The following is a 144,179-nucleotide window of genomic DNA, read 5'->3' on the forward strand; positions in this document are numbered from 1 at the left end:
CCTTTATTTTAGGGTTTCATGGCATTTCTAAAAATGTAACACTATCACAGCAATTTTCAACCTTTATCATCTCATGGCTCACTGACAAGGCACTAAAGTGGTCAAGGCACACTATCAATTTTTTGACAACTGACAAGGCACACCATGCTTCTGGTAGGGGGATCACATCCCCCAATTGCCCTATTAATACATGATATACCCCCAAACTCCTGAGGCACACCTGCAGACCATTCACAGCACACCAATGAGCCACGGCACACTGGTTGAAAGTGGCTGCACTATCAGAACCATCAGAAATGGTTAGCTATTCTGGTTAGTCCTATGGTTAGTGGTTAGCCCTATCAAGTGGTTAATAGTTATGGTTAATGATTAGCCCTATCAAGTGGAAACCATTGTTGCTATTAATGGAAACTGAACTAATCATTTTCCAGAAAGCTTGATAAATAGTTGGTGAAATAATATTCCTTGAGTGACAATAAAATGTTTGTTTCTACATAAACAGTGAAAAAGATTGTAACCTTGGTGGATGAGTGAAAAGGTCAACAAGGGCTTGTTTGTGGCAGCTTCTGTTGGGTAGCCAAACAGGTGAAGCTAGCAAAAATTCCAGCTGGGGCATCAATGCCTAGGAAAATATACATTATTGGTATCTAGGAACTCAATTTCTTTTCCAGGCTAGCCTGCTTTCTCTGGTACTAGCTCGTGCAAAATACTTGTGGAACTCCAAAGGCCATCTTCTCATTCTGAAACAACTTAGGGCCCAATCCTATCCAACTTTCCAGCACCGGTGCTGACTCACTGCAGTCCTGAGGTAAGGGAACAAATGTTCCCATACCTTGAGGAGGCCTCTGTGACTGCCTTCCCATCACAGGAAGCAGTGCATACCCCTATTGGCACAGCAGCACCAGCACTGGAAAATTGGATAGGATTGGTCCCTTAACTGGCAGTTGGTCTGATTGTGAGCACAATTCAAAGTGTTGCTGCTTATTTCTAAAATCCTACATGTCTTTGGCCCCAGATACTTGACAGTTAACCTTATCTCACAAACCTGTTTGATTGCTGTGTCATCAGGGGTTCTTTGTTGAGTCCCTGTCTGCTTGATTTTACTGTTAAATTACACAGGCCTACAAAATTGAGGGTCAGAAAAGTTTTCCCCAAACTTTATGGTGGTTTGATATGAATTTGGGGTGCCGATTCTAAAAATGGCATCTGTTTTGCCCTATCACGTCCAGTTTTGGAGACACGGCATAGCCTCTTTAGTGAGTGGTTCAAGCAGCTTCCTCATGAGGAAGCCATGGTGTAGCCTTCCTCATGAGGACGCTGCTTGAACCATTCACTAAAGAGGCTATGCCGTGTCTCCAAAACTAGACGTGATAGGGCAAAACGGATGCCATTTTTGGAATTGGCACCCCAAATATACCCAGGAATTGGTGTAATGTTTAAGAAAGCAAAATGTGTGTTGGCCTGTGTTACTAGCCACTCTGAGACATTGCCAGAAGAAAAGCAGTGTATACAGTAAATCTTTTCATTAATCAAGGGGGTAGTACTGACTGGCAGCATGTTTGTAATGCTGCCTGGAACAGGGGTGTCAAACTCATTTTGCACAGTGGGCCAAACAGCATTCATGGTGCTTGCTGAGGGCCGGAAGTGACATCATTTAGCAAATGGCCAGAAATAAGCACTTTGTTCTCACATTGAAACTCATTAGCTGCAAATGATCAAAGAGAAAATGTGCAAATTTTGTTCATAAATTCAAGATCTGAGAGAGCTCAATTATCATGCTGGGAGAGCCCAATTATACTAGGGGCTGGAAAAATTGCTTCCAGGGGCCTGAGGGCCTTATGTTTGACAAGCTTGGTCTAGAATGTTAGAACTGAAGAGGGCTATATTGTATCCATAGTGGCTTTGCAACTGCACTATATGAATGTGTGAAACTGTTTATGGAGCAGGTTAAGGGAGAATCCAAACCAGGGCCACTTGTTAAACACTCAGCAGCTGAGACTGACACACATACAATACTTAAAACTAAGTGGGTGACAGGAGCCTGGTCCACAGCAGTGTTTCTCAACCTGTGGTACTTGAGGTGCTGTCTGGTGGTACTCACAGAGCCCCTGGGCACCTGCTGCCTGGCAGCAAGACCAGGAACACAATGCAACAAACAGTTGGTAGGAGGCTTGACTCAGTGGGAGAAACTCCAAAGCATGCTTTCCCATGCTCAAAAAGCCCTCCTGACTACCCTAAGCCTCTTACAGGTTCTTCTTGCATTGCATCTGGCCTCCCAACCCAGAAGTGACTGGCAATGATGTCATCGCCAGTCACTTCCACTGGTACTTCAGACAGGTCCTGACCCACAGTTGGAGAAACACTGATCTGGAGGGTGCCCTGATAAGTCCATCCTGGTGGTTGCAGCTCTGCAAGTTAAGCATGCTCACTGGGAAAGAAGGCTGCCATCCTATCCACACTTACCTGGGAGTAAGCCCCATTGACTATAATGGGACTTACTTCCAAGTAGACAGGCACAGGAGTGGGCTCTGAGGCTGCCATCCTATCCACACTTACCTGGGAGCAAGCCCCATTGACTATAATGGGACTTCCGAGTAGACAGGCACAGGAGTGGGCTCTGAGGCTGCCATCCTATCCACACTTACCTGGGAGTAAGCCCCATTGACTATAATGGGATTACTTCCGAGTAGACAAGCATCGGCTAAGGCTCTAGACTCCCAAGGAAAGCGTGGCCTCGAGTCAGAAGGAGCCCTCCATTCCAATCACCCCTCCCCCTTTCCTGTCGGAAGCGCGATAGAAAAGTCAGACAGCGCCTTCCTCGGCTTGTCCCTTCTTGCTCTCCGTAGCGCACGGCTCGCTCGGTCCCGCCCACCAGAGCGGAACGCATAAAAGGGCGTGAGGCGGCGCGCGTGCCTGGCTGGAGTGGAAGCGGACGCTGCCGGGGTGCGGGAGGGAAGATGGCGTCGACCAGCCGGTCAGTGAGGGGAGTTGACAGGCGTCCGTGCGTGCAGGGAGGCCCGGCGGTGGGCCGGCCGGGGGAGGCCCCGCGGTGGGGAGGCCCTGGAGGGAGCCGGCAGCCCGGCGGCGGCGTCCCGGCAGCGGTGTGCGCGGCCGGGCCTGCGCCGCCCTCGCCCCGTCTTCCAGGCGCCTCTTCGCCCTCCCGAGCCTCCCGCCGCCCACCGCCAGCCTTTGTTTCCAGCCGCCTCTCGTAGCTCTGGCGCTCTGCCCTCTGCCGCCTCCGAGTGTGCGGGGGTGAGTGTGAGTGGGGCGCTGGCGCAGGGTTGGCCAGGCGTCCTCTTTTTTCCAGGACCTGTCCTCTTTTTCAGCCTCATGTCCTGGAAAATAAAGGTCTTTCCCTGTGATCAGGCAGTGCACAGTCTTCTTGTAATTAATAAATCATATAGGAGTGATTCTCAGACTGTGAGTTGGGACCCACTTGGTGGGTCGCGAGCCCATTTCAGGTGGGTCCCCATTCATTTCAATATTTTATTCTTAATCTATTAGATTTGATGCTCCCACAGTATGTGACTGCATTTGGGGAAATGTCACAGACCTGTTCTTTTAACTGGCTACTATGTATATGCTTTTAACAGTGATAGTCAATGGGACTTACTCCCAAGTGTGGGTGGGATTGCCTAGGTTGTTCATACTCTTTCTGCTTGATGATGTTACTTCCAGGTCATGACATCACTTCCAGTGGGTCCTGACAGATTCTCATTCTAAGAAGTGGGTCTCAGTGCTAAAAGTTTCAGAACCACTGGTGTATATGCTTTTATTGGTGATAGTTAATGGGACTTACTCCTGGGTAAGTATAGGTAGGATTGCAACCTAGGAATGTTTAAACTCTTCCTGCTTGATGATGTCACTTCCTGTCATGACATCACTTCCAGTGGGTCCTGACAGATTGGCATTTTAAAAAGTGGGTCCCGGTGCTTAAAGTTTGAGAACCAGTGCTCCATATTGATGAATGCAGATTAGGCCTGGTTAACGCATGCAGGGGAAGGAGGTGGTAGAAGGGATCTTACTACTTCGGGCTTCAGGAGTATGTTTCATATGGTTGAATTTCCCGCCCCTCCCACAACGCACACCTTGCAAATTAAAGAGAGAAAGTTTATAGAAACTATATTAAATATAGTTTTAAATTCAATAATATGTAATACAGTGTTTAAATTATCCAAATGAAATCAATACACAAGTGTTTTTAACTTTTATTTTGTTGTGTTCTACATTTTTCTTGAATGACCTACATTTTGGGGTGCCTTGTCCTCTTTTTGTGGTTATGACATCTGGTCACTGCACTGGTGGGATCATAGTAAAACATCTTTAGGACCTCACTGGTCCGTCCCCCTGCAATTTTTCATCTTTCATGACTTGTGACAGGTGCTATTTTGAATGGGAACCATTTTTGCTGTCTGAAGTTGAGAACCGTTTTCATAATGCAGCCTGACTTCTCTAGAACACTTGAATAGATAGGCAGCTCTGGGGAGGGGTGTGTGCGTGCAAGATGGCACCTGGAAAGTGTGGAGAAACATGTGCCCTTGCTTGCATTTGTCCTTTTCACAGAGTGACAATTATTATTATTTAAGAAATTTATATCCTGCCTTTCCCATGTCCGAGTAAATGCCCATGGTGGCATAAACCTAATTGCTGATATAGCGATTTTCAAACTTTTAAATCTCTCAGCACAGTAAGAAGGCACTATAGTTTTCAAGGCACACCATCAGTTTTTTGACAATTGGCAAGGCACACCACACTACTGGTCAGGGAGTCAAATCCCCCAATGGGCCTACTAATATATGACTCTCCCACAAACTCCTATGGCACACCTGCAGGCCATTCATAGCACACTAATGTGCCACAGCACAATGGTTGAAAATCGCTGTGCTAATATCTGTATTTTGGGGCACAGCCACAGTGGCTGTTTGCAAAACTGATGACTCTTCTGGTCTTCCGTTTTGCAAACAGTCACTGTGGCTGTGCATGTACATAATCCAAGCTGTATGTGGGTGGCTGCATCTGTTATCCAGCTCTATCTACCGCCTATGTGTTGAGCTGATTATTGTTTTTGGGGTCCTATGTATTTATCCTGCAGAGTCCTGATTTTTGCTGCATCATTTGTTTGCAAATTTATGCATCTTATTAGAACGCTTATTTCTAATGCCATGGTGAAATAATTTTTTTCTGTGTTGTGTTTTGTAATTTTTTTCCAGCTGTGTGGGAATTAACAGTGTGTGAAAGTCAGGTGTCTTCCATTTTGGTTAATTTTGATTATCTCTTTGTAGTTGAAGTCTGTGTGAAAAAGGAGTGTCTGTATGAGTAGGGCTTTTTCTCCAGATAGTTCTCAGCATTCTGAGGGTTGAATGAGTTAAGAGCACACCTATGAATGAACAATATATGGCATATTTTCAAAACTTGCCCTTAAGGTCATTCTTAGGACATTGCCATCCCAACAAATGTGTTTGAAAGGATTTTTGTTGCTTCTTTCAGTCATGTTCAAGAAAAACAATGAACCCTTCAATTTTACACCCATAAAAATTCACTGTCAAGCAACATTCCATGAGCACTGACTTTCCTTATTGTCATGCCCATGTAGCTGCTATTTTGTGCAGTTGGCCTAGATTAGTAATGTGAAACAGATAATTTTATGTGTTGTGTTCACTTACTAATTTACTCTTGTTGACACTATCAGCAAAAAGCCAGTGGCTGAATGATGTGGCCAGGTGCTATTTTTTCTCCTCTTAAAATTGGTTTCAGACTTCTGAATTTGTTCCAAGATGCTGACAAGGGCAGTAAAGAGAAAATGTTGGTCTGCTGTTTATCTAGTGATGTGTTCAGAACTGGTACTTGTAAAGCTTACGACAGTACGGCCATTATATCTTATTGGTGAATTTCAAAGCATTGCTCATGCAACTCAGGTATGGATAATCTCAAAGGAAAATGGCAATAATCTGTGTTCCTATATCCACAAAACTAAAAAAGAGCATAGGACAAATCAAACAATTTTTAAAAAGTGTGGTTAAATTTAGATCTGAATGCAAATATGTTAAAACTTCGTCTATTAAGACTGAATCTATGGGCCTCTATTTAAATATTGAGTTAAACTTTATTTTCTGTGTAAGTAACAATATGAAGAATAGCTTTTTGAGATCATGCATGATAACTATTACATTATGGGTTTGATACTATCAGTCAGGGACTGACAAACCATCTCACACTGGAATCAATTCCCTGTCTTAACAGTAGTAGGATCAGGCACTATGCCCATGTGGTAATCTTTTATACCAGCGGTTTTCATACTCTCTTGGAGAGTTTGAGCTGCTCTAAGTTCTTGCAGGGGCGGGGGAAAGGTAGTGGTGCGATCCCACAGGATCGTGCCGATCAGGGGGCCTGCCGGGCTTGGCTGCACGTACCTGAGCTTCCTGCAGCTTCCTGGGGGTGCGGGGAGCCCTGTGTGACCTTCTGCAGGGCTCCCCGCAGCTTCAGAAGTAAAAGTGAAGCAGTTGCACTCCACTTCCGCTTTAGTGGAGGCGGGGCACAATCGCTCTGCTTTAGCTTTCAAAGCTGTGGGGAGCCTTGCAGAAGGTCACGCAGGGCTCCCCACACCCCTGGGAAGGCTGCAGGAGGCTCAGGTATGTTGCCTCCTCCCTGCCTTCAGGCTGCCCCTGCCCCTTAAGGTGAAAGAGGCCAGGGCCCACAGGCTGGGGCATCACCATGTCCCAGTTTGAAAAGCCCAGTTTTATACTATTTCTGTGCATTTAACTACTTCTACAATTTATTCAGTCCTTAAATTAGAAATATTTACTCTCTAAGCAAACAAGGACTTTTTCTTCTCTTCTTATGAAAGCAAACCGCTTTGCCCAGTAACTTAACTGCGAAACCTTGCTTTTTTGAAAGTTCTGGGTCCTGGTTAAATTAAAACAGATAGGGACCAGTGTGCCAAGATACACAGGAAGCAATGAGTAGAAATTTGATTGTGAGTCACTTTGTTTCTTGGGAGAGATTTGAGCAAAGCATAGCAATTATGTAACAGCAAGAAAAAGCAGCAGTGAAACAAGACATCAGCATTGGAAAGAATATTGCAAATGCTGTACTTAATATACTGTATTTACAATGCCTATGCTCCTGCTATCTGGACAAAGAGGTACTTTTTAAAGTGGTGTCCTCTTATATTTAGCAAGGATTCCCTCTTCACCCAAGTGTGATGTATTTTCCAGTGGTTGTTGCTGCAGTCTCTTTTGCATCTCTTTTTAAACTATGAACATTTTGGTGACAGGAATTCACTTTTTTAAATTTTGCTGTGTAAACTGCTTTGTGAACTACTGTTGAAAAGTGGTATATAAATATTCTTAATAATATTTTATTAGTTAGATTAACTAGTTAATGTATCTCATTCTTTAGAAAATATTCCAAGGAGCAGTAGGAAATATTTGATTTAAATATTCCTTTTTTTATGGTGACTTAAATTGGTTCACAGCGGTTTACCAAATGTTATGGATATTGTTCTTTGTTTAAAATTGCTTTATTTCATCCAACTGAGAATCTGTTCTTTATGTTGCTTCATCAACAATGGCTGTATGAAACTTTTTACCAGCTGTAGTGATAGAAGGAATATATTTTTTGCATGTTTACAGTAGCACTCTGTTGTATTGGTTTGTGGTAAAAAAAAAAAATGCTTTCTTCCTGTTAGTCAGCTTCTCTTTGTTATATAAGCAAGATGATTCTTAGTATATTTTAGAACTTATTCTGAACGACCATAAAGATAAAACCTTAAACTATTAATACTGGGGTTCCAACTTGGGGGATGGCAACTCCCCAGATACTGTGTTTTCCAGATCTTCTATCCTTAAGGTTGGAATGACAACAGGCAGAGACACATAGGCAAAAGTGCCTACCACTTCTGGGTTCTCACTGCCAACATGGTGGTAATAAAGGGGTTTATACGGGGCTTCTTAACTTCCTATTGTCAGTGGCGGAGCTTTGAACCCAGAAGTGACTATTGCTATTGCTACCTCAGTAGGTTTCCAACCCTGTCTTAATAGGAAAGGAGATTGGGAACCACTGTGGTTGTAGGTTTAAGATGTCCTGATCTAGAGAGAAATAGTTTTAAAGGAATAACCTAAACTTACAGTCTGTAGCATGAATATTGTGCTTTCCTTGGCTCCTGTATTGCAACAAGTTCTAGAAAAAACCATCTAGGCCCTTTGTGTTACTGATTGTTTGCAGTGTTGATCCATTTTTAAATTGTGTACGCTCCACTTCCCCAAGCTTGAATCTGTTTTCAGTTTGCACAAGAAAATTAAACTGCAGCATGTTTAATACCCCCATCCATCATACATTTCGTTCCAATATACCTTTCGTATTATTTGGCCTAGGGCTATCACAGAGACGTAAACAGACTAAATGCGCAACATTACAACTGTCCATAGGCACGCCAAGAATGCCTAATTATCTCTTCAGTTCATTCAGCTTGAAAGCACATGCACATTTAGTAACTCTTAAATTAAAGTTGCAGTAATTCAAATTTACTTTCTCCCAAATTTTTATGCACAAAATACAGAGTGGGATGTAGTCACCAGATTGTCCTGGCCAACTTCACAACTGCAGTGTGAGGCTTTTGCATGCGCAGTGGGGGAGGGAGGTGTATAGATACTATTTCTGTTACACAGGAGTACCATTCCTGTCTCCTGCATTGCATGAAACCACTTTTGAAACTTGGTAATTACTTGTGATGCTCTGGGGGGGAACAAATGCCCCCCTCCAAAAAAACACTCTGGAAATCCCACTGGAAATCCCAGCTCATGTTGCATGCTGCATCATTGTGTAGTACAGCGATTTTCAACCTTTCAGCCTTTTTCATCTCCTGGCACACTGACAAGGCACTAAAATTGTCAAGGCACACCATCAGGTTTTTGATAATTGCCAAAGCACACCATGCTGCCAGTGGGGGCCTCACATCCTTATTGACTCTACTAATAAATGACCTTCCATCAAATTCCTGTGGCACACCTGTGGACCACTCACGGTACACCAGTGTGCCATGGCGCAGTGGTTGAAAATGGATGTGTAGTATGTTAATGCCAGCACTAATTTTTCTGGTTTGGATAATTTTTGTTACTAGTAGATGACTTAGTGATATATTCATTTGTAATGTATTTGTTGATTAGTTCATCTGCAAGTCAATCTCTTAATATTCAATTATGTATTGTTAGGATTTCCATTTCAGAGGTTTGTTTTTTTTTGAGGCAAACAAGTAACCAGTTTCATATCGCTTTCAGTTTATTTTTTCCAATATTCTGCATAGCTCATATGGCAGATTTATGACTTGTCATGCCACATCTAGAATTATCTTTAAAATTCGTTCAAATCACTACCCTTTTTTAAATAAGACCACTTGAACTGGAGAAAACAACAATCTGGTGAATCAGAATAACATTTTCTTCTCTAAATACTGTCGATCAATGACTTTGTCATTCTTCTTTAGGTTACAGTACTTGAAATGAAATCTAATAAATAGGATATTAATAATATATTTGAGTTTCTTCTGATACTGCCTGTCTGTGTGTGCTTCCCATTTTTAAAATTTTAAATTGCTTCCCATTTTAAAATTTCACAAAAGAACATGGCAAGATTGGTTGTCTATTCAAGTGAATAATGCCTTGAACCATGTGTATCTGCATATTTGTCCAAAAATCTCAGATAACTTGAAATATTGCTTAGCTTGAATGGTTTCTTCTATGTGCTTTAAATGGCTTTCATTTATCCATAATGATTATGGGTATGTGGTCTCTGAATGCATATTGACGTAGAACATTAAAAGCATTCTTAATAATTAAAATACACAATTTATTTTTAAAGCTTGGATGTGCTTCCACGAGTGACATGTCCAAACCATCCTGATTCCATTTTGGTGGAAGATTACAGAGCTGGAGACATGATCTGCCCAGAATGTGGACTAGTCGTAGGTGAGTAATTTTGTAGTAGATACTTGATTCTCTCAACTTTCATGATCTAAAAGCTGAAATGGCTCTGAGTTTCTTCTTCACTTTCAAAATGCCTGTGTTCCGAAGGCATTATTATGGTACTTTACTGTTGTGACAGTTTTTTGAGTACTCTACTAGTCTGCTGATCATCTGCAAACCGACATTTGCACAGGTGCTTCATGTTTCTGAATTAGACACTCTGGATAACTGTCAGATGTCCTTCAGTATACTGAAAACATGGTATGTGTTCTAATCTTTGCTGTGCTTTATTCGTGACCATTTCTTGTACATTTCGTGGCCAGAAATAGTCTAGCCACCAAGTTTCTCATTTACCTTCTCTGTAAGCATAATCTCTTAGGTTTAACCTAGTTCTTTGACCCAGCCAGTGCACTATCTGTTTTCTGAATTGCATGGTGGGTTTGGTGCCTCTCACATCATACTGTCTAGTATTCTGGAATCTCATTTTGAGCTCTGCAGGTTTGCACTGCTGTGTGTAAAAAAGGAGCACTGCAAGGCACCCAGAGAAACTTTTTTAACTGTTTTCCTTGTGGTCTCAGAAGGAGAAAATATAATCTGCATTATATCTTCACTTAAAGAATTAGATGTTTCTCCTTTTTTTGTGGCAGTGAAGTGGATTAGTGAAATCTGATTGCTGACTGACAATCAGCAATCGGATTTCACTTGTAAGGAAAATGAGAAGAATTACTGTTCAAATGTACATTCTTTGTAATGGCTGCATCTTCTCACCCGGTGAAATCTTGAACAATCATAAAATGAGTAGCATGCAACATAATGTCCAGATATCAATGAGCTTACTCCATCTGGCGCTGTGTGGCCTGACTGCTGCTATGCTGTAAAACTCTTAATCTGCATAACTATTTGGGTAGAGGAAAGGATGACTTTATGGGAGGGCTGCAATTTGCAGGGAGACAAACTGTGAGTTGTCATGGTTCTTAAACACAGCCCACCAGATGTTAGTGGTTGGATTTGGCAAATTGATTATCAGATCCTAACCAGGGACCTGGGATATTCATATACTTCTGTAAAATATGTGGTGGTTGTTTGAAGTTTGAAAGGATAGGCAATTTTACAAGACCTAAACATAAAAATGTAGTTGTCATCTTAAAAGCAAATATGCTGTGAAATGGGTTAGAAAGCCCCTGGTTTGCATCTCATATCTGCTATGAAGTGAGCAAGTGGTCTTAAGCAGCCATTGTTCTCTCTGCTTAATAGTCATCTAGCACCATCTGTGTACATGGCGCTTTACAAGTATTGAGTCAGGTTTCAGTCTGGTGGACTCTCAATCTAAACTGGACCCAAGGGAGACAAGAGAGGCATTGTCAGATTTGCTTGGACTTGCAAGTCGTATACATGTGCGCACCTAGTTGTGTGATCAGGCAAATGCCAGGTCAGTTTTGAAAGAAGTACTCTTCAGAACTGGAAGAATTTCTCAGTTGTTGGAATCTTTTCTTCTCCAGCCAACTCTGATCAGCTGGAGAAGAACATCGCTATCTGTCTGGTTGAGCAGGTTCAGATTAACATCCAATCTGTAAGTGTGTGTAACTTGGCGATTGATGTGGAGTAGTGGAGCGTTACTGTAAAGTACATTGAAAGGCAAACAGAATCATAAGGACTTTCCAAAAAAAGTTTTTACTTGGAAAAGAAAAAGTGAATAAACCCAGCAATCGGAGAGTGAGCACTAGGCTTTAAAGCTGTTCCAGTGAAGGGGGGGAATGGAGGATGCTTTCAGTCAAACCACTTGTGAGGGAAACAAGTAGAGTTGAGAGAGAGGAAGGTAAGGCAGGTTATACCTTTTCTACTGAGACCCTTGAAAAGAATGGTGGGTTTCTGGCAGGAGATCAGTGTCTTCATTACAGAGAGACTTTCACTAGGCCCAGTTCCGCATTTTATGCTGATATCTTTTCCATTTGAGACCTAGAAGCATCTGGTGCAGGGCTGGCCTTAGGAGCTGTGGGGCCTAATTTGAAATTTTTTTGGGTGGGGTTCTGGGGAGCAGGCATTGTCCCCTATGCACAGTGATGAGCAGCTGATGGCGCCTGTTGCAAAACACAGCACCTGGAAGTAGGTTGGCACTGATGTGTTGTCATCATCTGCTTCTGGGGGTCCTGATTTCAAGCCAATCAGAGACAAAGGTAGATGGGAGGGCCCTCCGACCAGGAAGCTCTGCTCACCACACTGACCTAGTAATGCTTCTGCATGGAGGATTACCTGCTCTGAAGTGCAAAGTGCTGGCTGGGGTGATTGACTTTCTGCCTGAGCGTGGGGCCCCCTCAGGCACAGGTCCAGATTGAACCTGATTGACCTAAACCAGCCCTGATCTGGTTTACACTAGTGTTCAGGATTTTGAGCAGGACTTTACCAAGATGAGAGCCGCAAGCAGAGTTTCAATACAGGGAACTTTGAGTAGCAAAGCTCATGTGTAGTATAGGGTCAAGCTGCTGGAGTACAATCTAATGGGGCTTGAGGAGGCTTGAGATAAACTGGATAATGTATGTACCTGTTGACCTTTCTTCAGAAGAAACCTGCAAATTCTAAATAGCAAGACTAGTCATAGGATTCAGAACAAAGGAAGCAAAAGACTGGAAGGGCTTCTGAATGGTGGCTTGCTGGGGGTAAAGGGGTTCTGTGCCATTTGTAAAGGAAGTGAAAAAAGTTGTCTGGCTGGAGGAGTGCTTTCAGGAAGGAACATAAAGTCAAATAAGGCTCTGGATATGCCAATTGATCAGGATGAGGAGTTGCTTTGATTGCATTAGGGTTGGGTCCAACTAGTTTAGTCAGACTGGTGTTTGTCCTTGGACCACTAGCTATCTGGTCAGACAGGTTTTCCATATCATAATGCGAAGAGCACTGGATGTGGTTCTTGCCTTTCCTAGGCTAATATAGCCCACTGTCCTATGTGACAATCTTGCTTGTTCAGAATGGGGGTTTGCTTATAAAGGAAGAAGGGGAGTAATGAAGAGAGGATAAGTACATGGGAAAGCACATGAGATTATGGCATGTTCATGTTCTTAGACTTGGTTACAGAATAGTATGGAATCTTCAGGAAGTGCTTGATTGTGTAGGCCTTCTTTATTTTTTATGTTAGTGATTGCTCTGCTCTTACTCAGAAAGGTCTCCCTAATGACATCTAATTATGACAACTTGTAAGTTTTCCATCACAACATTTTTGTTTTAAAACATGTACAGTATAACCAAACTGCAATCTTTAGGTAGGATTGTTTTTTAACTGAATAGTAGTTATCTGTTTGTACAAGTTGTTGGTTCTCCCCCCCCCCAGCTCTGTGCATCTCATATTTAAATGTCAGTTCCATTTTCAACATCTATTCAAGTTGTTAGCAAAATAAGAGACCCGATACTGCCAAAAATACTTCCCTTTCTAATTCTGGCACCAGATTAATGACTAATGAAATAAGCAAGTTCCAGCTATGCCTTATTTGATAGGCACATGAAGTAGTTTTCAGTGGTGTCATTTTACAAAGAAGGCCATGAAAGAGGAAAGCGATTTTTCTGCTTTTCCTACTCCACTTCCTGCATGCCACTCTGTTCCCAAATTGTCCTCTAACCCACAGATTTGGGGCAAGGCATAGGCCATTTGTAAAGGGGGAAGTCATGGTGTTTCTTCCTCCAGAAACAATCTAGGTATTATTTTTATCATTGTAAGTGTAATCCCTTTGTTTTGGTGAAAATAGCAAAGAATTTTGTGAAATCTTTAGAGACATTTATTTTGGCTTAAGCTTTTGTGGACTACAGGTCAGTTTGTGGGTGCATGAAGTGTATTTCTCAGTCTACCACACTGAGTTAGAAAAAGAGGAAGAATAAGTTGTAAAAGATAAGGTCAGGGGGCTTTGGAATGGAAGAGAGAAGGTGCCCATTAATATGTAAAGTGTAGTAGCGAATCAGAACAATAATAAAAGCAGTTACTACAGATTCCTTGGCTATGCACATTAACTCAGTAGTGAGGCGGGAGTCATGATTTCCTACAGAGGTGGATCCAGACCTGTGAAAGAAAGAACCAAATGGCCTGGAATGCATGGGTCAAACTGAATTATTATGTGAAGCTAAATGTGTGAGAGGAGTCTGGAGAAAACTGGTATCAGCTACAATAAGTGGTTTCCTTGCATTACCATTTTTGTTCCTTCTCTTTGAGCTAGCTTCTATAGTTTGTCTGATTTAAGTTTCTCTTGTGAATATTAGAGTACAAAGGTATATCATTGAGTTTTGTAACTATTGTCCTAATAGAAAGGCATATTTAGTGTAATAGTGAAAGGTCTGGAATTCTCATTCTGGAAATACAGTACTTGTTTGAAAGGGCAAATTCTTCAGCTGCAAGTAATATTACAAGAAATATAAAATAGATAAGAATATTGACTTATAAGTAGCATCTCTTATGAGGCAGGGAGAGCATTTTTCCTCTCTAGCCTTGGTGAGTTGAACATCTTCTGGTTGAAGACCTTGACTGACCCACACTGGATTTGAGGTTGATTGATTTATTTCCCATTTTATCCCATGAGCTCAGAACATTGCATCTCTAGCAGGAACTTCATCCCAACCTGTTTTGGAAAAAATAGGCTCAGCAATTCCTTCTGCTTTGTTCCAATTAATTTTTTTCTATTTGGTGTGGAGTGGGGGGGCAGGATTAGATGGTCTATCATCGCTGCTTTGTATAGCATATACTAATGTGGTCTGTCGTCATCATATGCCAGTACCAAACCCAAGTAGTTGAGTGCCTATCAGTTTGAATGCAAAATAGGTTTATCCCAAAATAATATGCTTTTATTTTTTTGGGGGGGCAGGGGGGGAGAGATGACCTAGGCATGCAGAGCTTCATAAGTATGTAAATTAGTTTTTTCATTCAGACAAAATCACAGTAAGTTTTCAGGACCTTTGAATTTTGAGGGCATAGATATAAAATACTAGAGCAACTTATCTTACTGTCTGGCATTTAATATGAACTTAGAAGCTCCCTAACTAGACAGGAACTTATGTTTTTGCTTCTACCTTTCGCTTTAATGTGGAAGAGGGGGATGGTGCTGCTCAATCACAGCTATACTAATTCTTGAGTTTTACCATTGCGTTTAATCAGCATTTCTCAAAAAACATTCATCAATCTTATGAAATGTTCTTTATCTGAAACAAAGAAACTAAGTGCACTGGGAAAAACTGTAAAAGGTATAATAGGACACAGTAGGTTTAGTGTCGGTTTTGATTTTCATTTCATTTTTGGTAAGTTCTGAAAACACCAAGCCTTACAATCCTTACTTTTGAAAAGGAGAGCCAGTCACTTCACCAGTCACTAGATGGCAGCACATACCCCCTAATTAACAGTAGCAGTAAATACCATGGGCTTGTGTGCTTGCATGTAACAGAACGTAGTGCTGTGTTTACATAGTAAGTTATAAACCAAATGCCAGCACATAAATTCACAGTGCAGGATTCTTTCTGAATTACTTATTACAACAGACTGAGGCTTTTGTAATTGGCAGTCTGAGGTGTTCTGCTTTGGGTATCATTTCCATTCAAATAGCTTTGCATTATGTTAATTAAGCTTTTTAAGATTATTTGTATTGAACACACTGTTAAGGTCACTGCATTTGTACTAGACTAATTAATTTTAATACCTGAGTACTCTTTTAAAAGTGAGTAAAAAGGCATCCTTAGGAGAAATCTGTCTAGGAACACACAACTTTCTTTTGGAGGATAGTCTCCCTTTTAGAAAATAAATGAAAACCTCATTTCAAGCTGCCTCTGACATTTCAGACTCAAAGCAGGTGTCTTGGCTACTTCTCAGAATTCTTTGTTTGTTTGTTTTTCCTATCAATACTTCTATCAAGTCTGTTGTCCAAGTGTTTAACGTTGACTTCCCCTTGTCAGCATTACCGCGTGAGAACCAGTGGTCAGGGTGTCAGATAGGACCAGAAAGACTGGGTTTTAAATCTGTGAAGCTCACTGGACAACCTTAGATCCAGATGCACATGCTTAACCCAGTCTGCTTCACAGTATTGTTGTGAGGATAAAATAGAATGCAGGTAAGACAAACCATATGCCAGTGTCTGCTTTGTGGATGAAGGGCATGATAACTATGTAAATAATGAGTTGTTCCCAAACCCTGCTGACATTTGTAAGTGGGAGGTGCAACTTGTGGCATTTTTCTCCTCTATGTCCTAAAAATCTGCTCCTCAGCATTGCAGGTTCCCTCTTTGGGGGGAGGGGGTGGCTGAAAAAGTAACCAAATGTCTGCATTTGTTTTGTTCAGAGCATTCCTTTAATTGAAGGTGATGAGCACACAACTGCTTTTTTCCTCAGATTTGTTATGTAGCCTTCCATTTTTCCTCTCATTTTAAGTTGTAATTCCACTCCTAGGAACATTCTTCTAAAACAGTTTTGACTACAGTACAGTCCTTCATTCTTAATTGCAATTCTTTCTTTGTTGCAAACTTATAAAAATATTGTAATTGAAGCAGAAATAAAACTTAGCCTGAGACATGAAAAATCTCCTGTCTTGCATGTCCTAGTTTCCTAGATCCTGAGTAGTTCTGGATATCTTTTTGGAAAGTAAATGTCTGTGTGAGGACTAGAAGCATGCCAAACTGCAGGATAGGGGAATCATCTTTCATCATCATGGTTCAAGATTGGAGTCACCCAAAGCCTCCCTCAAAGTGCAACAGACAAGGATTTGCATGCCCACTTCTTTCCTGGCAGTTGAGGGCAGTGTGCAAGCACCATCCTTCCTATGCTGAAGGGGTGAGGCAACCATAGGGACACAAAGGTAGCCTGAGCCTAATTTCTTTCCTCCAAAAATACCTCCAGGGGTGAAGGGAGGCTGAGCCTTCTTCATCTCCAAAACAATTGTGCTCAAAGAGGAATGGGATGAAGGACAGACCTTCTCGGATCCTAGGCTTCTCTAGCTCCACAGCGTGTTCATTGCTAGACCAGTACCTACAAATTGGATTCAGGTGCCCAAATATGTGAAACATAAAAGGTGGAAGAGCACAAGAAATTCTGAAGAAGGAATGGGAGAAACAAAAGGAGCCCTTTTCCCTGTCCTTGTGAAATACACATTTAGATTTCAGATATTTTGAAAACTACCAAATTTGTGGTACTGGTCTTTCATTGGCATTAATACATTTATACACACTGTCAAGTTTTTAAGCATATAACACTCAAATAAGATTTTTACAGTCTTCTCCATGAGCCAGAATTATCAAAAACTGGTAACTTCTTTGAAATGAACAAGTATAAACAATAGCATTAGGTTTTCCAAACAACTAAAAATGTTCATACTCCCAAGTTCATTTGGGTAAGGAAAATAAGGCCTAAATGGAAAATGCAGTCACGTTGCTTTACAGAAGTACTGTAAGTTGAATTACCTTTGGTTCATGTTTGTTCACTTGTGGAATGCATATTGCTAAAAATCTACACAATACTTTGCTTTATGTTAGCTCTCTTTTAGTGAATCTGTTGTTCTAGTACAGGGGTGTCAAACTTATTTCAAACAGTGACTGAATAGTACTTACTGAAGTAAGTAAAAAACAAACAAGGAAGTAACATCGTTAAGCAGTTGATGGCCAGAAATAAGCACTTGGTTTTTAAGTTGAAACTTACTAGCTGCGAATGACAGAAGAGGAAATATCTAAATCTTGACCATATTTTCAAGATATGGAAGAGCCCCATTTTCACACTGTGAGCCCCATTATCATGCGGGCCGCCCTTTTAATAGCATTGGTTCTTCTGAGGTGTCGCTTTGCAGTTCAGCAGCTGAGAGATGCTCTTCGAAGTGATGCCTCCACTGAAGTGGTGCTGTGGAAAGGGCAGCCTGTGTGATAATTAGGTTCTTCCAACACTTTGGCAGCATTTTTCTCACCCTTTTGGTCTACCTCTTCCCCCATAGCATTCCTTGCCTTTTTGAAACCTCCTTCCATCTCTCCCTCCCTTGGCAGAAGCAGTGTGTCTGAAAGGCCAGTGCTGGGAGAGCCCTGTTATTACATGAGCTGAATAAAGAGCTTCGTTGGACTAGATCTGGTCTGTTGGCCTTATATTTAACACCTCTGTCCGAGTAGGTTGCCTCTCAGAATTTTGCTTAGTGTGTTATCCCAGACCAAGGGTATGCATACTTTTCAGTTTTAGGAAAAGGAAAGTTGTGCAGCTAGTGGATTTTGCCTTAGTGCACTGGTTTCCAAACCTTTTAGTACTGGGACCCATTTTTTATAATGACACACTCTCAGGACCCACTATGTTTACCAGACTTTAAAAAAAAGTGATCTAGAAAGTATTTTTTTGTAATAATAACCAGAAAAAAGACCCTCAAGCATTTAACTTCCTATATTTACATATGCTTGTAAACTGCAGGAGTTGAGATCTTTGCAGGGTAATTAGCTGATTTTTGAATAGCCTCAGGGTTTGAGGTAGTTGTCTGATCACTCTTTGGTGACCCACCAAAAATCAGGTCACAAACCACCAGTGGGTCCGGACCCATAGTTTGGGAACTATTGAAAGCATGAGGATAGGTGACTGACAAAAGAGATAAGAACCACTTCAGCTATTGCAATGGTTCTTAAACTTTTAGCACCAGGACCCACTATTTAGAATGAGAATCTGTCAGGACCCACCAGAAGTAATGCCATGACCGGAAGTGACATCATCAAGCAGGAAAATTTTTAACAATCCTAGGCTGCAATTCTACTCTTGCTTACCCAGGAGTAAGCCCCATCATTGTTAAAAGCATAGATATAGTAGCCTGTTAAAAGTACAGATCTGTCGCATTTCACCAAATGCGCATTTCATACCATGGAAGCATCAAGTGTAATAATATATTGAAAATAAAATATTGAAATGAATGGGAACCCACCTGAAATTGGCTAATAGCCCACCTAATGGGTCCTGACTTGCCGTTTGAGAAACGCTGCCTGGAAGACAGGAGGATTTATATGCAGGTTTGTATTTAGCTAGACAATCTCAACTACTTGGATGAAACAGTCAGTCATGCCTATAGTTCGATCTATACAAAATCCACAATAGTTCTTCCTGTTTCCCATTTAAGAATTTTTTTTTAATGCAGGGCTTTGGGGACCATTTCACCATGCCCACTTCCTTTTTCTCTTCTAGCAATTAGGTTTGATGAAGAGTTCATAAGAATTTGAAGCCTTGCTGCTCAAGGTTTTGTGTCATTTTTGGTTGACCTAATAAATGTATTTCTGTTACGTGACTTTTGGATTTTTCTTAGGAACCAACAAGACTGCCTTCAATTTTTTATACTGGGTGTATTGCACAGAATAACTTTCTGTTTGTTAGTATCTTCTGTTTGTCTCATGCATCTAGTTTTTGCCCAAGTTGACAGTGATAGAACATGCCTGTCATTAGAGCAGGAATAGTGCATAATTCATAAGAGGGCAGAGCCTTCTTGTGACTCATGTAGGCTGTGCCCATTTGTGTGGAAAAATATTACATCATTGCTTTGCTCAGTGTTCTATTTATACAACGCCAGAATTTCAAGCACGTTTTGCTTTTTTTAGATGCAGTAAACAGAAATGGGAGTCTGTCCTGAAGTTTTTGCTAGGCCTTAGAAGGAACAATGTTTAATAAAATATTTACATAGAGGCCAGGAGCCAGAGGAGGAGCCTGCTGTCAGCTAAATTAAGTTTGCAAGAGAATGATAGGGCAGTGGAAAGAATGGTATGCCTTGTGTGCTACATACTCTTTTAAGATAATGCTCCTTCTGATTGATGCTTTTAAAAAATCTGTATAATTTTCAGCCACAAACAATGCTGAAGGTAGAGCATCTTGAGTATGGTGTTAACAGATACTATGCTCCCCCATTCTTAAAAATCATCTCCTTACTCCCTATTTGTCACTGTACTCTATTCCAGATTGAAAATGGTACCAGCAATAAAATGTTGTTGTTAAATTTGTTTTCTTACATATTTTTTGACTTATTATTTGAATAATTTATATTCTGACTTTATGTTCTGACTTTATATTCTGAAGTAAATGCCCAAGGTGGCTTACATGGTTCTGCAATAAAATGTATGTGTAAAAAAAATAAGTAAAATTAATTAAAAAAGAAAACAATAGAACCATGGGGTGGGAGCATGACTGGTTCAGAAAGAAGCTGCTGAGCCACAGCACTATTGTAGAGGCACAGGGGGTGGACTTTAGCTCACCCTGAATCCAAACCTGAAAATGTAACCATTGAGGTGAATTTGGTGCTTGATTTTATACAGTTTGGGGGGGGGGGAGAGAACTGAGTACAAATTTCTACATGCTGATGGCCTAAATGATTTCCCTTGGATTTACTAAATGAAGAGCTTGTGCAAGCAAGTCACGTGTAACTATCTCAAACCAAACAGTTCACTTGTCATGAATGGGTTAAAATCTAGTCTGAACCAGTTTGAGAGTTGTAGTGGTTTCTCTGCAGCTGTGAGAAAGGCAATTAGTTGAGTAGATTGTTATCTGTCCTTCAATGGTGAGGGAGGATAGGTAGCCAATCAGAAGGCAGAGCTCTCTTTGCAGGTGAAGGTGCTCTTATCAAGAGAAGATTTACTTCAGCTGTGCTATTCAAGAGGGGATAAGAACTAGGAGTGTTGGCAACTAGCCTCTTTGAGAAGTTTCCATTAATCAGTCCATCTGGTTGGCTTGTTCAGAAGTCCTCATAAAGGGGTAAAAAGAGAACCCCAAGGGGTGTGCTGTGTTCCCCTTCGGCAGGGAGTCTTCAGTTCGGCCCTACCTGCTACTTTTGTTTGACTCTGCTGTCCATCATGGGCTCCTGGCCTCACAGGTAGCCTGGGAGCCATACTGTTCTTCAGTGGATGACTGACCCAGGTGAGAGTTAAATTTAGGAAGCTAGCCTTGTTACCTTAAACTGATGTATTTCCAGATGTCTGTTCCTATTGCAAATTATTGCCTTAAAACTTCAGTATCTGTAACCTTATTTTCTGTAATAAGCTAAAATATCTTTTATAAGCCTGAGTTATTGTGCTGTTGGTAACAGGGCTCAAAATCTATCCTGGTCACTTGGTCAAGCTACTAAGTAATCTACGTTGCAGTCTAAGGCCTTGAGGGCTGGGTCCCAAAGTAAAAGCACCTCCAAGGAATAGAGCAAGCCCGGAGAGTCTCAGTTTCCCTGGACTGGGGCATTGGCTAATACAGGGTGGTGGTAGTTCTACCAAGCTCAGAGGTGTTCCTGGGGGTCCTTGCACCTGGGACAACCCCCAGTATTCCAACCCCCTTCTCCGCGCCCCCCGTGCACCTGACCCAGAAGTAATTGTATTGATGTCATCGTCACTGCAATTACTTCCGTGCAGCTGTCTCCTCCATTTCCCCTTTGAAAACAAGGGGGAATGGAGGAGGCAGCCGAGCCGTAGGGGTCTCCATGGCAGCGGTCTAGGGCTACTTCCAGCTCCGTGGAGGCAGGGAAGCAGCACGTATCTCCTCCAAAGTCAGACGGGGCGCGTGCTGCTTCCCCTCCACCTCTGAGGGACACCCTTTGAGGCGGAGCAGGGGCAACCCGGGGCCGGGAAGCTTACCCTCTGCTTCTGAGGGACGCCCTTCGAGGCAGAGCAGGGGCACCCAGGAGCGCTCCTGGGAGGCAGGGGGAAGCTGCCTCCCAGGCAGCATCTCGGCGCCGACTGGGCCACCCCCCCTCCTTTATAGGAGGAGACGAGATGAGCGTCAGTGCCTCTCTAGGGTGCCTGTCTCCTATCCTCCTATAAAGAAGGAGGGGGGGCGGCTCAGTCGTGCCGAGGCGCTGAAGAAGAGGCAGCAAGCTGCCTTTCTGCAGCACCCCTGGGGGGGCAGGGGCGAGGCTCCGAGAGGCACTCCTGGAGGGTAGGTGCTCAGGGCATTTGCCCCGTCTGCCCTCCCTAGGTACGCCAGTGACCAAGGTTGGCTTGTGCTTCTAATGGGGCAATGTCCTCTGGGCTGCTTAAAGCTAGTAAGCAGAGACAGAGGTGACAAAAACCCCCAAGGAAGGGTTAGATGCCTGAGAGGGCCCAATCCTTCCTTTATCACACCACTCAGGGGGTACTCTTTGGCCATGTTCATATTGGTCAACTTGGTATTGCAATAATTATTGGAGAAACATCTTAAAACTGTGTTGATTCCATCTCCTTCAACTTAGTGTGAACATGAACAATTCTTGCAGTTGATTGTTCTTCCAAAGTTCCTGTCTTTTAGGTGGAAGCCTATTCTGAGTCATAACTTGGAAATAGCTGCTACTTCATAATGCCAGTATCTTTGGAACTCTTGTGGCTTAGGAAATCACAACTATATCTGGATTCTTTTCTAATGACTGATTATTTCCTTTTGCTACAGTGTTTATAATAAGCCAGCAGCTGAATATCTGAGTACACTTCATTAGCAGCAAATCAGCCTTCACAGTTTATGCTAAGCAGATTTTTTTTTGTACTGGGAATTTGTTGTGCAGCCAGAACATTCCCTCTCCTCTACATACAGTTTCTCAACTTAAATACTTCCATTGTTGCAGAATTACTTTGAATTGCCACATCATTTGAAGTTGTCTTAAGCTTTATTTTTTAATTCTGAAATCTAAATAGTAACAAAACAAGGTTTATATCCAAGTCTAAATTATAAACCTTATGAACTTTGTAAGTATGGCTATATCATAATATTGAATCATAACTATATAAGATAACTGTGGTTGGTGGTGAACTAGAATCAGAAAATGCCACTTAGTCGTGAAGCTGAGTAGGATAATTGCATGATCTCAGCCCTATCTACCTCACAGGTCTGTGCAAGGACAAAAATGGGGGAGGGAAGAAATAGTGTATGCTGCCCCAAGCTTAGAGGAACAATGACATACATGTGTGTGCATTATGAATGGAGTCTTAATTCAAATTCTTTGTTTCATCAAAATCTTCCTCTGAAAGGTCTTCTGATTCTGAACTTGTTATGATATGCTTCAGAAGAATTATAGTAGATTATAACTAGAATTATAGTAGAAGTATAGTAGATTTAACTAATCTGTTAAAAGGCAAGAAGAAGCAGCTGAAGGGAAGCATTCTGTGGTCTTCTCCATTAACCAAAGGGGCACTAGAAGGTAGCATCCTCTGTCTCCCAGGAAGAATATCTAGCAAGGGGAAGACCAAACTAATTTCCCCATCCATTGACCCAGGAGCAGCTGTGTGTGTGTGTGTGGGGGGGAGTGTTTCCCTGTTTCCTGCCTGGAAGAAGAACATGCCACCTAACAATGGGCCTGGGACTGCATAAGTGAGGGAAGCACACTTCTGGCATTGGTCAGAAGACTAAGGATTACAGGATTGTGTTTGTGTGATCTGTTGTGAGCCTCCTAGGGGATCGTTTTGATAGAAAGGCAAGTTTGAATCTTCAGAGTAAATAATTTAAATGTATTTGCATGTTATCAAAAGTGCATTTTTAATATTGAAGGAAATAACCAACAAAACAGTCACTCATTGTTGGAAGTAATGACCATATTTTATATTTTTATTCCCTGTTAGAAACACACCATGACCTAATTATTTTTTTAAAGCAGACCCTTAACCCATAATCCTGCAAAATAAAATTTGTACTTGGCCACTACAAATGAATCAACTGAAGCCTTCCATGTCTGATTTTTTGATGCAATGGAGTAATGCTTTTAGCTCTAGTTTGTACAATAATACCTCATATAACATTTTCATCAGAGAACACTTTGTCCTGAGTATAATTTTTACGATACTATTTTAAAAAAGAAAAAGGTTAAAACTCATTGCAAACATTCAAAGGTTTGGTGCAGAGCAGTTCAACTGTCTGCGCTCTGCTTTCAATCAACAGGAGTTGTGTATTCCAGCTAACATTGCTACCAGGAAATGTTTTGGGAGAGGAAATGGTGGGCAAGGCAACCAACGCTAGATGCCTTCTTCAGCGAGAAGCCTGCAGTTCCCAAGGGTGAGTTGCAGCTTGGCTCATCCTCCAGGAAGCAGCTCCTTCTCATATGTAGGAGGAGCAGAGGAGGCAGCAGCGGGCAATTATGCAGCAGGTTCTGATCTAATGCACTGCTGAGTACAGTAGTGTTAATGCATCTACATTAGAACAGTGTAATTGCCTCCTCTAATGTTGTTCCACATAGTCCTCTGTTTTCCGGGAACATATTCATAACATTTTAGGAGGTTATTATCTCCCAAAAGTTTCATATAAATCTAGCCTAGCATTTCCCAAACTGCATTTCCCTGATTGTTGGTGGGTCGTGAAACTGATAAACTGGTAGCTGACAAGGAACATGTTTTGAGCCCTACGGGAAGTGAAATTGAGCCGTGTGTGTTTACTAATGAGTAGGCAACTGTGCCTCAGTTCACTCTGAAGAGCAAGCTGAGAAGAACACAATGCCATCTGAATGGTCCCAATCCAACGAACATAGACCCCAAAAAACACTTGAAGGAGGTTCCCCCCTCTAAGCTGACAAGGGAAATGTATTGAGCCCTATGGAAAAACTGAGCCACATGAGTGTGCTTGCTTGTGAGTAGGCAAATGTGCCCCAGCTGCTATCAAAGGCCAGGTGAAAGGGAACACAAAGCCACCAGAATAGTCCTGATCCAATGAACATAGAGCTCAACAAATGCTCCAGAAGGCTGCCCCCATAGTAAAAAGGATAAAAATAGAGGTCTAAGTGGCTGGTAAAGTGAAACTTTTTTTTGTCTCATAAAGCTCAGTGGGTCCTGATACAGTTTCAAAAAGTGGGTCCCAGTGTTGCAAAGTTTGGCAACCACTAAGCTAATCTTTTCTCTCAAGGGTCAGTTGAATTCTATACTTCAGTCACTTTAGCTTGAGAATCTAAAAATTGTCATTTTGTGAGATTGTGCTTCTTTGGGACTACAGTGGAAAGCTTAAAGATGTGAAAGCACAGAAGCTATAGAACCAGATAAACTCCATACTCTGCCTTTTTAAAAACAAGGTTCTAATTTATGGGCCAGTGCATAAAAGGGAATTTATTATGTTCTGTCACAAGTTCTTCAATTGACATTACTGTATTCAGAATGGGAAGAGTATTTCAGATGGTGAACATACAGGTACGGTCTGTTCTCTGACCACCACCACCCCTTGCAGATACCAAAAACTGAATAAGGAAATCTGTTGTGTTGCTCCCCTTAAGCCCTCTGAAGGGGACTGGAGCTGTGCTCTGGTCACCTCAGGAGGGCTTTCTGAAACCCGCAGAAGCTGTGTGTGTCTGCCTGTGGCCTGTTCAAGCTTCAGAATGGCTCCATAGCGCTAAAAACGCTACTTTTTGTTTCCCTCAGGAAACCAGAAGTGATGTTTTTGTTCCTTTTGCAGTCCTCAGAATGCCTTAAAAGGTATAAAAATGTCACTATTGATTTCCCAAGAGAAACCAGAAGTAGCATGTTTTAGTGCTGTGGGTCCATTCTGAAGCTTTGCTGAGGCTGTGGGCAGATGCATGTGGCCTCTGCAGGCTTCAGAAAGCCCTCAGGAGGTGACCAGAACCCAGCTCTGGTCACCTTCAGAGGGTTCAGGTTGAGCCAGATCTGTGGAAATAAAATCTGCACATAGGCTCCTCCTGCTCCTCCTACTTTTTATTATTTTTATGCATCTGTCAGTTTGTGGAAACCTCCTATTTGGCTGGATGTGACAGCTCTATGAACACACTTTTCCCTGCAAGAACTTGCATGGGGAGAGTCTTGCTTGAATGTGTGGAGTTTCCTCACACCTGCAAGAAGTCTTGGTATTCATTTAGTAATTGAGAGCCTTCACTGTGAGAAGTTAGTATTGTTTCTTGTCTCATAACAAAGGTAAAACTAAAATTGTACAGATAGGGATTGTTTACTTCTAGCTCATAAACTCAAGTTGTGTGTGATGAAGCACCTGTGGGCAGGTCATAAATGTTGAGGCCTTGGGGTGATCCTCCTGTCTCTGAAGATCAAAATAGGAACTCTGCAAGCAGCATCTGGGAGCTGTGCCTTTGGGATCAATGCCTAGAACTGTTAGGTTGGGCCTGTTGCCATATAAGTAGAGGTGTTTTGTTTCTGGTTGGTAAGATCAGATTACAGCATGTCTTACTGAACGCAGTGGGCTTACTTCTGAGTAAAATAACAGTTTTCAAACACCTCTGCATATAAGAGTGGGTGTGATAAGGGGGATGGGGTGTTCCAGCATGCATGCTGCTGCAAAAAATAATTGCACACTTACCTAGACAGTTGATGGTTGGCACGAGTTTGGAGAGTGGAGCCAAGTACTCTGGAAGGTGAATGTGAAAACAATTTGAAAGAGCTTGCCCTAGCCCAGAGGTGCCCACTCTTTTATGGCTAATGTTGTCCTGAGAATGAATCAGCAATACTATTATGTATTCTTCATACATAATATGAAGATGTATGTACAGATGCATGCAGTGGAGTTCTGCTCATGTACAGAACCAACCTTGGAAGCATACAGAGTTTGTTGAGCACTTCGTCCCTCCTCTCAAGTGGCAAAAACACTGTGTGCCTTGAAGGCATGGAGGCCACCTAGTCTCTCAATTCCTGTTTAACTGCCACATCAGCAGCATCTTTAAAGTAATGAGTTTGGCTTGTCGTCTTCTCTCTAGTTTTATTTAACAGGAAAATGAAATTTTTACCTCTGTTTTTAATGTTTACTTTATTGGTATGTTGGTTCCTTGCTCTGCTACATGGCAAGGAGGAGGGTTCCATTTACCAAGAAAAAGAAAAAAAATCTTAACATTTTTAGACAAGGTGTGACTAGAGAGATTTCACCTGAACTACATTTTTTTCTTCATAATTCTCTGGTTAAAAAGAAAAGGAAGAAAATATGTTTTCCTGCATCACTATACCTCTGACTCCATCTCTTTTTACTGGTTAAATTTTTTGTTCCTGTCATGGAGTGAACCTTAGCTGCCTCAACATACTTCCCAGAAAGATATACTGATTTTCAGACTCATGTAGTGTACGTAGACTTGAACTTGGACATGTCTTCTGAAGTGAAGTTGTCTAAAATGAGCTCCATCCTGAGAGGGATTCTGGCATTCAGTTTCATGCAGGAATCTTAAAGTTGAAGCCTGGGTGTAGTATTTGACATTGAAGCTCCCTAAACGGGTTGTGCCCCATGAAGAATTCTGATTTTTCACATTTATGTGAGAAGCATAGAGACTGGGCATAAGTCTTGTGTATTAAAAGCTGACTAAATCAACACTGCATTAAGAGGAATTGCAGCGTTTAGATTTCATGTGGTAAATGGGTACTAGCTTCTCTGTATTAGGGTCCACTTGAAGAAGGAACTCAATTCTGGAAGGGGTTTGGGCTTTTACTCATGGGAAGGCTATTAATGAACTTTTGCTACTGTGATGACTGGATTAACTTTTAAACCAGTGCGTCATCAAAGTGGAAACTGATGCTTTCTGAAAGCATCATTTTACAAACTCCAAGCTTGGATACTGGGTTGTGGTCTCTATACTAACCTCTTCCTTATAGGCTGTTCAAAAGCAGTTCTATTGTTTGTGCTAGGAGTCTGCGTTGCAGGTTGTTTATGTACTCTAGCCAATCTGGTCTGATCACTTCCTAGTGCTTTTTGTTGACTTTGATACCTGTTTCTCATTTACAAAGTGCCATCATGGTTGCTAGCCTAAATCCTGTTCTCCTTTCACACACTTTCCTGACACTTCCTAACATGTAAATGTTTCTTTGCATTGTTAAATGGTTGCTGCAATTGCAACTGAGAAGATTATGAAGGCATAATATTAGTAAATGTCTTGAGATTTTTGAAAAGTAAGAAACTATAATACAAGCTTTTTATGTGTTTAGGTGACAGAGTGATAGATGTAGGTTCAGAATGGCGAACATTCAGCAATGACAAAGCAACCAAAGACCCATCTCGAGTTGGAGATACACAGAATCCTCTCCTAAGTGATGGAGATTTGACAACAATGATTGGCAAGGTAATATTTAATCATAAAATTTGTTAACGTTTTAGTGCCACACAAACATGTATTCAGCAAGAGGAAGGTTCTGAAAAACCTGAGTTGTGTGACCCTAAAAATGGCAGCATAATGTTTGATATAAGCAACCTATGTTTACTTGGTGTGTGTTTTGTTCTAGCCATTTCTTGGTGTTACCTTTAGCTTTTATGTTTCAAGATCTAGGAGACATTATGGAGTGAGCTTCCTTGGAAAGATTATGGACCTATAAGGGGGGGGGGAAGGTGGAAGAGAACGTCTCCAAAAAATTCTGTGATGTGGAATTGGAAAAGTTGGTGATCATCCTAAAATGGAAATATTAGGAATATGCTAGCTGTAGTCATACCCAAAATGTGAATAATCTAAGCAAATCTTTGTTTGAACTTCCTCTGTACACAGAGGTCAATATTCCACAAATCTATAAAAGTTGTGTTTTGTTTTTTGCCTCTAGGACCCAAGTATCCACTTCTCTATGCCTTTTGAGTTTAGGAAGTTGTTTTAAACACGTGGGGTAAGAGGAAAGGGGAAAAATTGTTAGATTTGAACATGCGCCATATCACACAGATGCTAGTCACAGCTATTTTCAGTGATGGTGAGTGTTTTTCACCACGTGGTTTCCATAACTGGAAAAACCATTAGGGTCAGGTATCTGAATAGAAAAAGAACACAATTTGTTATATTTTGCATGGACTGTTTTCATTGTGTGGTCATATTATAATTTTTCCCCAAGCTGTCTTGAACAATGTGTCACTGTTCTTTCCAAATAAAATTTGAGCTATGACCAGGTTGGAGTGATTTGTTTCTAAAGAAGTTTTCAACAGAAATAATTTCTGACATTTCTTGGTACTGTTATAGGTGTGTGACTCCAGTACAGTGATGGGTCTCAGTATTTCTGTGAAAGATCTCTTTCATAATTGATAATGTGTGGGGGCTCTTGCCTATGAGCCAATATAACAGGTTTGCATCTAAGGTTGATACAATGATCCGTCATGTCAGTTGCCTACATATTTGACTCGGGTCGGCTATTCCACAAAACCAAGAATGTCACAGTATAGGTGGAAGTCAACCCTTTTAACTGCATCGTTGTGTCTCTGATAGAAGAGACAATTTGAGGGCTCCTTGGTAGGCACAATGGCAGGCATGAAAGGGTTAGTATTTGAGGTCTGTCAGAAGGCAGGATGAAAAATCTTACAGAATTGTTTTCTGCCTTTCTGCCAAAGCAGCAGTGAAGCAATGCCTTTTGTTGTTGTGACTGCTTTGGGGCATGTAACACAGATGTGTGCAAAAACAAGTGTGTTAAGGAATCTTTAACCACTACCCTGTGTGGTACCAGAGAAAAAAGGAGTTGCAACCTAAAAATAACAAATGTTAATACATGGTGTATTGAGGAGGTTGATTACCATTGCAGGGAGTCAGGATTGGGGAAGCATGTACTGCAAACACAATCAAAATAACTGAAATTGACAGACACACACTAGTGTTGGAGCTATAGAGAGATTTGCAGTATCAATGATGAAATTAGTAAGAGGAACATAATAAGAACATAAGAACAGCCCCACTGGATCAGGCCATAGGCCCATCTAGTCCAGCTTCCTGTATCTCACAGCGGACCACCAAATGCCCCAGGGAGCACACCAGATAACAAGAGACCTCATCCTGGTGCCCTCCCTTGCATCTGGCATTCTGACATAACCCATTTCTAAAATCAGGAGGTTGTACATGCACATCATGGCTTGTACCCCATAATGGATTTTTCCTCCAGAAACTTGTCCAATCCCCTTTTAAAGGCATCTAGGCTAGACGCCAGCACCACATCCTGTGGCAAGGAGTTCCACAGACCGACCACACGCTGAGTAAAGAAATATTTTCTTTTGTCTGTCCTAACCCACCCAACACTCAATTTTAGTGGATGTCCCCTGGTTCTGGTATTATGTGAGAGTGTAAAGAGCATCTCCCTATCCACTCTGTCCATCCCCTGCATAATTTTGTATGTCTCAATCATGTCCCCCCTCAGGCGTCTCTTTTCTAGGCTGAAGAGGCCCAAACGCCGTAGCCTTTCCTCATAAGGAAGGTGCCCCAGCCCCGTAATCTTCTTAGTCGCTCTCTTTTGCACCTTTTCCATTTCCACTATGTCTTTTTTGAGATGCGGTAACCAGAACTGGACACAATACTCCAGGTGTGGCCTTACCATAGATTTGTACAATGGCATTATAATACTAGCCGTTTTGTTCTCAATACCCTTCCTAATGATCCCAAGCATAGAATTGGCCTTCTTCACTGCTGCCGCACATTGGGTCGATACTTTCATCGACCTGTCCACCACCACCCCAAGATCTCTCTCCTGATCTGTCGCAGACAGCTCAGAACCCATCAGCCTATATGTGAAGTTTTGATTTTTTGCCCCAATGTGCATGACTTTACACTTACTGACATTGAAGCGCATCTGCCATTTTGCTGCCCATTCTGCCAGTCTGGAGAGATCCTTCTGGAGCTCCTCACAATCACTTCTGGTCTTCACCACTCGGAAAAGTTTGGTGTCGTCTGCAAACGTAGCCACTTCACTGCTCAACCCTGTCTCCAGGTCATTTATGAAGAGGTTGAAAAGCACCGGTCCCAGGACAGATCCTTGGGGCACACTGCTTTTCACCTCTCTCCATTGTGAAAATTGCCCATTGACACCCACTCTCTGCTTCCTGGCCTCCAACCAGTTCTCAATCCATGAGAGGACCTGTCCTCTAATTCCCTGACTGTGGAGTTTTTTCAGTAGCCTTTGGTGAGGGACCGTGTCAAACGCCTTCTGAAAGTCCAGATATATAATGTCCACGGGTTCTCCCACATCCACATGCCTGTTGACCTTTTCAAAGAATTCTATAAGGTTCATGAGGCAAGACTTACCCTTACAGAAGCCATGCTGACTCTCCCTCAGCAAGGCCTGTTCGTCTATGTGTTTTGAGATCCAATCTTTGATGAGGCATTACACCATCTTACACCATACCCGGTATGGATGTTAGGCTGACTGGCCTATAGTTTCCCAGGTCCCCCCTCTTTCCCTTTTTAAAAATAGGCGTGACATTTGCTATCCTCCAATCTTCTGGCACTGTGGCTGTTTTGAGGGACAAGTTGCATACCTTAGTCAAGAGATCTGCAACTTCATTCTTCAGTTCCTTACTAACTCTTGGGTGGATGCCATCAGGGCCCGGTGACTTATTGATCTTTATCAATGAGGTCTGAAACATCTTCTCTTTTAACCTCTATCTGACTTAACTCCTCGGTCAGGAGGGGCCGTTCGGGCAGCGGTATCTGCCCAAGGTCTTCTGCCGTGAAGACAGATGCAAAGAACTCATTTAATTTCTCTGCCATCTCTAAGTCTCCTTTTATCTCCCCTTTCCCTCCCTCACCATCCAGAGGGCCAACCGCTTCTCTGGCGGTTTTCCTGCTTCTAACATATTTGAAGAAGCTTTTATTATTCCCCTTAATGTTGCTGGCCATGCGTTCCTCATAGTCTCGCTTGGCCTCCCGTATCACCTTCTTACATTTCTTTTGCCACAGTTTATGTTCCTTTTTACTCTCCTCATTAGGGCAAGACTTCCATTTATGGAAGGAAGCTTCCTTGCCCTTCACAGCCTCTCTAATTTGGCTGGTTAGCCATGCGGGCACCCTCCTGGATTTAGTGGAACCCTTCTTTCTTTGTTGTATACACCTCTGCTGGGCCTCTATTACTGTTGTTTTAAGCAGCCTCCATGCACTCTGGAGAGATTGGACTCTTTTTACCCTCCCTTTCAACCTCCTCCTAACCAGCCTCCTCATTTGGGGGAAGTCTGCCTGTTGGAAGTCAAGGGTTTTTGTTAGAGATTTGCCCTGTATTCTTCCCCCAATGTGCATGTCAAAACGGATCGCAGCATGATCACTGTTCCCCAATGGCTCAGTAACGTTTACATCTCTAACCAGGTCCTGCATACCGCACAATATTAAATCCAGAGTCACCTGTCCTCTGGTGGGCTCCGTGACTAGCTGCTCTAAGCCACAGTCATTTAGCACATCAAGAAATCCGGTTTCCTTATCGTGACCAGAACACAAATTGACTCAGTCAATTTGAGGATAATTGAAGTCCCCCATGATTACAACCCTGTCCCTCCTTGTCACCTCCCTGATCTGTTTCCTCATTTCAAGGTCCCCATCCGATTTCTGGTCTGGAGGACGATAGCACGCCCCCAGTATTACATCGCCCGGGATTGCGGTATCCCACTGATTCTCCGCATTCCACCAGGAATATAGCCTGGTGGCTATATTCCACCAGGACATAGCCTGGACAGTGTGACACACATGCAGTGTTGGTTCTCCCAGAATTCCAGGATTTTTTTTTTGAGATGATCAGTTTTAAGGATGAGCAAGATGTTCAGTCTCCTTGATGAAGACTTTGGTGTCCTAGAATGTTCTGGAATGGGATGTAGAGTTGACAGAATCGACACTTAGGAGACACTTTCTGAACTTTGATTCAGTGAAAAGACCAGACTTTGAGGAAGTGGGGGAACCGAATGAGAATGAGATCCTTTGTGAAGGTTCTTACTCTTGTTAGTAAAAGTCAGAGAAGCTGGTAAGGAGGGAAAAAATAGAAAAGGGAAGCAGATTGCACCATCTGTTGATCTGCATACTGAAAGAAAGCTAGAACAGAGGAAAAGAGTACAGCACTCTGCTGAATAAACATCCATGGACACTAGGCTGAAACTCCTAGGTTAAGGTGACTGGTCACCTCGATATAGGGGCTGAATTCCTGAATAGGCTTGACAAGGGCTAAATCCAAGAGCGGGGTAGCCTTGAAACTTGCTTTCTCAGGTTGGAATGAAAAGGTCCATAAAGTTGCAGAACAATCAAGAACAGGGGTGTCCAAACTTTTTGGCAGGAGGGCCACATCATCTCTCTGACACTGTGTTGGAGGCTGGGGAAGAAAATTAATTTACATTTCAAATTTGAATAAATTTACATAAATGAATATATGAGATAGAACTTATATGAATGAATGAAGGTCTTGCAATAGTTCAAGGCCTATAAAAAGCCTTGCACAAAGCAAGGCCAGTCTTTTTTTGCTGCTGCTGCTGCATCACAGATGTGAAATAGCAAGCAGTGGAGGAATCCCTCATCCCACAGCTCATGCGAGAGGTTGAGCAGTTGGCCGTCTTACTGAGAGCAGTTGAATAAGGCCAGTATGGGCTCCAGCAAGTCTCCAGAGGGCCAGAGGCTTATTGGAGACTGGGGGCTCCCTGAGGGCCGGATTGGGAGTCCTCGAGAGCCACAAGTGGCCCCAGGGCTGGGGTTTGGGCACCCCTAATCAAGAAGAATGTCTGAGAAGATGTGCAGTAGAGAGAGTCTTGGGAAAACCCTGGATAGGGAAGGTACTGCATGAAGATTCCCAAACATTTTAAGGCTCTCTTTATGGGATTAACTAAGGTAGCAATTTACCTGATTTACAATACATTCACCTAAATCTGAGGCTTGCTTTTGTGTGGCCATTGCTCCTGCTCTATAGAAGCATCTCAGAGTGCAAATTCTGACCTTTGACCATTTTGTTTATAAACCTTCAGAATAGAGCCAATATGGATAGCATTTTGTGGCTATAGGCTCTGTTAGATCATTTTTATTCATATGGTGAGAAGAGGCTAAAGTTTCACCTCAAAAGAGCCATCTTAGTAGGCCATGGAGGACGTATTGGGAAGCAAGAATTGTTTCAGGGAGAGGTTCCAGCTGCAAAATTTCATTGAGCTGTCTGTGCTGCTAAACCCACAGCCAGGATGGCTCCCAACCAACCAAGAACCATTGGGATGGACCAACCTGCAAGTAGGCAGGGCCTTGCTTCCCCTAAGAGAAAAAGGAGGTGATCTGACACCATGAAGAAACAGAAGGCAGAGTCCCCTGTTGCCACTAGTTTTTCTCTTCACGATGGTATTGAGAATTGATTGTCCGTGTTTATGGGTGAATGCAGAACATCAGGGAAATGACTAGGGAAAGGAGCAGTTTGGTTAGGGCATTCCAGCAGTGTTGGACTAGATCTACCATTTTCAACCACTGTGCCGTGGCACACTGGTGTGCCACGGATGGTCTGCAGGTGTGCCACAGGAATTTGGGGGAGGATCATTTGTTAGTAGGGCCACTGGGAGATGTGAGCTTCTGGTGTCAGTATGGTGTGCCTTGTCAATTGTCAAAAAACGGCTGGTGTGCTTTGACAATTTTAGTGCCTTGTCAATGTGCCATGAGATGAAAAAGGTTGAAAATGACTGGACTAGATGAACTTTTCATCTGATTCCACAAAGTAGTTCTCACTCCTCCTGAGCCCTTCACTGGATCACGTGTTCCCCCCCCCCCCACTTGTCCCCAAAGAAGAGCACTGGCTTCCTTCTTTCTCCTCCTCACTGCTGGTTCACACTGTAAATACCTTTGCTCCAGCATTTGATTCTGAAACCTCGATCCTATACCATAACCAGGAGATGACTAGTGCTAAAAGGAGAATAGGTGCCTTGTAGCAGCAGCTGTTGTAATTACAGTTTGCTTCTGTTTAAAAGCAAGAAAGAAAAATGTGATATCCATTATAATCACTACTGAAAATGTTGGACTATCTGGAGGAAGCTACTGTTTGAAAAACAAGGAGTTGACCAAACCTTGTATGATTATGTCCTGCACAATGTCCATATTTACTCTACAGAGAGTGGGATTTCCACAACAAGCGCAGTTTAGATAAATGGACAAAATAATCTTTGCATTTGCTTCAGTGCAAATCGGATGTACTTAAACCAGAATTTCTTAAGGAATCTTCTTCAAAGAATATGAATTTCAATAACTGAGTTTTTGTAATGAGCATCAATCTGTTAGTTAGGTTAACTTTGATGTTCTGTATTGTTTATATTCATATAAAATATAACTATATATAGTTTATATAAATATAAAGTGTATATATTTATATGAAATACATTAGCTTTATATTGCATTGTGTTTTGTTACATTAATGTTGTATACTGCCCTGAGCACCTCAATTGTTGGGGGCAAGGTTAAGTATAATAATTAAAATAAATGTTTTTTACTATCTGACCAATCAGTTGACCCAAGTAATTTTTGTTAATTGAATTTCTTGGCTCTACTTACACCTGAGAGGTTCCTGGGATTACATTTTGACTCAGTCATTGGATCTGTCTGGGACATAACTTCATCACATGGGACAGGCAGATCATGTGAAATTGCAACAGCAGCCTTCTGCAAGCAACCATGCTGATCCAATAAGACTTGAGCCTATTCATAACCTCATAGAGGGTGTCAAGTCTTGGATGTCTCAGTTCTTCAGCTTAAAACCTCTCACTGTAAAGTGGGGAATTATAATAATTTGAGGAGAGCGATGGTGTCCAAAGACTGAATGAAGTAAGGGCTGTAAAGCTTTTTACACACTAAACAGTGCCTTACAAATGTTTAAATAAAGAACGGTTCAGTCCAAGGATTCAGTCAGCCATGACTTACTGAAATAAAAGTCTTAGTTATGACTGACTACATTGGTATCCAACCTATTGACTTTTAGAGGATGGAATAATTGTCATTTGGCTATGGGTAAAATAGTTACCTCAAGACTGCTGCATAGCAAGAGTAAGTATTTTTATTGTTCATTTTTATTGTTACTTTATTTCATGAAAGCTGTGAATGGTTTTTTCCTTTTCTGCTCCCAAAAGTGTTCTTTAATGTGTATATGAAATATGAATCCCAGTGACCTCTAATGGATTGTCAACCCTTTCTCTGCAGGGCACCGGTGCAGCTAGCTTTGATGAATTTGGAAATTCAAAGTATCAAAACCGCAGGACTATGAGCAGCTCTGACCGAGCCATGATGAATGCTTTTAAAGAAATTGCTAGCATGGCAGACAGAATCAACCTCCCCCGAAATATAGTTGTAAGTTTGTGCCTCATCCTCTTAAATTGTTCTGGCTTTTACTTAGTTAGCATAATATAATGAGCACATGAATTTTTGATATTATTGCTAATTAAATGGCCTGGAGTTAATTAAATTTTGTCTGCTTGCTTTTGAAGGATCGAACAAATAATTTATTCAAACAAGTCTATGAGCAAAAGAGCCTGAAGGGAAGAAGTAACGATGCCATTGCCTCTGCATGTCTCTACATAGCCTGCAGACAAGAAGGTGTTCCTAGAACATTTAAAGGTAAGCATTCAGCAGCACATAATTTCAACCACAGTCAGTAGGAGAATGTTTGGCCAGGGCAAACTATCATCACTTTTAGTGTTCAATAACAGCAGAGCAAAGCTTCTAATTCCTGAAATTGGCTTTTTTTGGTATCCAATTTGCCCGCCTTCTGATGGAGATCTTTTTTTCTCTGTGCCACTTGGGACTTGAAGTCACAAGGTGCAAATGTTTTGGAAGGTGGTATTTGGATGATGATTGGCTGTGACAGAAAGTTGCAGTGTGATGTAGATGACACATTAGGGAATATTCATTGCAAGACAAAAGTCGCAGTTCTGTAACAAGAGAAAAGCTCAAACTATTTTGCTTTCACAGATGGAATAAACCAGGCAAATGGCAAATTCCAGCATTTCTCCTGCTTGGGAACCTTTGCAGAATACTTTGGGGGTAGGATGTATGCATAGGAATGTGGCAGCTCCTTTCCATGGTATCATGTTGGCAACCTTCAGTCTCGAAAGACTATGGTATCGCGCTCTGAATGGTGGTTCTGGAAGAGCGTCTAGTGTGGCTGAAAAGGCCAATTCAGCAGTGACAATCCCTTCCACAGTGGGTGCAAGTGCAGTCTGTCCCTGGTCTGTCTCCCTGGCTATGGGCCTTCCTTCTTTGCCTCAGTCTGTTGGCCAAGTGTCTCTTCAAACTGGGAAAGGCCATGCTGCACAGCCTGCCTCCAAGCGGGCCGCTCAGAGGCCAGGGTTTCCTACTTGTTGAGGTTGGCACCAGGCACCCAAGTACCATATGGCTATTGTTTTAAAGTTTACTGTTTGGTCATTATAATTGCATTGAGAAGCAACAATCGTGTAACCTCTGTGTTGTGTGGTATGTCCATGGTTGCTGTACATCACCAGTCACCAAACTCATGACCACTGTGCACTGAAATTGCAGTCCCCATTCAGACTGCAGTTTACCAATCGATCCCTGCACAGCTTATCATCTGGATAGATCTGGGCCCAGGACGCTCTGGACAGTTGTGTCTGTTGCCAGACAGAGAAGGCTGTGCAATAGGATGTCCGGGCAGATGTGACTGCCCAAAGCTTCCTGTGGCCCAGATCTACCCAGACAACAAGCTGTGTGGGGCTGGAATGGTAAGCTCAACACACGGAGTGAAAGGCATTTCACAAACTCAAGACCTGGCACCCAGGTTGGTGTTTGGAGGAGCCTGCTAATCACCAAGTCTCCCACTTATAGAGAGCTTAGGTTCCGGAGATTCATACATAATTTGATACTATGATACTATGAAAGTTTGAACATCTGGTTGCTTTCAGTATGGCACTGTCATGCCTGTGTGGAAGCACTACCAAAGGATATACTGTTCCTGTACGAAAGTGGGAAATATTTTACACCCCTCTTCTTGATTTTTGAAATGGATGCAGTGTCTGGAGCAACATTAGGCTTGTGCCATACAGAGCTCCCCCTTCAAGTTATTAATGTCTGCCATGCTTTATGTTGCTGTTTCATCTTTCCATCTGGGGTGGATTCTGACTTTTCTTGCTTTAATCTTGTGGACAGTTTAGTTTTGGGGAGGCTTGTGCAGATTTTACTAGCAGTACAACCTAATAAAACTAAGTAACGCAGAGGGTGGCTAAATTTTTAGCCGCTGCAGTTAGCATCAGGAGGAAGAGAGTGGATTGTGGCCTTCCAGGTTGCTCATAGAGGAGTATTTATTTTCTGAATAAGTTTTTAATTCAACATGGACTAGAAGGCTTTCAGAAGTACCTTCCTCAGTTACTGTACTCAGTTCAATCCACAATAACTAGACCAAACTTAGTCTTATCTAGACTTAGATCTATTTAGTATATAATGTTGTCAAGAGCCTATGTTAGGATGCTGTGATGGGTAGTATGTATGTTCAGTTGTATACTATGAATATATTGTTGGTTTTATGCTGGTCGGTGACTGTAATAAAACTGAACAGAACTAAATTTTGTGATTGAAATTATTTGGCAGATAAAACAAAATAGCACATTATTGTGCATAATTCTGTTGGCTTTTTCTTGTTTGGAGCTTTTTCTTTTTTGTTGCTATAGGAATATAGGAAGGAAAAGCAGGCAGAGACTGCCTCAGATAAGGGACAAGGTACCAAGATTCATGAGAAACAACCAGAATATGCAGATAAAATAGTTTTTTCTGTGGTGTTCATAATCTGCAGGTGTACTGTGTAGTGTACAATCTGCATTGTTCTTGTTTTAGGGAACTACTGACAAACTTTGCTTTCACCCCTTTGTCCAGTAGTAACTGCTTATATATGATCTGTTTAGTAACTCTTCTATTTAATATCTCCCTTCCTGCCTATAGTGCTGGGTAGATATTTTGATGCAATTAAAAGTGTTACTATGTTCCTGAACTGCTGGATTGTTCCAACTGCTGGATTGGTGACTAGGACTTGAGTTATTATGTGAAACAGAACTTTTCTCTGAAACTGGATATCAGTTTAATGGTTACATAGATTGAATTATGGGATCTGCTGTAAACATCAAAGGTGTTGACAAATGGGTAGAGGTTAAACTTTGTAGTCTGAGCAAGAATGACTTGGGAGCCTTTGTTTCAACTCATGGCAAGTTTACATTTAACCTTTTTGGATCTTGTGTGTTTTTTGTGTGTTTCTTTAGAAATATGTGCAGTCTCCAGAATTTCAAAAAAAGAAATAGGCCGGTGTTTTAAGCTTATTTTGAAGGCTTTGGAAACGAGTGTGGATTTGATCACAACTGGAGATTTCATGTCCAGATTTTGTTCAAACTTGGGTCTACCTAAGCAAGTCCAGATGGCAGCGACACACATTGCACGTAAAGCTGTGGAGTTAGACTTGGTTCCTGGGAGGAGTCCCATCTCTGTTGCAGCAGCTGCTATTTATATGGCTTCTCAAGCTTCAGCAGAGAAGAGGACCCAGAAAGGTAACTTCTTTGCATCTCTGTTTTTCCATTAATAAGTCTGACTTTATTTCTTCTGGGACGGGGGGTACTTTGGAAAGAGAACAAATCGGCATTGTTGTGAAAGCGCTGTAATGATTCTCCTGATTCTTGATGGGAAATGTTTAGCTTGTTCAGTAATTAGCCTTCCTGTCATTTTTTCCCTTTGGATTAAGTTCTTGGACAAAGCTATGCCAGATTGAGTATTTGCCAAGCTAGCAATATATTGTACAGCTATAGTGAGTATTTATTTCCAAGTTGTTCAGAATATACATGACAAACCCTGGGCATTGGGTTGCCATGGCAGCTAGAAAGTTCCTCATGGTGCCTAGCATTTACTCTGCCTGACTCTCAGAGGTCAGTTGCAGATATGCAGGCATTGGGTTGATGGGTGGATTTTTGCCCTCTACGCCTCTGTAATGGTGCTATGGGTTGACTGCTTCCTTCTGGATCAAATTGTTACCCCCCTCTTAATGGTTGTGTGGTGTGTGTGTTTTGGGGTTTTTTGTTTTGTTCTAATGATTTTACTTATTGTGATATTTTGTGCATTTTATTTGTAAGCCACCTTGGGCATTTACTTTGGCATGGGAAAGGCAAGGTATAAAATTTTCAAATGAATGTGAGCAGCAGAATTGCTGCCCTGCCTCATGTGTGTGACATGAAGGTGGCTATTGCTGCAGCCTTTTAGTTAATAGAATATGCGACTACTTCTGCTGCTCCACTGCATTGCTCTCTTTCTCTCTCCACTCAGGCTCTTGTAATCTTTTTTCCTTGGCAGAGGGGGAGAAATTAATTTAAGGGCTTCCATTCTTCTTGTGTATCCTTAATGGTTCTCAAACAAAATGTTGGGAAAGTTGCATATTTTAAGATGTACTTTGGAAACACTTCATATTTGTAACTTTCAGCAGACAAAATGTTAATGGGTCTGCCTTGGATTTTATTGCAGAAATTGGAGACATTGCCGGTGTAGCTGATGTTACAATCAGACAATCATATAGGCTGATTTATCCACGGGCTCCAGATCTTTTCCCTGCAGATTTCAAATTTGACACACCAGTAGACAAGCTGCCACAGCTGTGAAGTTCTTATGGCTCTTCAGTCCTACAAAAAAGAATTGATTTTGACTTGCAAGAGGTGTATAAAAAGCATTGCTTGTTGAGCCTTCAAGTTGCTGAACTGGTTAAAGGATGTGAAGAAAGCCTAACTGATGAATTGGAACACATTCCAGATGTACACAAGATTCATTTCGTGACATTTTTTATGTACATAATAGTGAAAGTAACTAATTATTTAATAACCATTGCAACAAGCCTAATTTCTTATTGTATGTACTTAGAGTTCTTTTGTAGAGATCTGGTAAAATGTATTTTGGAAAATATTTCAAATTCTAATTCCTGAATAAATTGTTTTCCAAAAACATTTACAGTCCTGCAGGTTTCACTATGTGACTTTGTTCTGAATAAATAAATATCCTTAGAGAATAAGACTTTTTTTTTAATTCTTCAGTTTTCTTCTTAGTTAGATTCTATACCAGGATTTTTATGTTTTAAAAGTTCTTTGGTTATAAATGCCATTTATAGTTTGGAAAGTTTGAACAAATAAAGAAAAAAAGCACACATTTACTTGCATTTGTATACACAAATGTTGTAGTCATCTTAGAAAATAAGTCAACTATGCAAAGGATATGTATTGATTCTTTCTGTAAGACTACAGTGGACCCTTGATATCCACAGGAGATTTGTTCCAGGACATCTCCTCCCCCTCCCGCCCCGATACAGAATTCAGCAGTTAATGAAATCAGTGACTGGAAAGCTTCAGGACACTTCCAGATATGATTGGAAGTTGCCAGCATGAACTGGAAGTGACTTTGGGTTGCGTCCAGGAGGCCTTCTGAGGCCCTCCAATCACCAGCTCAGTATCCATGGATAATGAAATTCATGGATGCTGAGCATGCGGATAAGGAGGGCCCACTGTTACCTTGCTTTCTTTGCAAATTCAGGAACACAGACAGAAATTGCCTCTTACTTCTGCTATTTTTATTTTGTCTTGGAGAAGGGGGTAGTTCAGAATCTCGATGTTCTATTCTTCTACTTGTGTCTTGGCAGTGAACCAGATCTTGGAGCATGCTAAAGCACTGTTACTCACCCACAGAACATAGGGAGTAAGGAAGATGATTGAAACTTTTTGTGGTGCCTATACAAGGCTACTAGTTCCCCTCTGAGATGCCTTCTCCAAAAGCAGATTGCAGAATCATAGAATATTGGAGTGGAAAGGTCTCTTGGAGGCCCTCTAGTCCAACTCCCCTACTCACTGCAGGTTATGGTAGTATACCTGACAGATGGCCATCCAGTGAAACATAATGTTTCTTTAACCATCCTTCATAGTACTTTGTTTACAGACCCCTCATCATCTTAGTTGCTGTTCTGTGAACCTGCTCTAGCTGATCAATGTCCTTAAAACATGGTGCCCAAAACTGGACACAGTATTCCATGTGAGGTCTTACTAGTGCACAGTAGGGTAGAACCAGTACTGCTTGTGCTCTCTGCCTGCTGGTGCAGTTCAGGAATGAATTCACTTTTTTCCTACAGCCTTGGCACACTGCTGGTTCATATTCAGCTTGGGGTCCATTAAGACATGTACATCCTTTTCACATGTACAGGATGGGGAAAAACCTGGCGTGGAAGCAGCATATGTGCCTCTGTTTTGTTTCATTTTTGTTTGTTTCTACCTACATACAGGACTATGCATTTGTCTATTCAACTTCAACTTGTGCCATGACACATCTTGACTCAATGACACAACCAGTCAAGATCAACTTGAATTCTGATTTGGTCTTCCAAGATGTTAGCTATCTCCCCCACTCTCCCAGCTTTGGATTATCTATAAATTAGATAGGAAATTCCCTATACTCCTTCATCCAGGTCATTTATAAAAAATATGGATGAGAACAGGGCCCAAGATAGTGTCCTGTGACGTACTACTTGATACCTCCCTCCGGCTGTTTAGTAGCATTTGTTGGATTCGGTTGATCCAGCATCTTTGAACCCATGTCACAATCATACTGGGAGACTTGCTAAAATGCTTTACTGTTGCCTTGGTATACTGTCAACAGCATTCCAATTCTACCAGACTAGTTTATCAAAGAAGATGAGATCAATTTGGCATGGCTTGTTCTTGGTAAACCACTTCTGACTCCTAGAAATCACTCCGTTTTTAAGTGCTCACAAGTATTCTGCTTAATCTGTTCCAGGATATTTCTAGGTATCAATGTCAGAATGATCTAGACTCCATCATGTTTCTCTTTAAATATGGGGACATTTGCTCATGTCATGCACCTCATCTGTTCTCAAGAACTTCTCAATGATTACAAATGGTGGTTCTGAGATCGCATCCACAAGTTCCTTCAGTATCCTGGGGTGTAGTTAATCTGATTCTGGGGACTTTAGTGATGTTGATCCCTTACCATCTCCCATCAGTTCTGAGTCATGATGCACACAGTTCTTCATTATTTTAGCTGCTAGGTTGGACCACCTTCCCCTTGTGGGAGAAGACAGATGCAAAATAAGAATAAAGCTCTATTTTCACTCGCTTGTCTGTTCCTACTTCCTTATTTTGTTCATGCAACAGGCATACCAGCTCCTTGACTTTCCTCTTCCTTTGGACATTACAAAAAAAAACCCATTAGTATTTTTGCATCCCTTGCTAGCCTACGCTCATCCTGTTCTTTAGCCTTCCTGACATCATCTCTGCAGATTGGACTATGTTTGTGTAGTTAACTATTCCTCCTATGACTTGTACATACTCTTGCTTTTCATCTTTTTCAGAAGACTGTCTGTTCAGCCACACTGGTATTCTCAGCTTTTCTTCTCATGTGCCTTCAGTAACGTGCCTTCAGTACATGATTTCAAAAAATCCAATCCCTCTTGGCCAATTTTCTCCTTTAACAGTTCCAGTATGAGATGAAAAGTAATTGTTCTCTGAGCCCATTAAAATCAGCTTTCCTGAAATCCAGGATACATATTTGATTAGCTTTAAGTTTTCTTTCCCTTGGTATTTCCAAGAATTCCCAGATATATGGTTACTTTTGCCCAAAGTCCCATTTTTGTCCATTTTAACTCTTGACCAATTCTTGCCTATTGATAGGAATTAAAACCAGGAGGGCTGACTCCCTTTTTCTTCAACTTTCAAATGATGGTGTTTTCGGTATGGCAAGTTAAGAAATTATTGGACTGCCACTCTTTTTTGAGATTTTGAGCAGATGTCAAAGTCCTTTGTTAACACTATGGTTATCTCTCTGCTTGGCAATCTTGTCCCTAACTTCTGCTTACCTGACCCTAGCTACAGTAGACTCCCATGAAGGTAGTGCTCTTATTCCTCTCCTTCTACTCTACCCCAGATACTTTTAACCAGTTTTCATGTTCAGATACCTGAATTTTTCTCCTGTATTCTTCTCATGAATTTCATCCCATCAGTGTTCCATCATATTTGCCTTCCACATTAAGATTTTGAGCTTGCTTTATCTGTTTTCCATACACTGTACACTAGTGTACAGTATAGATTTTAGAGACTTTAGGTATGCCCCTCCTGGTTCCTTTGTATCTTATATTTTTGTCCCAAGTGACTCCTGTTTATATTTGGTCCTGTGATTTTGTCTGTCTTCCAGTGGTGTTACTAGGAGGGTGTGGACCACACCAGGTGCTGTGCTCAGGACCAGTGACACCACTACTAGCCAAAGTTTTTAAAATCTTGGTATATCATTCACTGTGGAATATCATGCAGAATACAGTGAAACAAAGCACATTGAAATCTCCCTATTCTATCAAACGTTATAGCCAAAAAAACCAGTGAGGTAGGGCAGTGGTGTATCACCATGCCCACCCCCTGAGGTGTTGCCCCACCCACTGCATGGAAGGAGATCCATCATGGGGGTGATGTGCAGGTTTCCTGCAGTGGGTGATGCCATCCTTGGCATCCTTGATGCCACTATTGTCTTCCCATTGGTGTTTAGTTTAAAGTCATCTTGGTGAGTCTTGGAAACTTCCTGCTAAACACATTCCTTTCTCATGTACTCATGAGGTGCAACCTATTTTCTGCCAAGAATCCTTCATAGCTTAGGTCATAGTCCAAGAAATCAAACCAATGCTGGTGCCACCATTTTTGTAGCCACCTGTTCGTGACTAGGATCCTGCTCTTTCTTACTGTAACCTTGACCTGCAACAGCAAACATACCACCACTTGTTCCCCCAAGTAGCAATGTGGAAACCTTTGCATTAAGCCCTACAACCTTCTCCTTTAGCAGGGAGGCTAGCTTGCATTTCAAACGGGTGTAACTCATACTTCTAAGCATGATACTCACCTTGTATGATAGGTCACCACTATGATTCTCTTGGTCTTCATAGTGCTTGGTGTGACAGATCCTGGGGGCTGCAGATAAGAATAGGCCCTCAGTTTGGCTGCGCTTGTGGTAAGAGGCGACTAAACAGCCACCAGGTAGATGGGACTCCTTAGCCTGGGAAGGCAACTCCTCTGAGAGAAGGAAAACTCTGATCCCAAACCTCCACTGCCTTGTGGCTACATCCAGTTATGGAAAAGGCTTCAGGAGTCAACCTCGAGGCAAAATCCGGAGCCAGAGTCCCTGAGGCAGTTCATGGCTGAACACAGTCACATTCTGGCAACTCCTGGGACGCCGCTGGAACCAACCGTATTGGCCTCTGCCTTTCCATTGAACCATTTCAGTGATGTGGAAAGGGGGGATTTGCTGCACGGGAAATAGTCTATCCTTCATACCTACCTTACCCAGGCTTCGTGCACTGGAGAGGACACTCTGTTCCAGAACTACCATTCAGAGTGTGATACCATAGTCGCCTGAGACTGAAGGATGCCAACAACAGGTGTGACAGATACACCAGCAACAAGCTCTGGCCTTTTCTGCACACTTCACTAAGCTCTGTCACTTTCTGCTAGCTTGCCTTGTTCGGGAGCTCACAGCTGTGGGTGTGACTCCAAAGAGCTGGCCCAGGAAGGCCTAGAGAGGCAATCCTGCACATCATCTAATTAGAAACTGAAGTTCATTGCCCTGTAGGCCTTCACAATGGACAACTTGAGCCATTGCACAAAGGCTGCAATTCTCAAGATGACAAATTGGATGGAGGAATGTTTAAGAAGTGCCTAGGCTGTTGGAGCTATACTTGAGCATATGAAGCAGTCTTAGTTCACCGATTGGTCTAGCTAATTTTAGCCCACGTAACAATTGTTGCAACAACAAAGGGAGTCTTATAGAGGTCTTTGCCAGATCGTGTGATCTACCAGTGAGCATTGGCCATTTTCCTCCAGAGGACTTTTCTTCCAGAGCACATTTAACTTATGTCCTCACCTTCCACATTCACAGTAGATGGCTTGCTAAGTGGTGAACAGGGTAAGGCTAATAAAACCAGGCACACTCACTGGTCAGAAAGACTAGATCTAGTGTAAGTATTACCTGCCTGTGTGGAACATGTAGCAGGCAGTCCAATAGTTCTTAAGTACTGATATACCATAGTGTTCAATCATAGTTTCTCTTCCTCCCTCCTAGGGGTTTGGTTTAGCTCCTCCACAGCTCAGCTGAATGTAATCCCTTTTCAATGCCACTCTTAATTTTTAGTTTGTCAGAGTTCTAAAGCATCATCCTTCAGTCCAGATGACCAGAAAGCAGCACCTTAACTGCAAATGACAGAAGAGAAAATACATAAGATTTGATCCTATTTCATGATATGGGAAAGCCCAATTTTCAGGTGGGCTGCCATTTCAGCAGTAACACCCCAGCACTGCTCAGCAGCTAAGAACCTGAGGGCTAGATAAAAAGCTTCTGGGGGCCACATCCAGCCCCCAGGCCTTATGTTTGACACCCCTGGTGTAGGTGAAGGGCAGTACTGACCACCCCAGACTACTGGAAAGTGGTGGGCTAGAGAACACTGGAGGGGCAGGAGTGCTGCACTTTAGCAATTGCACATCATTTTGACTGATGAGGATAGAACTTCTAGAATATGATAAATGACTACTTCATCTAAAAACCATCAGCCTCACTTTGCAGGCTGAGGGCTGCTTAACTTAGGCCAGTGCTATTTTTGTTTCCCCCCTGCTTCAACAACATTCTTAAGCCATAATTGTGTGGAGAAGAAGATAATAAAGTAGAACAAGCTTATTTAGATCTAGACCTGCATAGCATAAAGCTTGACAGTTTAAAAAAACCTATCAGCTTCTTTAGGCAATGTTTTAAAAACATCAGCAGAATCCTTCTGAACTTTTCACTTGGCAGAAATCTTTCCTATGTCTCTTCCCTATCCTTGGCTGCTATAGCTGGGGCATGAAAATTCTATCCATAGTTAGTGCTTTTTGTTATCATGGCAGAGAGCATGGCAGCCTGGGGCAAATATATTGGCAATAGGTCAACATTTCATTAGGACATCAAGACAATTATCAGAAAGATGCTCCCAAGATGTCAAGTCAGTTTTAAACTCTTGTTGTTGTGGGTTATTCATAGGCTTCCGACATCCTCCAGTAAGCTCTTCATTTACTGTATCAATTATACTCTGCTTGATTGCTTAAGATTGGGACCAAATTTTGGACAAAGGCCAACCCCATTACCCTTACTCAGGACATAGAAAAAGAGATTTTAACCACCTCCTCCCCCCCCATGTGAATGCAGCCCTTTCTTTAATAAGCACCTCTGCTACTCACTAGTAATTGGCCATGGCATAAACAGAAGACATGCATAAGGGAAGAACTCAGACAGCAGTTTTGTTACTGTTCACACTAGGGAAGAGGGTGGAACAAGTGAAGAGGCCTTTCCCCAAAAGCAGTGGCAGCTAAACCTGATAAAATTCTTTGGGGTGGGGGTCTGTAACTTACCTACTATGACTCACCCTGAGTAATGTTGCCCTGGCAATAAAGCCTGGGGACCCCTGCATTAAAGGATCACCTGTTTCATTGTCCAGTGTTTTGATGAACTATGGCACTCAAGTTATGTGACTAAGGCTGCAATCCTAACCTCACTTTCCTGGGAGTAAGTTCCATTGAACGCAACTTCTGAGTAGACCTGGTTAGGATTGTGGCCAAAGAATTACAGTATAAGAATTAGACCTATTAACCTTGAAAGAAAGGTAATTCAAGCAAAGTTCTAGAGACAATTTTTATCTAGAAAAAAAGATCAAACACCACAAGATTATACCATTCAATCAGTAAATCATGTTTTCATATACAAATTTCACTAAACTTTAATTTGTGATAGTTAACTGCGAGACATTGTTAAAAGGCACATTTCATTTTAATGCATAGTGTACCATTCTAAAATATCCTAATTTCTTTACAAAGTGCTTCAGCAGCCACACACAAGAATAGCAAAATATATTTACAATCTAGAGTTTAAAATCTTTAATTTGCCTAAATAATTTTTAAAACAAGATAAAGTTAGTGCTTTCTTTCAGCTTAACTGTGAACATACCCTGCCTCTAATTTTTTTAGAGATTTACTTAGATTACAAATATTTCTGTACAAGATGTACTTACAAAAAAGTTATTTCTGTAGGATTTAAATCTGAAGCACCCTCTTGGGACTCAGCTGTCTGTAGATCTATAATTTGAGAGTAAAAGGGCTAGCAGACTGTACCTCAGGTGTGTAGTGTTCTGTTTGATTGGGATATAGCTATTTGAAGTTGAAAAGAAATAGCAAAAGTAGCAATTTCAAAACATGTTGAATTTTGCCATTTGTGATTTCAGATTTATATATGTATAAATTCATGATTATTTTAGTGTTTAACCATTGCCCCTTTTAGGACAACTGACGTTTACATTATTCTAGTGATGCCATTACATTTTGTATTCTGGCAGGCCTCATAAAATAAATTTTTAAAAAATTTAGTAAAAACTTAGCATATCAGTCAGGCCCCCCAAAAAGTGAACTAGAAAAAGCTCATGCTTTGAGAATAGCACCTTACTGCTGTACTATCTCCACTCAAAGTCAACATGGTTAAAACAACTGCTTTTCTTTAATGCAATGAACTTCCAGAAAGAGCATTATGTCTCTATGAGTGACTTTAAACCTCACACAAACTTGATCTTGAGGATGAGGTTGATCCCAGAATCTCATCTGAATATGCTAAGAAAAGTGGAATGTTATTTTCCACAGACAGATTTAAAATATTTTTACAGAATATTTGTGCAGAGCTATGCAAGTCTGTAAAAAACACACACAGTGTCTGGTCAAAGACATTCTGACTTGAGGTACAGCATAGTCATAGAGCCTTAAAATATACATGCTTTATCAAAAATATTTATACATTCTCTTAAACATATTGCTTTCACCCTTATGCTCAGTAATTGCCAATGGAGATTCTGGGATTCAGTGGCCTTCAAATGTATACAAGTGTGTTTTCACCCCATTAAAATATGGGTTTAAACAATACATTCACATGGCCACTGGACAAAAGTAGTGGAAGTGGTACAATTAACCTAAATGCTTGAAAACAAAGATACACTATAGCTTCCAAATATACATGTACACCACATGTATACAATGAAAAATCCTCATTCTCTAAGGACAATATGGCAAGACCAAGTCAACATGTGTAAGATGAATGAGCTAGCTCGATAAGGGATTTGCTACAATAATCAATCCGCGGAATTAGTGGGGAAAAGAACTGACTTCAAACATACAGAACAGTGACTGCATTTGGGGAATGCACACATTAGAAGTATTCCTGGTTAAGACTGAAGACACATTCATATTCACTACATTCTTCATCTCTGCTGGTTATTTCTGAACAGCATTTAAAGAGGTTAAAGGCAAAAATTGTTTGGCAAGTGACTTTGGTAAACTTTTCAGGACCGGTCCTCTCTCTTTTTTTTTCAAAAATGGAAGCACTTATACTGTTTTTATAGGTAAGGCTTTTAAAAAGTTGACCCCTAATAAATACCATAGAATGTTTACAAAACAAGGCATAAGTTCTTAATCCTCATTATTTAAAAAAACTCAGGTCAACAGAGTGCTTAGCAGTGTTTAGGTCTATATTTTGGAGGTTAATATTTTTACACATGGACAGCCTTTGCCTTCTTCCAAATCAAACCTGGGCAGATGATCATCAGTCTAGCACAGTGTCTGGTTGTGGCCCTGCTTCTTAAGGCAGGTCTTTTGCAATATTTTCTGCTGCAGAAAAGTAAAGATACAGTACAAGTAGAAGAGTGGAACACTGCCTGTACCCACTGATTCAGCTTAAAGAGCTGCACAGAATTGCTTTCCAGTGCTCAAGATTAAAAAATATATATACACAAAAAAAGAGGCCACTCCTCATGTGTATTCAAACACAGTACTTTAAAAAAATCTTCATGCGATTTAAAAATCAGAAGCTACAGGCAGCACAGTGACCAATCCAATGGCTGGTATTCTTGGGGAGGGGGATGCTGTTCTCAGGAGCCATTCAGCTAGAATTTCACAGTGTCTACGGGATTAACACCAATCAGCAATGTAATCAAAGTCTCTGAACATGTCCTGCTCATCTTCTGACAGTATCCGGGGCTCCCGGGGTGGAGTGAGAATAGGCGCTTCTGAGGTAAATTCATCGTCAAAATTGCTGACATCTTCCCGCCCTCGAATGATGGGCACAAAAGGTGGCTTCACTTTCTTGGCAAGCAATGCGTTCCAATCTATCACCTATGAGAGAAACCACATCAGTTAACACCTCCTGCTGTGGTCATTTATTTGCATAGCACCATCAAGTGTATGTGGTGCTTTATGATGAGAGAAAAGAAAGGTCTCTGCCTCAAGGGGCTTACAACTTAGGAAGTGACAAAAGGAAGACAAAGAGAAGGAAAGAGATGGAGGTGGAGAAAGCAGACTTAAATTTAGTTAGGGTAGGGGAAAGGCTTGGGACTAAGGTTTCACAGAAAAGGTTTATTTTCAAGACAGCCTTAAATGAAGCGAGTCAGGAAGTTCCTGAAGGATGCAGTTCCAACCAGAAGGGTTAGCAAGACACACAGGACTGGCACTCACCCTGAAAAAGTGATGTTTTTTGACATCTTCTGCATCTTTTTCACCAGCACCGAGGCGCCGCTCTGGATTTCTCCTCAGAAGCTAAACAATATCAAGAAAGTAGCTGGTAATCTGCCTGAGAAATACATTTCTCTAGCAGTGCTTCTCAAACTTTTAGCACCAGCACCCATTTTTTACAATGAGAATCTGTCAGGACCCACTGAAAGTGATGTCATGACTGGAAGTGACATCACCAAGCAGGAACATTTTAACAATCCTACTCACACTTACCCAGGAGTAGGTCCCATTTACCATCATTGGTAAAAGTATATACATAGTAGCCTGTTAAAAGTAGAGAGCTGTAACATTTCCCCAGATGCAGTCACATACCATGGAAGCATCTAATCTAATATATTAAAAATAAAATATTGAAATTAATGGGGACCCACCTTAAATTGACTCATGACCCACCTAGTGGGTCCTGACCCACAGTTTTAGAAACAGTGCTCTAAAGAGTTTATGCTAGTAAAATATACTAATACAGGTTGAGTCTCATTATGCGCGAGGGTTCTGTTCACAGAACTCACGTGGATGGTAAAAAAAAAAACCACACTAAAGCAAATCAATTTAAAGAACAAAGTCTCTTTGCTCCAGTGATTTAAAACAGCCTTGCTGACCTTTTGGAATGCACACAGAGGCATAGTCCCTCTCTAGGCACTTAGGCTTCACTAGGCAACAGCAATCCCTCTCTTCAACAGGAGCCACAGTGAGGGGGAAAGCATGGAGAAGGTGATAATCACTGGCATTTAGCCTTTTTTCAGCTGCTCAGGGGGAAGGGAGGGGTTTTCCTGGAGAGAGAATGATTGATGGATTGGAGCCCAGGACCTTCTGGTTGGGAGGTCATGATGCCCCAATTTGAATGCCACTGCTGTAATCTCTTGCATGACTGTCTCTCTACAACAGTAAAAAGCAGTTTTTAAAACTGATTTTGAAGGGGTGCTTTTTCCCTTTTCCAGGGATCAGCACATTCCTTCTCATTTGCAGGGGCCATTCGTGTTGAGTCAAATCCGAGTATAAAAAATCTGTGTATAACAAGGTTGGACCTGTACTTTTCTGTAAACCAGCAAAGAATCACTCTATAAATTCAAAAGATTATCATGACTCAATGGATCAAAATTCCTAGTTAGATGCACACGAGAGCAAATAATCATGGAAAGCCTTGGCTATCATCATCAAGAAGAAGAAATTGTTGCTTTTTAAAAAATGTTAATAATGTAAATCAAACTACAGAGTGCATTATTTTTCTAGATAATAACTAATGCTCAATATGAGAACATAATTTATTTTCAAAATAAATTACTTTTAGCATTAATGACTTTCAGATACAGACTAGATATAAGAACATGGAAACTAATGGCTTTAATATTCATTGCTTCCCTTAATAAACATGGTTGTGGTTTAGAGAAAACTGTAATGCTAACAGAACATACACATTAGGAGTACAGTCTTACCCTTCTCATTACTGAGATGGCTTCTGTAGAAAGAAACCGAGGATATCTTACTTCATCATTTACAATACTGTCAAAAACCTCCTCTTCATCATCGCCAGGGAAGGGAGACTGAAAAAAGTCACATGTATGAGTACATTCTAGAATGAAATATTAATCATTTTCTTGGAAAAAGTCAACTCAAAGTTTACCAAAATAAAAAGCCAGGAGGGAAGAAGTGAGCCCAGCTTAACAGGGCTCTATCAATCCCCCAACTCCCAAAACAAAGGAGATGTCTTGCTTTACCCTCCCAGTGTAAGGAAAAGGGTTTGACATTGTGTGAAGCTTACCTCACCAACCAGCATTTCATAGATGAGCACACCAAGACCCCACCAGTCTACAGCTCTTGTATATGATGTTTCTGTCAACACTTCCGGAGCAAGGAATTCTGGAGTGCCACAGAATGTACTTGTCCTGTCACCAAATCCCATTCCTGAAACACCACCACAAATGTTTAAATGCTACATAAAATTCCCTTCCACATCCATCTTCTAGTAAAAAAACTAATTTTGTTAAGTGTCTAGAAATACTGGAATTACTTAAATTAGTGCTGCTTATTACCACTGACTTAAAATACAGAACATTCCTCCATAATCTCCCCCCTTTTATGTTTTGCCTGTTCCGTCAACTCGGCCTAGAATTCAAAAATGGAATTGGGTTGGGCATTTTATTAAAAGCAGGCCAGGTTTCCAAACACCAGAGGATCCATTTAAACTACTCTCGTCACTTAAAAAAATAACTGAACTTGGAGAAAGATATGAAATTTCAATTTGCTAAAGCAGTTACAGAAAATGTGCGCATTCTTTTTCAACACTGTCATACAAACAAGTGACAGAAATGCAATTTTGTCTTTACAACAGGCAAATCTACAATGGACTGCAGCCTCAATAACAACACGAGCTATGTAATGTCTCTCAAGTAGCCCTTGGGAAAGAAGATGGTCAAGTCATAGGATTAGCTGTGGGAAATTTCTCAGGTTTGCCACCTGCTCAACCTGAAACTTCCTCTCAGCTAAGAGTCCTTTTAAAGGACCTTTTAAAAGTGTCAAAGAGAGCACCTGAGTACTCCTGACAATGACACAATTGCTCCTGCAGTAGGAGAAGCACTGCAGCTCCTCACCCCCTCAACTACATCCCTTCCAAGACAACCTGATTATCCCATGTTGGGCTTTTGCTCTCCCAACATGAGATAATTAGGGGCCACAGTGAAGGGTACAAACTTCCCCTTCTATAACTCCAATCTTTGCAACATTGAATGAGAACATTGACAGAAATCACTTTCTGAAAAAGCTGCATTCTTACTACCATTCCATTTCCTCAGCAAGGGAAGAAGGTTCTAATCTCCTATCACTGCAAGTCTGAGAGGGGAGGGGGAAGGTGGGAAGGAGGGGGGGAAGGTGGGAAGGGGGGGCTATCCCCTGATACCTGGGGTGTAACTGAAATATCTGCCACTACCATAACAGTCTTTTAGGATTGTCACTTGCTCATAGTCAGGCAATCATATGAATTTTAGTTTATTGTTAGTGTACTGTATTTGCATATGGGGAAAAACAATTGTTCTGAAGCAAGAAGCATACTAAAGTACTTGTATTCAAACTATTGTTTAACAATGAAATAATATTCTGTCCAATTAATCTTGGGCACTTTTCAGTCAATTCAGAGGAGAAGGAAGGGGGAGTGTATTTAATCTAACAGATCAAATCTTTCAGCCCATAATAGCTATTATTATGAGACACTAAAAAATACTTTTGAAAACACTTACCCTCTTTGCAGAGACCAAAGTCAGCTATTTTCACAAAGCCTTCTGTATCCAGCAACAAGTTATCCAACTTCAAATCCCTAAAAATAAAATTAAACACAATGTATATTATGGCCATGGTCAGAACCGGGGTATTGGAGGGGAGGAGCGAGTACTACTTACAAACATTTACTATTTACCAAATTGTTTTCATCGACAAATTTAAGACTTTTGGAAATAGCATGATTTTCTGCTCGCAGCGAAAACAGTAAATTTTTTTAGTTTGCTGAAGGAACACAGAATATAAGGCAATATAAGTGCCTTCATGATGTGAAGCAAAACAGAAATCCAAATCTTATGTATTAACACTTACCTATAAACTATCTTGTGCTCATGTAAATATTGCAGCCCAAGAACCACACATGCAGCATAAAATCTGTTTAGAAAGAGAAATAAAAGTGTCAGTTTTTCCTTTCAAGCTTCAATTTATGCTTTTACAAAGCATAACTTTTGAAAACCAGATGAGTAAAGTTCTACAGACTTCAAAATGCCAGAATGAAGTCCACAGAAGCATACCTTTCACCTCAGTGTTTCTCAAACTGTGGGTCACTAGGTGGGTCGCAAGCCAATTTCAGGTGGGTCCCCATTCACTGCAATATTTTATTTTTAATGTAATAGACTTGTTGCTACCATGGTATGTGACTGCATTTGGGGAAATGTGACAGACCTGTACTTTTAACAGGCTACTATGTATAATCTTTGAACAATGATAGTCAACGGGACTTATTCCTGGGTAAGTGTGAGTAGGATTGCAGCCTAGGATTGTTAAAAATTTTCTTGCTTGATGATGTCACTTCCTGTCATGACATCACTTCCGGCGGGTCCTGACAGATGCTCATTCTACAAAGCAGGTCCCGGTGCTAAACTTTCCACCTATTTTATGTTAGCCACACATTTACAGAGCAGCATAGGCTGCCAGTACAGCTACTCCCTCAAGGCCAGTTATGTGTCACAGCAGTGTCTTTCAACTAAAACTCCCTTTACAGCCATCAAACCCTCTTTTCAGGCATGAGGGAGGGGGTGTCAGGCACTGTTCACTTATCTCAAGCTCCTCATGGTTTGCGCAATTTATTTAAACAGAGTTGTATCTTGCACCTCTTGTCCAAATAGATCCAAGGCGGCTTGCAGCGACAAAACATCATGATAAAACCCAATGAAACACAAAAAGCATAACACACAAATGACAGGCAACAGAATGGCAGCACACAAAAGCTCATCAGCCAGCATCCAACACCAGTTTTTTCCCAGCAATTCGTCTCTTCCCAAACTTCATCGGTGTAAGGGGATCACTCCTCTGTCCCATGCAGGAAGAGGGAGCTAAGCACTAGATTTTAAGTTGGGTGGTGGTGCCGCCTCAGATTGCGTGTCATGCATGAATTGTGCTCAGAGATCCCTCCCAACCACTCCTAACAAGAGCAAATTCTCCTTTCCCCTGTAAAGAAACTGTTATGTTAAAGTTAAGGCTAACCAATTTTTTTTTTAAACCAGATTTCAAAGCATGAAATAGCTCCCAATCTGCCAACTACAGTTTGCCACTATTATGCCTGTATTGACCCTAAGAAGGGCTCTCTCACATAAGTTTCAAATCAAACCATTTGCATCAAAGCCTGCCAACTACCCAGTTGGACTATACAGCAGGGCTGAAGACTTACACTGCTCTTGGTTCAGAAAAGACATCAGTGTGAATATGCATCATGAGGTCCCCACCAGCTGCATACTCCATTACAAAGCACACATGATCTTTGGTTTGGAAACAGGCAAAAAGGTTCACCAGAAAGGGATGCCTTACGCTGTTCACAGTTTCAAAAATTCGCTTTTCACACATGAGGCTGAAAGCAGAAATGTTTTAGAAGAAATTATAACGCTGCCTAAACTACTATAGTCTGTTGACAATGAAGCAAACGGTATTAAAGGAACCCACTTGAAAAGTGCAGCAGCACTGCATCATACCATGAAACCTTCTCAACACAGATCCTTGCAGTTGTTTTTCCTCCCAACTTAGTTACAAGACAGAATCCAAAACTTATCCAACAAATACAATTTTAAAGAATTTTCTACATCATTCCATTAGTGATTCCTGTTATACAGAAAAAGAATTATAGGAGGCCTATATGAAGGATTCCAGGAACAACTAAAGATATTGGCTCTGATCCAGCTTTGTATACACACAGCAGCTGTGCTGGTGCATGGGGTATCGTCTTAAAAAACAAGTAATTGTTCCTATCATCTGTCTGGAAGGGAGGAAAGTCTATATCCAACCCCTTGTGCTTCCTCCCAAATAGCTGACAGAGACAAATTACTTCTTTTTAACAAGAACTGCATGTGCAGGAGAGGAGGAGGAGTCAACAACAGTGGACAAACAGACATGTCCCCATGTATTTGTTTTCCCCAAATACTGCAGGTCTGGAGAGGACCTGAAGATCTTTGTTAGGAGAGACAAGATCTTCATCGGCGCAGGTATCTGGAAACTGAAAGCCCGACCGGGGGGGGACGGGGACGGGACTTTCTTCTCAGAGGAATCTAACTGTGACAGTATTGTCACATACTGATGTGAGATCTTAATTGCTGATGGAGATTAAGAAAGATAAGATGGACAGAGTAACAGGAGTGCACAAATCACAAAATTTGTTGGAACAAGAAGGAGAAAATATATCCCAGTTAACTGGAAGAATGAACACACCCTATATAAGAAAGTGTGGATCTATCAAATTCTGTTATAGAGATAAAGATATTACAGGAGAAAAAATGGAAAGTAAGAAAGAAAAAGAACCCTGAGGTTAAAGAAAATTGGAGGATTTATTCAGCTAATAACAATGGTCCAAATTTATTTGAAGAAAAAAAGAATATGTATGCAATTGATAAATATGAATTAGAATGTATTAAAAAAATATAGCTGGAAATGTAAACGTGTGGAAGAATTGTTTTATATGTGGTTATTATGTCAAAGAAAAAAGTGTAATTAGATTATTTTGTTTTAATATTAATGAGCAATTGAAGTTAGTTTACGCTTGGTAAAGTGAATATTTAGAAAATATAGCATTAGGGAAAATTTATTGTATATTATATAAATAAATGGATAAATCAATAAGAGGTAGAAATAGATAAGTAGATTAGGAGATATAGTATGATTAATTAGTAATGGTATATCGTATTTAGCACTCCTAAATGTATGTTATATGTTTGTGTTAACAAAAATAAATAAATAAATAAATAATTAAAAAAGAGGACTGCATGAGCATATTTTCAACAGCTAGATCAAGAAATGGAACCAGGCATGCAACACCCACTCAACTGCATGGTTCCTCATGAAAACACCTATGAAAACACATGCAGATCCTAACTGGAATGAGGTCATTACAAGGACACTCTTCCACCAGAAATCTTTAGCATAATTAATGACTATGATCCAACAATACACAGATGGTCAGGATTTGCTTGATACAATGGCACAAACATCAACTAAATTGTACTGAGGTTTTGAAAGAATGAGATACAAATGTGATGCAATACAGTAGCTCTTTACAAAACAATGTTTTGCATACATTTGTGCATGAACTCACATAACTTACATATAAAAACAGGTTGGTAACTACAAATCAACTTCCTGTTGACACAACTGTAACTTACTATTAAATATGATTCTGAGTACAAGTGCTGCAGGATGAGGGTTTCAAGCTCTGTTGCTCACGGCAGTCAACAATCAAAACTAAAGGACTGCACAACCAGTTCCACGTGCCAAAGGGGCTTTGAGCCTGTGTTTCTACTACACATGTACACACTCTACCTGATTTTGCAAATCTTGGGGAATTTCAAAAGGAAATTGGCAAATAAAGCACAGCAGCCAACCATGTCAAGATGTGCAGGGGATGGAGGGAGAAAGAGGGAAATAAAAAATTCCCTTGTGTCAACCTAAAGGAGTGCTTTCTATCACGGCACTTAAAATCTCCTGAATGTGCCTTACAGTTAATCATGTCTGTTCTTCATACTCACCTGTCTACTTCATCACGAGCAACAATGTCTCCTTTCTTTAAGGCTTTAATAGCAAACATTTCATTTGTATTTTTATACTCTGCCAACAGGACCTGGAACACAGGACAAAGAGCATGTTTTCCACTGTATTTATGGCTACTGCTTTATAACTACTTTCAAAACAATATTATAAAGCTGTTCAAAACTGACAAGCTCACCACTGAGCACATAAGAAAGAGAAAAATAATTGCGACAAAAAGGAAAATATGTTGAGGGAGTCAGAACTATAATCATAATCAAACATACCTTTCCAAAATGTCCTCTACCCAGTACAGCACAACATCGGAAGTCTTGTAAACTAAACTGAAATCTCTGTTGCATTCTGAAATATAGCAATTTTAAATATTCAGAATCAAAATATTTCTACTAAACATGGAAATAAATACTAATATAAAGATGGCTTACCTTCTATCTTCAGGCTCTCGTATAGTATACTCTATATCAGAGTTTGAATTCTGAATCTCAGAATTGATTTCCGGCTGAAGTTTGGGGACAAAATTATTTCTGTCATTCTCAAAATCAAACGTTTCTGCATCCTGTGAAATGTGTAGAAGAAAAAAAAATCTGAAGATTTAAAAAAATGAAAGTTGCTAGAAATGGGAAAAGTACACTATCTAGAAGTATAATGCTACATTAGTAACCTTCAGATTCAGGATGATGGAACTAAGAATCTCGGATTGACCAAAATTCCTTATGGGAAGAAGTCTTCTACAAAATACTCTTTTGCTAAATTAGTTGCACTGCTTGGGGTAAGAGCGCAAATATACAGGAACTTGACTAAAGAAATAGTTTACCATGAGTGCTCTAAAAGATACTAAAGACAAGAAACTTATAAATATCTGAACACTATTTACAAATGATAACATGAAAGAAAACTGTGTCTACACTTTTCCCCACACTTTCCTGCTTGTTCACCTGGGGGTCATTTCTATGACCCACACATGACCAGACACATGGATATTGATGAGCCTGGCTCAAAAACATGCTCATATCTTTCAATAGACTAAAATTCTCATTAGAAACTGCCTCTTCCCATATCAGTATAACACTTGCCATAGTCTTCTGGGGATGCCCTGCTCAGGATGCCCTCTTGAAAGGAGGAGCAAAAAGTGAAGGATAGGGTCTTCACAGAACTGGCCCAAAAGTCTGGAAATGCTCTGCATCAGTGTCCATCAGTTTACTGAAGATACTCGCCTACAACTCCTGAAATTTCTTCTAATAAATCAAGCGCAGATTGACACCTTGTCTTATCTGTGGTTCACTCAGGGGTCAGGACTGTTCAGGCTGTGATAGCAGCCAGGAGAAGCCTGGAGGAGTTTAAAAGTGCCTGCAGAGAATCTGTGAAGCTTCTGAGGAACATTTTGAGTGACTGCTTTGTTTACATTTGTCAGAGCTCTGTTGTAGAGTCTTCTGAGCAGGCCCCTTACCTACAAACCCAGAAGTGCCTCTTAAAACGACAGTGAACAGTATAAAAAGTTGTCTGGCAGCAATTGGAGCAGGGTATTATGCTGGGATAAGCTGTTTATGGTGCTTTATATTGGTACTGCATTTGCTTTGGATGGTTTTTAAAACTGCAAATACTTTTCTGCAGAGTCAAACAGATTTTTTTTTAAGCAATTCAATGCAATGTTCAACTCTGTTGCTTTTGGGGGTATGGCACACAGTAATATATAAGCACCTTGTTAATGTCTTCAAAAACAGTAGAGTGACTCAGATTCATTTCCCCCTTTTCAAACAGGCTCCAGGGCAATTAGATTCTGTAGCTCCTCCTCACAAGTTTCATCCTCAGCTTATCTGAGAATCATGGAACTTTCAATGATTTTTTGCTGATAACCTGCCCTTGCCTTATCAGGGAGATCAACTTATGGGCAAGCATCTACAGTAATTTTTAGAAGCCTACATAAAGCCTTGTCACTTTGGCAGGTTTTTTGGAAGGCAAACAAGCGATTACACAAAATTTGTTGCTGCCCATGTTTAACTTTGTCCAACTTCGTCTTCATTAAGTTTATTGTGATGCGAAATATATGACTGAAAGGTGCAATACAAATGTCTTTATTTGCTATATAAAATATAGTTAAAAACTCAGGTCATGCTTAAGTTTTGATTAGGTTGAGTGAAAATATCTAGAATGTTAAGATAAAGATAAAAATATTTGTTCAGCTAGGTCTGGATAATCAAGGGTGCTTTAGATTTGCATTTTTGAATAACAGCCCCGTCACAAAAGACTTATGCAGAAACAAATTGCAAATTCAGTCTGTGGAATATGTCATGGGATGAGTTTGTGTGTGTGTGTGATTCAAAAGAAAGTCAAGTCAAATACTCCCACAGGTAAGTTTAAGCCTCCAATAGTTCTGGCCTGCATATCAAACTTTTGATATGGTGCAAAAACATTTTAAAAAATAGTCTTGTCCATTGGCCAGAGTGACCATCATGAACGGAGTCTAAATACACATTAAGAATTTTCTTTGGATACCTTGGCCAAGAGAACTGCACACAGAAAACTTCAGCACACTTTGTACAAAAAGTATTCAAGAATACTGTCCTTATGAAGATATTTAGACACAACGTTTAAAAAAAATACAAAATGTTGTGCAACACCTTTAAATTTAGATAAGAAACCTTGCCTGAAGAGATGTGGTTGGAGCCTTTGGCTCTGATGGCTGGCTTATTTCTCCAAGAGAAGATGCACGAGGTGGAGTGAGGGGGGCTTCAGGTTCAAGTTCAAATTCCAATTTCGTTACAGGGGAGTCACTTAAAAGAAAGCAAGTTGCTTAGTGAGCATGGTGCCACTTCTTGGGAACAGAAATGTACATTAAACATTAGTTTACGATTGCTGATTTGAAAACAATTCCAGGAGGTAAGCAAGTTTGTGCTTCCTTGTACATTACAGGTGTGTCACTATAAGGTTTATATGCAAACTCTACTTAAGAATGTCAGCCATTCACCTAGTTGGGGATGCTAATTCAGGAATGCGAGAATCAACTCCTGGCACCGTAGCAGGAATAGAAGCTTGAGGGCTGAAGGTGCCGGTATGATTTACGGTAGGAATAGCTCTTCTCACCAGCCTTCCCCAGGTGGCAATATTAATATTCATTTGAGGAGCTCTGAGAAATGTTTTGCCTGTAGATAAAGAAAATGGAATGAAAGTCTTTTTTCTACTTATCACCAAAAGCTATAATTAAGAGAATTCATATTCATTAGTTTGTGTTTAGATGGATAAATTGAACACGTAATATTCCATAGTTTCCTACCCAATATTTTTTAAAGATTTCATTATTTAAAGGCTTATCTACAAATTCTAAACAAATATTTTTACATGAAATTCTAACAATTTAGGATCAACTTGTTGCAGTGTAGGTACATTTTTAGAATACAAAACTATTTCACTCCTAATGTTACAACGTAGTCTGAATCCATAACAATGTGTTACCTTGTTGCTTGGAGAAAATTTTCTTTTGTCTTTGAAGTTTTGGTCTTCTTTCAATAACTGGATTAAAAAATGTAACCTGGAATCCAAAGAAGTTATATTAAGCTTCAAAATTCTAAACTATAAATTATTCAAACACTTGAATAATTTTTCTCTCTTTTATTAAAATATCTATAGGTTGCCATTAAACCTCATTAAAGGAGTAATTAAGGTGGCTTATAGCTTGCATAAACCAATGAAATCCAACCTAACATACATTAAGCAGACAATGACACAAATACAAATCAAGGAAAGGCTGAACAGACAAGTCTTTATTGACAGCTCAACAACAGGCAGCAGAGAAGCCGGCCTGACTTGCTGGGGAGGTAGCCGCCACTGGAAAAGCCATCGTGTTCCCGCCAACCATGGTTCCCCAGGTGGTGGGATGAAGTGCAGGGTCCCAGATGACAAATGCAATATATGAGCAGGCTCATGTGAAGCACAACCATCTTCCGGGGACACTAATCCAAGTCATATAAAAGGTTTTATATGTCATAACCTGCACTTTGAATAGCACCCTGAAATTAACTGGAAGACAGGGCAAAGCCCAGAGCACGGGTATAATCTGCTCAGACCAGTGAACATCCAAAAGCACCCTGGCTGTTGCATTTTGCATTCTTGAAGTCTTAGGGCTGACTTCATGGGCAGCCACAAGCAGAGCTTGTTACAATATAATTACTTTTTGAAAAATTCTTTGTACCTACCTCTGCAAACAGAGTGCCCTGAGGTTCCAGGTAGAGGCACATTCCGTGTCGCTGGTTATCTAAGAAGTCTTCTAACCGCAGAAATTTCACTGCACAGAGTGATCTCCAATCACGCCAATAAACAGAAATTTCTAATTCACGTGACTGAAGAGAGATTAGAAATAAACATAAATTAATATGAACTGGAAGAGTTATGTTCTTGAATACAACATTTGAAAATATAAGTGCAAGAGCCAGTTTATTTGCTACTACCAGCAGTGTGAGAGCCTCTGAATGCAAAGTTCCTACACCACTCTGTTCCAGTAAGGTAAAAAGAAACTGGATCATAGTGGTGGAAATGTCATGGATACTTCCCACATTGGTATCATCCCTCTGCAACCCCTTCCCCCCCATAGTAGCTAGTCATGGGAAGTAACCACATTGCTAGTCATGGGAAGTAACCACATTACTAGTCCTACCCACATGAAATCACTTTCTTTATGAATTACTGGGGTGGTTCCAATTGGTTGGCAACCTTCAGTCTCGAAAGACTATGGTATAAGCCTACAGCACCTGGTATTCCCAGGCAGTCTCCCATCCAAGTACTAACCAAGCCTGACCCTGCTTAGCTTCCAAGATCAGACAAGATCAGGCATGTGCAGGGTAACAGTTGCTGCTTGGTTCCAATTACAGATTATGTATGAACTGGCTCAGAAAGTCTAACTATTAAAGGCGAGAAACAAGTAAGGGGAAACACTAAACAGTCAGTTTTCAAGAGAACCCAGAAGGGATCACAGAAATGACCCTCTCCTTCTCCAACATAAGAGCCCCACTGGATCACGCCAAAGGCCCATCTAGTCCAGCTTCCTGTATCTCAACAGTGGCCCACCAGATGCCTCAGGGTGCACACAAGACAACAAGAGACCTGCATCCTGGTGCCCTCCCTCACATCTGGCATACTGATGAAAACCCAGTTGTGGCCATTGAGAAGAATTCACATTCGGCTCAACAAACTGTGCAACAAAAGTGTACAAATTTTTTGCTGTGAAGCCTGAAGAACACGTTCCATGGCTATTTAAAACAGCCGCTATAAAAACACTCATATATAGATCCAATAACATTTACTTTACAGCAATCCATTTTATGAAAGATGAGTCATAAAAATACTGCACATGACTTTACAAGATAAATACTACTGTATAGAACCAGCTGCAACAACTTCCATACATGCAGAAGAAAATACCACAAGTACTTCACGTATCATAGGTAGTTCAGAACATCTGAATTAAAGCGATTTATGGTCTGTTATTTCCACTGTGGCTAAACTACTGTATGTGTTCAAAAGCAACAGTTTATCCTACAATGCAGGCTATGCAATATATTTTTATAGCAAGAGAGACAGGTGACATTTCAGTATTCAAACAGTGTTAAGTCTAAATCATAAGTTGCCATTTCTCTCTCACTCTCCCTCCAGCCCCCCTGTGGGATCTCATGCAGAAACCATGGAAACAGGCTGAAGCCATTTCCATTGTCATGATAGCCCTGGGCCAACTCTGCTCAGGCTTCTACAAAAGGGTCTGGTTTGCAGATGTGAACTGGCTCTGACCCTCAGACCTCTTTCACACCACATATACATTTTAGAGAGAATCAAAGATCCTTACATTCTATTGTACTAAATAGGACTTAAGTATGCATGTATTTATATTCTAATTTTCAGCTAAGACTAGTTCCAAAAGGATCATACAATTTAAAACTCACACAAAAATACACTTGTAACAAGAGCTGGAAGGATGGTAGGTATGGATCTTCTGTTCCCCAGAATTAAAGACAATCTCGGTTCCAGCTACTGGGTGGGTATTTCCTCTAGACTAGAGGATGGGTGGGAAAGAAGAAGCCACTGTTGTTGGATGAAGGGGCTGAGCAGTGGTAAAAGTGCCAGCCCACAGAAGCAGACTCTCTGTTGCTCTGTACTACCTTCTAGTCCCTGGCAGGATACTGATCTTGACCTGGATTAAAATACACACGTGCTCTCTTGGAGCAGATATTTTAGCTAAATGGGGTTAGCTCTCTCTTTTTGGGAGGAGACAACAGCTAAATCAGAATGTTAACCTTACATCAGTGCACATCATTAAATTTTTTTTAAAATTCAAATTTATTGACAAGCCTTATTTCAGATTATCATTTCTGTAAAAATGTGGTATATGTCTAACCTTGAAATAATATTGGCCAACATCAGTTTCATTTCGCTCTCACACAAACTAGCTGGCAGACTATGAAAATAGCAAATTAAGGGTTTGTGTTCATTTTAAGAATTTTTGGTTGGCTAGACACAAAATGTTAAAAATCTTGAAGCTTGATCTTGTTTCTGTTGCTAATTCCGGAAGGTGTACTTAATGAACTTGTCTTGCAGAAATAAATGTTTTCTATGATCATACATTTCAGTTCATTTTCGTTAAATAGCAATCTATAACTAGACACAATGCAAGTGTCCAGAGAATTCTGCCAAACATATGAGCCTCATTGTACAACATTTCCACTTCATTCTAAGAGTAGCATTCACTTTTTTCCCCAAAAGGGCAAATAGTGCTTGAATTTTAAACTAAAATACGTGACATATAATGAAAAGTCAAACATTTTCCTCATTAAGATCACATTCATTTTTAATCTAGGTTGTAAGACATTAGGGCAATAAATCTTGAAAAACCATTTGTTTTTCAACAACAAAATAGTATGGGTGTGTACACATGTGAAAATTACCAAACTGGCAAGAACAATTTTTTAAAAATCCTTACTCTGTCTAGCTCCAGTGTAAATTTCTGATCCCATGACTGATTGGAAATAGGCTTCCAGCTAGTTTGATCAACCACAGTATTGTCCAACTTCAAAACAGCACAGACTTCATCTGTAAGTAAATTATACAAACTCAGCTTAAGAGTTTTAAGAGGATTTTCCCAAAACACGAACAAAAAAAGTGGCAATGATTATGCAACAGGAATGAAACAACAAAAATACTAGTTTGAGATATAAGGATCTGGAGCATTGTTAATCTGGAGACTATTTAACATAATTTTTCATGCTTATTATTGTCCTGTACCCAACTTGCACAGCATTCAATGAGATTTCTGGATTTGATTAGTTAACCTAATGTTTCAAAAGGTTTAATCTCATTACTCACCTGACGTTGTTTGGTTGCAAATAACAACTGTGGCAACTTCAGAACCAACATCCCCCATTTGGAATTCTCAAGTTCAGTATAAGCTGAATCCAAACTGCCTCTGAATTTTGGGCCCAGCTTCTATGTGCTTGGTCCTGGTACTAGCCCACACTGCCACAGCAGCCAAAGCAACCCTCTTTCCTTTCCACTCAAACTTACTTAGTAACAGTGATGGGAGGACCAACAGCATGGTTTCCATTATGTCCTAGGGATAGAATAGTGTTGCAGCAGTATTCTGGTTTCAGGACCCCTGAAAAATCCAGTCTAGAAGGGTGCCTAAGTACTGTCATATTCTAAGGAATAATGGAAGCCCTGGCACCAATCCTCTTTGTTAGGAGTGCACCCCACATCACATTGCCACCATCAGGTAATTCATGGGGGAAATGGAAGGAGGTGGTGGAAATAAGCTTGAGGGAGAGTCACTTCATGGAAAATATTTACAATGGGCTAAAGCTCAGAAAGATTGTTTGAAAAAGAATTTCTTAGCAGAGCACATTCCAAATCAGGGGGTGGAGACTTGCTCATCATCAGCTGCACTGATCTCCTAGTTCTTTCACAAAATTTAAAAGCTTCTGGAGGAAGAGCATGTCTGAAAACTACTCTACAGCACTTACTACTACTACTACTGATTTTTGAAACATTTTTCAAGATGCTTTCTACTACAGGTGAACATTGCTCTGCAAGGTTCTGAATGATACGATGCACATGGCCTCTGCAGGACTCAGAAAAGCCTCCAGAATCAAAGGAAGCACAGCGTCCCCTTGGCTTTGAAGGTTTAGACAGGTGACATTGTTTTAATGTCTGGCATCAATTGATGGACGGGGGTGTGGGAATGTATCCCTGTCCTTAAGTGATGCACACCTGCATAAAAATAGTCCTGAAAATCTCAGACCTGTTCTGAAACAAGACTTGCTCAAACCTCCAGCTTGAATAAAGTTAAGTGCTTGAAAATACCGAAGAAGGTCCATTAATGAATTTAGCATTTACAATTATGAATGGTTTTATGAAAATATTTTTGAAGATATTTAACACACACACTCTCTCTCTCTCTCTCAAAAAAGTAAAATTAATACTGAACTGGATAGATCATCTGTTTTCAGAAGGTTTCGGCTACTCCCACTTTTACTTTTACTTGTTCGGCTCATGAAAGATGATCTTGCTTCACTTGGACTCCATCCAGGAAGAGTGATAGATGTGGCTTTTGATCGCCCAGGGACATTCTCCAGAATATCTTGGCAACCCATGAGTCTAACTTCCAAAGTACCTGAAATGAGAAAGGATTACCTTATTTCATATTCCTTGCAAAGCACCCAATTCAGTAAACATGAATAGCATGAGCACAGAAAGGCCACCTGCTTATTAAGAAAACTGTACAAAGACCTTACAAACATGAAGTGGAAATCCCAAATTTCCCTTTATTTTTAACCCATCTTTGACCTAACCCCTTAGATTCCAGGGCCTATAGGCTTCAGAGATACCTCAACACTTTAAGTTTGATTTCCTCGCTTTGCGTGGTGGCAGTAAGAACACCACAATCCTCCTTGTAAATTCCAGTCTTTCTAGTAAAATGGTGAGTGGTGCACAGAGAGTAGGGTACCAGCCACTAACATGTCTCTTTTTAAAGATATATAGATGGAAATCATGATCAAGGATGGTCCCCTGGCATGCATCCACAGCTTTTTACAGCAACATCCATCTTTGAAAAGATGTTTGTTTCTCTCACACATTTTTAACATACACACAGTAAAACATTCAATGCAGTAAATTCAATTTATAACTCAAGCCCACATTTTCTTGGCCCAGAAGCATTGCACTGAAGGAAGAACATGACCCTATATATTGGGGGAGGGGATTGTTTTGTAACCAACTGGTTCTGCTACAACTTCAGTTAACAAACTAAACTCATTTTGGGAAAGACAAGCAAACAGCTGTGCTAGTGCTTGTAATTTGGTTGTTTATTAAATAATTTAGTAAACAACATACTAAGAACAGAGTTTGTATTCAACACCTGCTTCAAGTTAGCAAATAAAATCTGCAGGGATATATTTAAGACCTTCATTAAGCATACGAGATATCTTGGAACTTATTTTCTTTATGAAGTGCTGCAATTACAGATGCACACAGACTGTTGAGAGGAACTGCTGGTCTATATAGCTTCAACTTTCATAACCCCTGTGTACAAATGTATTCTTGTGAAATACCAGCTCTTAATTTCTTGTATTTAATTACTTTAATCTAGAAAACTCATTAGCACAAGTAAATGGTAGATGCTTTCTTATGCACTGCTGCAACACGAAAACTCTTCAGGTTATTAACAAAGAACGTTTTGTAGGAGTCCTGGTTCAGGAAAAACCAAATTTAATCACAACTCAGTGGCATGGGATTATGATGACCTTTAATTCCTAAAACCAAGCTGGATGGTCAACCAATGAGAGTATGCCATTCTCCTGCTTCTTATCTACAACTGTAACACAAGAAATATTTTCACCATTATCCTCAAAGCATTTTAACAATTACAGGGAGCCCCCATATCTGTGGATTCAGTTATACATGGATCAGAGCCTGGCCCCCCTGCATGTGCCCTCTCCAGAGGGGAGTCTGAGCTCAGCAGAGGCCTGGGACATCTGTCCCCAGCCTCTGCAGGGTACAGACTGAGCTCTGCAATAGAAAAACCACAACTTCTGATTTCTCCATGAAACTGGAAATGACTTTTTAAATGCCTTATAAGGCATTTAAAAAGTCACTCCTGGCTTTACAGAGAAACCGGAAGTTGCACATTTCGAGCTACACAGTTCAGTCTGAGCTCAGCAAAGGCTGAGGACCGATGGCTTTGAGCTCAGACACCCCGCTGGAGGCAAGGGAAGCAGAGTTCCCCTTGCCTCTTGAGGGGGTGCACGCAGGGGTGTGCATGCTGGGGGGGCCCCAGACTGTATCCGCGGATAACTGAATCTGTGAATATGGAGCCATCCTGTATTTCAGTATGAGCATCTATAAAAGGAATACAAAAAAGCATGGTTTTGTATACAAATGGTCCCTTGGATGAGCAGAAAAAACCATTCATAAAAGCTGTCACCTCCATTTTCACCCATACTCCCCTTCTACTGCCACATGCTCCACCATACCCACAGCTTTCTAGAGTGCTCCCTGACTCTCTGGAGCAGTACTGCAGTAAGGAAGAAGGGGTGGAAAAACCCACTTGCATTAGCAGAATTCTGCTCATGTGTTTCTGGATTCAACAAACCTGTTAAGGCTGCTGGCTTGGATAGTGTACTGTACTGATTCTGCGTAGATATTATGCTTTGTCGTGGACTTAGTGTTGGTGATGAAACAAGTGAAAGCTCTTCTATTATAATACTGCTCTTGGGATGGTTTTTAGGAAGTTCATTCAGTCTTTGCTCTAATGAATACTTTAGGAGATCCAACTTCTGGCTTGATTCATTAAACCTTGCTTGAGCCTTGAGTTCAGCAAAAAAAGAAAAAAGATTTCAGAAAATAATTCAAATACAATTGCTAAAATTCAAATTTTGTTTAGTACATGTTAAATTAAAATTACTTCTGAGAGTGCTTTTCTGTCAGTAACTTTTCCAGATCCAAGCAACTTCATAACATTTTTTGCTCCTTCTGCAACTGCATATTCTATCCTGAAATGATGCCGCAATTCCTCCATCCGAAGCTCAAGTGGGCTTATCACAGGCTTTGCTACAAACAAAAACACAAATATTAAGTACACTATTTTAATGCATTTAGGACAATTCTTTTAATATTCTGAAGAAGAAGAAAATAGTAGCTATATAGCTACCAATACTCATCATTAAACTGAAGCAAAAGAATGTGCTGTATGAGCCACAAGAGCTCCTCCCCAACCCCGGTTCAGACAAGAAAGCACTAGCAGTGTTTGTTTCCAGTAAGACAGGATTACAGACCAAGTTCAGTAATCAATGGGTTTACTTTTGAGAAAGGTAAATAACAGTTTTCAAACAACTCTACTTATTGGGCCTTGTCTACACATGCAGAAGAATGAGGCAGAAGTCAAGCAGTAGAGTCTCATGTGGCAAACTAAGATATACTACTTTAGATGGCAGGTTTAAAAAACACACACAATTGTTCAAAACACCCCCTATTTCCCCCCCCCCCCCCCCGCAGAAATAAAGCACAGCAGGGTGTGCACTAGGCTAGAATCTCTTCTTCATGTGCTAGTGTTTAACCTGCAGGGAGGAATGTTTATTTTTAATGTAGGAAAACATTCAAAAATGACACTCACTCACCCACCTAATTGAAGCCCCATACAGTATACACTATTTTCTCATCTCAGAATTCTACTACAAGCCTAAGCAGAATAGGCCTGAGCGGCCCTTTTGAGACACAGCTACTGATAGGGTAGTTGCAACTGCTCATCTACTGGAAATAATGCTACGAGATTTGAGTTTCTTGGCTGCAATGACTGCACCTACTTTAGTTAGTCTTTGGATCCCATGAGTATTTCTCCCCACTGAATTCAGCTGGAACATTATACATGACTTCCAGTTTCCCAGCAAGCCATGCACCAAGAGAGAGGCTAGGACACAGGTGAGCCACAGGTGAGAGGCTGCAACAGGCTGGAAATACTGTGTCAACTCCTTGACATATCTGCATCCCCTGATTTATCAAGGACACAGACCTCACAGAACACCTGTAAGGTTTCCTGGTGTATGAAGTCATATTTAAATGCATTTACCATGTGCATTGGCCCATGTTGTGTTAACAAGTTGTATCCCAAGTTTAGATGGAATGCAGTTCTATCACTGGAGGATCCTTCTGGTCAAGGAAGGAGTTTGGGCTCTCCTAAGGGGTCCCTGCAAGAGTGCAATGCTTCATTTGTGAGCAAAAGGCACTTCTGAAAACAGCTGTGCTTCATATAGGTATAACCCCATGTTAGCAAATCAGTGAAACACCCATCTAGGTCACTAATAACTGATGTGCTAACATCAACATATGTAGGAGCCAGCACATGTGATAAGGGAATTTAAATATGATCAGGCACACATGCAACTATTAAAAAAAAGTTCTATGAATGCCTGAATTGAAAGAATAGACACAATTTTATAAACAGTTTGCAGAAAAGTTCTTCTTCGAAGTACTTCACCATTATCAAAAGCTAATTCATTAGTCTGGACTGCCTGAAGTATTTGCATTCTTATAACTTCAATTTTTGTCTTGCTGTCCTGAAGCATTTGTTGAGCTGTTGCAAGAAGCTTTCTGTCCTAAAAAGAAAATAAAATGAGACATTTTAAAAATCTTTTATTTCCAAGTGATATTCAAACATCAGTCCATGCGCTTTCAAGAATATTCAGTAACTAGTATAGTTTTCAGAAGATATCAAATCCTTTCATTTGACTTTGGGCGCAATCCTAACCCCTTATGTCAGTGCTTTCCAGCACTGGCATAGCAGTGCCAATGGGACATGTGCTGCATCCTGCAGTTGGGTGTCACTCAAGGAGGCTTCCTCAAAGTAAGGGAATGTTTGTTCCCTTACCTCATAGCTGCATTGTCCTTATGTCAGTGCTGGAAAGCACTGGCGAAAGGGGTTAGGATTGTGCCCTTCGTATTCTTGCTAACTATATTTCAACCTACTGAAAGCATTTCCAGAAGATGGATTAGCATTTAAACAAAAAATCAAATCTAAATCAGGTAAGAGACAACCGTTTAAATGACAGTGCAGAAGTCTTCAGAATGCAGAATTGCTGTGCTACAGAACAATTCAAAGTTCACACAGAGACCAAAACTAAAATGTTAAGCTATTGTACTCGGTAACACATTGCTTATGATCAAAGTGTCCTTGTGCTGATTTTGATGGCATGTGAAACATATGCAACCGTGGCTTAAATTCCTGCAAACCCATGAAATTGCTATAGGCATTCATTGGTTCCAGAAATATATCACAACAGGATTTGCACCAGAATGTAATGTTTCTAATGTTTGCTGTAGAGAATGTTGAAGATGTTTCCACAAATGAAGCACACTGAAAATATGTTTGTGCACATGCTGGTAGAGTTTATAAAGAAAAGATGGCTTTTTAATATCTGGAGATGATGGCAAGAGCTCGCAGGAAACAGCTTTCTTCTTTACTAAAAGTACTGTGCTAAGATTAACAGCATAATTTAACATGCACAACCGAAAGGGTGCCAGGAAAGCTACAAATTGAGTTTCAAGAAGGTCAGTGAGCCATCAGGAACCAATTCAAACTGCCAACTCTTAGTCTCCGACATTCATTCAGTTCACTTGTAGCAATTTGCATTTCTTTAGATTTTTCTCCACACATCAATATTTAGGCTCCAAGAGGAGCACTACTAACTCATGGGAGCAGATGTAGTGTTTTTGGAAAGCTTGTTAGGAGGCAATGTTGGGGAGACAGGAAAAGCGTGGTTTTGTTTATTACAAAGACCCAACCTTTTAGAAATGGGCTATGTCAGAATGCCAGATGCAAGGGAGGGCACCAGGATACAGGTCTCTTGTTATCAGGTGTGCTCCCTGGGGCATTTGGTGGGGCCACTGTGAGATACAGGAAGCTGGACTAGATGGGCCTATGGCCTGATCCAGTGGGGCTGTTCTTATTGTTTCGGATGAACCTCAGCTGGCAAGTTCAGCCCAAAGAAGCAAGTACTCTCCCAGTGAAAGGACATGCACAGCCCAATCCTAATGCACGTCTACTCAGAAGTAAGTCTCATTATAGTCAATGGGACTTACTCCCAGGTAAGTGTGGATAGAATTGCAGCCTTAATATCACTTACTTGGTTTGCAAGACAAAGGAATACATAATAGCATTGACAATTATGTTTCAATGCAAAATGATAAATTATGACAATATATTTTACGCAGTGCAGTTTGCCACACTACAGAGACTACCTTCTTGTAATAAAAGCTCCTCAACATGTAATGAACAGAGTCATTCTTTTAAATGGAGTGGATCTTTTAAAAATCATGATACAACCCATTGGGAAGGGATACAAAAAACAACAACACACAAATTACTCTTCATGACCATAACCAGCAAGATGCTATTCTTTATACAAGTATGCATTTATTTTATATCACCTGTCTTGCCTAAGATGACTCAGAGCCCAATCCTATCCAACTTTCCAGCGCTAATGCAGCTGCACTGCAGCCCCAAGGGAACAAATGTTCTCTTACCTCAAGGAGGCCACTATGACAGCCCCTTACCACAAGATGTAGCACATGCCCCATTGGCACAGCTACATCAATGCTGGAAATTTGGAGAGGATTGGGCCCTCAATGTTCTCAACTGAAAAGCAAGTTTGTCATTTGTAAACAAGCTAGAAAGATGATGTATTTGCATGCCATTTGTAAGTCCTACCTTTGATGAACCATTTGAATACATGTGGATCATATTCTCTGCTCCCTGTTTTACTTTCAATTCTATATCCAACTGCTTTTTTAAGGCCATCAACCTGTTGTTGGTAGGAAAACGAGGATCACTGTTTGGTGTATCCGGGGTTCTGGGACAATCTGCGAATTACAGACAGATCAACTACATAATGCAACAAAACAACTACTAGTATTTCTCTCTCGCTTCCCCCCCTTTAGCAAGCCAATTTGACTAGCAACAGGGCGACCAGATCCAATGGAGGACAGGGTGCCTATACCTTTAATCACTGTTTAGAAGAAGGAATTTGGGCAGGTGCAGCTCAATATGGAAGAGTTTAAAGAGCTGCACCTGCCAAAATTCCCTCTTCTATAATGGTTAAAGGTATAGGCACCCTGTACTCCATTGAATCTGGTCACCCTGACTAGCAAGGATGTAATAATAACCTTCAAAATCATTGTTTAATAAATTGTATCCTTGTTCAAAATCCATATATTCAACATCTAGTGTTCATTTCTATGAGAAGATTTCAATTTTTCAGATGGGGACCCTTTCACAAATTTGTTGGGGGGGGGGGCGCTTCTAAAAACAAATGTCAAACTATTCTTTTACTGACCTAAACCTCGCAATTTGGAAAACATTCTGGACAATGGCCGTAAGAGATCTTACTAAATAGAATATTTTACATCTGAAATATTTCTGCGGAGCCTGTTGATTTTGTGAACCTCCTTAATGTTCCATGTGCATACTGTGGATATCTCCTTATACAACACAAACATTAGTATCTATTTGCTGTAGATTGCAATGTCTAACACTTAAGCCATTCATTTTTTTATGCCAGGAATTTTAGAGAAAGGACAAATGGAGAGCACTGATTGCAATGCCAAATGATTGCTAATTAAAAGAAATCAACAGGACTGACATTAGCTGAAGGTCTACTTAAAAAAACAAAAACTGCTCGCTGCTCGGTATTAACTACTTTAGAGACTACTTTTGAGTAATTAAAAATAAAACAAGTTGCGGGTTTTACAAACCAAAGTATAATACCAGCCACAGGGTGTGTCATTCAGGTATCCAGATTTATCTGCCATATGTTTATCCTGGCTTTCTCCCCCTAAGGGGAACCTATTTACATAAAAGTAGATTTCAGCTTAGCCAGAGAGTTCTTCCATAAGGCAACTTCACATCCTTGGTACCGGAGGTCAAAAAGGTCCTCATCTGAGGGACACCCAAAGAGGGCCTCTATACTGGAATAAAGGTCTCAGGCATCTTCATAGGAGGGGATGCAATTCCTGAGGTATTCTGGTCCCATAATGTTAAGAGCCTTAAAGGTCAAATGCAACACTATGAAGTTAAGCCTGGAAACTGGCAATTAGTGAAGCTGACAGAGATCTATGTAATACGGTCTGAATAAGCAGCTCCTAAAAACCTCATAGACATATTCTGAATTAGCTGAAGCTTCTGGACCATCTGAAAGGGCGGTTCCACTTGAAACTTATGACTGGAATCTAACAAAAGTAGGTGACAGGTGCATGAGTGACTGAGGCCAAGTCTGATTTCTTCAAGAAAGGATGCATTTGGTTTACAGCACAAAATTGGTAAAAAGCACTCCTAGTCAACTGCTATCACCTAAGCATCCCGGTGAAGGTCTGAATCCTAGAAAAACTGCAAACCTGTTTGCAAACCAGGGGGAGAGCAATGCCATTCAGAGCATGTGATTGGGTAAGGTGCCTTTGACCAGTTTCCACAGGTTTTTCCTTTCTCATACAGCCCCCATCCTATTCACTATTTTTATTCAGCTAGCAACAGTATGAAAGAGATCCTGCTTCTGCTTCTTTGGATGCAAACTACTGAAATAGAACTGAAACCACCAGAAATAGTGCTTTTAAATCTCCTTCCAAATTAATTGATGCAAAGGAATGGGTAGGTGTCACTATACAGTTTATTTAAGAAATGCTTAAGTTAGGACAGACAAAAGAAAGTATTTCTTTACTCAGCGTGTGGGTGGTCTGTGGAACTCCTTGCCACAGGATGTGGTGATGGCATCTGGCCTGGACGCCTTTAAAAGGGGATTGGACAAGTTTCTGGAGGAAAAATCCATTACGGGTTACAAGCCATGATGTGTATGTGCAACCTCCTGGTTCATGCCTACAGGAATCTCACACTGCCTCTTGCAAGTGAACATGAACAGCCTCACTGCCATGGTGAGTCTAGGCCTCCTTAGTCCTGCAAGTTCTGAATCTTTTGCTCAGGGCCAAATCATAACCACCTTGATTCCATCACCTAATAAGGTTCCAGAGACCTACTTCAAAAAGAAGTCCTGAGAAATTCTGAAGTGCTAACAAAATGGGGGTTACTGGCAGCCTTCTCTGTAAATGGCATGGCCATACAGCTAAATCAGAAGCCCCACACAGGTGAAAAAAACTTGCTGTGCACTCAGGTTTGGCAGGGCTGAACCTTATCTGTGGCAATGGCACCTCTTCCATTGCTCTCCCTCTCAGCACTCTATCAGATCCTCTTGCAAGAGCAAAGGGCAAGAAGCAAAGGGAGAGTGCCCTGGAGTGTGGTGAAGAAGCCTTCCCTGTGAGCTGTGCAGCCCCTCTTGTACTCCGGAGTTTGGCGATGAAGAATGATGTCATCACCGAGCATTTCATAGCCAATCCCCATGCAGCCATAGAAAAGTTCCATGCACTCAGGGGCAAAATTATAGAGACTATTGGGCTCTGCTTCTTTATGATGAAGGTATGTCTTAACAGGCTTGAAAGGAATGGGCTAACACACTCAGGTTAATTTCTTAATTTTGGTTCCCATATGGCAGAACAGCACATAAAGAAACCTTTGTAATTAGGAGCAAGCACTCTTTGCTAATTAGTTACTGTTACTTGTAATTATTTAATTGTACTTACATGCCTGCCTGTTATTTCTAACAGAAGCTCCTGGGATACATACCATAAGTTTCTTCAGCTATTTCTCATCAAGCCCTTTATTTCAAAACATGTTATCATAACTTGAAAAAACACTTAAGGCTAAGTGAAACAGATTATACATGTAAAAACTGCCCTATGTAGAATTTACTAAAATGCTTTAAAATTGAAATCTAAATACCTGTTTTATGAAACTATGGGCACAATCCTAACCATGGCTACTCAGAAGTAAGTCCTATTTTGTTCAATGGGGCTTACTCTCAGGAAAGTGTGGATAGGATTGCAGTCTACGTAATGCCCCAAATTCTATCCCCAACCACTTTACGTAATGCAGCTGTGCCGTGGAGGCACACACTGCATACTGGAAGGGGAGGGTTATCAGGGCACATTCTGTTTTCTTACCTTTGGTAATCCCCTGATGGTCTATGGGTCTCGACCGCTACAGTGAGTGCAGATCTGAGAAGAGTGAGGAGGCACTGTGGGCCAAATTTCAGGGGACAGGATCTGGTGCCTGCGTTTGCTCTGCTTCCTGCCCTCCCCGCAAATCACCCAGTTTCCCCTCCCTACCTTCAGCAAGCCTCCTCCACTATCTTACAGGTACCAAAGCAGGTTCTGAAGCTGCTGCTATGACTGCCTCACCACTTGCCATCTGCAAAAGTGGCCAAGCACACAACAGCAGATAGTGTTTCATGTCACCATAAAGCAGGCTGTGCTGCTGGAACACAAGTCCCAGCAGCACAGGATGCCCACAGGACTGGGCTGTTATTTCAATCACCCAAATCTACTAGAAGTGAACACCAACATTTAGATACCAGAAAACTGGCTCACACTCTTCCACTGCTGCCTTTACAAAAAAAGCTTTTATTCCCCTCTTCTAAATTAGATAAAGCTATACAAGATGAGAAAAAAGTGGTCTGAAATTATTCCCTTGACTCACTTTCCCCAGCCTGTGTCACTTTATTCTCTATTTCACAAGTTACTTTTCTAAGCAACATTAGTATTTACGGTGTTTTTATGATGCACAGTAAGCCACTCTGGTAGTTCCTGAATAAGAAAGACATGTAAGTATTTTAAAAACTACATTTTGTTCTCACACCTGTTATATACCTCTTTTTGCACCTTTACTTCCCCGCTTCCCCATCAGAATACTCCTGGTTTATTCCTTTTTGCTCCTTAGTGTGGATTTCCACACAGCACATATATGCTTATTCTACAAAACTGTATGAACGCACAGTGAAACCAGGGGACCACAGAGTGTGGAACAGGGGACAAGGAATCAAATTATTTTTCTTCCCAACGCAGATTGCTATTATACTTGAGTCACTGAACTACATAAGAAAGAAACAAATATCTCTTTGGAAGCTTGTCTACATGAGCTTGAGGCAGTAATACTGGGCATAGAACATAAAGCATAGAATAAAAACATGTTTTAGTTTATGTTTTAACTAATAATGGCCAAATATTGAGTCACAGCCCCACTGTTTATTCTATTCTATGTTAACCTAACTGTCCTTTTTAGAAATTTTCATTTACCATTTACAAAATGTTCTCTGCCCACCCCCCACCGAACAGTCTAATATCTTACATAAAATGGAGAGCAGGGGAAAAGTGTTAGCTTTAAATACTAAGTCACAGTCCTGGGCAATGTTATAATGGAAAATAAGCTTATCTCATGTTGCTGAATTTCAGTCTCCATAGAAAACCTAATGGCAGATTCAACATTGCCACTTTTGAGCAAACTACCTCATGACTGAGACTTAAATGCCAATCTCTCATCTAATCTTCTTCTTGAAAGCACTGCTGAAATAGTTTCCGGCAATATTAGAAGAAAATTGCAGCTGAGGTAAAAACACTTAAAACTCTGCCAATGTGCTTTGATAAGCATGCCTTGGATTATATTGAGAACTCTACTAACAAATTGTATTACTGATGGCAAACATTACATTCTGTAAAACAAGCTGATCTGGGTTGCACATTTAAAGAGACTCCCGTCTGACCCTATGACCCACAGCACTAGCAAATTCTGAAAGGATGCATCATCACAATCTATGGCACTCCACTGGAGGAGCAATGGGGGTTCATTCTGCTGGACTGGCAACATCAGGCACAGCAAACCAACATGCAAAACACCAGATGCAGTATGCCAGCAAAATACGAAGCTATCAAACAGAATCAAAATGGGTAAAGAAAGGGCAGGGTAGGGCCAAACCGGGCAACCTAAAGCCAACTGTGCCAATTCAGAACCAGTACCTTCAGTGCAAGTTTACTATTTGACAGAAAACTTTCAACATGGATTGCTATGGACGTGAAACACAGCACGAAGAATGTTAAGAAAAAAATCACACAAATCATTATATATTTCAGCAGCTAAGGAGTATCAAACAAGGCTGCAGAGGCACAGCTCAGAGATTATAAAGCTGGAACCTCAAAAGTCTTTTCAAGGAAGTCATTCTTATACCATTAAAAAAATGAAGTATTCAACAAATTCATAACCACCACATTTGATGAGATAGTTTCCCAAAGTGACACTGGACCTTCAACTATATCAAAATAAGATCATTTATATGCCTTCATCTTCTAGGTACTCCTCTAAAGGCACAATATCTCCCCCCCCCCCAATATTATTACAAACATGTCAATCATTGGCAGTTTAAATTCTAGTTTTCTAGTAGTTGGTATGGTTGCTTCTTAGGCAGAGCTTCATGGTAATCACTCCAATCATGGAGAAGTTCAAAAACTCCATATTGCTGCCAAAACTTGCAGTAGGCAACATAGGGGACACTTAGTTCTTCCATTTTCCACAACAGAACATAACATAGGACAATGCAGTTGACAGATTATAAAACCAAAATGAACTGGTATAACGCATTCAAGCAAAAAATAATCTTTGCCAGTGGATGGATCTATCATACTCTACTAGTGTGTTACCTAGAAAAGTAACCTTACACAGAAGGTGGGAAATCCTCTACAGTAAGCTCCCAATCTGCCAGTTGGCTTACCACTTAACATACAGTGTTTACAATACTACAGATTGGTCCTCCATACTCGCTGATTCTGGAACCACAGATTTGACCCAATGCTGGTCCCAACCAGGAGACCGATCTGTGCCTCCCAGATGCAACTGGAAGAGTCTTATGCCATGCAACGCATGGCCTCCTCAGGCCTCTGAAGGCCCCTGGAAGATCTTAGAAACTACTGGTTTGTAAAAGTGCATTTCAGAGGCCTTTTGGAGACCTTCTGAAGTTTGCAGAGTCTGCACATTGTCTCCCTAGGCCTCAGATCACCTCCCAAGTGCAGATTCCACGCCCCAACCTGTAGATTTCATTATCTGCAGGTTTCGATAACTGTGGCTATTCGGAACCCCTGTGGATACAGAGGTTGGACTGTATTTTAACAGTGAACTGATTTTCTCAACCAAGACAGAACATGAAAACTTAAAGTTTAGTGTGTGATGTGATCAGGTCAACATTTCCAAGAATGGTTGAAGATCTATACCTGACTGAACTGTACAGATTTAACAGAAGTATCACAACAACTCTGGTTGACTGTGGCTCTCCAACACAAGGAGAAATTTACCTTTAACTAACACAGCAAGTGTGAAAGTGGTTAGCACCCACCTGCAACTCCACCAAGGATGGTCCCAAGCCCAACTGAAAAAGGTGGCCACCATGCCACAGTGACCAGAACTGGGAAACCAGGCAAGAAACCAAATGGAAATCCAAACTACAGTGTCTGGGGCAGCCAATCCACTAGCACTGGGATCCAGGGTGCTGGTGAGAAACGGACTATTGACCAAAAAACAACATTCATGATAGCGAAATTGGAAATTTGTATCATTGCATGGAATGTGCAAACTGGACACCATGTCGGACAAAAGGAAATTGCCATGGAAGTGTCAAAGTGCAAAGTCTTGATAGCTGCCGTATCTGAACTACACCTCACTGAATCAATCCACTGACCATCCACTCACCAATGATCAATGAAACAATGACACTGTTCTACTCCAGTGTCAAAAAACAAGCAACTGACGTCAGCTTTATTGTGGACGGATGGGCTGCTGGAAGTGTAATTGCTTTCTGACCAATAAAGACTGACTGGCAGTTCTCACCACTAATTGTATAGTCAAGACCCATATCCTGTCAATATATGCCCCAACCGAGACCAGCCCAGATGCAGCCAAGGAAGAAGGAAGACTTCTACAGCCAGCTTCAAGACGGGATCCTGCTGACTGAACAGATCATTTTGGCAGGAGATTTTAATGGCAACACTGGTGCAGAGAGCACTGGGTGGGGAAAAAACACTGGACAGATTTGGTCATGGCGAGATCAATGACAATGGCCTATGCCTGCTGTCCTTTGCTGCCTCAAACAACTCAGTGATAGGTAACAACCAACACTTCCAGCACCCTTGCAAACACCAGTGTACATGACGCAATCCATCTGGTGAAGACTCGGCCATCTTGGACTCCATCTTGATCAACTCCCAGTTCTGATTGTCACTTAAAGATGTACTTGCAATGAGGAGGCCTGACTGTGGATCCGATCACTACCTTGTTTGTACTAAGGTCCAGCTACAACTACAATGGGTAAAACACAAGGCACCCCCACCGGTCAAACTGAACTGGGCATGTCTGAGGAATCTAGAACTCAGAAAAGAATTCCAAATCACCCTATCCAACAAATTTGTAGCACTTGAACCATCAGATGATGTTGATGAAGAAGAAAAGCAGATATCAGAGTTCATCCTAGAATGCATCAAATAAGTACTAGACTCAGTATCAGACCCTTAGGAGAAAGTTAAGTTGACCAATGACAATATCAAGAAAGTGGATGGCACCTTCATGAGCTTTCCTGGTGAATGCCTGCAGCGGTGGAAAGAATTCTTCCAACAACTATATAATCATACCTCACCCCAGGGACCACCACCCATTGACCTGCTTGAGAATCCATTCCTTGATGGTGAGCCAATGATTGATGAAGTAGAGAGTGCTATAAGGTCACTGAAGAGTGGAAAGGGGCCCAGAGTGGACCAAGTCACTGCAAAAATGATCAAAGCTGGGGGGAGACATCCTGCTGCAATGGCTCCACATTGTCATGACATGCATCTGGCACTCAGAATGCATCCCACTAGCATGGAAACAAGCCATCATTGCGCCAATCCTGAAGAAAGGTGATAGCCAAGAATGCAAGAACTACCATAGCATCAGCCTTCTTTCAATCATTGGCAAAGTGTTTCTGAAGATCATATAATCTAGGCTGCAGAACCATAAGACCAAAATGTGCCTCTTCCAGAAACTTATTCTGCTAATTTTCCTATATGGATCAGAAACATGGACTCCACTCAAATCAGACATGAACAAGCTTGAGGTGGTGTGCTGCCTCTCTGGACTCCAGAAAGCCAGCTGGAGGGAACTGGAGCACAGCTCCAGTCCTCTTCGGAGGACATAATTTGGATTTACTTATCCGCAATATTCTGTATCCACAGGGAGTCCAAGAATGGATCCTCTGTAGATACTGAAGCCCACCTGTACATGCAGCTCAGAGGCTGGGTACAAGAAGAACTGGGGTAGCGTAGTGGGTAAGAGACTGAGCCGTGAATTAGAATTTCCTGGTTATTTAAATTTTGGTTCAAATTTACCTCTTCCATGAACTCACATAGATGGCCTTGGGCAAGCCACTCCCCTCTCAGTTTTAGCTCTCAAACTGCAACATAGGGATACCACCACCTTAGGATTCCATCACAATAATACAAGTGCTCTGCGCTTTTAGAAAGTGCTAAACAAATGCTGGGTATTAAAGCTCGGGGGTCGAACTGGCCTCTGGCAGCTGATCAGCAACTTATCTCTTGCACTATTAGGACAGCTTATAGGGAAGGAGCACCTGCTCTGTGTCTTGTTTTTCCACATTGCTCCATTAACAGTGACAGGAAGAGAAACTAGAGCCAGTCAGCTCAGAGAAAATAGTTGACCTGGTCTTGCCGGCTGTGTATAAGAACTCTCCTAACCGTAGCTCTCCTGTCTGAGCAACTCATTCATAATGGCAATGAAAGGTCCCATGCCTTAGCCTTCCTAATCTAATCACTGACCATCAGCACATCTTTGATAGTACCTTCTGCTTCTGGCAATTTGGTCTTGACTGCTTGCACCAGAACTGGACTTCTAGCTGCAGCCTATCCTTTAAAGCTTGGCCACAGCCTCCCTTAACTTGACATAAGCGGAAGGAAAAGCCAGGGAGGGAAGGGGGGAGATTGGAGACACCTGAAAAACCAAGGAGAGTGACAACTACGATGAAAACATAACTGTCTCCTCTTAAAAACTAAAGCTACAAAGTGGAAGAATGAGAACTGTGGCAGGATTGCTATAGCATGCAGCCAAAAATCCCACTACTGCATACAGTCAGCAATAACTAATTCAAAATAAAGCACAACAGTATTTGAACATGTCATCTCATGTTTACTATCTGTATTACTAGCACTTATACTGCAACCTTGTATTCTGGTTCACATCACACAGTTTGTCTCTACCTATGAATCTTCCTCTTATATTTGTTCAGAACACTCTAGATACTATCCCATGGGGCTATCACTGGAGCTGAGGTTCCCCAAGTGCCTGAACCACCAACATAGAGAGAGAAAGCACTGATGTCTCAGTTAGCCTATACAGAGATAATTTAGTCTTTCTTTCCAGAAAATTTTCCAATGCGTTAGATCTAACGGGATTTGATCTGGCATATTTGTCTTATATTTAGTCACCAAAACTGAAGCACATCATGTTAACATGCTGCATAAATATGCTATACAAGCACTCACCAACTTGTGTAAGTTGCAACTGGGTTCTATTCCAGCCACCCTTACGCAATTCATTTTTTTATGTAAACTGGATCTCCTTCTGCACACAGACAGTTCCATGAAAAGATTTGGGACTAGTGGGGAAACAGCTGTCTCTAGACAGGCGGCCATGTGTTACTGCTATGGCTTATAGAATGCTTTGCACAAGTTTGAAATTTCGTTAAGTCAGGAACCTTCTGTATTTCCATATCATGGAAAAGCCCAGTTTCACTGATATTGTATCCATTCATTGTTAATTTGATTCATGTAATTCTTTTCTTCAAAAAAATACAGCAGTGGAAATCTTTCCATACTAAAAGTGCCACTTTATCATTTAACAGAAAGAAAACTGCTACTTTTTATAACCTGTATAAAATGTAGTCTCTTCGCAGATGTTCTGAGTAGCATGCAAATGTTTATACAAACGCTACTGGGCAAGGTTAAAATCATTATATGCTGGCCATACTTCTTCAGCATTTCACAACAACAAATGCTGCAGTTAAGTATTTCCTTTTGCAATGCTCCATAGGAAAAACAAAAATATTTAAGTGTTGTCTTCTAAAAGTGGATTAAATATTAGCAACAGCTCACTACACAGAACACCCAAGCAACAAAACACAGTCCAAATTACTATTAATAGCAATACGTATACATGGAAAAAATCTGTAACCTTGTTATTAATGTGTTTATGCTGCACAATCACTTGTTTCTTTGGTGGTTGAAAAAGTTGCATTTTTCAAATAAGTGATAATTTAGGTTTTAGCTATTGTTAAGAGCATGAAAGTTTCTTTTGCTGTGCAGATACTGTTAGCTGGCCTACACCAACATGGTAGCACACCAGGGTAAACAAATGTCACATGACTGTGAAAGAAGAATGCTATAAAACTAAGGTCTATGCAAGACCTTAGCATTCCTTGTAGTGATTACAACTCCCAAGCTATGCATATACCTGGTATATGCTCAAGTTTCCTCAAAATCATCAGCAAATTTGTGGCTAAAAGAAGGATGAACAATATCTTATCAGTGTAATTAAGCAACAGTATGCTGTCTGCATTACACTTTCACAGACATACTGTTTATCCTCATGTATAAGGAGTCTCCCTTTTTTCAGCCTAGTCACTAGCAAGTTCCCTTTCTGTGCAGCCAAAAGGCAACACCTGTAGGACTAAGATTTCCTTTCCCTGAAAAATCATTAATAAGTAAAAGGTAAGCTCTGAATTTCAATCCAGGTATCCCTTTTCCTTCTCTTTCACAGAAGTATGAGCTGCTGTTGTTAGATGTGACACAACAGGACATAGTTTGGCTGAAATAGGAATGGACTTGCCTACATTCAGGGCACTAACTTACACACTTTATAGTTTGATAAAAACATGTAGGAAAAAATCCCTGCAATAGTCACAACAACAGAAATTTTCCTGATTTGCTTCACCTAAAATCCTTGGTGAAGAGACAGCTAAGTATATGTTCCATGATACGTACATAGAAGATAGCGATTTCCACGTTATTCTGCAATGACGTAAGCTGAAGAAGCAACAAATTATGTACTAATAGATCACCTGCAGTTCCTAAGCTCTAAAGAAGTGAACAAAAAAACCTGTAGGTAACAGTTTGAAAATTCTGACGTAATTTCCATTATTCAGAAGTTGATTAAAACTGCATGCAAATTATGCTTTCAGAAAAACACTGAATCTACTTTTAGTTTAATTGATAGAGAGCATTTTAAGTATTATATTGGGAAAACCACATCAACTTAATGTACTATACCTGTAACATCTTCAGGTTCTGTAACAACAATGTGTGCATTTAATTCCTGTAATTTATGATGCAATTCTTCTAGTTTCTTGTTTGATTTCTTCAAAATATTGTCCACATATGCCAAGTTCTTTTTATCTGTAGTGACTTTCCTGAGGTTTTCTGCTCCTTCTTTAATTTTAAGTTCCTTCCTTATTTCCCGTTTAATTTGGTCCTTTACTTCATCTAACTTCTGCTGTACCATTGTGTCCGAATAGTCGAACTTCTGTCCAATGTTCACGTTCTCAGAGACAAGGATACTTCGCACATCTCCCTAAAGAGAGAAGGAAAAAAAAACACACCAGTTAATTGATGATTTTGCATAGAATGATTTTTTAAAAAATATGCTTTAAATAATCTTTACACTAATCATTACCAGCAAATATTCTACATCAGCAATGAGACAGATTCAGAGCTTAATATGTTGATGGATAATACTCAGAGAATTAACAGGTTTAAATTTAATGACACTTTTTTGCTATATCTAACAATGAGAGATTTAAGTTACATTGGATTTGCCACTCACTTGAGCTCTGTACTGTTACACATATGAACTAAAAGCTCACATTTGTTGTTTTAATTTGTTGGAAAATGAAAACCTAGGTAGGAGAATTTAAATGTAACAAACAATGATGGGTGGCTTGCAGAGCAGCACTCATGCAGCAAGTGCCAGGGCAAGACTTCTTCCGCAGCTCTCCTCCTTAATGGAGCTCCCTGATCTCCCCCCAAAAACCACTGCCAAGACTTGTGGCAATGATTCAAGATGAAATATGGGGGGGGGGGGGAAGCTGAAGAGGAAAAGGAGACTAAATTCCCCCAATTTTGCTGTCCCAGTGAGCATGAATGCTCTCACCTTCTGATCCCCCACCTTCTTCCTTCAGCAACACTACAGGGAGAAGGGGGCTGCCACTGCCATGATCCTCTTCCAACTTGCTCTCAGTGAGCTGGAAGACAATTGGAAAAAACAGCAGAGGAACAGGCTGGAGGGGCAGGATACAGATGTTGAGTCCTTGTCAGTTTGTCATTTTTCCATCTTTGCCACTCGAGGCAATACGGGGGCCCGAGTTATCCCCGGGTTCAGCATTCAGAGATTTTAGTTAACCGAGGGCTCCAGTTAGGTCCAAAGGCTACCGCTGCAGTTCTCAGAATGCCCTCAAAAACCCCCAACCGGAAATGACATTTTTATTGCCTTATAAAATTCCTGAGGACTTCCCCAGGCCTCAGAATGCCTTATCCAGCTCCAGTCAGGTCTGGAGAGTGGGCGCATTCCAAAAACCATGGGTTTCAATATCCACAGGGGTTCTGTTCCCAGAACACCTACAGATAATGAGGGCCCCCCTGTAGTTTCATATCACTTCATGGATAAACCTGTCTTGGGGGATACAAATGTTTGGATCCAAAACTACCTCTGGGTTCACAGTGGCTGTATCTGTTCATAGGAGGACCTTTCATGAACACAGTGCTAAGCTTAATCTTGATAAGTTTAGGAAATCATGTTACTCTTTTGATTGCAAATTCCCTCACACAGTAAAATATCACTGCAAAAATCTGGACATGTGTTTTCCTACTGAACACTTTCATTCACACAGCATACAGTGTTTCCCCTTGTCCTACACAAATGTTATGTTCCAAACTGAAAATCACATATGCTAAAAATTATATTGAATATCCAGACATCCAGAAATGTGCATACTGTTTCTTTAAAAGTTACAAGGGGTAAACAGGAACTGAGGGAACAGCAGCTTCATTCTCCAATTTCAGGCTCACTCTGGGCCATGTATTTAGCATGTGAAATGGGACAGGGGGGCAGAACTGCCTGTACTATTTAAACACTTTTTCTAGGCAGGGGTAGCTGACCATATAAAGCTGAATTCATGCAAATCATCTGCATCCAAGACAATAGGCAACTAGCATAAAACAGACTATGATAAATATCCTTATTTTAAAGAAAGGTTGATATTTTTATATAATATAGATTAGACAGTATGGGGCTCAAGGGAGGACTTCAGGACTGTGTTCAACACTGAATCTGGAAAAACTGATTGACACTTGCATGCAGATCCTAAATACACTTTAAAATGCACCACAAGAATGATGTCACCCAAGAAGGAAAAGTCGCTGGGCTGAATTTTAGCATGATCCTAAAACAAAACACACCCCAAACATATTGAAACTTAGCTAGTTCTTGCCAGTTGGCTTCTGTCTACAAGGTAGCTGTTGGAATCTTGTAGCTGAAAATTCTGAACTGTTGTTAGAAAGTTTTGCAGAACTGAAATCTGAATGACTTCAAATCTGATCATTATACTTTCATACTACTACAATCTCTACCTGTTGAACAAGCAGGTTACTCAAGAATCCAAATATGCGTAACCTGCTTTTTCAGTCTGTGAGAATAAATGCTCAGTAATTCATAGTAGTTTAACAAGTAACACACCCACCATATCTTGTTTGGATAAGGATGGATCATACGTTTGGTGTCTGAAAGTCTTTACATAACATATCCAGTTACAGTTGTAGTCATCTCACAGGAACAGATATTAAAAGACAGGGTATGAACTAGTCTTGGTTTTGGAATCATTTGTTTGCCTGAGAAAAATTACTGAGATAGACATTAGCTGAACACAACATCTACCAGACAAATGTCCTTTTATTCATAACCACCTACAACGTGTAAGGAATGAACATGAAATATCATTTTAGAATACAGACTACACGCACCCCAACACTGCAGGAAAATTGGCATTTCTAATTCAGATAAATGCTCATAGGGAATATCCCCCATAGTTCCAAAATTGTCAAATTAAACCAAGGCAGTGTTGTTACATGGCACATATGTCAACATTTGTATGTGGTCATAGATGCACACTAAGAAAATGTGTTCCAGGCCAGGCCTGTGTTGTCCTTGACTAGGTTGATGCCAAGAGTACCTACCACACCTTACAAGCTTCTGGTAAGAGGCAAAATTTCTGTTCTATGAAATTTGATGCTCAACCTTCATCCCTCTGCCTCCAAGAGGTCTCTATCATTACACATGTAGCCACACCTCACCCTGTTATCCTATTAAGGCCTGCAAAACAATGCCACAATCCTTGGAGCTTCCCGTCTTGCACACATAATTTAGGTTTCAAAAGTATTTCCCTCTAGCCCCAGGCTTCTCCTCAGCAATTCAGGCTTCTTCTCATCAACCCCATTGGCAATTCAAACAGAATTCCATGCTAACTGAGGCACAGATCCCATGACCAACTGAAATCATCTAGTTACACCTTTCCCAAGTTATGACACAAAAGAAAATGGTCATCTCCACTGGGGATGGAAGACTGGTTTCTGTCTGTCAAGGCCCCTCTCCTCACAAAATGCTGGTCTGGAATGAGCTCATCCTCAAAGACTATGTTAACCTATGGCTAGGGGCAGTCTAAAATGGTAAAAATGAAATACCGCTATAACACAAAATTGGGCTTACAAAACAATAAAATGTTATATCCTGCTTAATTAACAAAATAACACGGACATGTTCCTATTAGAGTGGCCGCAGAGTATCTGTAAATCGTCCAGAGTGCTTCTGACTGAGTTTCTAAGCTCCTAACTCGCTTGGGGCTCTGTTGCTTTAACTGGCTATGAAGTCTTCTCAGCATGCTCAGAAGCTGCCAAAATGCATGGAGTTGTTTAGAGGCAACTGTGTCTTGGTCCACCAGAAAGGGAAGGCCGAGAGGAATGTAACACCACCAGAATTGTTACAATTTGGTGAAGCAGGCCCCAAAAACACTCAAGAAGGAAGTCCCTCCTTCCAAGCTGATAAATATATTGAGACCCATGGAAAGCGAAACTAAGTTACACATTTGTGTTTACTCATGAGTAAGCAAACATTTAATGCTTCCTTGCTATGTTGGTGTGCTTTTTCCTGCACTAAAACCAGTTTGTTTCCGTAACAATTCAATGCTATGTTCTGTTGGTTCTAGTTGCTATCTTCTCAAGTCTTCTCAATGTTTTAATTTGTTTATGTTTGGCAGCACTAGGTTCACTGTAGTTGTTCATGCAAGTAGCATGCAAATCTTAAATGACTCCTGTAAGTTTAATTCAAGTAGCTGACGGTAGTTGTGCTCTTTGTGTGATGTGTGCATGTGATGCGTTTTATGCCTGTTTTATTCCTATGGCTAGAGGTCTGCCAGACAGACCCAAGATTAAATACATATATACCTAGAGATTAATCACCTATATGACAGTGATTACACTTGATAAAAATCTTTAAAATTGATTAAAATATTAATTTGGAATAAAAACACGTAACACCTCTTTCAGTGTGTCCCCCTTTTTAGGATAACACTGCCATCCATAAAAAAATAAAAGCATTTTACACTGTCTATACCAGGGGTCGGCAACCTTAAACATTCAAAGAGCCATTTGGACCTGTTTTCTGGAGAAAAGAAAACCTTGGGAGCCACAAAACCCTTTTGACATCTAAAATGAAGATAACACTGCATATATAGTTTTTTTTTACCTTTATGCTATGTATAAAAAAACTATAGTGTGTTGCATTTTTGAAATGAATGAACTGCTACAGAGAAAACAATAGGTAACATATTTTAATGTTACAAGATCACCATAATCTTAAATTTAGAATTACATATAAAAAACGAAAGAGCTAAAATAAAATACATTTAAATTAAATACTAATTTATTTTCCCAGGGCCTGCCCTAGCCAATTTGGTGCTATAGGCAAGACTTGGGCTGGTGCCCTCCCTAGCAGAAAATCCTGACCAACAGTAAATAGTCATCTTTGTGTCTTTTCCACAGTAATGTAAAAGAGGTACAATGAAATACAAAATCTAATGACTAATATTTTTCAATACAATAAAGAGATTTATAGTTATTACTCCCCCTTGTATGTCCCAATTTATAATGCACTCCCCTCTTGTATATGCAACTTTTATAATGCGCTCCCCTCTTATAGGTCCCATTTTTATAATGTAGCCCCTTCTTGTAGCTCCCTTGTAGGTGCTGGGGCACCTTCCTTATGAGGAAAGGCTACGGCGTTTGGGCCTCTTCAGCCTAGAAAAGAGGCGCCTGAGGGGGGACATGATTGAGACATACAAAATTATGCAGGGAATGGACAGAGTGGATAGGGAGATGCTCTTTACACTCTCACATAACACCAAAACCAGGGAACATCCTCTACCTGTCTCCTCAGAAGTCAGTCCCAGAAGAGTGAACGGGGCTTCCTCCCAGGGAAGTGTGGACAGGCTCCTCTGCCTGTCTACTCAGAAGTCAGCCCCAGTAGAGTGAACGGGGCTTCCTCCCAGGGAAGTGTGGACAGGAATGCAGCTCACCTCGCTCCTACCTGCCCATTGCCTCAGCAGCGCTGTGTCTCCCGCGCCTCTCCGACCAGCCTCGCCTCTTCCGTTCAGCCCCCTGCCCGCTGCAGGGCGAAGGAAGGAAGAGCGCAGGGAAGAGATGCCCGGCTCCCCCCCCCCCCCGCACCTGCTCGCAGTGGGGCAGGGAGAGCAGGTCCAGGAGAGCGCAGCTGCCCCTGCCTGCCTGCCGAGGAAGGAGCTGCTGTGCGCGGGGGGGCACTTTGCAGGGAAGAGCTGCGCCCCGCATTCACCAGCAGCCACCTGCAGCACATCACTGGCTGGGCGGAGGCCAAGGGGAAGGGCCTTGCAGGGTGCCTTGCATCTCTTCCCTGCGCCCTTCCTTCGCCCTGCAGCGAGCTCAACCTCGGGACAGAGCCTCTGTTGGCGGGGGCGGGCGGGAGGTGCCTTGCAGCGATGTGCTGCGGGTGCTGGCTGCTGAGTGCGGGCTGGGCGCCGCCTTCGCCCACAGCAGCTCCTTCCTTGGCAGGCAGGGGCGGCGGCGCTCTCCCGGACCTGCTCTCCGCCCCCCACTGTGAGCAAGCACCCTGCTGGGCAAGGGGGCAGAGACCCTGCCGCACAGGGCAGCCGGGCATCTCTTCCTTGTGCCCTTCCTTCCTTCGCCCTGCAGCGAGCTCAACCTCGGGGCTGAGCTGGCTGGGCGACGGCCACGGGGGAAGGTGCCCCCTTCCAGCCCCCACTCGAGAGCCGCGTTGTGAAAAAACCGCAGATGGGATGCGTTCACCAAGTAGCACTGGTGAGGCCCATGACTGGTGAACATTTGGGAACTGGCTGGCAACATCGCACATGCTGTCCAAACATCCCTGTGCAGACCGATGGCCATGTGCCAAACTCATATTCCTGTGAAGCTGGAGCCTTCCAAGGAACTTCCTCACATGTGAAAAATGGAATTGTGAAATGGCCCATAAACTTCTTTATGACTCACCAAGATCAACCTGCATGTTAGTGAGTTTTATGCTGGCTAAATGCCAGTGTGCAGCTGAGCACAGCTGATAACCACACCATGCCACAGACCATGCGCCGCCTTCGCCCACAGCAGCTCCTTCCTTGGCAGGAAGATCCAGGGACCGGGACAACAGCAGAGCAAAGGTAAGTAAATAGTAAATAAAAAAATATTTTCTTGGTGCTGCATAATAAAAGGACATAAGAACATAAGAACTGCCCCACTGGATCAGACCATAGGCCCATCTAGTGCACCTTCCTGTATCCCACAGCGGCCCACCAAATGCCCCAGGGAGCACACAAGATAACAAGAGACCTCATTCGGGTGCCCTCCCTTGTATCTGGCATTCTGACATAGCCCACTTCTAAAATCAGGAGGTTGCACATACACATCATGGCTTGTACCCCGTAATGGATTTTTCCTCCAGAAACTTGTCCAATCCCCTTTTAAAGGTGTCTAGGCTAGATGCCGTCACCACATCCTGTGGCAAGGAGTTCCACAGACCAACCACACGCTGAGTAAAGAAATATTTTCTTTAGTGTATGTCCCCTGGTTCTGGTGTTATATGAGAGTGTAAAGAGCATCTCTAGTCTATCCACTCTGTCCATCCCCTGCATAATTTTGTATGTCTCAATCATGTCCCCCCTCAGGCACCTCCTTTCTAGGCTGAAGAGGCCCAAACGCCGTGGCCTTTCCTCATAAGGAAGGTGCCCCAGCACCTACAAGGGACCTACAAGAGGGGGCTACATTATAAAAATGGGACTTATAAGAGCATAAAGGGAGAAAAAAAAACTATATATGCAGTGTTATCTTCATTTTAGATGTCAAAAGGGTTTTGTGGCTCCCAAGGTTTGCTTTTCTCCGGAAAACGGGTCCAAATGGCTCTTTGAATGTTTAAGGTTGCCGACCCCTGGTGTATACACATATACCACTGAGCCCTTCCTCTAGGCTCCCTTTTTATATACCCTCCTCACCTATTTAAAAACCACCACAGGCTTTGTCGGTACATAAGTGAAACAACTTCTCAATCACTGACCTCAGAGGAACCGATTATACAATAGAGAACAAACTGAAATCAGACCAAAAAAAGTTTAGAAGTGTACTTACAGTATATTTCTTTTTAAGTTCAGTGTTTTGTACAGATTTCTCATTTTGCATGCTATATATAGATGTCATAATTCTAATACATAAATACAGAAAAGAATCAACAAAAGGTACATATGGAGGAAGTATTATTTACACTAGTGGTATAGCTAGTTTAGCAAGTTTACAATCAAGTGCACATGACTCAGGCTGATATTTATGCCACTACAGGTATCTCAGAAAATCTGGAAATACAGAAGACTCCAGAGTGTAGTCATCTGCTTTACTGACAGGACTATAGGAGATATGCAAGCAGCATGTAGTAGGGTGCGTGGACCATATCAAAAGTGTGTATACTTGCAGGAGCCAATGCAAAATAGCAGGAAGTTGAAGTTCCTGGTTGAAGGCCAGGAAACAGAGACTGGGTGTCAATGGGCAATTTTCACCATGGAGAGAAGTGAAAAGCAGTGTGCCCCAAGGATCTGTCCTGGGACCGGTGCTTTTCAACCTCTTCATAAATGACCCGGAGACAGAGTTGAGCAGTGAGGTGGCTTAGTTTGCAGACGACACCAAACTTTTCTGAGTGGTGAAGACCAGAAGTGATTGTGAGGAGCTCCAGAAGGATCTCTCCAGGCTAGCAGAATGGGCAACAAAATGGCAGGTGTGCTTCAATGTCAGTAAGTGTAAAGTCATGCACATTGGGGCAAAAAATCAAAGCTTTAGATATAGGCTGATGGGTTCTGAGCTGTCTGTGACAGATCAGGAGAGAGATCTTGGGGTGGTGGTGGACAGGTCGATGTCGACCCAATGTGCGGCAGCAGTGAAGAAGGCCAATTCTATGCTTGGGATCATTAGGAAAGGTACTGAGAACAAAACGGCTAATATTATAATGCCATTGTACAAACTGATGGTAAGGCCACACCTGGAGTATTGTGTCCAGTTCTGGCCGCCGCATCTCAAAAAAGACATAGTGGAAATGGAAAAGGTGCAAAAGAGAGCGACTAAGATGATTATTGGGCTGGGGCACCTTCCTTATGAGGAAAGGCTATGGCGTTTGGGCCTCTTCAGCCTAGAAAAGAGACGCCTGAGGGGGGACATGATTGAGACATACAAAATTATGCAGGGGATGGACAGAGTGGATAGGGAGATGCTCTTTACACTCTCACATAACACCAGAACCAGGGGACATCCACTAAAATTGAGTGTTGGGAGAGTTAGAACAGACAAAAGAAAATATTTCTTTACTCAGCGTGTGGTTGGTCTGTGGAACTCCTTGCAGCAGGATGTGGTGCTGGCATCTAGCCTAGACACCTTTAAAAGGGGATTGGACAAGTTTCTGGAGGAAAAATCCATTATGGGGTACAAGCCATGATGTGCATGTACAACCTCCTGATTTTAGAAATGGGCTATGTCAGAATGCCAGATGCAAGGGAGGGCACCAGGATGAGGTCTCTTGTATCTGGTGTGCTCCCTGGGGCATTTGGTGGGCCGCTGTGGGATACAGGAAACTGGACTAGGTGGGCCTATGGCCTGATCCAGTGGGGCTGTTCTTATGTTCTTATGAAGTGAAACCTCAAAATCAAGAATCTTCACACAAGATTTACAAAGGAAAACTGAATGAAAATGAATGCAATTGGATAGTTACTTTTTCTAAAACAGGAAAAACGTGTTTCTAATACAGCTACAACTTCAAACATAATAAATGTGAGACTAGAAAGAAAATAAAGCTAGCACATAACAGATGACACCTGAGAAAGAAAAGAATGAAGTCTTCCCAAGTGACAGATGGAAAGAAAAATAAAGAACCTTACCAAGGATACTAGTCTGAGACAGCATTCTATGTATAAATACGAGAAACTCACATCAAACAAGCTCACATCACCAAAATGCAACATGCTAGAAGCAGTAATCTGTACTGTGCATATACAGTACAAAGTGCTTGTAGAACCAGCTGAAAAAAGGAACCATCACTCACACACACAAACAGTGCAAATCAGTTCACTGAACAGTGCCAAACACTGAAAGGAAGTGAAAAGACATGAAAATTTCACTAGAGAATAGCCTTTTTGAAGATTTCCCTTTCTGAAGAAATACCCAACAATGTAACACAATATTTCATCACTTAATGGTGAGGCTGAGAAAATCTGATAAGGAATGCTGAGGAAACAAGAGGTTAGGTTTTCTTCACAGATAATGACTTTTCCTAAGGATCGCATGGATGGGGAAAAGTGGTTATTAGTTGTGTAGAAATGATCGATATAGTACAACTCCACTATAACCCAAAAAGTGAGGTCCAAAAACTTCAATTGCAAAAAATGTGGGATCACATTATTGTGAGGTTAATGAAAAACAATACACAGTCAGACTTTGCTTTAAGTGTGATTTTAATGTGATTTTGTGCACACTCAATCTGCAAATCAAAACAAACCAAAAAAACCCAGCAATTAACTAGTACAGGCAATTTCATCTACATTCTACTTACTGAAAACATGCCCTGGCAGGAGCCAGACCACAAAAAAAGAAACTGCTTTCAGTTTCAGTTCCAGCCTGTGGCTTGTCTTATTTAAAAAGACAGTATGCATTTTTCAGATGTAAGGGACTTTTGTAAGGGGAAAATGCAATTTTCACTATACCGTACACAATTTTTGGCTACATGCAACAAGCCCAAAATGTAACCCTCACTCATAATAAGGTCTGATTGTACAGTTAAACTTTTACCATACACAACTTACCTTAGTTCAGTGTACAAAAGTCCAAAATGATAACAAGGCAGTCATTCCATTCCTTCCAGGTTCCCATACTCTCCCACCTCCATTCTTAACCTAACCACATTGGTTAGGAACAGGGATGTGGCAGAGGACAGGAGCCATGTTTTATCCAAATTTATCCCTGTTAACACAGGGCACACACATTAGGGTAGAGTTTTATTGTCAACTGGTTTTTTCTTGGGGGGGGGGGGGGCGGGAATTAGCATACTAATTTGAGATTTTTTTTTGCTCCTGAATTCGATCAATTCTCCTGAACAGACGTTTTTGAACTGGAAAGCAGTTACACACATTTAAAATCAAACCTGGGAAAAATATTCCCAATTTCTAGACCCAACTACAAACTTTAAAGTGCAGTCACTGGGACATTAAGCCATTTAGTTATTTGATTTTTCTCTGTAAACCGCTTTGTGAACTTTTAGTTGAAAAGCGGTATATAAATACTGTCATTGTTATTGTTATTAATAATAATAATAATAATAATTTCCATTACTGCTTAACAGTGGCATTGCTACGGTGTGGACCACACCGGGTGATGCGCCAGGTGGGGTGACATGCCCTGGGGGGCGACATGCTAAAATTGTGGCTTTAGGAGCTACCGTGTCATGCCATACACCATTGGATGCGGACTTCCCAGTGGAATGCAATGCAAAAAATAGAATTGAAATAGCTCCTTTCCTTCAAAAGTTATGGCCAAAAGTCCGGAAAGAAAAAATGAATGTATCCCTATGGAAAGTGATCGTAAGCCATATCGCGTGTTTACTTGTGAGTAGGCGTACTTGCCATAGTCTGTCGGAAAGGGCAGGCTGAGAGGACTCCAAGGACGTCAGAATGGTCCTGATCCAATGAATGCAGCCCCAAAAAACACCCGAGAAGGAAGTCCCTCCCTCTCAGCTGTGAGTCTACTGAGCCCTATGGAAAACAAACTCAGCCACATCGTCGTGTTTACTTGCGAGTAGGCAGACGTGCCTTGGCTGGTGGTCAGGTCAGGCAAAGGGGAATGTGAGGACACCAGAATGGTCCCAATCCAATGGAGCTGGAGTGCAACAACAAATGCTCCAGAAGGCAGCCTCTTCCCCCCCCCCCCCAAAATGGCAAAAAAAGAAGCTTCAACTGGTAAGAGGAAAGTTTTCTATTTTGCACTTGTAAAGCCAGGTGGGTCTTTTTCTTGATATGCATGAAACAGAAGAACTTTAAACTGGGCACTGGGGAGGGCTGGAAATCTCACTGATTCTTTTGGGGGGGGGGGCGTTATTGCAGGCAGACTACAGAGTAAGCACCATTGACCACTATGGGACTTACTTCAGAGTAGACATGCATAGGATTGGGCTCACAGGCTGCAATCCTACCCACACTTTCCTGAGAGTAAGCCCCATTGACCACAATAGGACTTCAGAGTAGATTCACTTGGTGGAACAGGACTGGCTCCCCCTTATTTAATTATTTATTTTGTTTTAATCTATTTATAATTATTTATTTTAATTTGCTTGATGATGTCACTTCTAGCCATGACATCACTTCCAATGGGTTCTGGACAGATGGTCATTCTAAAAAGTGGGTCCCGGTACTTAAAGTTTGAGAAGTGCTGCAATACGCTGTTAGTAAGTTGACACAGGGGTGTGTGTGCGTGTGTGTGTGTGAGACTCTACAAGTTTTCAAAATCACTAAAATCAGAATTTGGAGGAATAATCCCATCATGTTATATATCAATGTGTAATTTCATGCAGAACGCAATGAAACAAACCACATTGAAATATCTGTGTTCTAACAAAAGGTACAGCCAAAAAACTAGTGGGGGTGGGGCGATGGTACATCACCACGCCCACCACCTGGGGTGTTGTCCCGCCCACTGCATGGGGTGACACGCAGGCCGCCCGCACCAGGTGACACAAATCCTAGTGACGCCACTGCTGCTTAAGAACTAACAATCTGTCCACTCTGTGAAATGTAGGAGGTATCTCTATGTCTGGTCAATGAGGTCAAAAGAAACACATGTCTGATGTCAAACCTGCAAAACAACAATGTGTTCTCTAGGCTGCACAGGTTCAATTGCATAAATGGTACAATATATTACTTAAAAAAAAAAAAAAACTACTTACAACATGTCCCTAAGATTTGAAATCATGCTTACAGGTTCTTCCTTGATGCGTATTATTTTTAAAAAAGTTTTTTGTTTTGGTTTTTTTTTTACAAATGGTTTAAATATATTTGCACTCTACCTCTCCTCCATTCAAGATGCCTTGCAAAAGCAGTTTAAAAAACACTATATAATGTCTAAGGGAAGTGAGGAAATTAAAGTAAATGTATATGAACTAATAATATACCACTGTATTCAGCTAAATCAGGAAATAAGTAGCAGGTCTGTACTGTACCTCGGTATCCATGAAGCTCAACACAGAGTATTGCAACAGCACATCTACCGATCAGGGGATAAATATGGCCATCCTCCAAAGGGATATATTAACAGTATGTTAACACAGTGGTGTAGCTAGGTCATTTAACACCTGGATCCCATAAATTTTTGTCACCCCATATGACAACTAATTTTTCAAGTGTTGTAATGGCTAGAAGTGACATCATCAAGAAAATTAAAATAATTATGAATAATTAAATTAAAGAAAAACAAATAAATAAGGGGAAACCAGCCCTGATCCACCAAGTGAATCTTCTTTGTAGCCTGCCTGCAATAACACCCCCCCCCCACACACACACACAAAACAGTGAGATTTTCAGTCCTACCCAGTGCCCAGTTCAATTTAAGTTCTTATATTTCAAGCATATCACTATCAGGACCCACCTAGCTTTACAAGTGTAAAACAGAAAAAATTCACCTTACCCTCTCAAGCATCTGTTTTATTCTTTTTATTGGGGGGGGGGGGCAGAGCTGCCTTCTGGAGCATTTGTTGAGCTCCAGTTCCATCAGGTTGGGACCTTTCTGGTGGCCTCGCATTCCCCTTTGCCTGACCTGACCGCGAGCCAAGGCACGTTTACTTACTTGCAAGTAAACGCTTAGTTTCGCTTTCCATAGGGCTCAATATATTCGTCAGCTTGGAGGGACAGACTTCCTTCTCCGGTGTTTTTTGGGGGCTGCGTTCATCAGATCGTGACCATGCTGGTGTTGTTGGATTCCTCTCAGCCTGCCCTTTCCAATGGACTAAGGTATGTTCACCTACTCATGAGTAAACACATGATATGGCTCAGCTTCACTTTCCATAGGATGCCATGCATTTTTTTGTTTTCTGCTTTTTTAGTCATAACTTGACAGAATTTAGATATTTCACTCCTATTTTTTTCACTTCATTCTGCTCTAAATTCTACATCCAACAGTATAAAGCATGGTGGTATTATTCCTAACCACCACGATTTTAGTGATTTTGGTTACTTGGGTGGTGTCACCCCACCCAAGGCTGGTACCTAGGGTGGACTGACCTCCTGCCCCTCACTAACTACACCACTGGGCTGTCAGAGGGAAGGCTTTTTGACAGTGTAAGAATCTTTCACTGTTGTTAAGCAGTCAGCAAAGGCACACACAGCTTTTTTGGCATAAGCGCTGCTGCTGGGGTATAGGATTGGGACCTAAGTGATATCTAGCACTGATGCCTTTAACAATCACCCCTTCACTGCCAATTCAGGCACAGCTTTAAAGTTTAAATTATATTCGGAAATACCTGCACTAACAGAGCTAAGATCCAAAATAGTACAGTACAAGCAAAAAAAAAAGAAAAAGGTTGATGGAGGAACATTTACTTTATGATAGCAGAAGAAACTATGCAATAACAGCAAAAAAAGTTGAGAATTTCCGCAGGAAAGCTAGGTAACTTTAGCTATAAGATATACTCTAGTTTTAAATTAGTAGAAAGCATATACTTTGCTTAACTGTTTTCAAATACACACCTACTGAAATATGCTACCCGACTGAAATATTGGACAGCCTTGCCTGCATCTCTCAAATTTCCATTAGCTTGAGTGGATAATCACTCAATAAATATCAATTTTAATTAATGTCACTTTATTTAAAGCCTTTAAAGACAGCGGGGGCAGAGAAATTAATGAAAGAAATTACAATTAGGAATTCTGGAGTGCTTTTTAATTCCAAGACCCAATTAATGTGAGTTCCTGAAAGGTGGTAACCTTATTGACTTTCAAAGGATTGACACCCACCAGCTAGACTGCTGATAACAAATAGCACAATATTTACAAATTTCCTCAGTGAAACATTCAAGAATCTACATTAATTGATTCTAGAAGAACTTTCCCTGTTAGTGCTCATTCACAATCTATGTCCTTAAAATAGTTCAACTATTCTTGATTTAAAATAATCACAAAGTTAAAAATGAATTCAGTAGATGAGATTATGGTATTAAGAATAGAAGATGAGTCTATATCCAATAGAAGTTTTCTAAAGGTTGGTAATTTTCAAATTACAAAATTAGAATTACCATCTTGGGGCTAAAATTCAGTCTACCAAACAAACACACTTTGCTATCAAAGAAAACATGTCTCCATTAAAGGAGATTACAGAGCTCTAAATGGGCAGCAGTTCAAGAATGCTACAGCAGTAGCATGTTTGATATACACAACTCTTACTTATCCAGAGCTGCTTCTAACTTTAGAACATATCAAAAATCAGTGCAAGTTTTAAAATATCAGTTAATTCTATAATAAGCTTCCCATAAAATGAAATTAGCTGCACTATATTAAATGTATATACATTGTCTTTTAGTCCCCCAGCTCTTCAGCTGTTCCATAACATGCCTCATATCAATTTTAGTTTCTTAATAGCCTTCTATCATATGCATCTTTCTATGTTTATGTTAACTGATAATATACCAGATAAGTCTTACAAGTGTCTCCAAAATACAGAGGGCACTTGCAGATAGTTGCCCTACAGGTAACAGCCTACAGGCTGAGGGATGGACTCTGGCATATTCACTACTATATCTAGAAATAAATTCCAGAGTGGCAGCCATGTTACAGCCCAATCCTGAGCTGCTCAGGAGGCACGGCTGCCACCGTATCTTGCGTGCCTCAGCCTGCTGCGGGTGGCACCTTGGGAGAAGGGGACTTTTGTCCCCTTCCCCTGGGTAAGAGAAGCAGCCCCGCAGTGGGGCTACTCACTTTACCAACCAAAAGGGATGGTAAAGGCATAAAGGCGTTTGTGTAGGACACCGAGCCCTACATGAACAGTCAGGATCCAGTGGAGCTCTGCTCCACCAGGCCCGCCTCCTGCCTCCCTGCTCCCTCCCCCCAGGGCCAGCTGGTGCTGGGCTAGCATGGGTGGTGGCCCGGCGGTAAATGTCGCAGACATGCCTTATGGCACGTCTGCAACAGTGCGCGGCGGCACGAAGCCGCTGAGCTGAGCTCAGGACTGGGCTCATAATCTGCAGCAGCAAAACAGACTTTCAACATTTAAAGACTAACAGATTTACTGCTGTATAATGGAAGCTTCTGTTACAATAAATGCATTTGCCTTTAGGATGTCACAAGACTGTTGCTTTATATGAAGCAATATATGAAGTATGAACATCTGTGCATGTGGATGAATGTGCCATATACCCAACTTCAGTGATCCTCTCAAAGGAAAGAGCACACATCAAATAAATTGCACACATGACTTCTTCCATGTGGTAAGCAAGTTAATACTGTACCTGGATGTTAAAATAAGCATACAATGCCAGTAAGGCCTCAAAAGCATATAAAACGTAACTTGAAATAACATTGTTTTTTGGATCAGGGTGATGCCGTGGGTCAGGTGGGAAACCTTGGGAGCTGGTCACCTGTTGCCTAGCTAAGATTAATGGGCTGTTACCAATTCCCAGCTAGCAGATGTCTTGGTTGCTGAAGTAGTCAGCCTGCCTTCTGCTAGTGATCAAAAGCAGCGACTGCAGCAGAAAAGGATGTGTTTCTTTCATTCCCTCACTGAGAATAGGAGTGAATCAGCCATAAGGAACCCCTATCCATTAACTCAAATGTTAGACAAGAAATGTTTGAAAACAAATGAACTATTAGTTCTCCTGGAATAATAACAGCACCACAAATTTCTATGACACACAGCATCATAAGTAGGAGAAACAAGTCAGTACAGGCATGTGCCACTTAACAACCATCAACTTAACGGACCGCATATATGATGGTGGTCAATGCACAACAAAGAGGCTCTTAATGAAGCAGTCAGGTCTCCCAAAGATTTCAGCAAGAGTGTCTGTTTACACAACAAAGCGACTCTTAATACAAAGAAGAGGCAATAGCCTGTGAAGCCAGCTAGTGTCTGGCAGGGAGCATCTGTTTACACAAAGGCACTAGATTGGGCTGAATGTTCATGTAACAACCTAAGCACATAACAATGGGGATCAGAGAATGTATCCCAGTCATTGGCGCATCCCTGTATTTAAATTTCAACTGTTGGAAAAAGACAGGACACAGGGAAACAAAAGAGAGACAAAGGTAACAAGGAATGAGGTGAATAAGTTAAGATACACAAATGTGGGTTTTGTTTTGGTTAGGAATTAGAATGAATGGGTTAAGTCAGAGTCTTCAGAAATCAGATGAGCTTGAAGGAAGAGAATGTGGGAATATTGTACAAATATTCTCGGAGATCATATGAGACAGAAAAGGCAAAATGAGAATATCTGTTTTCAGGGCATGGCCTGGGAACATAAAATATAACCATTATGCTGAAGCCCAAGAATGGAAATGGTATTAACGAATTACTCTTTGCAAATGATCAAGCACTGATAGCAGGTACAGTAAAGGAACTACAGCAACATCTTCAGTCTATGAATCAAGTACGTAAGATTAATAATATGAGAATTAGTAAAGAAAAGATGTTAGTAATGGCAATTGGAAGAGAAAAGCATACTCTAAATATTGCAGAGGAGAAAACAAGTATAAATCAAGTGTCAGAATTTAAATACCTAGAAACAACATTTGCTGAAGATGGTAAAATGGATGAAGAGATCAATAAACGATGCAGTAACAAAAACCAAGAACTGGGACAGTTCGCTCCGCTTTTACAACATAAGGTACTACCAATTAGTACAATACCTCACACAAAGTATATTCAACGCCATTTTATATTACCAGTGCCAAATATGGACACTTACAAAACATAAGAGAAAGTTAGTTACTACTGAAATGCAATGTTTGAGGAAAGCTGTTGGAATAATCAGAAGGGATAAAATCAAGAACGAGAAAAGGGAAATAATTGGAATAGAACCAATTCTGTATTATGTACAAAACAGCTAATAAAGCAGATTGCTCACCTAGAGAGATGTCTTGGGGCTCTATAACGCATAAGGCATGTATTAAGAGAGGAGGAGGGCAAAGAGCACAAGACAGACTCAGAGGACGATGGAGAGAAAACATCAAGGATATATTGCAACATCAATTACACTGGAACATCAATTACACTAGAAGTGCAAGAATCAGAACTTTGTATCTCCCTCGACACTCAAAGAGGTGAAATAAGAAGTGAAGAAGTTGAAGGCCTAGGTGTGATGGGTGACTCATGACAATCTCATATATGTTGCTTTGAAAGAAAGACAATGCAACAAGAGAAAGGCAACAAAAATGAAAGAAAGATGGGATACAGACACTCCAAACAAACAGAATAGGGGGCCTTCATACTTCTGGAAGCAAAAGGGGGATGGATATAGAAAATCATTACTATGGATATAAAGGGAAAAAATACTTTGGGAACAAAACCATGAAGAACAGTATAGGAATTTGTAACAGATGCAGAAAGAGAGGGGAAGTAATCATCTGAAAAAGGAGCCATATGGTCTAAATTAGGGGTGTCAAACTCATGCAGTGGGCCAAATAGCATTCATTGAGACTACTGGGAGCTAAAAGAGACATTAAATAGGAAGTGACATCATTAAGCAGATGATGGCCAGAAATAAGCACTTTGTTCTCAAACAGGAACTCAGCTGCAAATGACAAGAAAAAAATATGCAAATCTTGATCGTATTTTCAGGATATGGTAGCCCAATTATCATGTATACCACCCTTTCAGTAGTGCTGCTTTTGCTGATGCATCGCTTTGCAGCTCAGCACTGATAGGTGCTCTGTGAAGTGATGCCTTGTCAAAAGAGGCACTACAAGGGCAGCCTGCTTGATAATTTGACTCTCCCAGGGCCTTGGCAGCATCTCTCTTGCCCACCTTGGTCTGCCCCTTCCCTAATAGCATTCCTTGCATGATGAGACCTCCTTCCATCTCCCCCTCTCCCCGAGTCTTGGCAGAAGTGGCACTGCTGAAAGGGCAGTGCTGGGAGAGCCTAATTATCACGTGGGCTGGATAAAGAGCTTCCAAGATCTATACCCGGACATGGGCCTTATGTTTGATAACCCAAGTCCAAATGATGAAACTGCTGAATGATTCTGGTAACAAGAGCTTGCATATAGACAAGAGAACTGAGATGACAAGGCAGGTCCAGATGGCAGAAGTTATAGTATTCAAAATGGACAGAACATTTTAGTTAAGAGGACAGACAAGAAGAGCCTGATTCTCAGAATGTTGTATAGGGAGAAGCAGCATGGAACCAAGAACAGAATCATGAGGAACCCTGAGAGGGGGAAGATCAAGGAAAGTTCCCCTAGTGGAAAATACAGAATGAACAATCCAACAATTAGGGTAAAGGTCAACTAAAATTTTAGTTTGAATTCATGAAGAACAGAAACCTAGGATGTGGAAGAAGTCGGGCTAACAATCCCTTCGCTATCTGCTTGACATATTATTCTTCTTACTGTTACAAAAGTTGAATGATTATATATCACTCCACAGTTTTAAAAAGAGAGCATAAAAAAGAAAATTCTTGCACTATGTAAATATGCTTTCCTTTGTACTATGCACCTGAAAAATCTAGTATATTTAATGACTTGCTGATTTTGAATCATCGGGTGAAGAAAACATATTTACCCTATCATAGACCTGAACATTTGAGTGTTTAAATATTGGTAAAGTATTTTGAAGCACTAACTTTGTTAGCCGAACTGCCAACAGTTTGGCTGTACTTGTCGTAAGAGGCGACTAAACAGCCGCCGGGTAGATGGGACTCGTCAGCCTGGGAAGGCAGCTCATCTGAGAGAAGGAAAACTCTGATCCCAAAACTCCACTGCCTTGTGGCTACATCCAGCTATGGAAAAGGCTTCAGGAGTCAACCTCGAGGCAAAATCCGGAGCCGGAGTCCCTGAGGCAGTTCATGGCTGAACACAGTCACGTTCTGGCAACTCCTGCGATGATGCTGCTGGAACCAACCGTATTGGCCTCTGCCTTTCCATTGGACCATTTCAGCGACGTGGAGAGAGGGGATTTGCTGCATGGGTAACAGCCTATCCTCCATACCTACTTTACCCAGGCTTCATGCACTGGAGAGGACACTGTTCCAAAACCACCATTCAGAGCGTGACACCATAGTCTTCCGAGACTGAAGGATGCCAACAAGAACTTTGTTAGAACAAAAAAAGAAATTTTAACCATCAACAGGCTTGATATTTACACGAAATACAAACACAAGTTAAATCATAGGCAGTTATCTTTGTCACCGATACCGACTTGTGTTCCTGGTCAGAGATGATTGGAATTATTGCATGGAGCCACTAGGAGAAGTTTTGCTATGTTTCAACTTCCTCAAGGGGAGGAAGAGCACTCACCCCTGCCCTTGCTAACAGACACCACTCTAATGAAATGCAAGCTGTCATTGGCTTGCATTGGTAACTGGTTATAACTACAACTAATATCCCTGGCTTCACTGAATATTTGACCAATCAGTTGACTAGTATGCCACCTCTATTCCAATTAGCTATAACATTTTACAGCTAATCTCTTTTTCATAGGAAGTTCCCCATTCACTACAGCACTCCTATATAAGGTAACAAAGAGTACCAAATGAAGTGCAAAAATACAGAACTTGAAAAATGTGTACTTCCCTTAAAATTAATTGTGAAAATTTGTTTTGCCAATTGCACCTATACATTTTAAAATAAGAGTCTTTTCTAAATAATTGTCTCTTCTAGTGAATATAATTGCCAATGGGATTTTCTCTTCCTCTTTCAGGGATTAAATAAAAATATTCATAAAAAGAAAGCAGCAACGAAACATTTGCAGCTCTGTCTAGAAAAATGACAATAAATGGCGTATGTTGAATCAATAAATACCCATTCAAAAAGTTAAATCAGTGTGACTGTCATATAGATTAATGCGCAAAACAAAAGTTAAGAGAGGGAAGAATTTAATTCATCCAGTATCCCCCCATAACAATTATTGCTCTAGCAATAATCCCAATCCACCAAGCTGTTCCCTAGGGCTACACAAAGGGTGATGCTCTGGGATTTGCAGTTGGAACGCTACTGCTCTGGGATACAGATAATGTACTGCGCCATTCAGAAACCAAATGTTTCCTCTCTGTAGCTTTTTCTTGAGATCCAATCATTCAGTTAATCAAGTATGTGAAGGGAATAAGATGTTTGTTCACAGTAGTACAATTGTCTGATTTCAGAATGGTCCTTTGCAATTCTTAACCTAGTATACCCATATCTGACACTTGAAAATACTAAGAGTCGAAGAGAACCGTGGTATACGGTATTCTGCACAACTAAATATTTGTGTATGTTTGTATTGTCGATGTAATGTATTGTTGATGTTTGTGATAAAAAGAAAAAAAGAATATACACATGTATATTTCTAATCATGGTTGCAAACTGTGGTTTGATGCTACCCATGATTAGAAAAAACACTAGCACAGATGAAACACTATGCACAATTATTGTACCTCTAAAAGTTAGAGAGAAAAATGGAAGCCTGAATACAAGCATTAAGTGGAGGAGGGAGAAATACATTAGCTCCAGGCGCCCTAATAATAGCTAGTGAGATCGAGACTACATCTGCCATGCCATTCACATGGTTTGACACATCCCGTATGCAACATATATTCCTTCAATTACACAGGCCTACAAAATTGAGGGTCAGAAAAGTTTTTCCCAAACTTTATGGTGGTTTGATATGAATTTGGGGTGCCAATTCCCAAAATGGCATCTGTTTTGTCCTATCACATCTAGTTTTGGAGACATGGCATAGCCTCATTAGTGAATGCTTCAAGCAGCTTCCTCATGAACCATTCACTAAAGAGGCTATGCCATGTCTCCAAAACTAGACATGATAGGGCAAAACTGATGCCATTTTTTGAATCGGCACCCCAAATATACCCAGGAATTGGTGTAACGTTTAAGGAAGCAAAACGTATGTTGGCCTGTGTTATAAATACGGGGTCGCACCCTGACATATGCTTGTGAAACTTCATGAGCAAAGTCATCCTTGCAAATCTTTCCAAGTACCAGAAATGAGAGTGCCAAAGGTTGGGAAACCATCACAATTCAACTTCTAGTTTCCAATTATCCTCTCTCACACTGCAGCCACCCCACACAGCATCCTATGTGACTGTGAAGATCATCCAACCTACAGCAGCAGCTTTTCAGTGGCCTCAGAAGGGAGGAATAGAGCAAGGAACGTGGTTCCCACTCATGTAGTTGTGCAAGCTTTAGTTAGGATTGCCATCTGAGCTTTTAAAATAATATCTAAATTGGGGAAAATGAAACACAAGTGTAACAAAATATGGTATTTTCTAAACAGGAAACAAAAAGACATGAACCCAACTAACTACTATCAGAGAGATATTGTAGTGTTTATACTTAAGGTATTATATAACTAGTTTTGCTCCAAGCTAACAAATCATTGATTGGATATTGGACAGTGCATGTAACTAAAATGACTCTCCTTCCAAAGTATGACACATATGGTGATTTCTGTCCCATGAAGACTACAGTGTCTTATTACTCAAAATAAGGGCACAATAAATACCCACTTGTGAATGCATTTCACAGTGCTGGTACCCCCAACGGCATAATGGATCCCTTTCATCCCCCTACCCCACCAAACTTCAGCCTGGACAAATAGCAGACAAATTTATGAAGATAAAGAACATTGTACAGGTGTGCCCTCCATATCCCAAGAGATCCATTCCATGGAACCCCCACGAATACATAAGTGACCTGCAGATATAGGGGACTTGCCTGTATATATTTTTCATGAGTAGTGCTAAGTTTATGAGCAATTCTTAGAAATCCTGTAAATTAAGACTATACTACAGAATAATTGATCTGCCTCTTGCTCTTGGTCAGGACTGAAAAACCAGTCCAAAAGCCTTATGAGCCAGTATCAAATTTTAAGAACCTGGGTGACCATGTACACGACAGTCTCCCCATCTGCTCTTGTTTCCCTTCTCTTTCTGCCTTCTGTACACCATAAAATCCTGGAAACAGAAGATGTGTAAAATACACAGTATGCTTAGTCTGCAACACCATGTGTTATCAAGAAAATTGGCAGAGAAATGTTAACACCAAATATTTTGACTTTTTCCATAGGAAAAACAAAGAAGACAAAGACAACTATGAAGGCATTATCAAGTACTTACAAACAAAACACAAACCCCCACCAAAACCCCCAACCCATTATTTGTAGGAATGCTGCCATTAGCATGTGTTTTTAATCTTGCCCTTATGATCTTGCCCTTAAGTTCTACAGGCTTTGCATAACTAGATCAACAAAATCCCACACTAGTTTAACACAGGATGACAGTTTGGAAAAATCATAATGTTTCTTCACAGCCTATGACAGTGATTATACCAGTTTTCAGGTGAGGCCTTGCCCTCCAGTCACTTTCCCGTTATATAGTACATTTAAGAATGAAAGAACACTTGACATCCACCCATTAAACATTCAATTGGACAGTTAGTGGTAAATATATGGATACATTTGCTACTATAGTAATTATATTACAGCAGCATATTATATAAATATGGGCCTCTCTTTTCATTTCCCACTTGCATGGGAAAAATAGAATTTTAGAACAGGGATGTCAAACATAACACCTGTGGGCCAAATGTGGCCTCCAAAAGCAATTTATCTGGCCCCCCCATTATAATTGGGCTCTCCAGTTTGATAATTAGGCTTTCTAATATCTTGAGAATATAAACAAGATTTGTACATTTTCTCTTCTGTCATGGGTAGCTGATTAATTTCTATGTGAGAAAAAGTGCTTATTTCTGGCCATCATCTGTTTCATGAAGTCACTTTCTCCTTCATGATGTCACTTGCAGCCCTCAGTAAGCACCATGAATGCTAACCTTGGCCCTCTGTATGAAAAGAGTCTGACATTCCTATTCTAGAATGTGAACCTTGATTGTGATACGTAACATCCCACTGCAAAAGTTGGAGCTTTTCTACAAAATTTATAATAATGTCAATGCTTACAGTTTCGTAAAAACCAAGACTTAAATCAGAACGTCCATCCCCAGACGTACTAGGCCTTCATGGGGAGGTGATGGGAAGCCATGGTAACATGCTATGCAATTCATAGTGCCTGCTGCAAATAAGCCAGCCAGGACAGTGCAGCCAGAAAGCAAGGCAAGGACGCCCAGGTGCTTGCCAAAGGGACCAGTGCCTCAGCATCTGCTGCTGTTTGGGTGCTGGTATGCTCTGGGCCACTTTGCCAGGATTTGGTGTTGGCCACAGTGCCAAAGCCTCAGGCACTTCTGGGTAAGGAGACAAGAAGACAGGGAAAAAGGTAGGGACAGCTGGGAGCAATAAGGGGCAACACAAGAAGGGGCAGGGCTGACTGGAACTTCAAAAGAGGACTCGGTGCCATTGATGAGGTAGACAGGTGAACAGCAGAGGAAGATGGTGGTGCCAGCCAGCAGGTTAATGGCAAGCACAGCACCTGAAGACAAAGAAAGGCTCCCACTGGGTGATGGACAATGAAGGTTGATTCAATTTCCTCTCTGCCTCAGAGCTCCAAGGCCCCTTGGGTGGGGGGTTATTGCTCCTCCCCACAGTCCCTTTGGGCTGGTGAGAGTCTCCACTACAGAGCAGTCCTCCTTTTGCAAGAAGAAAAGCCCCCTGACACTCTGGTTGGCTGCAGGTGATATACAACTGATAGCCCTACAGGAATGCAGGCAGGCTCCACCCTAGCAAGATGCTCCTAGAAGGAAGAGTAATCCTTACTTGCTCAGTATGATGATGCAAACAGACTTAACCCAATTTGGCCAAGGGCTGACAGAGCAACAGGGCACCCAATTTCAGAATTATTTCAGCAGCAGGACAGCATGGTTATCTTGGTCCAGGGATTGAAAGAAGGCTTAGCCAGAGCTGGGGGAAGCTGGGCCCCTACTGGGGTTGGAGCAAGTACCCCACCCCTTCCAGCTGACCAGGTTAATGCAGGAGGACAACATTGAAGTCCTTTGGGCTATCTTTGCAAAAAGAGCAGATATAGTCCAATAGTCCCACCCACAGTGAGTTTACATTAACTCTTAACTGTCCCTTGCTCAAGCATTCCTTTGGACTGTCCCCTACCCAAGAGACAGGCAATTTCAATAAACTAAAGGAAGCCAACTTTGATCTTTATGGCAACAATGAGAATTAGTTTCAAGACAAGTTCAGGTCGCTTTGGAGCAGCATTTCTTTGATGGAATGCAATATACTGGTGGCCAAAATAAAGGCAGATGCTGTGCTCAAGTTGACCACTGACAGTGAGACTAAGATTGTGGACAAGGCTGTGATAAATCAGGTGTACCACGTGATGCCCCAGACACCCACCTGTGGATGATGTGGACTCGGTCTGCAAACTTAAAAGACAACCACCAAACTTTTTGAGAACTTTCTGGAGATGGAACGGCCAAGGGGTTCTGGAAGCATGGTAGCCCTGAGGGTGGTGGATCGGGCAGGGGAAGGAAGCTGGAGCCACCTTGTAAGGGGCATACTCGCCCAGGGGTCTGCGTCTACTCTCCAGACACAATTCACCCAGTGGGAGCCCACTTTGGTGGTCACAATCAGAAGAAGCTCCAACCACAGCCCCGTGTGACAGCCAAAACCAGTGGGCCCCGCAACAGAAATAGAGAAGGCCAGGAGGGTGCTCACAGAGGCCCATGTTTTACATGTGGACAAGTGGACAACTATAAGAAGGAAGAGTCTGGCAGACTGTGTCAGGATGAGTGGTGACTGGTGTAGGAAAAGACCATGGAGTCTCTAACCCACCCCTGGGGTCAAAGGTGCAGACTGGAGAGTCTTTAATTACTTTATTCTGGCAGCTCCAGGTTCATGATGTGCGCTCATCTATTGCTGCCTTTGCTCCATGTCGGATGCTATGCCTCCATCGCATATTTGCACCATTGTACCCAGCACCTATAAGTAATACACACCCAGGTGACCCACTGTGCGCCTGACTGGATCATAGACATGTTATGAATGGGGATCTCCCATCCCCACTGCTACTCAGATGCAATGCCTCAGGGTTCTGGGAGACATTTCATCAGGTCTCTTCTCCCCCCCCCCCGTTACCTTCACTGTTTGTTAAGAAGGACAAAGATGGCTCCAATTAGGGCCCCTCAAACATGGGGACAGTGACAACCAAGAGGAACTGCTGGCCAAGCTGGATTGGAGACCCCTACTAAGAGTGGGTGCAGCGAGAGGACGACTACAGTGGTGAGTGAAGGGACCATTATGGATGCTCAGTAGGCAGTCCACTACTCCCAGGTGGAGTATTAGGGAGACTGTAGTGGCAGGTAAACCAGGACCCCACTAGGGGCAAGCCAGTGCATCAGTCTCCCTCTCCTACAGAGCTCAAGTTCTCCAATATGTTCATGCCCTGGACTGGGAAGCAAGGACTGAAGAAAACCCTGATCCTTTTTTCAGCTCTGGAATCCCTTTTTTTTGGGGGGGGGGGGGCAATCTATGATGGCCGATAAGTGGTTCCATTACCAGACTTGCCAAACATGTCAGAAAGGCAACCACAGAGCCCTCCCAAAGCACCTGTACACTTAGTGCCTTTGACAGGGGCCTCATTTGATCAGGCTGCCATGGACTTGAGCCTTGTCAGCCTTGTCAACCTGTTAGCTGCACGAAATGCACAATTTCGCTTCACACAGATACCTAGAATATCTAAACCTTGGGAGGAAATCAAAGACTGGTATGGAGTACATACTGTTGATTTATTTAACGCTTAGGTGGCATCTCTCCAACCTACAAAAGTTTTTGCTGCCATTTGTTCTTATATGGATTACATGCCATAGCCCTAATGGATAGATAAAAAGTTTTGCCACCTCGTATTCCACTTTCAGAAAGAGTTTGCAAGAGGTTAACTTTATGGAACAATTGGCAGATATTCCAATGCAGATTATCTATTAAAATGTAGACATCTCAACCCACTGATTTCCCTGGGTGAAGGCACACTTCACTCTGCACTGGATGAGGTTGTAAATAATTTATTTTTAAAAAAAACACATAAGGAGGCTCTGCTTACATTGTCCCTTGCTGCCCAAGTATTCACAGTGATTGTTTCTTTCCTTTAGTAGTGGCCACTGCTTAGCTTATGCCCATCAGGCCTTTATAAAAGGGGTGGGGGAAGTCAGGAAAGGAAAGAAACAGAATCCTGGGCACCAGTAAGAAAGGAAGAGGTACATTTCTACATGAACAAATAACCCTGTGTAGGATTTTCACTGTTCTTACCTTAATGCTTTGGGGGGGGGGGGGGAGAGAACCAGAGATGGTGGGGTAGTTTTTACAAGTTTTACAAAAACTAAAGTTTTTCTTTAGTTAAAGAGCTGGGGAAAGGAAAGCCGGGAGGAAACTCCTGCAGGTTCACTCACCCACCCTGGGCCACTTAGGCCACACTTTCCTAAGAGTAAGCCCCTCTGACTATAATGGAACTAACTCCTGAGTAGACATGCCTAGGATTGGGCTCTCAGGCTGAAATCCTAGCCACACTTACCTGGGAGTAAGCCCCATTGAGTATAATGGGGCTTACTCCAGAGCAGACATGCTGAGGATTAGGCTGTGATGCTGCAATCCTATGCACACTTACCAGGGAGTAAGCCCCACTGAGTATAATAGGACTTACTCCTGAGTAGACATGCCTAGGATTAGGCTGTGAGGCTGCAATCCTAGCCACACTTACCTGAGAGTAAGCCCCACTGAGTATAACAGGACTTACTCCTGAGTAGGCATGCCTAGGATTAGGCTGTGAGGCTGCAATCCTAGCCACACTTACCTGGGAGTAAGCCCCATTGAGTACAATGGGCCTTACACCTGCGTAAACATGCCTAGGATCGGGATCGGGCTCAGTCCACCCTTCCCTGGGAGCAAGCCCCACTGCCTACCAGGGCCCTGCCCAGGAGCAGCGGCTGCAGCGGGGAGCTGAGAGCGGCGGGCAGGCGAGGAGGGGTATGGGGGAGGAGGCCGGAGGGGCGCAGGCAGGACGGCCGCTCCTTACCTCCTGGAGCTCAGTGAGGAGGATCTCCCTCTCCGCCGCGTTGGACGCCATTGCTGTGGGTCCGGGCTCCGCACCTGGGAGCCGCCGCCGGTGGGGAGGCGGGCTGGGCCGAGGGCGCTGCTCCGAGACTCCCAGGCGGCGGGCGGGCGGGGGCGTCAACCCCCTCGCCTCATGCTCACATGGAGGAGGGGCTCGCGGACGGGCGTCGCGCTCACTCCCGCGCCGCGCCTTCTCTCCCCCGCCGCCCTTCGCGGCGTCCCCGCCTCCTCCGCGCTGGAGCCGCTCCTAGTCGCACCCTTTGGCTGTCACCCTGTCGCGAAGGCCGCGCTGCTTTACGGCTCTGGCGGCACGTGACTGGGGGTGTGGAGGGAGAGTCGTTTCCTCGCAGAGGCACTTGAAGGGGGGGGTCGGCACCACGTCTAGGCAGAGCGGCGGGGGGGTGGCACTGAGGCAGCCGCTCCTCCTCAGAGCGCACTCCTAGGCGTGTCTACTCTGGAGTAAGCCCCATTCTAGTCAAGGGGGCTTGCTCCCTACTAAGCTGGATAGGACTGTAGCCTCAGAGCCCACTCCTAGGCATGTCTACTCTGGAGTAAGTTCCATTATACTCAATGGGGCTTACTCCCAGGAAAGTGTGGGTAGGGTTTCAGCCTGAGAGCCCACTCCTAGGCATGTCTACTCAGAAGTAAGTCCTATTATACTCAGTGAGGCTTACTCCCTGGTAACTCCCATTATAGTCAATGGGGCTTACTCCCAGGTAAGTTGGAAAGGATCTCAGCCCCAGAGACAGAACAGCCCCTCCAAATTCTGGGGGCAAATGGGGGTCAAGGCATTCATGCCCAGCCTGTCAGCTTCCTAGAAGCATCTGGCTGACAGTGCCCTTGGAAACCAAGGTGTGCTGTGAGTGGGGAGGCAGGGCCTCCTCCCCAAGTCCTATGAAGAGCACCTGGGTCTTGAGTGCCTCACACAGCAGAGGTGCTTTTTGAAGGACTCTAGTGGGGAGGCTCTGCCGCACCTGCCTCCCCACCCACCGCACATCCCGGTTGGAAACATAATGCTGGAGCATGTGGATATTTGGTCCAATCCAGCATTGCTCCTCTTATACCTTTAACATTTTATTTTTTTAGCTTATGTTTTCATTTTGATCTACCTGTAACTCAATAGCCCCCAGACAGCTGCCAAAAGTATAAAAACATAAATATGAGATGTTAAAACAAATTAAAATACAGGAGTATCGTAGCTTTGTAGTGCTGGGACTCACTTTTTAGAATGACAATCTGCCAGGACCCACCAGAAGTCACTCACCTGGAAGCGATGTAATGGCCAGACATTAAGCCACTTCTGCCCAATGTTGCGTATACACAACTGGGATCAAATGTGTACACCTGTGGGCTGGGCAGAAATAAGTTGAGGAACTTTTTTTAACACCCCCCTTATGACAAAATCAAATCAATAAGTAAATTAGTAGTTCACCATATGTATAAGTTAAAAAATTTATTTAAAATTAAAAACCACCCTCCTAACCCTCCCAAGCAGTTACTGATCTGTTTTTAAAAAATTCCCCAAACGTCCCAAATCCTATCCACATTTACCTGGGAGCAAGCCCCATTGGCTACTATTTTTAAAAGTGTATACATAGTAGCCTGTTCAGATCTGTAACATTTCCCCAAATGCAGTCACATACTGTGTAGCATCAAGTTAATATATTAAAAATAAAATACACATTGAAGTGAATGGGAACCCATCTAGTGGGTCCCATCCCACAGTATGAGAAACACTGCAGTAGCAACTAGAGACAGACCAAACACATGCATGCACACTCCAGCAGCAGATATAGAAACAGCTCACAAGCTAAATACTTGTTGCAGTAGATGTTTTGAGCACTTTTTTAGAATGAGGAGGAGGACGGCTCCTGAATTACCTGAGGCAGGGAGTTCTGGGAGTGGTGGTTGTTATTGTGGAGAAGTATATCTATAAGTATGCCAGTTGGTCCTCCTGTAATGACAGCACACTGAGCACAGCCTACCCCCAAAGATCCTGCATCACAGGACTGTTCTTGTGTCACCGTTATCAACACCATTCTGCATAAGGAACACGTGTCTGTGGAACTACTACATGCAGGCAAGCTACTGCCAGGCATAAGCACACTCTGTTCTCTCTGTTATATATATACACACAAAGGGCTCAATCCTATCCAGCTTTTCTGCACTGATACTGCCTCAACAAGGAAACATTTCCCATCAAGGGAGAGAAACATTCCCTTCCCTTGAGGAGGCCTCAGTGACTTTCCTCCCACTGCAGGATGCAGCTCACACCCCATTGGCACAGCTGTATCAGCTCTGGAAAATTGGATAGGATTGGGTTCACAGATACCTTGCAAAATACCTGGAAAGACTCCAAGACACCTCCCATTGAGATATGGTTGCACAGAATGTAAGAAATTTCATTTACAGAATACTTGGAAATCTATATGTGAAGAATACTAGTGGCAATTCTAGTTAAAGTGTCTCATTCTGTTTGGTTTTTGGATCTTTGGATCAGAAACAATGTCTTGATAAAATGTACAGGTTCAGCCTTGTTATACACAGATTTTTTATACGCGGATTTGACTCAACAGGAATGGCCCCTGCAAATGAGAAGGAATGTGCTGATCCCTGGAGAAGGGGAAAAATGCACCCCTTTAAAATCACAGTTTAAAAAACTGCTTTTTACTGTTGCAGAGAGACAGTCAGACAAGTGATTACAGGTATAACCTAAGTATCCGCAGATTTTTCTATCTCAAAGCTGATGAGAAGGGCCCTTAAAGGAAAACAGTAGTTGAATAATGTCAGAGAGGGCAGCCAGCTGATAATCCATCAATAATTCTCTCTGCAGTCTTCATTTCTCCCTTCCCCCTGAGCACTTGAAAGAAGGCTAAATGGCAGCGATTATCATCTCTATTCTTTCCCCCTCATTGATAGCTGCCTCCTAGTAAAGCTCCTGGAGACAGACTGATTGTCTCTGTATGATTACAAAGGTCAGCAAGATTGTTTTAAAATCTCTGGAGCAAAGAAACTTTGTTCTTTAAATTGATTTTTGCCATCCAGGTGAGTTCTTGGAACGGAACCTTCTAGAATAATGAGTCTCAACCTGTGTTTCTAGATTATTGAAACCTGAGACTTTATACTAATTAATCAATGGATCTTTGTAAGATGAATAACCTATTCAGCATCTCAAAAATGAGATTTTTAGATTATCAGATTATTAGATTTAAGTCTGAATCATAAAGTTTAATATGGGAGCAAGTGGATAACAAATCAGTGGTTAGTATCATTAGGCTGATATTTTGACTGAAAATATAGCATTTTTTTTTTACTTTTGGAAAAAAGGAATAACAACACTATAAGCTTCAATGCCAGTAAACTGTGCTAATAGTACCATTATTCAAAACATAATACAGCAGAAATATTAACAAAGTACACTGGAGAAAATGGTATCCTAAACTTAACTTTATGTAATTATCCCAACACTAAATGGCGCAGTATTGTTTATCTCCTGTGTTCCGCTAAACGATTGCCATTTTGTCCCAAAAGTTGTCCAAGCATTTCCTTTTCCTCCTGCTCCCAAACAATGAATCAATTTTGTCATTCTTTTAATATACCAGATTGTAAGAAGCGGTTACTCTGTATATAGACACTGTTACCCTTTTGGTGTTGAGCAACACCCTTTTGATGTTATGCTTGTAAGTGCAATCCCTAAACTTGTGATTAGTTCACAATTCTCCTCTATAACACAATTCTGCAAGTTCTGAAGTTAGAAGGGGTAGCCAAGTTAGGACCCAATCTGATTTTCCAGCACCAATGCAGCTTTACCAATGGGACATGCGCTGCATCCTGTTATGGGGGGGAGCAGTCACAGAGGCCTCCTCAAGGTAAGATTTGTTTCCTTACCTCATGGCTGAATTATGACTGCACTGGTGCTAGAAAGTTGGATAGGATTGGGCCCTTAGTCTGGTCTTTAAGGTATAACAAGATATGGTATATTGTGATATCTAAAAAACCAACAAATATATGGTAATATAAAGTTCGATGGACTACAGGTCACTTCATCAGATTCATGAAATGAAGTCCTCAATAGGCAGGTATATGTGTAAGTGTACACTCACACATACAGGGGTGTATATCTTTAAAGAAAAATAACATGAAAAATGGCAACATCCAGAAACCAATGGGAGAACACTTCAGTTTCCTATGACAGTTCTTCAACAGAAAAAACTTGATAGGGATGTTAGACCAAGAAAAAGTGAAATTAGAATTTATGGTGATTTGTAACACCAACACAGGGAGAACTTTGCTGACATGGGTCTTTTAAAAACACATTATAGAGGTAATTAAGGACCCGATCCTAATGGGTCCATGCCAGCCTAGCACCAGTGTGCAGTGTCGCAGTAAGGCACACCTGTGACACCACTAGGCTGTCACTAGCTCAGTGAGAGCCTAAGCTGATCCAGTGCCAGACAGGATGGTTGGCAACCTTCAGTCTCGAAAGACTATGGTATAAGCCTACAGCACCCGGTATTCCCAGGCGGTCTCCCATCCAAGTACTAACCAGGCCTGACCCTGCTTAGCTTCCAAGATCAGACAAGATTGGGCATGTGCAGGGTAACAGTTGCTGCCAGTGCCAGACAGAGGATGGATGAATGCCACCCAGAGCTCCAGGCAAACTTTGGACAGCGGAGTAGTAAGTCAGGTGGGGGGGAGGCATTCTGGGGCAGGGGCAGGGGTTGGGGCAGGAGGGGGACAGAGATGGTGGCAGACTTTGTCACCATATCCTAACCCCCCTCCCAGCATGGGAAACCCAACATGGGGCTCCTTGAATCAGCGCCCACTTAATAGTGGGCGCAGATCAGAGGAGGCCCATTCAGGTTGCCTGGGCATTACACAGGGTAAGGGAGCATAAGCTCTCTTACCCCAAACAGACTTGGTGCTGCTTCCCAGCCCTGCTGGATGCTGTGGATGCCATTTCGGCGCTGCTGGGCACTGGGAAGCCCTGGGCACTGGGAAGCATAGGATTGGACTGTAAGTGAGCATTTCCATGTAGATATCACCAATTGCAACTTGCAAACATGCTTGTACACTTCTATGCTTGTTATAAGATCAGCCTTGTTGCAGTTGTTGCAACTCTTGCAGTTGACTCTGCTGTTATGTTTTTACTTTTTCAGAAAAAATATCCCTATATCCATGTGTGTCTGTACAGTATACAGTTTATCAATGCTAAGGATTTCACTGCATGTTTGTGATAAAATGCGCTGTAAATTATAGGTTATATAGAAATAAAAATTGTTAGTCCAGTCCTATGCTTGTCTCCTCAAGGTTCAATGGGACCTACTTCCAGGTAAGTGTGTATAGGATTATAGTCTTAGTATTTAAGATGAAACATGACGTTTATCTTTATCAGATGAATTATTCTCAGGCTTTAGTAACTAGGTTACAGCAAGAAAAACTCTCAGCTGATCTGCAGTAATCCTAAGCATAAAATAAGTTTCATTTAACTCAGTGGGACTTCAATCTGTATAGGACTGGTCTGCACATGGATATATTAAATTAGTTCAGGGATTTTCAGAGTGTGGGTCGTGACCAGAAGACAGGTATGTCCTAGACTGGGTGGTCCCACCTGGCCTTTTGTCCAGCTGGGTCCAAATTGGAGTCTCTGGATGCAATTGAAGGCTGCATTGGGCCTCTGCAGGCCTCCAGAAACATTGGAAAGTTACTCCTAGGTTTGCAAAAGTGACTTCCGGTTGCTTCCAGAGGGCTGCAGAGTCCTTCTGAGGTCTATGGAGGTCTGGTGCTGGTGACGGATGTGGGTTGCAGCGCCTTCCTCCTCAGAACAGGTGGGTCGTATGGGGAAGTTTTACAACCTCTGATTTAGTGTATACATTTTGAACCATTTATATTCTGCCACATTCTCAGAGAGACACAAGACTTTTTGTAGAGACAGATGCCAAGATGTTGTTATCATAATTCAATAGAGACACTGACACATCTCAAATTTTTGATAACCATTTATCTTAGCATACATTCTTATGTAGGACTTTTAACTGTGCCCACAAACAAACAGGAATTCATAGATATGCTTAAAATGGCTGGCCCTAGTCAACAATCTGTCTGCTATATTCTGAACTGGCTGAAGTTTCCAGGTCATCTTCACAGGCAGCCCCATGTACACCTCATGACAGTAATCCAACCTGAATGTTACAAGAAGATGAATATCTCTGTCAGGAAAGGGGTCACAGCTGTTGCACAAGTCACAGTTGGTGCAAGGTACTTTCTGCCATAAGAACATAAGAAGAGCCCTGCTGGAGCCAAAGGCCCATCTAGTCCAGCTTCCTATATCTCACAGTGACCCACCAGATGCCCCAGGGAGCACACAAGACAACAGGAGACCTGCATCCTGGTGCCCTTCCTTGCATTTGGCATTCTGAGGTAGCCTACTTCTAAAATCAGGAGGTTGCACATCAATCAGGAGGCTTGTAACCCATGTTGGATTTTTCTCCAGAAATTCCATCCAGTTCTCTTTTAAATTTCTGGAGGAAATTTCTTTCCTCCAGAAATTTGTCCAGTTCTCTTTTAAAGGTATCTAGGCCAGATGCCATCACCACATCCTGTGAAAAGGAGTTCCACAGACTAATTACATGCTGGGTAAAGAAATATTTTGTTTGTCCTAATTCTCCCAACACTCAATTTTAGTGGATGTCCCCTGATTCTGGTGTGTGAGAGGGAAAAGAGCATCCCTCTATCTGCTCTATCCAACCCCTGCATAATTTTGTATGTCTCAATAATGTCCCCTCTCAAGTGCCATGGATATCACTTGAGCATTCAACATCAGGGCTGGCTCTAACAGCACTGCAAGATGTGAGACATCTTTGAAAAGTTGTGGGGAAGTACAATCTCATCAAGAACGTGTTGGAAACGATCCCACTGGACAAGTGAACTACCTACAAACAGCACCTCTGACTTGTCTGAATTGATTTTCTGCGTATTAGCTCTAATCCAGTTTATTACCAATCCCCAGCACCTATTAAGCGTGTTCACTGCCCCTCCATGAGAACATGTAATAAGGAAGGCTCATCCGCCCTTACTATCATAATCATTATTTCCTGGACCATTAACATTTGTTAACCCTCTCTTGTCTGTTCCAGGCAACTGGCTATGGCTCTAGAGACATGCTCATTCTGAACATCAAACCACAATTCCCAAAGAATATGCACTGGTATAAACTTCTTTTTACCAAGGCTGAGAGATTTTCTACCGCATGTTTCCTGTTTACAAATTTCACTGAAGTTCCTCTTTTGGGCAGTGTTGAGTGTATGGCTCTTTTCCTGGACAGACTACCATCTCAATGGGAGGGGTCAGAGCCTGAGGATATTCTGCGCATGCAGAAAGTCCCAGGTTCAATTCCTGGCACCTCTGTATAGGGCTGAAAAAAACCCCTGTCTAAAACCCTGGACAGCCACTACCAGACAGCATACACTATTCCAGGGGGGCCAAATTTGCTTAACATAAGAACTACATATAATAAACTTCTGGTGTTTGATGGTTGAGAGCTGTAATATTTAAGAAGCATTTAAATTCTAAAATGCATTCACTCACTATGAACATTAAACTTAACGTTTTAAGCCATTTCTGCCCAACGTTGCATGTACGAACAGAGCCCAAATGTGTACAACTGGGGGGATGGCAAAACTTAATTTAGGCAGACCCTTGATTTATATTCGATAAATAATTATAATGCTTGAAAGAGCCTTATTTACCTTGTAGATTAATTTTGATGCAAAAAGGAGTTCGTATATTTCCAAGAGCCACGCATTATATGTCAAGAGCTGAATGTGGCTCCCAAGCCAGAGTTTGGCCTCCCCTGCACTATACTGAGCTAGGTATCTGATTAGAGCCACTTCGTATGTTCTATTCCATAGAATGTTCTCTTGTGAAGTGAAAAGATAATATGGGCCAACATGTTAGCGATCCTGCAACCAATAAAGGTTCTTACAGGCCAATCCTGAGCTCCCAGCACGCAGGGTTGCAGAACATCGAAAATGCCTGCTGCTGCATCCAGCTCGCCCCAGGTAGCTGCAACTGCATCCTTGGGGCATGGAGACATTTGAGCCCTCCCCCCAGGAAAGGCGAATAGCCCCACAATGGGGCTGCTTGATTCAATGGTGACCCAAGGGTTGGTGTAGAATTTAGAGCCTCCTTGTTGGCCGGGTGGCCCAACACACAAGCTCAGGATCCGGTGGAGCAAAGCTCCACCAGTCCTTCTCTTTCCCACCCTGCTCCCTCTCCCTGGCGCCTCCCCACCCTCTCCCCACCTTCCCTCCACTTCCCCCCACCCCAGAACGCCTCTTCCTCCCATGCCCCACTTTATCTCTCCACCGCCTGGTGGTCCGTACGACCACCAAGCAGCAGAGTTATGGTGCTCCAACCACACTAGCCCAGCGCCAGTCAGCGCTATGCTAGCACTGGCATTCCACCATTGCTGAGGGCTGCAAATGTCTCTTATGTGAAAGTGCGTAAAGCTGGCGCGCACTGCATAGGATTGGGCTCTTAAGCATTTAAGATTCTTCCTCTCTTATTTTGGTGATTTGTTAAATGGGAAATGTTGGATTCCAAAAAGGAGAGAAATGTTATTTTAACTGTAAACTTTTAAAAAGTAAAAGCAGCAAACAATACAATTCTAGCTAATGATGAAGAACATGCAACGTTACCTTGAGATAAAACAAGTGCTTGTTCCTTCTGGAAGTTCCTCGGTTCCAAAGGTTTCCTTCTGCAGCCCTCACTCCCATGATCTTCCTTAGGAACTGGCAATCCTGAAGAGCCTCCGTTGAAACCAATCTGTTGGAGCATGCTCACTAGGTGTGGAAAACAGGGTGGAGAGTATTGACTCAGACCCATATTTTTTCCCCTCTTTTTTTTTATTCTTAATTTAACTTCATTTAAGGAGCGCATGAGGCAAACATTAATATGGAAATAGTCTGAGAGGAGGCCGTTAAAGGTGTGAGGTGTTTCTTTCTTTTTTTACCTAACGTTCAGTAACGTACTTTTGAAACCTGTTATGTTTAGGGGGAAATATATCCTGTATCTAAAAGACTTTTTCTCAGAGTTGGAAAACGTAAGTTTGTTTGCAAAAAAGAATCTGAAGGGATTCCTGTCAGTTTTGAAAAAGGGGGCTTACAGGAGAATTTGAAATGAGGAATTGATATCTTGACCCCCGTGGGGAGCTTTATCAAAACCAGGAGAGCAATTGTGTGTAAAAAGTTTTTTCCAGTGAAGGTCCTGGGCAAAATTCTGGCAGTGCAAAGCCAGTGGAAATTTGGCACTGGGGTCAGTTCAGCCAGCAAGCTCTGATAGGTTGGGAAGCAACAGCAGTCCAAGCGAGGCTTGTTTTGGTGAGGCGGAGGGAGACGTGGATGGTCAAAAGACCTATCAAAATATCAGCACCGTGTTTACAAAGTAAACTGATTTTTGCGCTACTTGCAATGACTACAACTTTCGTTCTGGCTCAGATTTAATCTCTTTAGCTTACTAGCTGTGACGTGGGCCAGAAGCTCTTAAGGCTGTTCTGCTGTGGCAATTTGTTATTTCAAACAGTGGGAACCTGCAGAAGGAAGGGGGAGATCCTTCCCCTGTCCACTGTTGCCCCAATGAAGGGAGGCTAATTCTACTTGGCATCTCTTCATCCCCAAGGTGTTTATGGGACAAAATGCCCCCAAGAGTGTGCTTTGTTCAGGTCCTGTCTTTCTCTCCTTACACTCACAATTGGTTTGATGGCAAATGGTGGCAGTGGGATAAATTTGAGTTGGGCCAAGTGCACTAAAGACATGCTTTATCTGAGCAAAACTCCTTATCCCACCAGATCTATGACTGGCACGTGCACACTGTCCTCTGCTGCTGGGTGCTATTGCCAAACAGCATGAGGAACACTTGCATGTACATGCCTCAGCTATGGCAGTTTTGGGGTTGTGTGTGTGTGTGTGTGTGTGTGTGATGTGTTCTGATCCAGCACTGCTTTTCTACAAGGGCAGATGTCAGAGCCTACAGGAGCCCCACCCACTCATTTTTGTATCTTTGGTGCTTGCATGTGGCTAGCATGACGCATTCCATTTGCTTTGGAGAGTTGCTTACTTGAGACCAAAATTCATAACCATTTGGTGTAGAGTGCCGTTATTAATTATCCTGTTGCTGTGCTAGCATGGTGTAATGAGAACCACAGCAGTGTGACATCTCGAAATGTAGTACTGAACCGGTGTTGCAGGACAGCTACACGACTTCCTAGACTGGTGCAGAAACTTGGTATTGAACAGGAAGGAAGCTACTTAAAATAGTCTAGCCATGATCTAGAGCTGTATGATTAGTTCTGTGTATCTGGGGTGGGGGATTGGGTTTGCAAAATTTTGCTGATTCAGCATCATCTTCCTCAATACCTCGTGGCACATTGCTGTTGAAAGGAGTTATAAAATTGCATTGACATGGTTTTGGGGGAAGGTCTGGCAAATCTCAGTGACCACAGCTGTCATTCCCACATGGCAGCTCTAGCTCTTAAAATGATGCCTTCGCACAATCCTAGCTAGGCCAGGAGTGACCAGCAGCCCTTCATATTCCTGGAGGCGATCACATAGGACTGCCAAATAAATAAATGAATGAACCAGGTCTGAAGATTTTTCCCCATTTTACTTAGTGTCTGCTCTGCAGCCCAGTTAAGGGCCTGATATATGTGGGGGGACGGGACTTTTTATTATCTTTATAGGCTTGAAAAAAAGTTTGTACACTAGAATTTTGAAAGTGCCCAGAAGGATATTGTTCCACTGATGTCTATAAAACCCATTCAAGATGTATGCTTGATGCATGGCTAAAGTAAAGCTGAGATGTGGTGTAACCTGGAAGTTTCCCATCTTGGGGAGGTCTGCCTGAGGGATTTGGCTCTTATCCAATGTATTTATGTGTGCGCGCGCTCTCTCTCTCTCTCTCTCTGATTGTGATGGAAATAGAGGGGGGTATTGTGGAGTATATTCCTTACAGATGATGTGTGTGGTAGAAAACAAAACTAACTAAAAAAAAAACCTCAAAAACAATCATGCCTGGGAAAGTAGGAAGGAAGAATTTGAAAGAAAATGTCAGAAAATTGGTGTGGCAAAAAGGAAACACATGGTATGGCTAGTAAGAGGAAATCAAATACAATTTGACTGCTCCAAATGAGCAGACATTTTTTCCCCCAAAAGAGTAACAGTAAATACTTTGAGGAGATTTTCAGTATTCAGTATTGGTGATGCCCCTTGTAGATAGGTTGGTGCAGGCATTGCAATGTAAACAATAGGGGCTCTGGCACAGGCCTTGAAAAGCAGAGATAGGGAGGAAGAATGTCTTAAAACCCTTTGAAGTTGCAGGGGACAATGACAGGCCATTAGGGGTAAGCAATTGTAGGCAATCTGGAAATTTTGAATTATCACTTGAAAACTGTTGAAATTTAGCTTTAACTGGAATACTTGAGGAATAACCCAATGGGACATCTCTAGAAATCAAGCAAAGGTTGGGATACTGAATTACTTCAACTTGTGATAATTTTACTCTTCTCTTTAATCAGATGCTAGGCTTGGTCCTGAGATGTCTGAGACAAGCTGCACACACTTAGCAAGGCTGACTTTAGATGTGTCTGCTGCTGCTGTGAAAAATAAGAATCATCCTCTCATCATCTTCTAACATTTTAATTACATATGCAGGGATTTTTAAAAAATTAATAAATAACATGATACAAGAAATACAATTTAAGTGCATAATTATTACATGTGCATGGATGGAGGCTGGGAAAATGATAGTGGAGACCTATTTGGAAACTACTACCTGAAGCAACTGCTTTATGTATTATCATAGTGCAGCTGACCCTACTAACAAAAACAAGTGATCCAAATTATAGCCCTAACACCCAACCCAAATTTCAAATCACTGTGATTTTACCAAGATTTAATCTGAAGAGAATAAATGTCCCCTCTATATTCAGAAGTGTTCTCAGATGGCTACATCTGCTAGCTTTCAAGGCCCAGGTTAAGGGATCACAAAGTGGTAAATGTGTTTTTGATAAAAGCTGGTGTCATAATTGTCTGTGGCAATTTACCAAAACCAGGTACACATGTTACTCAAGAGGCACTGATTTCCAGAGAAGAACAAAAATGGGACACATTTACTGCCCGAGAGCAGTGTGGTGTGGGACAATCACCACCCTGTAAGATTAAAGCGCCCTACAGGTAGACCACAGCTGCGATACAAGGACATCTGCAAGAGGGATCTGAAGGCCTTAGGAGTGGACCTCAACAAGTGGGAAACCCTGGCCTCTGAGCGGCCCGCTTGGAGGCAGGCTGTGCAGCATGGCCTTTCCCAGTTTGAAGAGACACTTGGCCAACAGTCTGAGGCTAAGAGGCAAAGAAGGAAGGCCCATAGCCAGGGAGACAGACCAGGGACAGACTGCACTTGCTCCCAGTGTGGAAGGGATTGTCACTCCCAAATTGGCCTTTCGGGACCACGACCCACAGGTTTGTGTAAAGGTTCCTCTGTCCCTTTAAGAGGTGGGGGAAAGGAAGAGGCAGGTGAAGCAATCCTCAGGATCGTGTCCCTATGGGAGGAAGAGGGCGGGTGCTTTCCACTTAATGTAGGTAGGGCTGCAGCAGGCTTCAGGAGGTGCAGGGAGCTCCTGTATAGCCCTCTGCAGTGCTCCCCAAGGCTTTGAATTGTCAATAAAAGTGGGTGCAAAGCACTTCTGTTTTGCAGGAGGTGATTTGTGCCTGCTTTTTCTGAGCATTCCAAGCCTGGGGGGGGGGGGGGTGGCCCTGCAGAGGGCTGTGCAGGGATCCCCGCACCTCCTGCAGTCTGCTGCAGCCCTATCTACATAAAGTAAGTGGGAAGTGCCCCCCCCAGCAACTCCATCCTGGGGATCATGTTGCTGCCCTATCCCCTCCCCCACAAAGACTTACTGAGGGAGTAAAGCTCCCTCAAAGTTTAAGAAACAGCTGAATAGGATTGGGTTGTCACTGTGCCCAGAGTCAATGTTTGAAAACACCTTGTCACTAATGCTGGCATTCCTAAATTTAATCAAAATGTTTACAATACTGGAAATACCAAGCTCAATCAAATGTTGTAACTCTGGGGGGGGGGGGGGAGGGAGGAATCAACTTATTCACAAGTTATTCATTATATGAATATGAATACATCTTTTATTGCTAGTGACTTCTGTTGCTCTGTTACAATCCCAAAAAGCTAGTAAGAGCTAGTAATCCCAAAAAGCTAGTAATTTAGGCTGTTTGTTTGCGCTGAGTTTGTAGTTCCTTGTACAGAAAGGACTGAAGCTTCCTCAATGTTAGGTAATCGAGGAAAAATTAAGTAATTAATACAGAGAGAATTTTTTAGGTTTGAAACCTGGTGATTTTCTTCATAAAATGGGACTATTGAAATGTAATTGCTCCATCTAGTGGTCAACAGGAACATCTGCTCATTTTACTCTAGTTGGGTAATCCTTCTATACATTACCATAGAAATAGAACGGATCCCCTGGGGGCTGGGGATAAGAATAGGAAAAAAACCTCAGGAGCCACAAAACCCTTTTGACATCTAAAATGAAGATAATACTGCATATATAGTTTTTTTCACCTTTATGCTCTGCGAACAAAGCGACTGTATCACACGAAAAAGGAAGGAAGACCTCGCATTGATACCAGCAAGACCCGGGATCAGAGAAAAGTGGAGGAATTTGCACAAGCACTTGAGGAATCTCTTCCAGGCCCGGCCGACGCAAACGCATCCAACAGATGGGAACATTTCAAGAATACCGTTTACAACACCGCCTTGTCCATATTCGGCAAGAAGACCAACAAGGCGGCAGACTGGTTTGAAGCCCACTCTGAGGAGTTGACACCAGTCATTGAGGAAAAGAGGAGAGCTCAAGCAGCATACAAGGCCTGTCCCAGTGAGCGCAACCTGCAGGTCCTCCGAACTGCTCGCAGCAAAGTCCAACAGACTGCCAGGAGATGTGCTAACGACTACTGGCTCCAGTTCTGTTCCCAGATACAGATAGCAGCTGACACGGGCAACATCAAGGGGATGTATGATGGTATCAAGCAGGCTCTAGGTCCAACACAGAGGAAAATTGCCCCTCTGAAGTCTGCCACAGGCGAGGTCATCCAGGATCGGGCGCAGCAGATGGAATGCTGGGTGCAGCACTACTCTGAGCTATATTCCAGAGAAAATGTAGTCACCGAAGAAGCACTGAACAACATTGAGTGCCTGCCTGTGCTGGAAGAGCTTGACAGTGAACCAACCCTAGAAGAACTTCACGTGGCCCTGGACTCCCTTGCCTTTGGCAAGGCACCTGGAAAAGACAGCATCCCTGCTGAAGTCCTAAAATGCTGCAAAGAGATCATCGTCACTGAGCTGCATGAAATCCTCTGTCTCTGCTGGAGAGAAGGTGGAGTACCTCAAGACATGAGGGATGCAAACATCATCACGCTGTACAAGAACAAAGGTGACAGGGGTGACTGCAACAACTACCGCGGCATCTCTCTCCTTAGTGTTGTAGGAAAGCTGTTTGCCCGAGTTGTACTAAAGAGGCTCCAGGTACTTGCAGAGAGCGTCTATCCAGAATCGCAGTGTGGATTCCGAGCCAACAGGTCCACCACTGATATGGTATTCTCCCTTAGACAACTGCAGGAGAAATGCAGGGAACAACGACAGCCACTCTTTATAGCCTTCATAGATCTCACAAAGGCTTTCGACCTGGTCAGCAGAGACGGCCTCTTCAAGATTCTCCCCAAGATTGGATGTCCACCCAGGCTCCTCAGCATCATCAGATCTTTCCACAAGGACATGAAGGGCACTGTTGTCTTCGATGGCTCCACATCAGACCCTTTTGACATCCGAAGCGGAGTGAAGCAGGGCTGTGTTCTTGCACCAACCTTGTTTGGGATTTTCTTCGCTGTCCTGCTGAAGCAGGCCTTTGGAACTGCAACAGAAGGCATCTATCTCCGGACCAGATCAGACGGAAAGCTCTTCAACCTCTCCAGACTGAGAGCAAAATCCAAAGTCCAGCTGAAATGTCTGCGTGACTTCCTCTTTGCCGACGATGCAGCTGTCACTACCCACTCTGCCAAAGATCTCCAGCAGCTCATGGATCGTTTTAGCAAGGCCTGCCAAGATTTTGGACTGACAATCAGCCTGAAGAAAACACAGGTCATGGTTCAGGATGTGGACTCACCTCCCTGCATTACAATCTCTGAGCATGAAATGGAGGTTGTCCATGACTTTGTGTACCTTGGCTCAAAGATCTCCGACACTCTTTCTCTCGATACCGAGCTAAACAAGCGCATCGGTAAAGCAGCTACCACGTTTTCCAGACTCACAAAGAGAGTCTGGTCCAACAAGAAGCTGACGGAACATACCAAGATCCAGGTCTACAGAGCTTGCGTCCTGAGTACACTTCTGTACTGCAGCGAGTCATGGACTCTTCGCTCACAACAGGAGAGGAAACTGAGCGCTTTCCACATGCGCTGCCTCCGACGCATCCTCGGCATCACCTGGCAGGACAAAGTTCCAAACAACACAGTCCTGGAACGTGCTGGAATCCCTAGCATGTATTCACTGCTGAAACAGAGACGCCTGCGTTGGTTTGGTCATGTCGTGAGAATGGATGATGGCCGGATCCCAAAGGATCTCCTCTATGGAGAACTCGTGCAAGGAAAGTGCCCTACAGGTAGACCACAGTTGTGATACAAGGACATCTGCAAGAGGGATCTGAAGGCCTTTAGGAGTGGACCTCAACAGGTGGGAAACCCTGGCCTCTGAGTGGCCCGCTTGGAGGCAGGCTGTGCAGCATGGCCTTTCCCAGTTTGAAGAGACACTTTGCCAACAGTCTGAGGCTAAGAGGCAAAGAAGGAAGGCCCATAGCCAGGGAGACAGACCAGGGACAGACTGCACTTGCTCCCGGTGTGGAAGGGATTGTCACTCCCGGATTGGCCTTTTCAGCCACACTAGATGCTGTGCCAGAACCACCTTTCAGAGCGCGATACCATAGTCTTTCGAGACTGAAGGTTGCCAATACAAATGCTCTTATAGGTCCCATTTTTATAATGTAGCCCCCTCTTGTAGCTTTTAGTTAGTTTTGTCATACATTCTTGTCCGGTGTTTTCAGATGCCTGGTCCTCTATGGTGTTTTGCGTGATTCCAAGGCCATTCTCTGCCTGGAAAATTATGCCCACTTTAAGCAAATTAGCTCCCCTTCTTTCCCCCAACAAGTGACCCTGGTTCTGCCCTGCAGTCCTGCTGGACCCCACCTCCAGGGTAGCTTGCCTGTTCAACCTGCAGAGGTCCTCTCTCCTGCCAGCAGCCTCCTACCACTACAGCAGCCCCTTGGTCCTCAGCAGGTCTTGGGCACAGCAGCCACACACCAAACTCCAGTGTCTCCAGCAGTCCATTAGTCACAAAGTCAGTCAGAGTATCCAGGGCAGAGTCCAAAGTCAATAAGCCAAGTCACAGTCCAAGATCAGATTCCAAAGTAAGTCAGTCAGAGTAGCCAAGTCAATAAGCCCATTCAGTCTCCTCTCCTACCTCCAACCTGCACTCCTTCTACAACCCACACCCCCTTCCTCAGGTGCCCTTTATATCCCTGAGGGCCCTATTGCCTTCAAGTGGCTGCAGCTGTGCAGCACACTCTGCTGGATGCCCAGGCCTTACCCTTAAAGGGGCCACTGCTGACACCACATGCTACCTCCTCACCAGATCTTCCAGGATTCCAATACATATGGCGGTTATGACACCTGCTTATCTTACATGGATACTAAAGAACTCCCCCCACCTTCCAGAGGCACCCTGCTGGAAGGAAAAAAGGACACAGACTCCAGAGGTGGGGAAGAGAAGAAGGGGGAGGGGCAGCCACAGGCCAGCTTCTGCCCTGCCTGCCTGCCAGCCTGCTCTCCCTCAAGCTGCAACCCTCTCCACACTATCCTGGGAGTAAGCCCCATTGGCTACAATGGGACTTCTGAGCAGACAAGTTGGTTGGAGCTCTCAGGTTGCAGTCCTCTCCACACTTTCCTGGGAGGAAGCCTCACTGACTACTTGTGAGTAGACCTGCATAGGAGGGGGCTGAGGCTGCAGCCCTCCACACCTTCCTAGAAGGAAGCCCCACTGACTACAGCAGGGCTTACTTGTGAGTAGACCTGCACAGGAGGGGGCTGAGGCTACAGCCCTCCACACTTTCCTGGGAGTAGCCCAGGGACTACATTGGGGCTTACTCTTGAACAGACTTGTGCGGGCTCCCACTCACCCGGCCTTGAGCAGGCTCCAAGGCTGCCATCCCAGGCACCCTTTTCTGGGAGTAAGCTTTATCTGCTGTAATGGGGCTTACTACTGAGTAGACACACAGGATGTCTCCTCTGCTGTGGAGGAAAAGCCTCTCCTTGCACTGAGTAGGGACCTGCCCAAGGAAAGGCAGGCTGCAAGGGCTTGCAATGGCTGAGGAGGAGGGCAGCTCAGGATTGGCTGGTGGTCAGCCAGTGAAGGGCCCTGAGCCATTCCTACAGAAAAAGCCAGGAGCCTGCTGGATGCTGATTGGCTGAGCCTGCTGGAGAGTTGGGGAAGGGAAAAACAGGGAGCTTAAGCCTGCAGAGCGGGCAAAATTGAAAAGGGAAACCAATGCAGGGCAAGTGGGGGTGAAGGGAGAGGAGGGCAGTGAGCTCAGGGGGCGGAGGGAAGCAGCCTGCCCTCCCAACACAGGTGCCTCCTGTTAACCCCTTTGCCACTTTCACTGGGAGGAGCCACATGCGGCTCTATATCCTCAGTTTGCTGACCCCTGGAATAGCCCCTCAGTTTGGCTGTGCTTGTCGTAAGAGGTGACTAAACAGCCACCGGGTAGATGGGACTCATTAGCCTGGGAAGGCAGCTCATCTGAGAGAAGGAAAACTCTGATCCCAAACCTTCACTGCCTTGTGGCTGCATCCAGTTACGGAAAAGGCTTCAGGAGTCAATCTCAAGGCAAAATCCAAAGCCAGAGTCCCTAAGGCAGTTCATGGCTGAACACAGTCATGTTCTGGCAACTCCTGCAACGCCGCTGGAACCAACCGTATTGGCTTCTGCCTTTCCATTGGACCATTTCAGCATCGTGGAGAGGGGGGATTTGCTGCATGGGTAACAGTCTATCCTCCGTATCTATTTTACCCAGGCTTTGCACGCTGGAGAGTACACTCTGTTATAGAACACTATTCAGAGCGCGATACCATAGTCTTCCGAGACTGAAGGATGCCAATGGAACGGATCACACACATCCATATATATTAATATGATCCTATGCAATTGTTCACATTTTGGATACTCTAACTATAATTTAAAAATAAGTTATAATTTTTTGTGAATGTAAAAGCAGAATTGTGAATCTCATTAAAATTCAATCTTTATTTTATTTTTTAATGTGATGAAATCTTGCCATTTATAACAACAAAAAAGAAGCACTGTGATTAAGCATGTGCTTAAATTTCTTATTTTGAAATAAATGTGACTTCATAGAAGTTAACTTTGGTTGGATTTTTCCCTTAATGTTGAAAATGTTTTCAAGAAGCCTGCTAACTCAGTAAAAAGTAACCTTTCATGTAGTGGCTTTCTTATATTTTGCAGGGGGAGGTCATTTCTCCCTGTCCATTGCTGTATAACAATTTTTTTCCAGTGGCTGTATGTGGTGTCTTTTTTATTTTTAAGATTGCAAACCGTTTGGGCAGTGGTTCTCAAACTCTGAGTGCTTGAGGTCTTTTGTGTGAAGAGAAGTCTTTGCAGCGGCAGGGTGGAAAGAACCGATGCGACCCCCAGGATCGCGCTGCTACGGGGTACATAGGGGCTTTTTGGAACACAGCATCCTGGGGATGTGGGAAGTCCTCCAGAGCCTGCTATAGGGCTCCCTGCACCTCTAAACATTGGAAAAACACTATTGGGACCCACTTCCAGTTTTGCAATCGCAACCTGGAAGTGGGTGTGATTGTGTTTTTGCAGTTTTTAGAGGTGCAGGAAGCCCTGCAGAGAGTTCTACGGTGCTCCATGCACCCCTAGGATTCTGGCAGGGAATGGGGTGAGTTATAAAAAAGTCCCTATGTCAGTGGTTGAATCCTGGGTATTGGGTCACTGCCTTCCCCCATTCCCCGCCCCTTAAAGGGGCAAAGACCGAGGTCTTCAGGCTGTGGTGTCGCTACATCCCAGTTTGAGAACCTCTGCCTTTGGGAAAAGGGAGCAATTCATTCACTCATTCAACTATGTCAACTACTTTTTTATTGAATTAAAAAAGTGGTTTTTTTTAAATCAAAAATTTTTTATATAAATATCCTTCATACTAAAGCAATTTAGCATTTGACACTGTTTTTATTTAGAAATTTCCATCCTGTGTCCCTAGTTGGCAGTGTTTCCTGTATGCTGTGTGGCTGATCAGATGCACAGCTCCAAGCTGAACTCCATGCTGCATGGGTCTCTGCAATCCAGAAGTTTGGCTATGACACATGACATCATTGCTGAGCATCTGGAGATGGCATAGCGATGCAGGTACAATGCCTTGCACAAGAAGAAGGGCTCTGTGCTCTGGCCCCTGATACGGAAGACTGCTAGTGGTCCCAAGATGGTACCTCATATAGCCCTACATCCCCAAAGTACACCTATCGAATGGCTTTCACATGCATACAGTGCTTAATATTTATCACAGCTTGTGAATCAAAACTGTTTGAGGGAAAACTGGAGGCAGCAAAGAGAACAGCAAGCATTTCATCTAATGGTAAATATTCTACCAAAAATAGTTTAGTAGGAATATAATAACATCACATTGTTTTTGTTGTATGCACTGTGGCAACTGAGAGCCCAATCTTGTGCTTGGTGGCATGGCTTTGTCGCAAACATGATGAGCACTGTCGCAAGCGTGCCGTTTGCGAGCCTCTCCACTGGGCTCCTGCCCATGCTAGCCCAGCACTGGCTGGTGCTGGGCTAGCACGAGGCAGTTGCCCAGCCCCTGCAGCTTGGCGGTGTCATGGATTGTCGAGCCGCAGTACAGTGAGCGGAAGTGGGGATGGGGGAGGAGGTGTTCCAGGGAGAGGGGGGCCAGTGGAGGGCGGAAAGAGGGCGGGGGGAGGCGGCAAGATGCGGGGAGGGGGGTGGGCTGGAGGTGTGCTGGGGGAAGGAGGGAGGTGGGTCTGCGGAGCTTTGCTCTGCAGGATGCAAGGTGCTTGTGAAGGGCTCGGCGCCCTACATGAGCGCCTTTACTGCGGACCTTTTGGTCGGCGGTAAAGTGAGTAGCCCCACTACAGGGCTGCTTACCTTTTCCGGGGGAAGGGGACGAAAGTCCCCTTCTCCTGAGGCACCTCCCGCGGTAGCTTCGGGTGCGCAGGATCCAGCGGCAGCTGCTCTCGGTGCTGCTGAGCCTGGGTGCCCCAGGTAGCTCAGGATTGGGCTGCCCATCTACTGTGCAGTACTGAGTAAGTCTACAGTATCAGTTGGGTGTCCTCAACTTCCAACACAGTATTTAATAATTAAAATGGAATGACTAGGTACAAAAACAAAATGTATATCTTGTAAAAAAGTGGGATACAAATCTAATGATAAATAACACATCACAGATTATACTGTACAGGAGGAATCAGATCTTGATATGCTGCTTGTAATGAATGGATGATGTGGCTGTAATTTCTCAGGTTAAAAGGTTGCACCCCGAAGGAATAGGCAAACCTCAGTCAATAGTTGCTTATGAGAATGGAAGTAGGATTTGTTTTATCTTCAGGGGTCTCCTCTGACTCCTAATTAATTTCAAAGATAGTTGCTTTGAACACATACAAAGGGCAGAGCCTTTAAGTTTGTTTTTCTCTTCAAGATGTCAATCTGATGCTCAAATCACTCTGGTACAGTTTCTAAGCCTTCCACTGGCAGAGTTCTTTGAAGCCCAAGTTCAGCTTTGATTGAAATGAGCATTCTGGTATGCATTACAAATGTAGACCTGTTTCTTTTACCGGCCTCTACGTACCTGCAGCTACGCTGACGCTGCTTCTCTTGCCACCGCCATCTTGGCTGGGCCTCATGTGGCACCCCCTTCTGGTCTGGCGTCCAGGGTGGCCTGCCCCCTATCCATTGAATTGGAGAAACATGTAGGAAAAAGTTGTCAACCGTTAATTTTGAATGTAGGCAGAAAGCAATGTGTACTCTTACTGGGGATTTTAAAAAAATGTAATTCACCAACAGCATAAGACTATGCATGTCTAGTCAGAAATAAGTCTCATTGTGTTCACAAGTCTCATTGTGTAGAAGATTGCTGTCTTAGGGTCCAGTCCTATCCAACCCTATCCGGTGATGATGTGCCCTTCCAGAGGCGTATGAGCCGCATCCTGTGATGGGAGGGGGGTCACAAAGGCCTCCTCAAAGTAAGGGAATGTTTGTTCCCTTACATTGGGACTGCATTGCAGCTGCAGCAGTGCTGGAAAGTTGGATAGGATTGGGCCCTTAGTGCCTTCAAATCTTTTGTAATATGAGTGGTTTGAAAATTATATCAGGCTCTCTGGGTTTTTCTCAGGGCACTGGTATTTTTTTTTCTCTCCAATACTTGATGCCCATTAACAATTTTTTCAATCACTTTTCAATCACAAGGAATCTTAAGGCAACAGAGGAAAAGATAGGAGATAATTCTTAATTCTACAAGGGGTTAAAAAGTGGAAAGGGTTTGATTGCCTGAAACCAAGGGGCACCAACTGCATTACCTATTAATCAGTTCAACTTCAATTCCAGGAAAAGTACTTAGGCCTCCTAATGAGAGAGCCAGTTGCTGACCACTTCCAAAGAACTGTGTGATAAGTAACACTGTGGGATCATTCAATCATTCATGTCAAGCTGAGGATCAATTATGTCAAACTAATCTAATGATTCTTTGATAAGATAGCTAATTGCTGAGCTATGGAGAATATGGCAGATCTCATGGTCTTGATTTTAGAAAGAAGTTCAGTATAATTCACTATTAGATATAGTGGCTCTCAAGTGGGAAAATGGGAGACCGCATTAATGGTGTTTTTCTCTGAAGCAGCAATATAGCTGACCTCAGAGTTATGCACAGCTCAGGATAGTGCCCAAAAGTTATATTCTGATCCACGTTTCCCCAGTACTCTTAATCTCTTCTGTGTGTTTTTCTGTGCTAGCTATTTCAATTCTGAGACTCTTGAATAAGGAGAAAAATATGACCCGTCCCAGTCTTGTGGTGTGACTTCTGTGCATTTGTGACTCTCTTGCAGCACAAATGACTCAAATGGCACAGGGAATAGCGGTTTGCGGCCTGCCTGGACAGGAGGAGGAGAGACCATAGGTCTAGGTAAGTGTCAGGCATGTGTTCCAACCTGCCTCACCCATCCAGTGGCACTATCTGTCCTTTGGCTCTGTAGAACAGAGACAAAGCCACATCAAGCACCAACTACAGGAAGACTGCATACGTTTGGCAGCACTCACTACTGACTCAAGGCATTACCTTATACCTTGGAATGGACTTGTGGCATATTTTAACTGCCAAAACATTTGGCCACCATTCCTTTATTGGGGCAAAACTTCTTCACAACGGATGCATCCTGAAGGGATTGTTGAGACTAGACCCTGTAAACTTCAGCCCTCAGAGAAAAGGTAGATGAGTTGTCACCTGAAACCAGACTTCCATAGTTGAATATGAATGCTATACGTGGTTGACTAAATCGTAGTTTACAATCGGGTAGATGGGACTCGTCAGCCTAGGAAGGCAGCTCATCTAAGAGAAGGAAACTCTGACCTCAAACCTCCACTGCCTTGTGGCTACATCCAGTTCTGGAAAAGGCTTCAGGAGTCAACCTCGAGGCAAAATCAGGAGCCGGAGTCCCTTAGGCAGTTCATGGCTGAACACAGTCACGTTCTGGCAACTCCTGCGACGCCGCTGGAACCAACCGTATTGGCTTCTGCCTTTCCATTGGACCATTCCAGCGACGTGGAGAGGGGGGATTTGCTGCATGGGTAACAGCCTATCCTCCATACCTTCTTTACCCAGGCTTCGCGCACTGGAGAGGACACTCCAACTTCGCCATACGGCGTCGGCACAACACGGGAAGCAGCAGTTTACCGGTTATAAGTCTTTGCTTGATTGGCGTAGAGCATGACGCCAGGGGCTGCTTCCGACGGTGGGAGAGATCATTGCATCTCATTGGGCAGCTACCGCCCGCCTTAAGCTGGGCAGTCCCCAGCCAGTAAGGTGTTGCCTCGCCACGGTCCGTTAACCTCATGGGGTGCGTGGGGTTTAGGGTGAAAACCGACAAGCGGATCGACAACTCTGCACCATGCAACAGAAAACAGAAAACTACTGCCCTAAAGCTGGGCACCTGGAACGTTAGGACAATGACACCTGGCTTCTCTGATGACCTGCAAGAAATAGACGACGCACGCAAAACAGCTGTCATCGACATGGAGCTGAGCAGACTGCAGATGGACATCGTCGCCCTTCAAGAGACTAGGCTGCCAGATTCCGGATCTGTCAAGGAGAGAAATTTCTCATTTTTCTGGCAGGGAAAACCACCAAACGAAACCAGGGAACATGGCGTTGGCTTTGCGGTCAGAAATACCCTGCTGAAATCCATCATCCCACCTACTGTGGGAAGTGAAAGAATTTTGTACCTGCAGCTCCAGTCATCAGCAGGACCTATCACTCTCATCAGTGCTTATGCACCGACTCTGTCGTCTCCAGCAGAAGCCAAAGACAAATTCTATGATGACCTGGCCACCACTGTCAAGAAAATCCCTGTAAAAGAGCCATTGTTTATCCTCAGCGATTTCAATGCTAGAGTTGGTGCTGATAACAGTTCATGGCCCACTTACTTAGGTCAGTTTGGCACTGGGAGGATGAACGAAAATGGCCAACGCCTGCTAGAGTTTTGCTGTCATCACGGTCTCTGTGTCAGCAACACATTCTTCAACACAAAGCCCCAACATAGAGTCTCTTGGAGACATCCAAGATCAAAGCACTGGCACCAGCTCAACCTGATCCTCACCAGACGCTCCAGCCTTCCCAGCATCAAGATCACACGCAGTTATCATGGTGCTGCCTGCGACACTGACCACTCCCTGGTGTGCAGCAGAGTGAAACTGCAAACAAAGCAACTGTATCACTCGAAAAAGGAAGGAAGACCTCGCATTGATACCAGCAAGACCCGGGATCAGAGAAAAGTGGAGGAATTTGCACAAGCGCTTGAGGAATCTCTTCCAGGCCCGGCCAACGCAAACGCATCCAACAGATGGGAACATTTCAAGAATACCGTTTACAACACCGCCTTGTCCATATTCGGCAAGAAGACCAACAAGGCGGCAGACTGGTTTGAAGCCCACTCTGAGGAGTTGACACCAGTCATTGAGGAAAAGAGGAGAGCTCAAGCAGCATACAAGGCCTGTCCCAGTGAGCGCAACCTGCAGGTCCTCCGAACTGCTCGCAGCAAAGTCCAACAGACTGCCAGGAGATGTGCTAACGACTACTGGCTCCAGCTCTGTTCCGAGATACAGATAGCAGCTGACACGGGCAACATCAAGGGGATGTATGATGGTATCAAGCAGGCCCTAGGTCCAACACAGAAAAAAATTGCCCCTCTGAAGTCTGCCGCAGGCGAGGTCATCCAGGATCGGGCGCAGCAGATGGAACGCTGGGTGCAGCACTACTCTGAGCTATATTCCAGAGAAAATGTAGTCACTGAAGAAGCACTGAACAACATTGAGTGCCTGCCTGTGCTGGAAGAGCTTGACAGTGAACCAACCCTAGAAGAACTTCACGTGGCCCTGGACTCCCTTGCCTTTGGCAAGGCACCTGGAAAAGACAGCATCCCTGCTGAAGTCCTAAAATGCTGCAAAGAGATCATCATCACTGAGCTGCATGAAATCCTCTGTCTCTGCTGGAGAGAAGGTGGAGTACCTCAAGACATGAGGGATGCAAACATCATCACGCTGTACAAGAACAAAGGTGACAGGGGTGACTGCAACAACTACCGCGGCATCTCTCTCCTTAGCGTTGTAGGAAAGCTGTTTGCCCGAGTTGTACTAAAGAGGCTCCAGGTACTTGCAGAGAGCGTCTATCCAGAATCGCAGTGTGGAATCCGAGCCAACAGGTCCACCACTGATATGGTATTCTCCCTTAGACAACTGCAGGAGAAATGCAGGGAACAACGACAGCCACTCTTTATAGCCTTCATAGATCTCACAAAGGCTTTCAACCTGGTCAGCAGAGACGGCCTCTTCAAGATTCTCCCCAAGATTGGATGTCCACCCAGGCTCCTCAGCATCATCAGATCTTTCCACAAGGACATGAAGGGCACTGTTGTCTTCGATGGCTCCACATCAGACCCTTTTGACATCCGAAGCGGAGTGAAGCAGGGCTGTGTTCTTGCACCAACCTTGTTTGGGATTTTCTTCGCTGTCCTGCTGAAGCAGGCCTTTGGAACTGCAACAGAAGGCATCTATCTCCAGACCAGATCAGACGGAAAGCTCTTCAACCTCTCCAGACTGAGAGCAAAATCCAAAGTCCAGCTGAAATGTCTGCGTGACTTCCTCTTTGCCGACGATGCAGCTGTCACTACCCACTCTGCCAAAGATCTCCAGCAGCTCATGGATCGTTTTAGCAAGGCCTGCCAAGATTTTGGACTGACAATCAGCCTGAAGAAAACACAGGTCATGGTTCAGGATGTGGACTCACCTCCCTGCATTACAATCTCTGAGCATGAACTGGAGGTTGTCCATGACTTTGTGTACCTTGGCTCAACGATCTCCGACACTCTTTCTCTCGATACCGAGCTAAACAAGCGCATCGGTAAAGCAGCTACCACGTTTTCCAGACTCACAAAGAGAGTCTGGTCCAACAAGAAGCTGACGGAACATACCAAGATCCAGGTCTACAGAGCTTGCGTCCTGAGTACACTTCTGTACTGCAGCGAGTCATGGACTCTTCGCTCACAACAGGAGAGGAAACTGAGCGCTTTCCACATGCGCTGCCTCCGACGCATCCTTGGCATCACCTGGCAGGACAAAGTTCCAAACAACACAGTCCTGGAACGTGCTGGAATCCCTAGCATGTATTCACTGTTGAAACAGAGACGCCTGCGTTGGCTTGGTCATGTCGTGAGAATGGATGATGGCCGGATCCCAAAGGATCTCCTCTATGGAGAACTCGTCCAAGGAAAGCGCCCTACAGGTAGACCACAGCTGCGATACAAGGACATCTGCAAGAGGGATCTGAAGGCCTTAGGGATGGACCTCAACAAGTGGGAAACCCTGGCCTCTGAGCGGCCTGCTTGGAGGCAGGCTGTGCAGCATGGCCTTTCCCAGTTTGAAGAGACACTTTGCCAACAGTCTGAGGCTAAGAGGCAAAGAAGGAAGGCCCATAGCCAGGGAGACAGACCAGGGACAGACTGCACTTGCTCCCGGTGTGGAAGGGATTGTCACTCCCGGATTGGCCTTTTCAGCCACACTAGACGCTGTGCCAGAACCACCTTTCAGAGCGCGATACCATAGTCTTTCGAGACTGAAGGTTGCCAATACAGTTTACAATATATTTTCCCTCTACCCATTTTTCCAAGTAGCTCCTGGAAAGTTTACAAAGAACCAGTTTGGACAACATTCTCTCTGCCCAACCAGCCCCTTGTGATAAAAGATCTGTGTGCTCACAGTGTGTGCATATCCTGGCCTTTTCCCACCTCTCCTTGGTGAGTCAGAGCCCATTTCTTTAATCCAGAGGTTCCCAAACTGGGGCATCATGATGCCCCAGCCAGGAAAGCCCTGCCTCTGCTCCCTTAAGGGGCAGGGAGGGGGGAAGACAGCAACGTAATCACCAGGATCACCTCTGCAAACACCTACTTGCAGGAACCGCTGCCTCAGTCATATGGGGGGACCATGTGAATGCGCCAATAAACCTTTCAAATAGGTTAAAAATCCTCACACAATTAAGGGAACTGGCTTGGATTCACTTAGAGCCCAATCCTATGCAGATCTACTTAGGGGTAAGTTCCATTATAGTCAGTGGGGCTTATTCCCAGGAGAGTGTGCATAGGATCGGGCTCCTAGACATGAGTGGAAAGATCATGTGCATACCATGAGAATATATGTCTTTTATCACATAGTGCAGATTGGGCAGGGAGAATATTGTCCTAACTGGCCCAGTGAATGTGGTGGCATCTTAAAGACTAACACATTTATTGCAGCATAAGCTATTGTAGACTATAGCCAATTTCATCAGAGGTGTCAAGTGTTATTCTCAATATTTAGTTATGCATGGGTATACATCTACTTATCTATAAATGGATGTAAAGGAAAAGAAAATGTAAACAATGGGATCAAATGGACATAAAATGTAAGGTATTTCTGTGAAGCGTAAATGTATAAAGGCCCTGCCCTAACCCTTGCTGGAACAAGAAGACCGGCTGGCCTGCCCCTTATCCAGCATGGGGTTGGGGCTGGCTGCGGCTTACCCCGAGGCAAGGGGAATTGATTCCCCTTACCCTGGGTAACACAGCAGCAGCCCCAATGGGTCTACTCACACCTGCACCACCTAATGAGGCAATGCAGATCTAAGCAGCTCAGCACTGCATCAGGTCTCCCAGGAGTGGGGTTAGGATAAAGCCTAAGTGCCGGATCCTGACCCCAACCTCTGATTGGCCCTGGGCCACCCATGTCCCACCCACTACCTGCCCTCCTCTTGCCCTGGAATGCCTCCATTCCACTCTCCCCCCCCCGTTCCTCCTCATACCGCCACGCTGACCCGACATGGCTATGAGAACTCACCTTTTCTCTGGTGCAATGGCACCAGATACAGCCTCCAGAGGCGAGCTCATGTCCATGCTCCAGCCTCCCAACTCCTGAGGTTTGCAAAAGCGCCTTACAGCACTTTTGCAAAACCTCTGGGCCAGCGCAAGGGCCAGTTGGGACTGCGCCCGAAAATAAGTAGAGTAAGGATTCACAACTGTAAAAATTGGCTGTAACAAAGGTTTTGGAATAAGGTTAAGTAGATGATGGGAAACCATTTTTTCTATTCAAACCTGGATAAGGAGAATGAAATCTCTTAATAAGTTCTAATTCATAAGCTTCAAATGGGACTCTCCCTTTTGAAGTTTCTTTGTTGAGAAATTGTGACAGATTGGCAGTAAAACACCCTAGGTGATGGACATATTTGTGCAGTGTTGTCATTTCTGATGTCAGATTTCTATTCATTTATTCTTTTGACCTCTTTGTCCTATGTAGGCAGTGGAAGGGCATCACTGGTAGGTAACAGCATATATCACACTGCAGGATGAACAAGTGAATGAGCCACATTCTGATACTATGGCTGACTAACTTTATTAGGTTCTGTGACAATCCTGCCTGAGTTGATATGGGGACAGAGCTGTCATCTGAATCAGGGTCTATGCTCCTCATCTTTATGTCCCTGTAATGTGGTCTGTCGTTGCTAATGAGTAGCTGAATAAGACCGGTTGGGTGGGGTGCCTGTAAACAAGAATAGGCCTAAATCCTGAGGTCTTTGCGAGAGAACTTTTCTTGTTCAGGATGTGTTGTAGAGTAGACCATTAATAGTTTTAGGTCCAAATTCTAACCAACTTTCCCACACTGACACAGCTGTGCCAATGGGGCATGTGCTGCATCCTGCAGTAGGGTGGCAGTCGCAGAGTCCTCCCTCCTCCAGGTAAGGGAATGTTTGTTCCCTTACCCTAGAGCTGCATTGCCTTTACCTTGCTACTGGAAAGCTGGTAGGATTGCATCCTTAGTGGTTTTAGCTGTAAGCCACATATGAATAATTTGATCAGAATTGTAGTCGCTTGAATGAAGGTATTATTCCTGAACTTTCCAGAGTGTGGATAACCCCCTTTAAGGAGACAATTCCATGTAGACCAGTGCTTCCCATTCTTTTTAGCACTGCAGCTCTCTTTGCTGGCTGTGTAGCTCCCCAGAATGCTTTGCGGTGCCAAAGCTGGTACTGGCCCACAACTTGTTCACAACTCACCAAGCACTGAGAAATCAAGCAATTTCTGTGTGTGAACTGGCCCTAAAGGAATGTAATACATGAGTGACTGACAGCCCAATCCTAACATGCCCTGGAGCAGGCAAACCAGCTGGCCTGTGCTGCATCCAGAGAAAGGGGAATTCATTCCTGTACTTCAGATCGTGCGGTAGCTGCCACCGAAAGAGGTGGCTTAGATCTGAGTGGCCTGATAGAAGGTTGGGCCACTCAGGAGGCAGGGTTAGGATCTGGCCTAAGTGCCGGATCCTGGTACTGCCTCCTCCCAGACCTGGTCCTCCCACCAGCCCACCCACCGTCTACCCTCCCCTGCCCTGGAACGCCTTTGTTCCGCCCTTCCCCCGCCCTCCCCAATGCCGGTTGCCTTCAGCCAGCACAATTCACCAGCTGAAATTGGCGAAGCAGAACGGGGAGGCTGGTGTGCATCCTTGCACTGGCTTCCACGACTCTCAAGGAGGTGCAAACGTTAGCGGCATGTTTGCTACACTACCAGGCCAGTGCAAAGGACTTGCGCTGGCCCAAGGGCAAGTCAGGATTGCACTCTGAATGAGTTTAAGGCTTCCTTGCAGTAGTCCCAAATGCACAATATTTTTTCAAGCAACCCCCCACCCCCACTGAATGAATCCAGTGAGGGCTGCAGGATCAGCACTTAGTATTTACTTTGGTGGAGCTATTGTTTTCTTTGATGCTGTTTCCTGTGGCATTTTGACAAACAAGGAATGAGCAGCTTATCTTATAAAGATTTATAGCCCATAGTTTCGGGAGTCTTGTGAAGAAGACGTCCACTGTGCAAATGGCAAGGTTAAAGTGATTGTGTATGAAGTAAATACAAACTTCAGCTAGTATTTCATTCTGAAAACCAGTTTAAACAACACTTAGATAACTTTAAATTGAAGCTCTTTCATAAACTTGACCCATTCATGAAGTTTTGTCACATTCAAGGTCAGATAGAAATAAAAAATGATCTTTATATGAGTTTTTCTCAGAACCAATTCAAATTTGTAGACACCTCCCTTCCCCCAGTATAAGAAACTGGCTTCTTAAAAATTTCTACCTTGTTTTTAATATAGCAGTTGTGATACTGGATTCATCATTACAGACGAGCCACTATTGTCTATTTGTTTAGAGAATGTCTTCTAAACCATTACACCCAGAGTCAAAAGCAGTTTATTCTACACTGATGAATGTACTGTAAGTATCTGAAATTGCTTGGTCTGCCTCCTTTTTTTGCTTTTTCATCTCTCTAAACAATCAAATAAAGCATCTCTGAACACGCCTGATTGATGCCATCAGCTCTGTCCTGATATTAGTGTTTTCCTGCAGATGTTCAAAGCAGGGCAATCTCTTTCAGTGTGTTTCCTAACCCGCCAAGTGAAATGGACTGGAGAATTCCACTTCTCTCCTGAAGCAGAGAGGGTTTGTCATGGAAGGGAGCCTGCCCCTTTTCTGTGGCTTGGTTTCCACATGCAGAAGAATAAAGTGATTGAGTTCTAAGGTGTTTAATTTATGTAAAATATTATATCCCACCTCTTTCTTGCAACAGCAGTTTACAATCAGTTTTACTTCTGACAGAATGGGGCTACGCACCCCAAAAGTTGCAGGCTGTGCACAAAAGTCCTATGTTTAGTTTCTTCTCACAGGGCAGTTGGTGTTTCTGTGGCTGATGTGAGAGGGGAAGCTCACAGTCCAAGCTTGAAGAGGAGTCAGCAGCTAGAGGTGGTAGTGATGGTCCTTCACATGACTTTCCCCCTCCCCTTTCTGCTTGCTTAGTTGAGTTACTCATTTTGGCCTCAACTTCCTAGCTACAATATGGGAATAATAGTCCTGCCTTACCTGGCTGTTGTGGTGAGGACTGCAACACGATAATACATGTGAAGCACTTTGAATGCTCCAAAAGTACTATGTAAATGCTTAATAACATTAGAGACACTTTCGAAAACATTCTTTGGCAATCTTCACTTGCGGAGATTTAACTCAAGTCCGCAGTAAACATGTGAGGTAGAAAGGGAAGGAAGAAATTTGGACCAGGAAGCCATTGTGACAATTCATGGCTCACTAACACAAGTCCATGGTGGGTCTCTGAATGTTTGGATATATGCTTTTCAAGGTTTGGGAAATGCATGGACCCAAACCTCTTCACAGGGCTGCTGTGAGCTGGCACTGGCCTGGGGAAGATGCCTAATTGGGGCCCCTGTTCCTAAATTTTGAAATAAATTTGTTTTGTACTGTATGTTTTGTTATGAACTGGGCTCCTTGGAGGCCTGGCTCTCAGGAATTTTGTCCCTGCTGCCGCCTCTCTCCTCCGGCCTGCCTTTTTATGTTTGGTTTGTGTGGCAAACAACAAACTCTGGTGTATCCACATGGCATGTGAAGAGAATCTGACCTAAGGCTGTTGGTGTTGCTGGGAAGATAGTTAAATGAAATCTGATAGCACACACTTGTATTTCATTGGTTCATTTATTTCTCTCGTATATCTCTTGCTAGTACTTCCCTGTTTTGTCTGATTTCTTCCATTACGTATCCAAAACTTTAATCTATGGCTCATCTAATTTGCATGTTCTTGGTATATTGGTTGATTCAGAACCATCACAAATCATTATGAAGTGGATAATATCCACTTTCATGCTTGATGGATGATTAAAACTACCAAGCAAATGTCTCTTTAATATTGTGGTTTGAGAGAGATAATGAGGGTGCAAAATGGTCTCCTTCACTCTTCAAGGCATTTCAGAACCCTGCTCTCTTCTTTTCATAAAATTAAGTACCATTTGAAAATAAGTAGAAGTGCTTATGAAATAAGACACTGTATTCATATTATCCAGCCCTGGTTAGATTTTCTGCTGTGTACATTCTGTTGCAACTAAGCCTAAATACAGGCTGAGGTAAAAAGCCCCAATTTCCCCTATTTTTCCACCTATCTGTGACCCTCTAGTCCTCCAGAGACTTCTGTGATGCCTTAGCATTCTGGAATGGATGTGGAAACACCCTCAGCAATAGCCATTGTCCAGGACACTTCCCTGAAGTTATTTGAAGTTGGGGCCACTCCACACAGGCCATGTAATAGAACCAACAGATCATTCTGTGGATTGCCTTCATCACCTAGGCCCATCACTTGCTTGCCTTCATCATCTGGGCTTTCATCACCTTGCTTGCCTTCATCACCTGGTTCCTGGCTAGCCCACCTGCTGGGATTGGCATACAACTGCTTGGGCATTCAAGCCCACCTGACTGAGGGCCCAATCCTATCCAGTTTTCCAGTGCCAGTGCCGCTGTGCCAAATGGGGCATGAACTGTGTCTTGTGGTGGGAAGGCAGTCACAGAGGCCTCCTCAGTGTAAGGGAATGCTTATTCTCTTGGAACTGCATTGTGGGTGCACTGGTGCTGGAAAGTTGGATAGGATTGGGCCCTAAGTCAGGAGGCTTGCAGGGATGCCCAGATGGTTGTAAATGAAACCCACCGGTCACATGAAGCCATGATGTGTGCATCACTAATGTCATGCACAAGATTGCTTAACATTTGGCCCTGGTCTGTCATTGGAAGTACAGTAGCTTGCTGCTGCTTTGCAAAAGGGATGCCCACACTCACTGTGTGAATGAGGAGACCGGACCCCTGGAACAGTGTAACTAGAATAGGGATGGTATTCAGTTAATCACAGCAGGGTATTTGTTTTCTATCCCACTGGTATTTTAATCTTCTTGCGAGCCTTTAGCAACAAATCCCCTTTTGCCATTCCTATCTTCTTTTGATGCATGCCTTGTTTTGATTCTCTGCACCACCCCCATATTCTTTCTTCCTCCAGCCTGTTAATAAACTCATCAGACACTTTACTGGCTCACCTGCCTGGTCTGTTCACTCAGGAGGGAGTGGATTGCCATACTTACCAGATTGCCAGACCAGAGAGGAACTCAGGCATCAAGAGCTCCCCTTGGATTTAGGGGCTCTTCATTGGGGAGAGAGGCTTCTTCTAGTTGTTATGC

At 42.6% G+C, this 144,179-nt stretch overlaps 2 protein-coding genes and 1 pseudogene across 3 annotated transcripts; 1 reads left to right on the forward strand and 2 right to left on the reverse strand.

The window, feature by feature from the left end:
• Positions 1-2,892: 2,892 nt before the first annotated feature.
• On the forward strand, positions 2,893-40,506 carry GTF2B (general transcription factor IIB). The gene is made up of 7 exons (XM_066625493.1): positions 2,893-2,974; positions 9,856-9,962; positions 27,755-27,888; positions 35,680-35,826; positions 35,964-36,093; positions 38,739-39,020; positions 39,982-40,506. The coding sequence occupies exons 1-7, from the start codon at positions 2,958-2,960 to the stop codon at positions 40,113-40,115; spliced, it is 951 nt and encodes a 316-aa protein (XP_066481590.1). The 5' UTR covers positions 2,893-2,957; the 3' UTR covers positions 40,116-40,506.
• A 6,740-nt stretch (positions 40,507-47,246) lies between these two features.
• On the reverse strand, positions 47,247-111,417 carry PKN2 (protein kinase N2). 2 transcript variants are annotated; one of them, XM_066623899.1, is made up of 23 exons: positions 111,148-111,224; positions 84,526-84,616; positions 83,646-83,946; positions 72,124-72,275; positions 69,895-70,012; positions 68,326-68,471; positions 68,014-68,227; positions 65,851-66,036; positions 64,351-64,460; positions 61,580-61,723; positions 60,840-60,915; positions 60,355-60,529; positions 60,034-60,160; positions 57,815-57,945; positions 57,656-57,731; positions 57,371-57,462; positions 55,033-55,209; positions 53,694-53,756; positions 53,345-53,421; positions 51,874-52,016; positions 51,548-51,655; positions 50,058-50,138; positions 47,247-49,718 (listed from the first exon to the last, which is right to left on the reverse strand). In XM_066623899.1, exons 3-23 carry the CDS (start codon positions 83,875-83,877, stop codon positions 49,515-49,517), a joined length of 2,832 nt encoding a protein of 943 aa, XP_066479996.1. In that variant the 5' UTR covers positions 83,878-83,946; positions 84,526-84,616; positions 111,148-111,224; the 3' UTR covers positions 47,247-49,514. The 2 variants fall into 2 exon arrangements, with proteins under 2 accessions (XP_066479996.1, XP_066479995.1); XM_066623898.1 differs by lacking the exon at positions 84,526-84,616 and having other exon boundaries at positions 111,148-111,417.
• Positions 111,418-115,682: 4,265 nt separating this feature from the next.
• On the reverse strand, positions 115,683-115,802 carry LOC136650731 (5S ribosomal RNA; annotated as a pseudogene).
• Positions 115,803-144,179: the final 28,377 nt, after the last annotated feature.

Source organism: Tiliqua scincoides, chromosome 4 (genome assembly GCF_035046505.1).
Source record: "Tiliqua scincoides isolate rTilSci1 chromosome 4, rTilSci1.hap2, whole genome shotgun sequence".
In the NCBI taxonomy this organism is placed as follows: Eukaryota; Metazoa; Chordata; class Lepidosauria; order Squamata; family Scincidae; genus Tiliqua; species Tiliqua scincoides.

Coding starts and splice junctions, on each gene's coding strand:
- GTF2B (XM_066625493.1), top strand. Junction 9,963..27,754: donor AGAATGTGGACTAGTCGTAG/GTGAGTAATTTT, acceptor TTATGTGTTTAG/GTGACAGAGTGATAGATGTA. Junction 35,827..35,963: donor ACCTCCCCCGAAATATAGTT/GTAAGTTTGTGC, acceptor TTGCTTTTGAAG/GATCGAACAAATAATTTATT.
- PKN2 (XM_066623898.1), bottom strand. CDS start 111,198: ATGGCGTCCAACGCGGCGGAGAGGGAGATCCTCCTCACTGAGCTCCAG. Junction 72,276..83,645: donor AGAACCTGAAGATGTTACAG/GTATAGTACATT, acceptor TGTAATTCGCAG/ATTGTCCCAGAACCCCGGAT. Junction 53,422..53,693: donor GAGCACAAGATAGTTTATAG/GTAAGTGTTAAT, acceptor TTTTATTTTTAG/GGATTTGAAGTTGGATAACT.